Source organism: Ixodes scapularis, unplaced genomic scaffold (assembly GCF_016920785.2).
Source record: "Ixodes scapularis isolate PalLabHiFi unplaced genomic scaffold, ASM1692078v2 PGA_scaffold0__279_contigs__length_252992795, whole genome shotgun sequence".
Taxonomy (NCBI): Eukaryota; Metazoa; Arthropoda; class Arachnida; order Ixodida; family Ixodidae; genus Ixodes; species Ixodes scapularis.
In genome coordinates this window covers 52403587-52541191 of record NW_024609835.1, presented here as the reverse complement: position 1 = coordinate 52541191, position 137605 = coordinate 52403587, and the positions used below count along the sequence as shown (strand labels likewise).

The 137605-nt window shown below is 43.1% G+C and overlaps 3 protein-coding genes across 3 annotated transcripts; 2 read left to right on the top strand and 1 right to left on the bottom strand.

The window, feature by feature from the left end:
- The first annotated feature begins 3238 nt into the window (after positions 1-3238).
- On the top strand, positions 3239-12324 carry LOC115318929 (acetylcholinesterase). The gene is made up of 2 exons (XM_029978698.4): positions 3239-4731; positions 12168-12324. The coding sequence occupies exons 1-2, from the start codon at positions 3239-3241 to the stop codon at positions 12322-12324; spliced, it is 1650 nt and encodes a 549-aa protein (XP_029834558.4).
- A 23189-nt stretch (positions 12325-35513) lies between these two features.
- Positions 35514-41149, top strand: LOC115318905 (acetylcholinesterase-like). The gene is made up of 3 exons (XM_042291841.1): positions 35514-35540; positions 35670-37165; positions 40993-41149. Exons 1-3 carry the CDS (start codon positions 35514-35516, stop codon positions 41147-41149), a joined length of 1680 nt encoding a protein of 559 aa, XP_042147775.1.
- A 12171-nt stretch (positions 41150-53320) lies between these two features.
- LOC8040151 (cholinesterase 1) lies at positions 53321-131697 on the bottom strand. The gene is made up of 3 exons (XM_042291839.1): positions 131675-131697; positions 76642-78162; positions 53321-54262 (listed from the first exon to the last, which is right to left on the bottom strand). Exons 1-3 carry the CDS (start codon positions 131695-131697, stop codon positions 54073-54075), a joined length of 1734 nt encoding a protein of 577 aa, XP_042147773.1. The 3' UTR covers positions 53321-54072.
- Between the last annotated feature and the right edge of the window lie 5908 nt (positions 131698-137605).

Sequence of the window (137605 nt, the reverse complement as noted above, 5' to 3'; positions counted from 1 at the left end):
GTGCAGTTGTGTAGTACACTCTAAAAAAGTCTGTGCGTATACTTTCCCGCACAGTACTCGGAGAGCCAATCACCGCAACTCACGGAGGCAGCTCAGTGAATGACGATGCCGAAACATATGTTTAGACCAAAGAACGCAGTCTGAGCTGTGACATTAAGCAATGCAAGCGTGACGTTTCGCATCGCTTAATGTCACAACTCAGACTGCGTTTTTTGTGTCTAAACATATGTTTCGGCATCGTCATTCGCTGAGCTGCCTCCGTGAGTTGCGGTGATTGGCTCTCCAAGTGTTGTGCGTGAAAGTAGATGCACAGACACTTCTTAGAGTGTTGGCGCGTCGGGACGTTTGGAGAAGCACGCCAATCAAAGAGCAACACAGAGAACGTGGGGGCAGCAAAGCGTGCGTTGTCATTGGTTCAGATTGGGTAAAAACAAATGCACGTACACGTGTTTTTTTGTAGTTTTTTTTTTTAAGGGGGGGGGGGGGGTAAACAGGCGCACGAGGTGCGCAATGATCAGGCCAACTTGCATGCCGTATACTCCTCGCCAAGTATTTTAGGCACGCCTGACGACTGCTGGGACTCCGTGTGTAAACGGCGGCTCTGAAATTCCCGCGGAAACCTTATATAGCCAGGAAAGTTAACACGTTAGAATTGTTTTGTTGATTAACACTCAGCAAGAGCACCCGTTACGTTTTTTGTTTCTTTCTTTCACGTTTGTTGAGTGCACAGCATACACTCTAAAAACTGGAGTATACGTCTATTTTCTCACAAAGCTCTTAAGAAACCCAATAGCTGCGGTCTACGGAGGGACCGCTCGCCGGATGACGTGACCAAGAATGCGATTTTTGACCTAAAAAAAAAAATAAAAACATCTCTGTTGTAATACGGAAAGTGAATTTTTCATTTGAAACGTCATGCCCCGTGTCACAGAGCGCAGACTATTCTTTATTAGGTCTAAAACTCTGATGATACTTTGAAAATGGTCATTCAACAAGCCTCCTGTGTAAACTGTATCGATTTGACCTAAAGAGTGGTTTTCGGGAAAGGAGGTTTATCATATCATTAGGGTGTGCGTGGTTCCTGCTTGAAGGGTGCCGACGAACGACGACGAGCCACGCAAGGGTGCCACAGTTGTCACTCAAATTCCGGATGGTCGTTTTCTCAAAAACCGTTTTTTTCAAAGATGTGGCATCGTAGTCCGAGAGAGATCGTGGAAAATTTTAAAACACTAGGTGTCTTTTTTTTTCTGAAAAAATTTCATGGGATAACCATGTAAATTATTTGGTTTCCAAATCGTCACGTGTTGGTTTAACGTATCGCCAAAGCCAATCTCTACCAGTTCGCGTGAAAATAATTATTTACCATGCTCTGTTTTACTCACTCTTGAGTTATTGTAACCTTGTCTGGGGCACAACAACGGCGTTTAACATGAACAAAATTTATTTGCTTCAAAAAAAAAAAGTTAAGAGCCATCTTCAACGTGCCTTATGACTCTCACACTGAGAATATGTTTAGTAATCTGCAATTATTAGAAATTCATAAGCTATCTCATTATAGAATTCTCCTCACCATTAAGAGTGAAATCTAAAAGGAAGGTGTTCTTTGAAACGTGATAGTTAGATTAGAAAAAAAATTAATACGGTTTACTTAACCCGCTATAATGAATATTGGAAGGTTCCCACATGCAGGTCAAATTATGGGCAGCAAATGCTTCGGTATTTAATTCTAAAGCTTCTAAACAACTTTGAAGAAGAAAGTAGAAATATAGAAAGAATATCTCCTATAGAGTTGCGTAACATATGTTTACATATCTAAGTTTTCTGTGTCTTGTTTCTGTTATCCCATTTGATAATGTATAATTTTCTGTATATGACTTTTTTCTTCTTTTTTTTTTCATTGCACGAAAACTGTTTGTTCAATGGCTGCCGATAGGGCTGAGGGCTAGTCAAGCTTCTTGATGAAGCTTTTCCCATTTTGCTCCACCATTTCTTTAAATGGTAATAAAGATTATTAATATTATTATAATTCGGGTACAATACGTCAAGACGGATGAGTAAAGTGAAGGCGAGCGCCGACTTTCTTTTCATGCTGTGTAAAAATGCTTTACAATGCGGCGGGAATGTAACCATTACTTGAAAACTGGTTGTTTTGTTTATGAGTATAATAAAGACGTAATATACTTTTGTGGCCCAGGAATACGAATCCCAGCAGGCGAGCATGGCATTCGAAAATAGAGTTTTGTACCGTTGTTCATTGGCTTCTCTTTTAGCTCCTGATCGTTGGATCCTGCTCGAGGTAGATTTCGAGCCATACTGCGTCGAGATGCTCGTATCTGGCTTCTTGAGGTGCCGAGAAACGCTGCCAAAAGCGCCCGAGTACGAAAGTTGAGCAGCCGCGCCTCCAAAAAAAACGCTGTACGGATTGAACTGGCACTAAAGCGTCGATATCTAAGCTAGTATAGAGCACAACATTTAGTACGCTTGGGACACCTACATGACGCTCATGCAAGACAGAGATGACTATTTTGTATAACACACGCTTTACAGAAGTATTTCGTCGACGGCGCGTTAATCAAAACTGATACCATGCCACTTCCGCTTGGTAAATAAATGATGCACAGAACGTAATGATCGAAGATCTTCATGCAGATATTCATGTAACTACCGCACTCTATTGACACCCACGCCCCAAAGGCGCAATAAAATTTAAATTCAAGCTCGGCAAAGAAAGCCGTACTTTCTACTTTGTGTATATAGCCTAATTGTTTTTTTTTTATTCAATATGGCCACAAAAACTTTTTAAATGGAACACATATATTTCCAGTGAAAAAAACGAGCACCATAGAACTAATTAATTTATTATTTGGACGGATCATCTAAAGATAGGCCATAGCGATTGAGCCAATGTATTTAACACTTCTCAATTATGGCACATACGTGGGACAAACTGTTGCACAAAATAAGCTTTTAAAACGTGCGAATATATTATTTGATATCAAATTCTCTTTGTATTGAAAATAAACTGATAATGTTCGTTTTATTTGAGTCAATCTTAAACATAAGATAAAACAAAGGCAGATGTTGTCATCTTACAAGCGAATGATGGTGTGTGTCAATCCAGAAGGTCGTATCTTGCCGCGATGGTGTTTTCTCGTTTGTTTCAAAGCATATGTGAACATTGACTTCACCTCACGTGCTCACATTCATTGTGCTTGGTATGTTTCTTTCATGGCAGATCATGGAGGCCACAACACTTGTGGCATTTTGCCTCGTCCAGATCTTCCTCGCCTGTTCCCAAAACATTGCTCAAGATATCGTGTCGACAAAATCTGGAGACGTCCGAGGCATTTCGCTGAACACTACGACAGGGCAGCTACGAGCGTTTTTAGGCATTCCTTACGCGGAGTCCCCCGTAGGAGATCTCCGATTTAAGAAGCCCGAGCCTAAGCAGCCTTGGAACTACGTCTATAACGCAACGTCCCTACCGAAGATGTGCCCCCAACCCGATGTTTACCTCAACAAGTATTATTACGTCAATACAAAAAACGCAGTGAGCGAGGACTGTCTGTACTTGAACGTGTATGTTCCCACCACAAATAGACCTCTGGCACCTGTCCTCGTATACATACACGGTGGGGCCTTCATCTATGGGGGAATATCAATGAACATCACCGACACAACCGAGCTGAGTGTACGTGGCGATCTGATCACCGTCGCCATTGCGTACAGACTCGGCGCTTTCGGCTTCTTGAGGACAGACCTCGAAGACGTGCCCGGAAACATGGGGCTCTACGACCAAGCCTTGGCCATTGGTTGGGTGAAGGACAACATCGAATCCTTCGGAGGGGACCCCAACAAGATCACGTTAATGGGACAGAGTGCTGGATCTATCTCCATCGGAATGCACCTGATGTCTTCCAGGAGCAGAGGACTCTTTCATCGCGCCATCATGCAAAGCGGAAGCCCGTTTACAAGAATAGTGATCAATGATTACGATAAGGCACGCAGCGCTGCTAGGAAACTCGCCGAAGCCCTCAGTTGCGAGACAGAAAACCAAACGTTCAAGACCGCACCACAAAAGGTAATCCGATGCCTGCGGTCAAAGAACGCTTCGGATATTATTGACGCGACTGAAGGTTTTAGTTCGGGTGGCCTCCATACCTTTTATCCCCTCTTCGGTGAGGCACTTGTGCCAGAGGGACCTCTTGCAGCGCTGGAAGCCGGACACTTGCCCGCCGTAGACGTGCTTGGCGGAGTAACAGAAGCAGAAGGAGATTTTTTTGTTTACCATTTTCTCAAACCTTATCTCGATCTTTCCACCACTGAAGGGCTTAAAAAAAGAAAAGTAAAGCAATATCTTAGAATATTTCTGACCGGAACAATCGATGGAGACATGGAGCCCATACTAGATCGTTATTTTTCTGGTGTTAACGAGAACGATGGCACGGCGGCCCTGCGAGCAGGCTCTGATGCACTTGGAGATCTTCAGTTAAGCTGCCCTACGTTGGAATTCGCCAAGGGACTTCAACGCTTGAACAACTCTGTGTACATGTATAGATTCACGGTGAGGCCATCGTTCAGTGACTGGCCCAAGTGGGTTCGCACCACACATGCAGATGACATCTTCTTCAGTCTCGGGTCTATGTACAAAGTGGCGGACAACTTTACAGCAGACGACGTCAAAGCTGCGGACAATATGATACACATCATCTCAACGTTCAGCAAAACCGGGTGAGTATCGCCTTCTGCGATAGCATTGCTCCGTGACAAAAAACTAAAATTATTTAATGGTGTAGCCGGTTGAGTTCTCGTAAAGCAGTATTTAAAAGAGATGGCCTTTCACACACACACAAAATGAAAGCCGTTTACAACTCCATGTAACGCCGAATTAGAGCGCAGCTCTTGAGGAGGAAAATGGAAGGGTGGAAGATATACCCCTCCTCCCTCCTCCTCACCTCCTGACCCTGTCTGCTACTCCCTCCGAGCGGTGTCGCCGTCGCCTCACGAGGGTCACGTGACCTCACGGGGTCACGTGACGTCTGAGAGGTCACGTGATGATGACGATGACGTCATCACGATGGCGTCATTGTCATCGTGATGACGTCATTACCGTCATCACTGATGACGTCATTGTGATCGTCGCTGATGACGTCATCAGTGTCATCACTGATTTCGTCATCGGCATCATCACTGATGACGTCATCAGTGACGTCACCAGTGACGTCACGCGTCCCATAATGCACCGCGCGGTTACGCGGACGGCGACGGCGACGCCGCTCAAGCCTGAAACGGATGCCTATGAGCTGCGCTCTAAAAAGAAGGTAGAAATTGATTATTCGGGATCAAGAACTTCATGTATTTTATCTTTAATTTTCTTTAGAATTGCTTCGATGTCACGAGGGTAATAAACAAATGGCTGGCTTATATTGGCAATGAGATCAAACTTTAGGATTCGCTTTGCCTATCTTGTTTCTAGAACCGCTCGGTGTTTACACGCTTGTGGACTAGATTCTTTACATCATCAACGTTAATCGCACGGGAGGCACGATTGGGCACAAATGCTGCCTCAGCGTTCTGCTCGGGCTCCTGCTCAAGCGGTGCTTCGTTAATTGGACACTAGCCTTCTGCTACGTCTGCCATATGCGCGCCGTAAACAAATGATTCATAATTGTGTTGTCCCCCTGTATTTAGTTATCCACTTTGCCGCTAGGGTAGCGACGGCTGGATCTCCTCCCGAATAGTGGCAAGGGGTTTGTGTCCTGGTTGTTTTCCTATAATATTCGCTATCTAAATTATGATGTGGTTGATCCCTCGGGAGTATAAAGTAAAAATTCCATCTCTTTTCTTTATTTTTTCATCTGAAAGCTTATTTTAAGTTTTATTTCGTCTACATTTTCTTGCGTATTTTCTGGGAAAAATTTATAGCGAATGGTGATGCCGTCATTTTAAAGCTCATAAACAAGAAAGCATACACGTACACATAGCGGGGCAAAAACAGTACTAAGTTTTGTAGCACAACGAGCGTACGTGCTCGTTTTGCTCTAGGCGACACTCGTGCCAACAAGTGTCGTACCGCGTTGCACGCCGTGGCATGTGCCTTTAGGTTACCTCAACTATTTCTGCTTGGATACATTCTGTTTCGGTGCATCCGTAAAGGGCTATTCAACCAAGGGATGCTTTCTAAGAAGGGATGTGCGTGACGTCAGTGATCGGTGGAACCTGCGGGATTACCTTCCCGACTCTAGCATTTACGCGAACGGTGGGGGGCCGAGACGACAGGGATATCAGTGTTATCAGACGCATTTAGCGGTAGCACTGTCTGCAACAGGAGTCGGTGCGTGCTGAAAAGAGTAGAAAAATCACTGATCTCTATGACAATCGATCTTTTGCTAAATTAGCCAAGTACAAAGGAGCATGCTGTTAATGTAGTTACAAGCACTGCACGTGCTGGCTTCTCCAGCAGTAACTTTTCTTATGCAAATGCTTAAAACAAATGGCATCTTACACGCGCGTTCCTGAACGTTTTAATATTGTTGTTTACTTCGAATCTTCCAATACGGGGAAGGCGAGCGCGTGCGTCGCGTGTATATACATTCCCAGCATGATCCTTGACGCATGGGTAATTTAGCAATAGGTCTATTTGCTGGATCGCGCATCAGCGCTTGGAGATACGGGACGGCCATCTTGCAACCTCCTAAATTCGACCTTTTTGAGCGTTGAAGAGTCTGGGCGACAGCGTGCTGAAGACACGTTTTCTGCTCGTTCGTCGTCATTCGCTGAATACATCTTTTTAAACCTTGTTTAAACAGTGATAATGACCTTTCAGAACACGTGGAAGTGTTTATGAAAGCGCAGCGCCGCAGTAGAAACGCGCAACTCGTCAAAAGCAAGTCTCGCCGGTCTCGTGACGTGATCAAAGATTCTTTGGTACACCGCAATGGCGTCTCTGTGCCTTCGCATGCTTGGATGCCGTTCAAGAATCGATGCCGTGCGGATGTGTTGCGCAAATGCCACGTGTGGAGCAGCGTTTTACTTTACTCTGACGACTCTATTTATAAATTGCGGCGTTCGCGTTCCAGAAACCAGTTTGGTGCATTGGCGACAGAAGAGGGAGTGGGGGGGGGGGGGGGGGGGTATGGTGACGACGGCCCGTATTTTGTTTATTAGACTCTTCAAGCAATCAATTCCGTAGAAGGGAACTAATAAAAGTTGACGAAAGGCTTCTTTGTGGGATATGCGCTAGAGGCACGAAGTACCGACCGAGGAGGTGGAATTCTCGCTGTGGAGCAGCGGGGACACCTCCCGCTGCTCCACATCGTTGCTATAACCGTACTTCCATGTGATGTGATCCAATCAAATTTATTTTGTACATAGCCATTGTTAATAGTGCATAATAGCAACCAGACTTTTTGATAGAAACTCCCCGGAGCAGCTGGACGAACCAGAACTCCGTGACCGATATGTATGTAGCAAAGACATCTACGCGCGACACACCTTTAATACTTTCCCACGGCGTTGATTGTTGATCGGTATCTACACGTGCAAATGTGCAGAGACGTAGAACTTCGGCATAGAGACGCATCACTGACCACGCCGCGAGACTGGCGAAACTTGCTTTCGGCGAGTTATGCCTTTATCCTGCATTACTTCGCTTTCGTTAGAATTTTTCACGTGTTCTCAAGAATAACTATCACCGTTCTCATATAGTGTTGAAAAACCAATTCGGCGAATGACGGCGATTGAGGCCTCTGCAACGCTGCAAAACGTCAGCTTTATGTGTCGCAACATGGCCGTCCGGTGTCCGCATTCGCTGAGTGGGGAAGCGGTATCCAGCAATTGTTAAAGAGATCAGTGAGAAAAGTAGAGTCGTACATGGAATGGTGATATGTGATTATGGCAGCCGCGCTGATAGATGCAGAAGACGACGAACTGCTTCCTTCTAAAAGAAAGATGCCTCCTGGATGGATAGCTGCAACACAAAAGGTGCAGAATAAAAAAACAGTTGCATGAGGAGCGGCTTCATGGGCGCATTGATTAACATTGAAGACTCCATCGGCGTGCCTCGGACCACATGGGCGACAAACAACGAGGTAGAGGGCCTTAGAGTGATAAACTGGCATCTGAAAGTGACCCCCGATTGGCCGCCACCATGGTGCACGTTTTTGACTACTAGACACGTGACCTTATAGTTTTATGCCTAGATTTTAACGAAGTACCGCGCACAAATAGTTCCTTATTGATCGTGAAAAACAGTACCGACGATAAAAGTTATGTTTCGTTTGTTTTAAGCCCAAAGTGTGCTTTTACGACAAAATCTAGGGCAGCTTTGCAATGTCTCCGCTAGATGACGTCAGCCGCGGTGCTGCATTTTAAGTTTCTATCAGATCTAGACACTGACCTTTGGGGCTAACTGTATTGAGAAAATAGTTTATCATGTTTTCTACAGCGATCTAAATACAAATCTCGGTTCAGTTTTGCGTAAAAGCCACAGGATTTGGTACGGTCACCTTTGTAGTGTTCAAAATTGTACCAGGAGGCAGCCATGTGGTGATCAATTTTGTCTGATGAACGGGATAACTGTTTATCGCTCTTAGCCCCTCTATCTCGTTGGCAACAACGCAAGCCATAACAACTTAGCCGATCCCGATGCAACCGTCAGCATCTCGCTGAACATCATCAATAAAGTTGCCAGACACGCGAATAAAATACCGTCTACTGCAAAGAGATCCCGAGCAAAAGCTCCCATATCCCCCTGGGACGTCTACGTGAGCGCCGCTCCGCGCAAAAGCATGTCGTTGTTACCACGTGATGCTCATCCCGGGGAGCAAAGAGACGGGTTTCTCAACCTTGTGAATGAGGAACGACAAAATGACAATACGGTGTGCTGCTGTGATATATTGGAGACACAAAGTTTGTATCCCGGAGCCGCCAAATATTTTGCCTTACAACTACTCCATTCGATCAGGACGGTTCATTCATCTGTATATGTTTATGATTGCCTTTTAAGACACCATGTAAGGCTGTAAAAATTCAGTAGATAATACATCCCCCGCGCTGAAGCGTTGAACAAACTGTGACGCCCTGATTTTGGGTAGTATGGTTACCGATTGGGTTTCGACTACTCCTTATTTCTTTCCTAAGCTTTTGTTTTTAAGTGTTCAAGGACAAAAAAAAAACACATTTCGACGCCCCAATTCCGTTTGTTTCAACGTCGTAAGACAATCGGAAGTGCCAGATTCATGCCACCACCGCTAGGGTACGCGTCAAGCGTCCCAAAGGGGTTGGTTTCCTGTTTTTATTTTTTACTTTGGAACGCGTGCAATTGCATCTCTTGGCTCGCGCTCTTAGGGTAGCCTTCACCCAACGTTCCTAAAGCACTCAGTTGGGAAACTCTCCCTTGAAAGCCGAACCGCTCGCGTCCACCGAGACCAAGCCAAAGACGATCACTGCGCTGCCCTTTAGCAACGAGTCAAAACATGAAAGTTGATTTACATAGCTACTCCGAAATGGCACTGCGACATGGCGTCACCGGCCCTTGCGCGACTGGACCTGAACCAACACGTGCAGCCGTCCAGTTCCTGGAACGGTTGCTGCAGGAGAAATGGCGGCGTTCCGAACTTCGGTTCTCGAGTACTGATCGAAGCCGCTTTTTCAGAGCAGGCTCTAAGGCAGTTTCCCAACTGAGTTGTTCTAGCAACGTTGCCTTGACCTGGTGTTTTGACTGCGTTCGAATTTTTGTTGTTTCTTTGTATTTGCTTGTTGATCGCGTTCCGCACCACAGCAAGCACGCTTCTACATAAATAAAGGACGACAATCAAACACAACCCTAAAAATAGAGATCCAACGTACCGAGGCCTACTCGGCTCTTCTTCAGAGGTGACTACGGCGATGGCCTTTGAGGAGCACCATTTTTTTATCTTCTTTCAGTGACGTCTTTTATTCATTGATTTCGCAACCAGGGAGATTTCTCTCAAATGTTTACTTTCTATACTTCTACATGTGTGACAATGTGAGATGCTCAAGTTTGTCCTACCCGAAACAAGTGCTAGCAAGTCCCTTTTCACAGCACCCTCTGGGCAAAGCAGGAGGCCTATAATTAAAAAAAATTGTAAGCAGCATTTAAGCCGTCAAAACACCGATCACTAAACACCAGGCATTTAAATTATTGAACGTGTTTGCTTATGACAGTCACATCATCCGGCTATTGAAGTTCGTTCAAACTTAGGTATCTGTTCCTTTTTCTTTTATTCGGATAGTATACAGTTCCTGCAATGCTGCTTGTCGCAATAACCTCCACCACAACTCAAAGAGCACACCACATGTTCAGGACCAGCGGATTTTGTTATTAGCGTGCAAAGATAAAAGCCCATGACTATGTTTATTTATAATTTATTAGGGCTGGGCGTCGATTGAACTTCTAACCCAATAAATCGCCGCCCTTTAATCAAATAATTAATTCAATCAATTTGTCTGTTTGATTTCTTTGCATATTAATCATAATAAGTGAAAAACAATGTTGCTGCTGCTTCCTCTAAATATGTGAAAAACGGCGCAATATAGAAGTTTGATTATAAAGCAATCTCGATGAGTACTTGAGATTAGTTCAAAGACACTCAAACTCACAAATCTGTGCTTCAGCTGCATGAGGCAAAGCGGTTCTTTAATATTCTCCGACAAGAGCGACCTCCTTTGATCGTTTAGAATAGTCTGCTAAAACAAATGGACACTCCCGCAGCATTGAAGTGGCCGCGACACGTGTAACCTTCTGCACTTGTCTGGAGCCACAAATCGCGGCCCTACAATTTACTTTAGGTTAATTTTATTTTCCTAAAGTTTGCCCTTCGTGCATCGTGAGAACGTTTCATATTTAAGTTCTTATGGTTCGTCAAAATTTGAACGATCAAGCGGTTAAAAAACATTCTTCACGATTGAACCAATAATTAATAAATCTGTGGTTTAATCGATCAATTGCCCAGTACTAATTTGTTTTTTTCGATTTGGCCGGAAGTACGATGGCGGAAAGCTAACTAAAATCATGTCTGAAATAAAGTAAACAAGTATAACTGTGTTAAGCAAGATCAAATAAATGCTGATGTGTCGAATATACTATCCTTAAATATTTTTAGTGTAAACTAGTTAGCTCGAAATGGTACTTATAAGTGGCGAACTCATAGAAGAAAGATTGTATGCCTCAACCATTTTATAGATCTTTTCTACGGGTGGGGGTGTCACATGATGCTGGCCACATTGATCCTTCTAAACGTGCACATATTGAACTAGAAAAGGTTGATACCTGCCAAAAGGCCGATAAAATATTTATTAATGCCTGGTATAATTATACTCTCAATTACTTTTGAGTACTAAACCTCTGAATTGGAAAATATGAAGATGCAGTTTCCATTAAACTTTTTCTGGATATCATAAAAGAGCGACGAATCAGCGCACTTTATAAAACATAAGGCACACGTGGCGCTTATCAACTTCCTGAAGAAGACAAACACTTCAATCGAACGCATACTTAAGTTTCGGTGTTCTTATCAGAGCGCATCTCCGCTCCCATTGGCTAAAGCGCACAACTAACATCCACTGCCACGAACCATTTGCCTGACGAAGGGGAACTTCAGAATCAAAGCTTATCCTTTCAATGTCATTCAAAGAGCACGATATTCTATTTCGCAGGCTCGAGCCACACTTTATTATTTCCTATGAGGGAGGCGAGGCGGTAGTTGCGCGCTTTAGACTCAATATCCTTTTTGAAAAAAAATCGATGCTTAAAAACGTTTCAAAACTGTTTCTGTGCGTGTGTTTGTGTGTGTGTGTGTGTGCGCGCGTGCGTCGGTACGTGCGTGCCTGCGTGCGTGCGTGTTTGTGTGTGTGTGCTTGTTTGTTTGTGTGTGTGACGCCGAAAAAATGGTGTGCCTTATATTTTTGTAAAGGTTCTTGATGACACCAAAAGTTCCTTATTAAAACATATTTTTAAACTTACAACTTAAAAAGTTAATTAATTAAAAGTATCTTAGAAACTTTTTATATTCTTTCGGCCTAATACACTGTAAGTAAAAAAATACCTTCTACTTTTTTTTTATTTTCAACAGGCTTTTAAATAGCTTTGGTCAAATTATCATATCTTAAAGTGCTTATGCGCTTGTTGTTGTTATCTTTTACAGGATCCCAGAGACCCTAGAACAACTTCCCTGGCCAAAGTTCCAGGACAAAGGACAGTTTATGGACCTCAGTGTCGAAGGTTACAAGCCCGAGAAAGGAATTCTCCGGTCCGAGTGTGACTTTTGGAAGAAGGTTTTACCATTCGTGGATGGGGTATAAAATAAAAATCTTTTATTTAAGCAAACTATTTATTAGCAACAAGTGCCTCAAGATGATCAAGCTTTTCAAAAGAAAAAAGGTTAAAATTTTATGAGGGCGTAGGATGAACATTATGATCTAAACCCTGACACAAGGAGTAATAAAAGAACAGAAAACAATATCTTAAGGACAGTAATCCCTGGAGAAGGGAAAGAAGGGGGACAAAGGACAAGCACAAATCTCCAAACTCAGCTAGATGACTGGTGCGCGACTGAAAAAATCCGCCTGGTCTTTGTATCGAACCAGGGATTTCTCCATTTCTAGTGGAGCGTTCTACCAACTGTGCTAACCAGGAGCTAGCCATCAGTAGACCACACGGGTTTTAACAGCTGCGACCAGTCTAACACCAACAAGGGTGAACGGCCTGCCTTTTAAGGTTATGATGATAATGCAATTAACTCAAAGGAGCAGGTGAACTTGCACCCCGTATTGTCGACCTGTTCATGTTCAAGCCACAAATTTCGCCTTGAGTGAGCGGCATCCCCTGTTCTGGCTGTTCCATTGAGCGCTACGTAACGAAGCAGTTCTTCGGCCGCCCCCACGATGGCACCCCCATAAGATAAGACAAATTTCACGTGTTCTGTACACGATTGGTGAGCACCGTTCTATGAGCTCAACATTGCAACCAAATATTTCAAGGATCGTTAACATTTTCTTCAAAACGTATAAGTTCATACACAAGAAGGCTACAAATATTCGAGCTTCCAATTCGAATCAAGTATAATGAGTGCCCAAATAATTTGATTCCGCTTTTGGAGTCCTAAAGCTGAAGTTTCAGCTGAAGTCCAGACGCGAACGACGCTACGAGCTAATGAAACCAATCAAGCAGCCTCAATAGTGCAGGACACCGGGCCTTCTTGGTTTATGATTCGTTCAGCGATGATAGAACATGTACAGAAACTTGACGAACATTATGATGTCGCGCTTTTGACACTTCCTATCAGCTCGTACCCTCGGCTGCGTCTCTACTTAGGGTTGAAACTAAGTATAGTATTCGAGTTTTCGAATACTTCCAGAAATCGAAATATCAGCAATGCTGGAAAAATTTTTGGTTTATACAGGAATGCTTTTCATATGGTGAAATAGTACTCACAGCTCTGTGTTTGATCTAAAACAATCCCGCATTCAGAAGCCTTGAGTAAGAAATTATTTTCGCAAATAGTGGTTTGTTTCCCATGTTCCTCGAACGAAGTGGGCGTGTCCCCAGCTTCTTGGTTGCACTCCACGGAAACTCAAAAATCTCGTATGTCTTCACTTTGAGTTCAACTCTCTCGTGTTACCTGCAGTCAGCTATGTCTACAATAATCCTATTCTCGCTCCATAATGCGACAAATTAATATTAAAATACAAATAACAGTGTTAACTGAACCGAACTTTTTCGGTAACCCCTCGCTCCCATCAGCGTAGAGCTAGGTGTCCGTGCTAAGTGATGCTACACGTCACCCGATGCAGGAGGTTCAACCATATCCGCCAATTCATCCAGAGTGCTGCGTATTCACGCGGGAAAGTGTAGGCACATTTGTCAGCTGCGTCTTAACCCTTTTTCTATTATCGCGACCAAAGTGCCTGCATTTTGACGGAGGCTTATCACGGAGAAGGTGCCGTGGCACCGAGGTTTCAATTGCCCGTCAGAAAAATCCCCAGGTAATGAAAAATAATACTCAGTCCTCCACTTCTGCGCGCCAAATGACTTGTGTTAGTCTTGCACGTAAAAAGAACAACTAATTTAAGAAAAAAAAGAAGACTCGTTTTTTATGGAAAAAGAAACAGTCCCCACCCCTGTGTGCACTCTTATTCGGAATGCTAAAAATGTTACGCTTTACTTTGTAGCAAAGACGTACCCAGAAATTCCTCCAGTATTGTGCCGTGGGGATGAAAGATTAAATAAATTTCTGGGTGCTTCAATGCTTTTAATTGCGAACTTAGACCGGAACTGAAACCAAACACAAAAATTAAGGACGTTTACAATTTTGTGTAACTTCGAATTAGAGCGCAGCTCTTGAGGAGGAAAACGGGATGGTACGGAGGGGAGGGTATGCCCCTCTTCCTTTCCCGCTAAATTTAGCGGGGAAAACTTTCTGCTAGATTTATTGGGAAAATTTTACCTCGTGACGTCACACGTGACGTCACCGGGGTAAACTTAGCGGGAATTTGTTTCCGCCATGTTTAGCGGTTTAGCGGCTGTCCGCAGAATTGCGCGTACACTTCCTTTTCAGCGTGTGGATATCAAGTTCCCTAACCTCTTCCAGCCACTTTTAAACGGCTCTAGACTTCTTTCGTCATTTTCTACGCGGGCTTCTCCATCTTGAATGCCAGAACTCTCGGTATGCGGGAAAGTATCCTAGTGCTTTTACCACGCCACTGGAACATGTTCCACGTTATAATCGCAGGTGTGACTGATCCTCTTTTTAGCGTTTTTTATTGTTGTTCTTTTACCTGTTCCAAATGGTGCTATTTTCATTTTTTTTCTTACAACATATTGGATTTCGGAACTACGTGAGCGGGGGTGAGGCTAAGCAAAAAAGGTTTATAGAGCGCCCCTCATGCAACCAAATTTTGATAGTCTTCGTGATAGACCGTTCCCACAATCAAAGGCAAATTCTCCCAATGTCTCGGACGCCAAAGAGTGTTTGGAAGCGACCGAATGTGGCTGAAAACAGTCTAATCCTGCCGTCAGATTTGACGAATCCGTGAATTTTTCAGGTTTACTTTGAAAGTTACTTGGTTGCTAAACATCAAATATATACGAAGGATTTTTATTTTATTTGTTTCGTTATTATACAAGAAACGTAAAGAGAAACATGTTGAATAATATTTTTTTAACAGGTGGAAATAAAAGGCTCTGAATATCTCACTGCCTGTTCAGCGTTTATACTGATATACTTATTATTAAGCTCTTGTCTGTTCTTCCTATTTGGATAAAACTAACAGTGAAATAAGCTGTGCATTGTCACATTTCTAACAATCTACGATCTCAAAGGCTCCACCAACAGAGCGAAAGAAGGCTCATGTTCCACACATAAGTGCTTCCGTCCGCTGAAAGCACTTGCGTTGAAAGCACATAGAAGGTCGCTAACTGGGAATTTGTGCTCCCCGAGGTTTTTATTGTAACAGGACCACTACCCAGAACACAATTTGCAGTTTGAAATTCCTTTTCTTTCCGCCCGAAAACAGCCGGTCGATAATTAACCGGTTTCAGACCCGTTCACTCTCTTTCCTGTGCTCGTATGGTATTCGAACTATGCTATGTGTGCCAAATATATTCATAGTTGTGGGTAATCTAAGGCACACATTCAATATTAAAAATATTAAATAATGTTAACCCGTTTTTGTGGCCTCCTAGAAGCTGTGCATACGTTGATCGAAAAAGAAAACAATGTTGCACAGATCATGGAAGTACGTGTACACGTCATTCGCAATATCGTGACGTAAAGCGGGCTGGACGACGCGATGGCGGCGCACGACGGACCAGCGTTGCGACGGACGTGGGGCCTCTACTTCGGAACTGTCATTCGTGCTGCCGATCAATTGATCTTCAAGCGCAGAACATCGAGCGTAAGGAATAGAAGTGCGAAACAATCGCACGACAACCGTTGCACGCGACTTAGTCGTCTGGTTCACACGTCGGAGAAACGGAGGAGAAAAAAAGCGGGGTCGGGTGTAGCCACGTGACTTCCGGCCATGAGCTTTCGTGCTCGTGTTTTTATTTCGGTATCAAGCGGTTTAGTTGTTTTTTTTTTTCTTTGTTTACTAAGCACGTACGTGACTATGGAGCAGAGTAATAATTGTGTAGTCCCCGAACACCATAAAAAAATTGCTTGGCTAAATATTTAAAAAAAATGTTTGGGAGTGTAGGTGTCTCTTTAAATACGTTGAACTGTGATTATTTACTTAATTGTACACGCTAAAATCGTATACATACTTTAGTGTAAATTCAGTTAAATACTCCTGTGACTTTGGTGAAATAAATGCATTTTTATAACGCCGAAACATGACAACCGTTGACGTATTATTGCAAATAATCAACCTGTAACCAATATACCTTGTCACGACTGAGATGCAAAAGAAGCCTTAATTGTTCAATAAATAACAAATAAATTGTGGTAACTCGAGCAATGGAGGAAGAGAACGTGCACGAGCGGACGGGCGAGCTCGAGCAATCAGGAACCGGCCACCATCGGGCAAGCATCGTCTAGCACAGCCTAGCCTGTATAAATATGTAAATAAACCGCGATTTACTACATTTGGCGACGAGGATGGGATCCAACGTTATCCAGGGTGCTGGACTTTACCTTGAACGGTTGGCCCAACTCAGTCCAAGACAAGGTGCTCCGGCCTTACTTTGACAAGAGGGACCAGCTATCCACAGACCAAGGATGTCTTCTGTGGGGTGCCGAGTCATCATACCACCATCAATCAGAACGCGACTGCTGCATGAACTCCACGAGGTCCACCCAGGCACAAGCCGCATGAAGGCCAAGGCTCGGAACCATCTTTGGTGGCCAGCGTTGAATAAAAATATAGAAGAGTTCATCAAAAAGTGCTACGCTTGCGCGTCCATGCAAAACTATCCGGCGGCAGCACCGCTACACCCATGGTCGTGGGCAAGAACCCCGTGGGAGAGAATTCATGTCGACTATGCTGAACTGAACAATCAGCACTATCTTGTAGTCATGGACAGCTTCTCGAAGTGGATAGAAGTTCTACCTACAAGGACGACAACGGCAGCTCGCACCATTGACATGCTGAGGAACCTCTTCGCGTCCTATGGAGTTCCCTCTGAGCTTGTGTCGGATAATGGACCACAGTTCGTCTCAGGGGATTTCGACAACTTCTTGCGAATGAAAGGGGTGAAGCACATTCGCACACCGCCATATCACCCGGCATCGAATGGAGCTGCTGAGCGAGCAGTTCAGACATTCAAGCGAGCTTGGATGAAAGACTCGTCCATAGGAAACGCACAAGGAGAAACAGAAAACCAAAGGCTGGCCAGATTTCTCCTGAGCTACCGCAGTACTCAGCATACTATAACAGAGAGGACACCGGCTGAGCTATTCCTCAAGCGGCCACTTCGAACCCGTCTTGACTTGATAAAGCCAAGTACGGAGCGGACCGTCGTCAAGCATCGACGCCAGCAGCAGTTTATTTATTTACATTTATTTACATACCCTCAAGGCCCTGGGGGCGTTACAGAGGGGAGTGAGTGAAAAAACAACAACAAACAGTAATAGAAGACATGGAATAGGTCACGGGTCACTTTCGCAAAAATAATTAGTAACAGCACTTTTAAACACATCTAACGAGGGTAATAATATTAATGACGCCGGAAGGTGGTTCCACTCTGGTAATGTCCTAGGAATGAAAGATTCGTGATAGGCTGAGGTTCGAGAATGAGGAATGCCGACTTTGTACTGATGATCAATGCGTGGAGAAACGTAAGGTGGGACGAGGAAGAGCTTTTCTTTAAGAATGGGGTTAGAATTATATATTTTATAGAAAAGACATAGACGAGAACACTTACGGCGCAAAGAAAGCAGTGGCAAGAAGAGAAGAGATTTCATGGATGATACACTAGCTGTACGGTGATAATTGTTAAGTATGAAACGAGCGCCGCGGTTCTGAACTGACTCGAGATGAGAAGTGAGCGTCGTCTGACCAGGATCCCAGATTGAAGCTGCATACTCTAATTTTGAGCGAACCAAAGATTTGAATAATATTAGTTTGAGAGAAACTGGTGCGAGAGAAAAGTTACGTTTTAGGTAGCCTAACATAGAATTGGCATTAGCAATGATGTGGTTAATATGAATATGCCAGGAGAGGTTAGAAGTAATATGCACACCGAGGTATTTATATGAGGTCACACATTCTAAAGAAACGTTATCAAGATGATAGATAAAAGGCGTAGTGTTACGGCGAGACACTTTCATTGTTTTACATTTTTTAGTATTAAGTGTCATGGACCACAGCTTGCACCAATCAAGAACAGCATTTAAGTCGTTTTGAAGAAGGAGAGAGTCAGAATCATTAGTAATCTTACGATAAATAACGCAGTCATCCGCGAATAAACTAAGCGATGATGAGACACACAACGGCAAGTCATTGATGTATATGAGGAATAACAAAGGACCGAGAACGGAGCCTTGAGGGACGCCAGAAGTAACAGAAGACACTGAAGAATTAGAGTTATTTACATGAACAAACTGCGAACGATTTGTAAGAAAACACTCAATCCAAGTTAGTATCTGAGGGTCGAGGTTGAGTTTGCTAAGCTTGAAGAGTAGTAGTTGGTGAGAAACTTTATCAAATGCTTTGCTGAAATCAAGAAAAATACAGTCAACCTGGGATCCATGATCAAGTAATGAAAATAAATCGTTAGTAAAGACGAGAAGTTGTGTTTCGCAAGAAAGAAATTTACGAAAGCCATGCTGTGAGGACGAGAAAAAAGAGTTGGATTCGAGATATTTAACAAGATGTGAATAAATAATATGCTCTAACATTTTACAAGGAGTACTGGTTATGGAAATGGGTCTATAATTGTCGGGGCAGTGTTTGTCGCCTGATTTATGAAGTGGAACCACCTTGCCAGTTTTCCAATCTTCAGGAAGGACACCAGTAAGAATAGATTGCTCAAAAATCTTAGTAAGAAAAATTGCACTGTAAATTTTAGTATGCTTTAGAAACTTAGTGTTAATATTATCAATACCACATGATGAAGACACTTTGAGGTTGTCAATCAGCTTAACAATGCCATCAAAATCAAACACAAGCGGGTCCATTGGAAAGAAATCATGATTAGGGTAAGTAACAATAGAACAGTTTACATCTCTAGAAAACGATTGAACAAACACCTCATTAAGGATTTTCGCAGAGTCATCGTCAGACATAACAATGCCATCAGAGTCATAAAGCAAAATAGCCTTGTCTTTCTTGCCATTAATAACACTCCAAAACATTTTGACACTAGTTGATAACAGACGGGGCAAGGTTTGGCTGAAGAAAGTTTGTTTGGCGTCCTTAATTGCATTTTTGTATAAATTTTCTGCGTTGTGGTAAACCGTCCAGCTCTCAACAGTGTCTGCACGCTTAGCAGTGCGGAACAGGCGTTTCTTTTTATTTGAAAGTCTTTTCAAGGCATTATTAAACCATGGGGACGTGGAGCTATTAGTAAGAAAGCGACGTGGGACGAAAGAATTGATAAGGGAATTGACTTTATTTTTGAACATTGTCCAATTAACCTCGACAGAGCGTTCGGAAAAATTGGATAGGAAGAAGTCAAGAAATTGCGCTAACTCGCGGTTTATACCCTCAAAATCAGCTTTGCCATAATCAAGAAAAGAGTTATTGTTCGCTTTTGCAAAGGCAGATACAGGAGCGCTTAGGTGAAAGTGAAGTAAACAGTGATCGCTGATGGCAGGTAGATACGTAAGAGAGGATGCAAGATCAGGCGCGGTAGAAAGAATAAGGTCCAGCACGTTCTCAGAAGTTGCCGTAACACGAGTCGGCCTAGTAACTATCTGCGTTAACGAAAAATCGGAGCAGAGACTTAAAAACTCGGAACACGCAGCAGAATTTGAAGATATGGTAGGATATAGACCAGACCAGTCAATGCCGGGGAGATTAAAATCGCCCAAAAGAAACAAAGGCAAGGCAGGAAACCTTGTACGAATTGTATTCAGAGCATCGTGTAAATCTATAAAAAAGTTTGCTGTGGCATTGGGAGGACGGTAGCACGCGCACAAAATAACCTGTTTATGGCTAAAACGCAAGCGCACGCCAATAAACTCAAGAGATGTAACAATGTTGATAAGACAAGACTCAATGCAATCATTTACCGCGATTATGACACCACCACCACGCCTAGATAGCCTATCGCATCGATAAAAAGAGAAACGCTTGTCGCAACAAAAAATTTCGCTGTCGCGTACAACACTAGATAGCCAAGTTTCAGTGAGTACAACAATGTCGGCGAGTGAAGAATCGATGGCTGAAGACAAGTCATCACGATTGCGAAGAACACTTCGAATGTTGGTGAAAAGCACTGAAAGATAAGGACTAGGATTGTTCCGTATCAGGTTATGTTATTGTGATGACGTTGACAAATCAACCACAGGGTCAGCATTAACACGAATGGAACTCGTGCTCGGCGTGATAAAATCGCGGACCTCACAAACGGCATCGCTGGCCGCGCAGTAAGAAAAACATTTGTTATCAAAAAACACTTTGTTATAGAGTAGACTAAAAGACTGTGTGTGAGCCTTAGCAAATTCGAGCAGCTTTCTTCTAGCAAGACGAGTGGCAGGGGAAAAATCCTCTGCGACGGAAGTGGCACTACCGCGCAGTTTGCCTCTGGAGGAAAAAACATGGTCTTTCGTTTTGAATAATGAGAATTTCACTAAAATTGGCCGACATTTACTGGGGTTAAAAACACGACCGAGCCTATGTGCACGGATGATACCCTCAGGGGGAACGATGATCTTCATTTCGTTTGCAATGATGTCACGCACTTTGCTTTCAGATACAGCCCAGGTCTCAGAGTCTGAGTCGGGAACACCGTAAAATATTAGATTATCTCTTCGAGACCTGTCCTCAAATTCATCAAGACGTGTTCGCAGACTGGCGTTCTCGCGTGACAGGAAGGTTACAGTTTCTTTTACATCTGTCAACTCACGCTCCAAAATGTCTAAACTGGCTATCTTTGCTTCCACAGTACTAAGCCTCCCTTGAATATCGGTTACCATTAATTCAATTGACTCTTGCCCAGTCTTGATAGCTTGAATATCCCCCATGATTCGGTTCTGTCCAGCTTCAAAATTTGCCTGACGAGCGTTTAAGCCTCTCAGTAAAACAAGCATCTCACTCATCTCTTTTGTCTGAACTTCTTTCTTATCTGGGCCAGGATTAAGTTCAATATCACCAGACAGGAGAAGCTTCAGACCCGAAATACATTCGCAAGAACATAAAAAGAGCACTTGTGGGCATGGGAACACCAGCAGACAGAGGTTGTTGGACTTTTTACAATGCAAAGAGGGAAACGGACCAACCTGTACGAAGAAAAAGCAGAAAGCGTTAGATGTCGGAAAGCGTTAGTTGGCGCACAACAAATCACGAAGACCACTTCGTAGCTTTGATGCGGGTGACCGGGTCCTCGTGCGAGACGTGAGAGGCCATCAGCACTCGTGGTCACCAGGCATTATTGTTTCCCGACGAGGACCACTGTGGTATCCGGTGGACGTTCGAGGACGCACAATCTCCGTTCACTTGGACCATATTTTACGACTGCATGCACAACCACCAAGTCGTGAAATATCAGGCCCACAGCCCTGGATGCTCTTGGGTCCAACTGCTAGTCCTGGAGCGTCTACGTTAGCAGATGGAGATTTGCCTCGTCCAGCAGCAACCGCCCCACCTCCAGTGGTCAGAGAGGGTCGGCCGGCGAAACCTCCTCAACGCCGGCTGAACCTTCAACTCGGTACCCGCAACGCGTTCGGCGTCCCCCAGACAGACTTGGAGCGCTGCCTGACCTGCCGGCTGCTGGAGTGCCCCTGGAACTTAACAACTAAACCTGGAGGAATGTGGTAACTCGGGCAATGGAGGAAGAGAACGTGCACGAGCGGACGGGCGAGCTCGAGCAGTCAGGAACCGGCCACCATCGGGCAAGCATCGTCTAGCACAGCCTAGCCCGTATAAATATGTAAATAAACCGCGATTTACTACATAAATGACAAAGAACTTTTCTTCAATACTGCTGTACTGTTAAGGGGCTGTCCATCCTCGTATCAACAAACGCATTAAAACGATGGAATATCGACTAATAAAGAAACGTTATCAAAAGTTTTAAAATAGTTATGTCGTACCGTTGTGGGCACGGAGCGAATTAGCATCTCTCTTCACGTTTACAGTTTTCTTAAATAATGTGGTAGACGATACCACTTCTTTTTTTTTTCTTTTCGCTCGATCTTTTACAAAAGTATCCCGATGACGGACTGAGTAAGCCGGAAAGCGCAACATTGCAAGGCAGTCCATTTGGGAGGGAACTATTTAGTACCTGCCTGTACATTACGTATTCAGTTCCCTAGCTATAGTTTGTCTAAATTTCTCACTTATCCTCACAAACTTGGTTTCAGACTTTCAGTAAAGACATCAACCAAGTTAGGAAGAATCAACGTGGCAGGATACAGCTGTGCTCTTTCCCGTAGGTTCGCATTCATAGGACCTACATTTTACTTTCTATCAGTGTGCTGCTTGAAACAAGTACATCAAATTCATTTTAAATGAACGGCAAAAAGCTGTTATTTAAGGTACGATCCTGTCATAAACTCCCTGCATCTGACATTGTGAAATATTTGTTGTGTAAAATTATTAAAGTAAGTTTTTTCTTGAGTTTAAACTTACTAACGAAAAAATACTCACACTTATAACACACAACAACGAAAAGGGTTTCGCCGTGGGCCGTTGGAATAAATAATTATAAAAGAACAAACAAATAAGAAGCATTACCAAAGAAAACATGCTTGTTTCTCTTCTGCTGCCTCACGTCAATAAAATGCCTAAGAACGCGACTTTCTTTATTTTTTTCTTCTTTAGTAAAGTTCCTACTTTGCAAATTCAGGCGAAGCACACGGACAATCATTTTGTTCCAGGAAGCGTATTGGACAATGGTGTTTGTTTATAATTATGATTTGTCACCGGAGAAACTTCAGAACGACCATAATTTTGCAATATACTTGAAGCGAATCTTTTCTTTTTATGAACAGATTCCTTATTTTATTTTTAATTGCTTTGTTTTAAAGAGCCGTAGTAGATGATATGAGCATAAGAAATAAATTTGTCAATCATATCCCCCAAAATTACATTGCTAGTACAGAACACGAGTACGATGATTAACCCCCAACCTGATGTAAGCTCTGCATAGGCCAGTCTGTAAACTCACCCAGTATTTTTTTTAAACGCGTATGCGGAAAACACTGCGTAATAATCAAGAAAAGACAGGTAAGGTAGGCTCAATTCGCTGATAGTGTTTTAAATTAACATCGAATGCAACATAAATCGCAGATAAGTAATGTGCCGTAAGGTGCATGGTGAAAAATATATAATTAATTCAATCAGTTCCGCATATGCTCCAAATAGTGACCAATCACAAGCATCACGCGTAAGTGAAACAATGGAACAAACCTGCTTTGTATAAATATTATTTCTTGTGATCCCCCCAGCACGTGCAACAAAAACACAATTGTTGGAGCGCCATCACTAAACAGGGAGAACTCTAAACCGTTGTTGACGCGACAGCGATGAGAGATGCTACAAGAAAGGAAGATCTATACAATTTAACACACTACAAAAGTCACGGATGTCAAAAGAGAAACAAAATATACTGCTTTGAAATGTTTGAAAAATTAAAAAGAACGCCTGTCGGAAAATGCATATCACTTGACGCTATTTCGAACACAACCTAACCCTGGAAAGAAGCAAAAATAGCAGCATTTTCCATTGTGTCCTCCCCCCCCCCCCCCTCAAAAAAAAAGAAAAAAAAGAAAAAAAGTGTTCAAGCTATTGCATGGCGACAGTTGCACAAAATCGAAAGGTTATCCCAGAACAATGTTCTGCGACGGCGCACTGCGACCACGAATTCTCCAGAAGTTCTTCCAGAAGCTGCACTCCTTCAGTCGTGGTCCGGTGTGGACGCTTGCGTTGTGCGCTGACAAGGTAACGTACTGTGGTTTCTCGGGCAGAGAAGGTCGGGCAGGATGGCATCATTGTTGGCATACTTGGCGTTCTGCGTAAAATCAAACAAAAAGTTACATTATGTTGATGAAGACTGGGGACCACATGCAATGTTTTTTTTTAATGGAAGCGTAGTGTGTGTGGGTGTGTGTGACGCCACGTGACGTCATGATGTCAAATGACTGTGACGGCACATGACATTATGGTGCCTCATGACGTCATGGTGTCATGTGATATAACAGTTCTCCATAGCGGTACTTCGATCGTGACGGTTGCTTGTGACCGTTTTCTCATAGAAATTGGCTGATAAAATACGTTCAGCGTTCAAATACATTGCGTTTACAAAACGTTTTCATGTGCGATCTCACGGCGGCGCCATCTTGCTTCTGGCGTGATCGTCTGATCGTCGTCTTGCAAAGGTCTTCCATGGTTGCGAGACTGCCGCCCAAACATAGCAGTTTTCTTGCACGGTTGCCAGACTAACTTTTCAAGCTGCGCTTCTTGCAAACATCTATATACAATGCCTCACCAAAACATATGTACATTTCTTTTTTGTTGCCCGTTTACAAATCTTGATTAAATTTAAGGTAGAGCGAGAAAATTCGAATTCCAAAAATGTTTTCTCACGCGCACATACATTGTAAGGGAGTCATAAATATTGTTTTTTTGTCAAGTTTTCCGCCACAACGTTCGACTTTTTCGAAATTCTAACGCCAAGTTCGACAAAGGTTCTACTGAAGTTGGACTACTATGCAGTAGCGCGAAAATTTAGAACGAGGTGATGTCACCTGGTGGTGGAGGGTATCAAATCCAGGCAAATTATTATGTCAGAGGTTATTATTTTTTCTCTCTCACAGAGACGTGTAAGTAGAAAGTTTGATCGTTAATTAGAAAAAATCTGTTGAAAATAAGGGCATGTCACTTGCCGAAATTACTGCAATGACGTTGGGCGCGTATATATTTTCTTAATGAAGTAAATCGGCGTAACAAATACCCTCCAATCACATTTATAGCTAAGGATGTATTCAAATATTTCGTTTCAGCCCGCTAGAGTTCAAATTGGCGACATTCAGAACGCATTCCATCTTTCTTTTGACCACCAGAGAGTGAATGGTAGAAACTGCGGATTCGATTCAGTGGGAGTTTTGACCCAAACCTCGAACCTTTGTTGGCTCAGTAAACGCACTCAGCACCTTGAAACTTCCTTTTTCCACCCAATTATACATTCATGTACTTGAAATATCATCCAGAAAAGAAAAAAAAAAACGTGCGCCGCGTTCTACGAATTTTTTTGAGGTCATCCTAGCTCAATCTTTTTTCGCAAGTTCATCACGGGGGGAATATGCGGCGCTGGCTGCGCCGCCGCTTTCGCTGCTCCACCTCGGCTCCCGCCGGTTCCTCCCAATGACCAGACTCTCTCTATATACGGCTCTGCATTTGGTCACCGCTTAGTTTGTATTTCTTTTGACCGTGACTGTACACGTGAGTAGCGAATTCAAAGTAAAACAGTCCTAGTCCGAAGCCAAGTAATATGGTTTAATGTGTATAAATAAATATATCCAGTCTCTACTTTTTTTTTTTTATTCTGAACGAAATGCTTTACATTGTATACGCTAACTTGGCTCTTTGCAGGATCCCACAGATCCTATAGGATCTGTGGGATCCTGTAAAGAGCCAAGTTAGCCAAGAAGCCGTGCCCTCGCCAAGGTTCCAGGACGAAGCACAGTTTATGAACCTTATTGTCGAAAGTTACAGGCCTAAGAAAGGCATTCTCCAGCCCGAGTTTGACTTTTGGAGGAGCGTTTTACCATTCAAAGATAGTGTTTAATGTAAAACACTCTGTGTAAGCAAAAGTTTGGTAATCATCAAGAGTTTCATAGCGTATACGTGCGGATCCGGTTTACCAGGTTCCTTTCAGTGTGCTTGAACGCTTTCAATCTGTTGCTGCTCCGTTTGTCTTGAGGAGGTACAATCGTTTCCTCAGTAAAACCGAAATTTAAAAAAAGGAACTGGACTTGATACCTTTAGGTGAAGGGCGTACAAATCTCCGACTTAAACTGTTTTAATTAATTTATCGTAACCAAAAAAGAATTCATGTGGGATCGTTTCTGCAGTCAGTACAATACCATTCCTATAGATTATACTATTGTTGCAAGATACAGCCACACTCCTCCAAGTCACATATCCTGAAACATTATTTCTTTGCGCGAACCATCATTTAATTGAACATACTACTGGCAGACGCGATGTGCCGCTCGACTGCGGGTTTCTTTCTTTTTTTTTTTATAATAATGTCTTTATAGGCGCTGAGGTTTTTTTTTATGCATAAAGAATAAAGAAGACAAAGCTCTTGAAAAAATTGAATGTAATGAGGTTGTAAAATAAGCAGTCCAAACAAACCATTAAAAATATAGTAAACATAAAAATATATCTTGTTTAACATTCAGGGTCTTCCCAGAGAAACACTTTCCCCTGACTAAAAATTGTAAGACATACAACTATAGAAGAAATATTGTTAGTAGAGGCTGTGTGTGTTTGTGTTTGTGCCTGCGTGTGTGTGTTTTTTTGTCTGTGTGTGTGTGTGTTTTTTTTTGCCTGTGTGTATTCGGCGTGGACAAAATATGGGATTTCCTATATTGTGTAGTGGAACTGCGTTGCGACGTAGATGCTCGGCTTTTATAATTAGGGTTCCGCGTTTTCGCAGTTTACGTTTCTTCGAATTCGGGAGTGGTTTTCGGTGTTCGTTTTCCCAGCAGATTCGGTGTTTTTCGATGTCAATTTTTGGTGTCGGACAAACAAATCGGCGTTTATCGGGCTTTATGTCGAAGAAACGGAACACGGGCACGGGACAACCTCCAAAGAAAATGCTTATGCCCAGAATGTTCGAAAAACGCGCCAGTACCAATAAAAAAAGGAAACGAGATGAGGCGCCGGGTTTTCCAAGAAAGAAGTAGCCTCGCGGACAGTTCAGTCTTGCTGTGTTAGAGGTTAACCACAAAATAAAAATTTTAGTCGAAGATTATTTTTTTCCCGGTCACCTTGGGTTTTTCTCAGTAAAGGAAAGCACACATTCGGGGCTTTCCGGTTTTCCTCAATTTTAATAAAACCAGATCGGGGGTCTATTCTTAGGGTTTATCGGTATTTGATCTGCACCAAACACCTCGCTTTGACCTGTATCAAAGATTCGAAGTGTAACAATACAAAGAAGTTAAGCTCCTGCTTTCAGACATTCTTAGTGTGAGCAAATCAGAAGACAATCGGAATACAGTTCTCAAACGTAAGTGGTGACGCGCAGATCGCCAAAATCAACTGCATTTATAAGGAAGGCGAATCAGCAAATTACTGGGACTTGTTTGCAAGGTACATCGCTACAGAAGAGCATCCTGAACCTCCTTCGACTCTACTGTGTGTACAGCAGGGTGAATGCAATTTGTCGGCCGGTAGACTACGCAAATTGTTTTAAATGCTGATCACCGCCGCGGGCATTGAAAAAGAAAACATGTTTTTTTCCCGTTACGAACCAGCGTCTTTCCGAGTTCATTGAGCCGTGTTTGTCTAAAATCCGATGAAAGGAGGTGTAATTAAATGCGCACGTGTTGCAATGATCCGCGCAAACCATTGATCGCTTCTCTCCTGCTTCTCGTTCGTGGCTTACCGGCGACCTTGCAGTTTCATCAGCCGCACGCCTTTATTGGGTGTGAGCTGACAGGCCATGAATTAAACGTAAAATTTATTTAAACGCGACTATAACAAAGGAAAATGCTGCACATTCAGAGACATTTTAGATGTTGCGTCTACTAACTCGGGACGCAGGGGCAGCGCGCAGTTTCCACCTTCAGTCGTGAGGCTAAAGCAACCAGAGTGAATCAAGTCGCTCGCCGGGCAGAAGGAAGTTGATACGCTGCACCGTGCTCTTAGCGTAACAGTTTATAAATAGCGAGCTTCTTCGCGATCTGTAACTTGAAAATGCACATGCTTTTACTCGGGCTTCTTTCTACTGGCAGGGAAGTCGTGATAGGAAGTTCTGATATATTTCCAACCCTCCGATATCGTATAACAGCTTAACAAAACTGTTTTGGCGCCTTGAGAATTCAACCCTGTATTTTACCGTGTGATTGAAATTTAAAATATTTGTGCGCGGCGATATTTTTAAATATGAACATAAAAACCGAAACCCAAACCATAAATTATTCGATACAGAATGCTGTTTTTATTTTTCCAGGAACCTTAACTTAAACCGAAAAGATTATCTGGTATTCGATAGGCTACAGCGGTTCGGCATCAATAATGAGTAGATACATAATGCCACAAGTGAATCTCGAGTCGTGATCTTCAGCCGCAAAATACATTTTTTGCAGTTCCATGCAGTGGTACAATTTATAACTGCAGACTGCCGGCTAGTAATGCCTATATCTATACAGGATGTTATCTTTTTAAATTTCACAGAAAGTTTTCAACAAAAAAAAAAAACAGCAAGAAAGCTACAATATTACGGTCTATGCGGGTGAGTTATACTGCCAGAGGTACATAATATAGGGTGCTGATCGTCGTAGAAAATCGGTTAACTTACCAAAATGAGTTAGCTTTTCTTTTAGTAAAAATAAACATATTGTTATTTTAAAATTGCTGAGCGTTTTCGAAAACTACTAAATCAGTCAATTTTAGGAAGACTTTAAACGCCTGGGAATGCACTCTTGCTACAGGCTAAAGTTTGCGATGTGAAAACGCGCCCGTGCGGTTCTTCCGTTTCTGATCATCCGCATTTTTAACCACTGACTGATGGCTTTGATGTTGATTTGTAACAAGGTGCAGTCATGAAAGCATCGTACTCTGCGATATAATTTTATATCGTCAGCAAACTGTGACAAAGTGGAGTGCTGTATCACATCCTAAATGTCCTTCGCAAAAATATTTATGATTAAGAAACCGAGGTTACAGCCCTGTGCAAATATTGTTAATTCATATATTATTAAAAAAGATTGTAAGAAAACAATGATATTTATGTGAAACCTGACAGGGGAAGTATGGTAGAAAACCAAGGCCATACATCAAATTGACCTGTGCTTTCTTGTATGTATGCGGGCCTATGAATGCAAATATACATAAAAGAAAAACATGCTGACGCTGGTATTAGTTTTTTAGTGTTACCAATAAAGACTTCCAGTTTAAAGAAAAAAAAAAGTCCTGACCAGAAACCAAAAAATTATGAAAAACTGGTTTTTAACGTATAATTTTATTTGATAGTTCAGTCATGTCTATTATACGATAAAATATACAATACAATACACATTTTATTCTCACCTTTGATACATGTGGTGAATGGGAGGCCGGATAAAAAGCTGCAGAAACGCAGCTTGACGAGCTCCGGACCCCTACTCAGCAGCTACGACGGGGCACAACAAATATGTAAATAAAATGCGTTCAGAAACAAACAATATAAATATAGTGCACACGCAAAGGATACATTCCTAAATATTAAGAAACAAATTAAGTATACTACTGCTTGACATTTTCACAGCATCTATATTTCGATCACAATATTCATTCAACAAAAAAGGTAACGCATAAGGTATTGTTTGTTTTCCATAATTTGTCCTGGCATTTCGGAATTTGCCAAGGCTGCTGATATCTAGACGGGTGATCACTTTCTTCTTTTTTTTTAATTCAGATAGCTGGAGAATTGTAATAAACCGCCCATATGTCGCATTTGTATAAGCTATTGTTAAACGATAGTTATAAATTTCCTCTATATTCAATATCCTCTCTCCCTGTAGGAGGGAGAGAAGATATTGATATGTTTAGCCAATTTCGAGACAAAAAAACACGCATGAAAAAAGTGAAAGACGTTTACAAATCTCTGTAATGCGAAATTAGAGCGGAGCTCTTGGGGAGGAGGACGGCAGGGTACGGAGGAAAGGGTATGCCCTTCCTCCACCTCCGTACCTTCTCCTTCTCCCCCCCTCCTGTCCTCCTCCCCTCCTGCTTTCCCCTCCTCCTCCTTCATCTCCCATCATCCTTCCCTTTTCCTCTCCTCCTCCTCTCCTTTTCTCCCTCCTCCTCCTCTCCCTTCTACCTTCCCTTCTCCTCCTCCTCTCCCCTCCTCCCCTCTTCCTCCTCATCCACCACCTCCTTTTCCTCCGCCTCCTCTCCCCTTCTCCTTTCCTCATCCTCTCCTCCTCCGTACACTCTTCTCCTCGTCCTGCGTACCGTCCCATCCTCCTCCTCCGTACCCTCCCCTCCTCCCACAGTTTCCCCGCTAAATTTAAGTGGAAAACTGACGCCACGTGACCTCAACACCAATTCAGTTTCCCCGCTAAATTTAGGGAGGAAAATAGGGAGTTTTAGAATAGCGCACGCCAAAGCTTTGCGTACGCAAAGAATAGCGTCGTCGCTACTGCGCATGCGCCTAACGCTCAGCACGTTTCGCGCTTTGCGTGCGCTATTTTAGCGTACGCTATTTTTCTCGGAAATTGTCTGCGTACGCAAAGTGTCTTAGCCCTCATCCAAGGAGGATTCGTCATGTGAAGTTGGCTAAAGCCAAAACGAGCACAGTTAAAAAATGGCGGCCTCTAAGACCATGGCTGTGAGCACTCTGGCGTCGTCGTGAGCGCGACGTCGGCGGCATCCTCGCGATTGCGATTTTCAATACGTGACGATATGGCACTCGATTTGGAAAGCCCAGTAAGGTGGCCAGTGATTAACGGAAACTTGATGCATGCGACGCGCGAACATTTCTCGGCGAAAGTCAGTACACGAGACCTCTCAGAGGCGACGCAAGCGGATATGACCAGTCGAGCGCTCGCGTCGCATTGTCATGTTTATACAAATTCAAAATGTTACTCTAGACCGAAAAAAAAAAACTTGTTTTTCCTGAAGTTACAGCATTTCACGTGTGAAATAAAAATTGTCACTGTGTGTTGGTGGCGTTGCAAGCGCGAGGTGCTTGGGCCTTTGCGTCACGGCGGAGAAACGATATTCTAAAACTCTATTGCGTAACGTGCGCTAACGCAAGCGCTAAATTTAGATATAGCGTGCGCTACAATGGAGTAGGTTATTCTAAAACTCCCTAATTACGTCACATAACCTTGTGTCACGTCACCCATGATCGAAACAGTCGGAGGCTGCGGGGATCGAACCCAGGAGATTCCCAGCGCAAGCTTTCGCTCCACGCGCCGAGCAGTGACACGTTAGCCCACTCGCCCACCGATTCCCCTCTCTCTAAAAACAGGGGTGTATCCCTCTAAGTCCCACAATGATCATATATAACCTTCCTACCCGGAAAAATTATTTCTGTTTTTGTCAGATGTTTCCTTGTTTATGTCGCGTGGTTTTCCTTAACCGAAAGCGGGAGATAAAATTCCACTGATGGCAATTACAAGCTCCTTTCCAACTCTCGAGTAGAGTCCTTGAAAGCACGCCTTAGTTCAAACCACGTGCATAAACCGGACGTGATCTCCAAATGCGCTTAAAACGATGACACATTCTTAACGCATTGCTGTCTTGAAGCTTATATTCAACCCCTCCTGACCATCAGTCGACTGAGGATCGCTCTTACACAGGTGAGCTCTCTCTACGTTTCTAGCGTTACCATTGCTTGTTTGACATATGTATACGGTGGTGACAAAGCTTAGCAATGGAAATCAAAATTTTGTCCAATATTTGTAAAATATACTTATCGCACATAATCATCCGATATAAAATTACAACCAAAAGTCTACCACTTTGCCACTTGTGTTTTAACTGCGCAATTTGAAAAATACCGAACTTTTTGTTTTTTTAAAAACCGCACCTCCGAAAAGGGTGACCTATTCACTCACCGTGAGGTTTTGACGGCGTTGGCTTTTTGCTTCTTTCTCACTAATAAAGTTATATCGATTATACATGTTTTACAAGTGAGCAAAACGCAATAAAAATTAATTTATATTCAAATTAAAAAAAAAAAAAAGTTCTGAAGTGTTAGCACCGCCTACCATAAGTGACCAGAGCTCCTTTTTTTTTAATATACTAAACGTGGTATTTAAATCAACAGGGTATTTGGAGTCATTAAGAATTTAGTGACTTGGTATTCTTTCGTTTGCTTGCCATAATTTGTTCGAGTGTGTGGAGGTCGTCTTTGCGTATGTCCAAAAATATATTTGTGTGCTACTTCGCATGTATTTGTTTTGTAAAGTTGTTCGCTGTGAATCAGTTGTAGTAACATGTAATCATACATCCGATTAACTTTCAATGTGCTATTTCTTTTCAAGCGGTTTAGTGTGGAGGTCTTGTACCTTACCCTCGTAGTTTTCAAATAAGCGCGGAATATTTTCTGCAACGTAAGCTGTGTGCTATAGTTCGTAAACCCCACACTAAACTTGATTTGTCATTCCCCACACTGAACTTGATTTGACGAGCCCAACGTTCCCCCGCGGCACCGGTAAGTGTAGTCATGCGTTCCGACTTTTCTGCCTCTGTCGGCACCTTGCGCGGAGGAGCCATTAGGCAGTTTTAGGAGAGCGTTACCGCGTTCTATTGCGGCCGCGGTACGGTGCCTGGTGGGTTCTTAGAATCATGTTTCGAAGTCACAGCACGAGCTCATGGTAGCAATGCCATAAGCTCGCACTCAGATTTCACGAACACGTCTCTCACGCACGCACGCACTTACACAAAAGCTCTCTTTCACGCGACGTGATGTGACGTCCTAAGCGGCGTGATACGACACTTGAGGTGGCATGATGCGACGATGGATGTATTATAGGCAAAACCCCGAGACTGAGGGGAAAAAAAGAACAACACAACACAAAGTCTCAAAATTTGAGTTGTGAATTGTTCTTCTTTTCCCCCCAGTCTCGTGGTTTTGTCTATAATGTTCAACTATCACCAGCTTGTTTGCGCCCTCACGTTTTGATGGATGTATGGTTGAATGAAAAGGCTGAATTCTTTTAATGGAGCGGCGGCTTGCGCCATCTAGCCAAAGCTTTTAATTTCAACAATTAACTGTGTATAAAGTTAGAACTGATTAAGAATTAAATATAATTTTGTTATCCTCTGTCCCAGACTGTGGCCATCTAGTCGGTACTATACAAGAGACTCATACGCACATGTGTGCTCCACAAATACGTTTATAGAGCAGGGTGTAAATCCTGCGGTGTAGTTCTGTGGTAAGGCGTTCGCTTCACACGCAGCTAGACCAGGATCGAATCATGAGAACACCGCGGCGGCGCCGGCGATCTTTTTCAAGCATGTTTCGATATCGATGACGAACGCCGTATTAAAGCTACAACGACAACGAACGTCGTTTGCAGTGCTGGGAGGAACCCATAACAGCTATCGCTCTAAACAACCCCAGTATTAACTCCGGGCTTTCAGCGTCCCGGCCGAGCACATTCGCACGTGCAGTCGTGCAGTGCGTGCATTGTTCGGGCCAACGGGAACGTGCTCCGGCTTCTTTCACACATAAAGTGCCCGTCGCTGGCACATAAAAACAGACGAAACGCGAGAAAATCGCCCTTACTGCGGCACAAAATGTAGTGTCAAGTCTCCATTACGGGAACGAATATCACCTAAAGTTAAGAAATTTCAAATTGACGGCGTGCAAGTGTCCCAAAATGCGTCCTTGGCGCATCGGGACGTAAAGAGGAGCACGCCGACCAAAGAGCAAGAAAGAGAGCGCAAGGGCAGCCAAGCGTGCGTTCTCATTGGTTGAGGTCGGGGGGAAACAAAAGCAAGCGGGCGCGTTTGAGGGGTCAACAAACGCACAAGTTGCCCGAGGATCAGACCAATTTGCATGCCGTGCACTTCTCGCTAACTCTTTAGGAACGCGTGACGACCGCTCGGGCTCCGCGTGTCAACGGCGTCCCTGAAATTCCCGCGGAAAACTTATATAACCAGAAAAGCGAACACGCAATAATTTTTTTTTTTATTAACACTCATCAATAGCACTCGTCACATTTTTTTTTCTTTCACGTATGTTGAGTGCACAGCATATAATCTAAAAGATAGAGTATGCGTCTACTTCCTCCCAAATCGCTTAAGATACCCAATAGCTGCGGTCTACGGAGGGACCTCGCCGAATGACGTGGCTAAGAATGTGATTTCTGACCTCAAAAACTGTCTCCGTTGTTACACAGAAAATGACGTACTCACTTCAAACGTCATGCTGAGTGTAAGAGAGCGCAGACTATTTTTTCTTAGGTCTAAAACTCTAAAGATAGTTTGAAAATCGTCATTCAACAAGCCTCCTGCGTAAACTGTTTCGATTGGCCCTAACCGATAATTTTCAAAAAAAGTAGGTTGATCATATTTTGGGGTGTGGGTGGTTCCTGCCCGAGGGGTGCCGACGAACACGGTGCAACACTCGTAACTCAAATTCCTGATGGTCGTTTTCTCAAAAACAGTAACATTGGGTTCTTTAAGGATGTGGCAACGCTATTACACCGTAAATTCAGACACAATACCTCAAGACGAATGAGTAAAATGAACGCGAGCGCCTACTTTGATTTTATGCAGTGTCAAAATGCTTTACAAATCGGCGGGAAGCTAACCATCACTTGAAAATAGCTTGTTTTGTTTATGGGTATTAAAAACACGTAATATACTTTTGTTACCAAACAATACTAATCTCAGCAGCCGACCATGACATTCGAACCTGGAGTTTTGTACCGTCGTTCATTGGCCTCTGTTTTAGCTCCTGCTCGTTGGGTCCTGCTCGAGACACATTTCGAGCCATACTGTGTCGAGATGCTCGTATATGGCTTCTTGAGGTGCCAGGAAACGCTGCCAAAAGCGCTCGAGTACGAGGCACCTCCAAAGAAAGGCTGCACAGATTTGACGCACTAAAGCGTCGATATCTAAGCATGTTTTGAAGACAAATTTTAGCACGCTTGGGGCATCTACAGGACGCTCATGCGAGACAGAGATCACTTTTTTGTATGACTCACGCTTTACATAAGTTTTTCGTCGACGGCCCGTTCATCGAAACTGATGAACTGATGATTCACAGAAAGTAACGATCGAAGATCTGCATGCAGATATTTATGGAACTACCGTACTCTATTGACCCCATGCCTCAAAGGCGCAATGACGATTAAAATCAAGCTTGGAAAAGAAAGCATAACTTTCTATTTTTTGTATATAGTTTAATTACTTTTTTCTATATGGCCACAAAACCTTTTAAAAAAGGAACATTATATTTCAAGTTAAATAAATGAACACGGTAGAAATAATGAACTTCTTATTTGGGCGGATAATCTAAAGATAGGCCGTAGTGATTGAGCGAATGTATTTATCACTTCTCAATTATGACACATACGTGGGACTAAACAATACACAAAATAACCTTTTAAAGCGTACGAATATATCGTTTTATTTCAAATGATCTTAGTATTGAAAATACACTGATCCTTTTGGTTTCACTTGACTCAATCTTAAATATAAGATAAAAAAGGCAGATGTTGACATCTTACAAGCGAATAAAGGTGTGTGCCTTTTCCAGAAGGGCGTATACCTTGCCGCAATGGTATTTTCTCGTTTCAAAGCATTTGTGAACATTGGCTTTACCCGACGTCCTCAGATACATTGCGCTTGGCATGTTTCTTTCATTGCAGATCATGGAGGCCACAACACTTGTGGCATTCTGCCTCGTCCAGATCTTCCTCGCCTGTTCCCAAAACATTGCTCAAGATATCGTGTCGACAAAATCTGGAGACGTCCGAGGCATTTCGCTGCGAACTACGACAGGACAGCTACGAGCGTTTTTAGGCATTCCTTACGCGGAGCCCCCAGTAGGAGATCTCCGATTCAAGAAGCCCGAGCCTAAACAACCTTGGAACTACGTCTATAACGCAACGTCCCTACCGAAGATGTGCCCCCAACCCGATGTTTACCTCAACAAGTATTATTACGTTAATACAAAAAATGCAGTGAGCGAGGACTGCCTGTACTTGAACGTGTATGTTCCCATCACAAATAGGCCTCTGGCACCTGTCCTCGTATACATACACGGCGGGGGCTTCATCTTTGGGGGAATATCAATGAACATCACTGACACAACCGAGCTGAGTGTACGTGGCGATCTAATCACCGTCGCCATTGCGTACAGACTCGGTGCTTTAGGCTTCTTGAGGACAGACCTCGAAGACGTGCCCGGAAACATGGGGCTCTACGACCAAGCCTTGGCCATACGTTGGGTGAAGGACAACATCGAATCCTTCGGAGGGGACCCCAACAAGATCACATTAATGGGACAGAGTGCTGGATCTATCTCCATCGGAATGCACCTGATGTCTTCCAGGAGCAGAGGACTCTTTCATCGTGCCATCATGCAAAGCGGAAGCCCGTTCACAAGAATAGTAATCAATGATTACGATAAGGCACGCAGCGCTGCCAGGAAACTCGCCGAAGCCCTCAGTTGTGAGACTGAAAACCAAACGTTCAAGACCGCACCACAAAAGATTATCCGATGCCTGCGGTCAAAGAACGCTTCGGATATTGTTGCCGCGACTGAAGGTTTTAGTTCCGGTGGCCTCCATGCCTTTTATCCCCTTTTCGGTGAGGCACTTGTGCCAGAGGGACCTCTTGCAGCGCTGGAAGCCGGACACTTGCCTGCCGTAGACGTCCTTGGCGGAGTAACAGAAGCAGAAGGAGACTTTTTTGTTTACCATTTTCTCAAGGCTTATGTTGATCTTTCCACCCTTAAAGAACTTACAAAAAAAAACGTGAAGCAATTGATTGCAATATTTCTCACCGGAACCGTCGATGGAGACACGGAGCCCATATTAGATCGTTATTTTTCCGACGTTGACGAGAACGATGGCGCGGAGGCCGTTCGAGTCGGCTCTGATATAATTGGACATCTTCAATTAAGCTGCCCTACGTTGGAATTCGCGAAGGGACTTCAACGGTTGAACAACTCTGTGTATATGTATAAACTCACGGTGAGGCCATCGTTTGGTGACTGGCCGAAGTGGGTTCGCACCACACATGGAGATGACATCTTCTTCAGTCTCGGATCCATGTACAAAGTGGCGGACAACTTTACAGCAGACGACGTCAAAGCTGCGGACAATATGATACACATGATCTCAACGTTCAGCAAAACAGGGTGAGTATTGTCCTCTGCGATTACATTGCTCCGTGATTTAAAACGTAAATTATTTAATGGTGTACCTGGTTGAGTTCCCGTAAAGCAATATTTAAAGGAGATGGCCTTTCGCACACGCAAAAAAAAAAAAAAGATAGGAACTGATAATTCGGATGAAGAACTTCATGTATTTTATCTTTAATTTTCTTTAAAATTGCTTCGATGTCACGAAGTTAATAAACAAATGGCTGGAGTATATTGCCAATGAGTTCAAACTTTAGAATTCGCTTTGCCTTGCTTGTTTCCAGAACCGGTCTGTGTTTACACGCTTGTGGCCTAGATTCTTTACATCATCAACGTCAATCGCACGGGCGGCACGATTGGGCACAAATGCTGCCTCAGCGTTCTGCTCGGGCTCTTGCTCAAGCGGTGCTTCGTTGATTGGACACTAGCCTTCTGCTACGTCTGCCATATCCGCGCCGTAAACAAATGATTCATAATTGTCGTCGTCACCATGTATCTAGTTATCAACTTTGCCGCTAGGGTAGCGACGGCTGGATCTACCCCCGAATAGTGTCAAGGGGTTTGTTTCCTGATTGTTTTCCTCTAATATTCGTTATCTAAATTACGATGTGGTTCATCACACGGGTGTATAAGTTAGAAATTGCACCTCTTATTTATTTGTTTTTCGTCAGAAAGCTTATTTAAACTTTTATTTCGTCTTTTTTTTTTTTCGTGCATTTTTTCTGGGAAGAATATATTGAAGATGATGATGCCGTAATTTTAAAGCTCATAAACAAGGAAGCATACACGTACTACACATGGCGGGACAAAAACGGTACTAAGTTTTGGAACAGAACGAGCACGCACGTGCTCGTTTTGCTCCAAACGACACTCGTGCCAACAAGTGCCGTACCGCGTTGCACGCGGTGGCATGTGACTTTAGGTTATCTCGATTACCTCTGCTTCGATACTGTGATGAGAGCATCCGCATCGCGACATGCATCATCGTCCTCATTCACGCGCCAGCCCGATGTTCGAGAGACTACACGTCTGACCATGTAACCGTTCCTTTACTTAATTAAACTAACCTGTGTTTCGTTTTATGTTCTTTGGCGAAGAGAACGCACTGACAACCTTTCGTGCCGGAGTCAGGCTGAAGACTGAGCTCTCGTTTATTAAATCTAAAACTAAATGAAAGAAAGACGCCTCGGGTACGGGGCTCTCAGACGGCTCAGGTTACGCGCAAAGTGAGGAACAGATGTTTACCTTCGGGCTCCGCGCGAACGGTGGGTTCCTGGAATTCGCAGCTCGCGAGCGTCGGCGCGTCGGAGACTCCATAACAATCTGTACACCTTATTCGACACAGATACGTTCTGTTTCGGTACATTCGTAAGGGGGTATTCACACGAGGGCTGCTTTCCAAGGACGAATGTGCCTGAGGTCAGTGATCGGCGGAACCAGCGAGACTTTCTCCCCGACTCTAGCATTCACGCAAATGGCTGGGAGCGGAGAGCAGTGTTGTTAACTTAATGAGAAAGTCGCTACAATTAGCGTGTTTTCAATCGTCCGAACGACAGTTATATCTTTATAAAGTCTTCGCAACTTTTCTGGGCTTTTTTTTTTATATATATAGTTAGGGAAGTTAGCGTTGCTAAAGTATACGTAGACGGGTAGTCGCTAAGGCTCAAAAACACATAATCTTCTTCTTCAGAAGAAAAAAAAATAGGTCAGTGGCATAGCTGTTTAAAGGCTTCCAGTGGACAGCTTTCAACTTTCAACTTCATTGGCTCACGCTCTTAGCGTAGTCTTGATACAATGTTACTAAAACACTCAGTTGGGAAATTCACCTTTGGGACCCGAACCGCTCGCGTCCACCGAGGCCAAGCCAAAGACAATAACAGCGCAGCCCTTTAGCGACAAGTCGAAACATGAAAGTTGATCTGTATAGCTACTGCGAATTGGCACTGCGAGATGGCGCCACCAGTCCTTGCGCGACTCGACCTGGACCAACACGTGCAGCTGTACAGTTCCCGGAGCGGCCGCTACAGGAGAAATGGCGGCGTTCCGAACGCCTTTACTTTAGAGTGCCTTCATACACACGTCTCAGCCATTTTTCCGCTGAATTGTTTTTCATGCCTTTTGAAGTGCGCGCAATCCGGTGTCACTCAGCTCGAGCGTGTAGCTTTGGCTAATGCATAGACGCCATCTTACCGCCCAAGCCATGCACCGAGTGCGCGAGAACGTCACGCGCTGGCACATTCAGTGCAACAGTGGATGTCTTTACCTTGAGACAGACAGACATGCAGGCACCCTACTTTACTTCGGTACTCGAGTGCTGATCGGAGCCGCTTTTTCAAAGCAGGCTCTATGGCAGTTTCCCAACTGAGTCGTTCTAGCAACGTTGCCTTGACCTGGTGTTTTGACGGCGTTCGAATTTTGGTTGCTTCTTTGAATTTCCTTGGTGATCGCGTTCCGCACTTCAACAAGCACGCTTCTACATAAATAAAGGACGACAACTAACCACAACCCTAAAAATAGGAAGCCTACGTATCGAGGCCTACTCGGCTCTTCTTCAGAGGTGACTACGGCGATGGCCTTTGAGGAGCAGCATTTTTTTTTTTTTTGTCTCCTTTCAGTGACGTCTTCTATTTATTGTTTTCGCAACCAGAAAGATTTCTCTCAAGCGTTTACTTTCCATGCTTCTACATGTGACAATATGAGATGCTCAAGTTTGTACCCGAAACAAGGGCTAGCAGGTCCCTTTTCACAGCGCCCTCTGGGCAACGCAAATAGCGTGTAATTAAAAAAAAAAAATTTTTTTTTGAACATTTATTTTGTCAACTTACCGATGACGAAACACCAGGCATTGAAATTATTGAGCGTGTTTGCTTATGAAAGTCACCTCATCCGGCTTTAGTAGTTCTTTGAAACCTAGGTTTCTGTTTCTTTTTCTCTTATTCGGATAGTATACAGTTCCTGCAATGCCGGTTGTCGCAATAACCTTCACCGCAACTCAAAGAGCACACCACATGTTCACGACCAGCGGTTTTTGTTTTTAAAGCTTTACAAAAATAAAAGCCTATGATTATTTGTATATATATTATATTAGGACCGGTCGTCAATTAAACTTTTAACCCAATTAATCGCCGCCCTTTAATCGATTAATAAATCGATCAATATGTTTGGTTCATTTCCGTGCACAATAATTGTAAAAAGTAAAATAAATTACATCTTTTGTTATTGCTACTTTTACTAGATATGTGATAAATGGCGCAATATAGAATTTTGATTGTAAAGCAATCTCGATGTGTAGTTGAGATCAGTTCAAAGACACTCAAATTCACAAATTATTACTTCAGCTGCATGAGGCAAAGCGGTTCTTTAATATTCTCCGACAAGTTCTTCAGCTGCATGAGGCAAAGCGGTTCTTTAATATTCTCCAACGTTCCCAAAGTGTGCGTGCGTGCGTGTGTGTGTGTGTGTGTGTGTGTGTGTGTGTGTGTGTGTGTGTGTGTGTGTGCGTGTGCGCGCATGTGCGCGTGCGTGTGTGTGTGTGTGTTTTACGCCGTAAAAGATTGGCGTGCCTTGTGTTTTTGTAAAGTGCACTTATTTAGTGGTTTCTGATGACACCAAAAGTTTCGTATAGAAACATATTTTTAAATTTAACAATTAAAAATGTAATTAATCAAACATGTCTAAGAACGTATTTCTACCCTTTCTGCATAACACGCTGTAAATAAAAACATGAAATATCTTCTCCTTTTTTTCAGAAGACTTTTAAATAGTTTTATTCAAAGTATTATGTCTTAACGTTCTTATGCGCTTGTTGTTGTTTTCTTTTACAGGATCCCAGAGACCCTGGAACAACTTCCCTGGCCAAAGTTCCAGGACAAAGGACAGTTTATGGACCTCAGTGTTGAAGGTTACAAGCCACAGAAAGGAATTCTCCGGTCCGAGTGTGACCTTTGGAAGAAGGTTTTACCGTTCGTGGATGGGGTATAGAATAGAAATGTTTTATTTAATCAAACGATTTATTAGCAACATCTACCTCGAGATGATCAAGCATTCCAAAATAAAAAAAGGTTAAAATTTTATGAGGGTGTAGGATGAATGTTATGATCCAAACCCTGAGACAAGAAGAAATAAAAGCACAAACAACAGTATCTTAACGATAATAATCCCTGGAGAAGGGAAAGAAGGGGGACAAAGGACAAGCACAAATCTCCAAACTCAGCTAGATGACTGGTGCGCGACTGAAAAAATCCGCCTGGTCTTTGTATCGAACCAGGGATTTCTCCATTTCTAGTGGAGCGTTCTACCAACTGTGCTAACCAGGAGCTAGACATCAGTAGACCAAACGGGTTTTAACAGCTGCGACCAGTCTAACACCAACAAGGCTGAACGGCCTGCCTTTTAAGGTTATGACGATAATGCAATTAACTCAAAGGAGCAGGTGAACTTGCACGCCGTATTGTCGACCTGTTCATGTTCCAGCCACAAATTTCGCCTTGAGTGAGCGGCATCCCCTGTTCTGGCTGTTCCATTAAGCTCTACGTAACGAAGCAGTTCTTCGTGACGTACGAAGACCGCACGAGCCAAGACTGATGCAAATACACTCTGCACCACGACAACGTAACGCCTAGTGTCACTAAATAAGCTACGCTTCAGAGTAACGACACCTGGCCATATTGTGTCTTAAAATCATGGTTGCCAGTTATCTGAAGCTTTATCTGAAATCACAGGAAACGCTTCTCCGCCCTCCACAAATGATTAAACAGTTCGATACATAGAGAAACAATATTACATGATTTTCCTAACACCGCAGGTAATGCTGAGGAAGTCGCACCTTTGAATCATGACGATCGGCAGTTGCGTTTGCTCTGCACAAGCCCCAAAATGGCGGCGCCCACGACAATGTCGGGGAACGGAGTGCCGATACTCTAAGCGCAGCTCATTTAGTGACTCTAGTAACGCCCAACAACGGATTTGGTGTTTAAACAAAGAACCAGTGTCTCAAGCATGTGCCCGCGAGGGAACACCCTACTATGTGTTTTATATTTCTGTTTCGTTTTCTTTCTTTTGTCATCTTTATGGAGATCTTGACGATGTTCTTCCTTTTTTGTAAATATAGTTGTGAGTAGCGCTCTTTCCTGTCTGTTCTCTCTTCTCCATACGTGTGCGCTAATACCGTTCACATGTTTAATTACCAACTAGCCCAGTTATCAACCCTTTTACAGTTCTTCGGCCGCCGCCACGATCGCACCCCCATAAGATAAGACACATTTCACGTGTTCTGTACACGTTTGGTGAGCACCGTTCTATGAGCTAAACATTATAAGTCTAGGGCTGGGCGTCGATTAAAAATTTTAACCCGATTAATCGCCACCCTTTAATCGATTAATTAATCGATTAATCGGTTGCTTTGATTTTTATAAATATTATATTAAAAGGAGTGGGCAACAACTTGTCTTGCCTTTGAAGACTTATTTTACTCTCTATTACACGGCGCAAAAGACATTTAGAATTGAGGATACATATAGTTCAACGATTCAGACTCATATTTTTGCTCCAGCTCCGAAGACAAAGAAGTTTGTCCACATTCTCCGGCAGGAAGACAAGAAGTCAGGGCTTGGGCGATGCTTTCCTCTTTTTTCAGAAAATGGGCGTCGATGAGAAGGCGTTGATTGTTGTCTGCGTTTTGGCGGATCGTCCTTGCCGCAGCGGCGTACATGGGTGCTTCGCTCGTAGGCGATACTGAAGCGAACTTACGCTTCCACTGTACGAAAATGGCTTTTTGCAGATTATGCAGTGGACTTACTTTGAGTTAAAAACTTCACCGCTGGAGTTTACTTTAAACCCAAACTTTCCAGCGAGATTTCCTTTCATACTCGTGTACTCGTTCATTTTTACGGGCCGAATACTGGAACAAGTAACTATGGCGTTGTTAGCTTCCCAGGTTGATTTTTGCCTGTTTGTCTTGCCTGGGCAGGATGTGTAATAGATCCTCAAGACGTGAAGTTTCGCGGTCGCCCGGGAATCAGTTCCGGGCCCGGCTTGTTCGTCGGGCTTCGGCAGAACTGTAATGTCAATCCTCGAGCACGTGACGCTTCGCGAGCGCTAGAATCGAACCTTGCTCATAGCACCTGGCTGGGAACGGAAAACCGCTCGGGACAGAACGACCGGATACACGCCACGCAGCGTTTTCCTTAACGGGGGGAGGGGGCGGGGGCATGAGCCATCCCTAGTTCAGGCAGGTCGTCCAGGATAGAGCCATCCGTACGTCCAGTTGACTTCTGTTTGAGCACCGATTAAAAAACCGATTAACCGGTTAAAAGAATTGGTCGCGATTAAACCCTTAATCGATTAATCGGAAGGTTAATCGATCAATTGCACAGCCATAAGGTCCAAATATTTCAAACATCGCTAAGATTTTCTACAAGACATATAAGTTCAGGTACCAGGGCCCGTTTGCTCGAAGCGCTAACCGCGGCTAAAGTTTGCCGCAGTACCTAAGAGAGGGATTTTGAGATCACGTGACTGGCTCGGTAGGGATGCGGGGAAACATGGCGGTGCCCCAGTGAGTGAGCGCCGGTCGCTTTGGAACTAATGTGTCGTTGTAGCTGCAATATCGGGCGCGTTAGTCAGCAACGAATAAGGCAGGAGGCTTTCGCTTTGCCTTTGGAAAGTGGATTGTTGATAGCACACAAAAGCAGACAGCGTCCTGACAGGCTTTTTTTCTGAATTATCCAAGCATCGCGAGGAGAACGCTGGAAGTGTAATTCTACTGTTCACGCGCGCTGGCCTTCCTCTTATAAAAGATTTGAAGTAAAAAATCATAATAAGTCTTTAACGAACGCGCGTGCAAGACAAAATTTGTATTATACTTTTTGCTCTAGGACGGTTACTACTGCAGACGCCAGCACGTGCGACGCGTGCAACTACAGTCGTAGCATGCACCTCGGTGCTTGGATAATATAGAAAGAAGGTCTGTAGGGACGCCGTCTGCTTTTGTGTGCTATCAACAATCCCCTTTCCAAAGACGTTGCTATGCCGACAATATCGCGTTCATTTAGGCTTAGGAGTGCCCAGAATCGAAACACTATCTAAAAAATGCGGCGATGTCATTGCCCATGCTTTGCGGTTTAAGTGAGGTAAGGCAAAGCGAAAGCCTCCTGCACCATTCGTTGCTGACTAACGCGCCCGATATTGCAACCACAACGACATAGTTCAAAAGCGAGCGGCGCTCACTCACCGAGGCACCGCCATGTTTCCCCGCATCCCTACCGAGCCAGTCACGTGATCTCAAAATCCGTCTCCTAGGTACTGCTTCTAACTTTAGCCGCGGTTAGTGCTTCGTGCAAGCGAGCCCAGAAGTGTACGAATGTTCCAGCTTCGAGTTTGAGTCGAGTATAATGAGTGCCTGAATAATTCGATTCAACTTTTCGATTATGCTTCGTTTCAGCTGAAGTCGCATGCTACGTGCTAATGGAACCAATCAAGCAGCCTCAATAGTGTTGGTCACTGGGCCATCTTGGTTTATGATTGGTTCAGCGATGATAGAACATGTACAGAAACACGACGAACATCATGATGTCGCGCTTTTGGCACTTCCTATCCGATCGTAACGTCGGCTGCGTCTGGACTTAAAATGAAACGAAGTATAGTATTCGAGTTTTTGGATAATTTTATACATCGAATATCAGTATGCTGCTGGCAAAAAATTTGGTTTATCCATCAACGCTGTTGATATGGTGAAATCGTCCTCACAAGTCTCTGTTTGGTCTAAAATACGCCCGCATTCAGAAGCCTTGAACAAGGAATTATTTTTCTACAGAGTAGTTTGTTTCTCGTCTTCCTCGAACAAAGTGCGCGAGCCCCCAGCCTCTTGGATGCGCTTCACGAAAACCCGAAAATTCCGTATGTCGCAACTTTTAATTCAACTATCTCCCGTTACGTGCAGCCAGCTTTGTGTACTATAAACCTATTCTCGGTTGTTCCGTCCATAATACGCCAAAATATTATTAAAAGTACAAATAACAGTGCCAAATGACCCGACCTCTTCCGCTAACATGTCGCTCCCATCAGCATCGAGCGAGGAGTCCGTGCTAAGAGATGCTACACATCACCTGATGCAGGCGGTTCAGCCATATCCGCCAACCCATCCAGATTGCTGCGTATTCACACGGGGAAGTGTAGACACATTCGTCAGCTACGTCTTAAGTTTCTCCTCTAAGTGGGGTCGTTAACCCTTTTCTTCTTTTTCAAGGAAAAGGCGTCCTGTCGTTAAGGTTTCAAATGCCCGTCTAAAAAATCCCCAGATGATGGAAAATAACACTCAGTCCTCCACTTCTGCGTGCCAAATGACTTCTATTAGTCTTGCCCTTTAAAACAGCAATTTGCCTGAGAAAAAAAAAAAGAGAGACTCGTTTCCCATGGAGAAAGAAACACTCCCCACCCCTGTGTGCAGTTTTATTTGGAATGAACGCTAAAAATGTTAAACAAAATGACCGGTAATCCGGCATACGTTTTACTTTGTATACCAAATACGTACCCCAAAATCCACCCAGTATTGTGTCGTGTGTATGAAAGGTAAAATAAATCTATGGGTGCTGGAATACTTTTAATTGTGAACTTAGACCGGAATTGAAACCCAACACAAAAAAACATTCAAGGTCGATTTGCTTTCGGGGAGCCGTAGCCGAAACCAAGGTAATTAGTTGGCAACCGATATTCTGTAGCAATTCGCACTCATAATAAATAGGAAAATATTACACCAGACGAATCCCGATGCGTGATTTTCAACTATCTAATGCATTGTATGCACATCCATGGCGTGGTAGAATTAAAGTTTCCAGCCGAGAACGTGCAATTAATACATAAAAGGCGGCACGTAAGAAGGGGATGACCCTAAAACGGGCCGGAAAATTTTGCACCTGCACGTTGGCTGCAAAGTATTAACAACTGTTTGCTTTTATTTCTGTTACTTCAAGCGTTAATCTCGCTTAACGTGTTTAAGTTTCGGCACAAGTGAAAGTACGGAAATATTATCTACCATTTTAAAGACCGCGCTCTTACGGAAATGTGGATAAGTCGGGCCTGTGGCGCCATCTTCCATCGACAGTTCCAACCTCTCTTGCAGGTGTTGAGTTTTCTAGTTTGTTTTACAGTCAGCCTGCTTATGAAACAGAGCAGTCTTACATTAATGAACAAAGGGTCACTTCGTTTAGGAATCAATGCTTTGGAAAGGCTTGGATTGTACTTCATAATGCACTGTCTTTGAGAAGTACATTATGGGGAAAGCGTCTGTTGACAAGGTAGGAACTGTAAGATAAATAATATCTACAAATTATATCACTAGAGACTCTGTACTAATTTAATAGAGGACAAATAAGTGGCTCGGGCTTTCTAAAAAGATTTGCGTTGTTAAAAAAAAGAAAAAAACTTTCGCCACCGTACCTTACCCGTAACGCAAAGAAAGGGAAGATGGTCACGCAGCGAACAAATTCTGGCTATCAAATGTTAAATTTCACACTCCCGCATTTGCTAAATAGTCCTTGTATTGATAATATTGATTAGGACAATTTATCTTTTCAGGGCATGCGCTTATAATTTTGTATGTGATTATTATTTTAGTTTTATACGTTTTGTATTTGGGTGGAACCTTGGTTTGTAAGCATATAAACCGTAGATGTGCAATGTTTCTACTCAATGTCTTTTAGTATATTTTTCTCATGCTTGCTGTTGACCAGCGTAAGGGGCCCGAAAACCAGTCAAGCTGTCTACTGCAGCTTTTGTTTTCCTTTTGGAGCCCCTCATCATAATCGATGGCAATAAAGTTAATATTATATATGCTCCAGCTTCATCCTTTCTTTAAGTTCTGAAATTTCTGAAATTTTATTTTGGGCTTCAGCCTCCACCATGGTGCCTGTGTCACGCTTCCTTTGTGTTTATCATCCTGTATGGGTAGACACCAAGAAAGAGGAAGAAATGAGAGCGTGCGTTGATGTCGGAATGCCAAGCTCAGGTTTGAATGATCAGTGGGTCGGCAAAAAAATAGCTACCTTTATTTTTAGTCACACTTCGAACGCGCTCGAACTCCATCGCCGAATGCCGGCGTCACGCGTTCGGCGATCGCGTTCGAGCAGCGAATAGAGAAAATAGAAGCTAGCTCGGCGTCTACCCTTGTGGTACCCCTTTTGTGGTAATATCACTCTATTAATAATCGGCGCCCGATCGGTCTGTGCTTTGCTCGTCACCCAGGGAATGGCACAACACAACGAGAAGACAGCGAATGGGTTTACGGTACATCCCGGTCGCCCGTCCTCGAGAGTCGGCAGTCCGGACCCGCCGACCCTGCTTGTCGCCCGTAGTTCAGAGCCCGCAGTCGGAGTCCGTGTCCAGGGCTGCGGATCGTCCTTCCCGCGCCAGCGCTGTGTAGGCTAGCTGTCCCGGGCTATCATAGCCCGAGTCTCGCTGCGGATCCACTCCGGGATCGTCATGGCCCAGATGTGTATGGCCAGGGCTCACCCCTCCATCCAGTCCTGGTCAGAACCTCGTTGGTGGACCGCTCCGGGAATCGCCATAGGCCAGACCGGCCAAAACGGCTCCATCGCTCCTTCCCGGCCCCAGTACAGTAGCCCCAGCTTCGCGCAGCACGCACTGTCTCGCGCCAGCTCGTGTCTTCTCGGCCGACCGCCTGTCACGTGCCCTCCGCCCCCCCGCTCTTGTTTCCTCCTCTCCCTCAGATTCCAGCCGCATATGTGTGATATCTTTCACACATGAGAGCGCCAGCAGAGTGGACACAAAACACTTCACACCAGCCGTAGTGCAATGGTGGGGGGTATTCACTAGACACCATATTTAAGCGCGATGTTACAGCGCATGCTCAAAACGAGCTCACATTAATAGCCTGCTAAGACCGGCAAATTTTGATTATGTAGAATGCACCTTGTAAAATAACTGCGGAAGCTCGCCGTCAGCACGCGTTCAGCAGTCGCGCACACAGATATGGCCGCCAGTGAATACTCCCTATACTATGTGTCAGCATAACCTGGCAAAACGCTCAAAAGTATACTGCTTCAGCGAGCCAATCAGAGCGTCAAATGATGCACGTCCCACCGTAGCGGCGGGATGCACTCATCATGTGAAGAGCTGTCACGCGCTTCCTGCTGCCTTTGTCAAGTTATGGTAAAATGAAGTGTAGGCTTGGCCCATGGCGGTTGGTTATGGAAGCGAAGGCGAATAAAAGGAACGCAAGTGTAGCTGTCGTCGCGGTATTCCGAGATTCATCGGGAGCAGGTACAGGGGCAGCACCAGGATATCGGTTTCTCAATCTATACCATGGTAAGGCCATTCAGCTCTCGTCAGAGACACAAGTGAACGAACAATCTTCGACCATTTATCGGTTGGCTGGCTGTTTTCGTGTGACCAGTCCTTGGTATCCGGTGAACGGTCCATGCTCCAAAGTAGGCCTTGTACGAGTACGGCTGTCCACCGCACGAAGGCTGTCCACAGAATCGCGCGTACATTTCTTTTTCACCGTGTGGATATCAAGTTCCCTAACCTCTGCGAGTCACTTTCGACGGCTCTAGACTTCTTTCGTCATTTTCTACGCGGGCTTCTCCATTTTGACTGCCAGAACTTTCGGTATGCGGGAAAATATCCTAGTGATTTTACCAACATACTGGATTTTGGAACTGCGTGACCAGGAGCGAGGCTAAGCAAGAAAGGCCTATAGATTTACTTATCGGGTTACTTACATGCTACACATCATATCAGTGCGAAGAATTTTTTGTTTTCGTTTTGTATTTTAGAAGAAACGCAAGTAGAAACATGTTGAATAATATTGTTATGAACAGGTGGAAAAACAAAGGCTTTGAACAGGGATAAGCAGTATTTCAAATACAAGTATTTGAAATAGTATTTCAAATACTTCGTGTATTTTGCATTTGTATTTAATTACAAATTGGGTAATGTATTTGACGTGTGTAATTAAATACTAAGACGTGGGTATTTCAAATACAATTGTAATTAAATACAATTTTGTGGGCGAAAATACATCCCTCAAATGTATTGTCACTGTCCAGAGCAGGAAGAAAACTACGTTCTACACCGAATGCACTGTCTCTCAATCAAGCAGAAGCGTTCAGTGACTTTGATTACGGTGCTAGTCCAGGGCAAGAATTGTGACGAAATCGACGCTCACAGGCAGACTGGCTAAATAAGTGCCTGTGACAACTTGTGATGCTTTCCAGCCTGATTTCCATCCATATTTTTGCCTGGAACATTCTAAATGCGCGAGTCGTCCAGATTCTCGTAACTGGTGCGAGTTGCAACAATAAAAAATTGCCTAGCTAGTGCTGCACGTCTTGTTCGTCTCGGTTCTTTGCTGGTCTATACCAAAATGTAATCGACAAAAAAAGCTGCTTGAAGCTCTGTACTTTTTTCACCGGTTACGTCCAAGCTGATTACTGTTTTTTTGTGATTATATTTCTATTACGTTACTAGGGCCCCGCACACTAGCTCCCGAGTGTGCGATGCAAAATTAAAACAAGATACCCAGAAACCCGTTGCAGGTGCCCTGTCACTGACGCAAATTTTGAGGAATGTATTTGGAAAAGTATTTGGAGGAGGCCAAATACATTTGGTTGTATTTGTATCTTGTACTTAGACGCTTTTTTGGAAATATAATTAGATTTGTAATTAAATACATTTTTGAAGAAGTACTTTCTATTTGTATTTCGATACATATTTGCATGTATTTTGCCCATCCCTGGCTTTGAATATCCCATTGCCTGTTCAGCGTTTATAGGTATATATATCTTAATGTTAACCTCTTGTCGGTTCTTCCTATGTAGTTGGAATTAACATTGAACTAAGGTATGCATTGTCATATATCTAACGATCTACGAGGCACCGCCAAGGAAGTAAAGGAAGGCTCATGTTCCACATATAAGTGCTTCACTTCGCTGAAAGCACTTGCGTTCAAATCACTTGATTGGACGCTGACAAGGTATTTATGCTCGCTGAGGTATTTATTTGAACTTGACCTATAAGAGCCCAACTACCCAGAAGACAACTTACGACTCGAAATTCCTTTTCTTTTCGCCCGAATACAGCCGGTCGAGAATTGGCCGGTTTCAGACGTGCTCACTCTCCTTTTCATGGTCGCATGGCGTTCAAACTGTGTGCGCCAAATATATTCATAGTCGAGGGTCATCTAAAGCACACATTCAATATTAAAAGTAGAAAAAAATATGAACCCCATTTTTGTTGCCTCCAGGAAGCTGTACATACGTTGATAAAAAAAAAAAAGAACAGTGTTGCACAGATTATGGAAGTACTGTACAAGTACACGTCATTCTCAATATGGCGACGTACAGGGGGCTGGACGATGCGATGGCGGCGCACGACCTACCGACGTTGCAATGGAAGTGAGACAACCACTTCGGAACTGTCGTTTGTGGTAGCGGTCAATCGATCTTCATTTTACATTTTCTAGGCGAGAGCTAAAATTAATCAGAATAAAATATGTCTCTCTACCTGCAACTGGTTTAAACCAATTAAAAAGAAATAGGACCTAATATGACCAAAAAGAAATTTTTGATTTAAAAGCCAATCAACAAGGAAAAACAGGGAGGCAGCGAAACTGCTAGATCGGGTACGGGCTTGTATTTTATCAGCGGGCTTCTTTTCGAGTGTAAAATCAAGGTAATGAAGGCGTATTTCAAAACATTGTCCATTCAGTTCCGTGCCTCTTGGTCTTGTGTTTTGGTTGAGACGACGACAAGGTTTCTTCATTGGTTCCTTTTGCTGGGGTTTTAATTTTATTTTACAATCTGGAAATATAAATGAAGACAAATATGTATTATTGGGTTTATTAAAGTATAGATGTTTTTTTTATTACTTTAGGTTTAATCTAAATTATTGTTCCAAATTGTTGTTTTTTTCGTGTTCTAGAGCTAAATTTACGTCAGGATGGATTTGAATATTTTCCACCCGTTATTTTGTATCCATAGGGTTTTACGGTCCGCTCAGTGATAGTGTCACTTTGTTTCAAGAAGTATACTTTCCCCTCTGTTCCCTCCAATACACATCTAAGTAACTCAAGACAAAGTCCTTTTCAGGGCCGCACCTTGTTTCCTCTATATATACATTAGACTAATTCAAAACGAAGTCCTTTTCTGGTCTCCGCCCCGAAACCAGCCCACGGTACCCTCAATTTCTGCTCTTCTCCTTTTTGTTTTAGAGCCCAGCTCTTAGGTGCCCGTTTCCGGCTTCAGCGGCGTCGGCGTCGGCGTAATCGTGAGATCACGTGACGCCCGTGACGTCACGTGACCCCGGTGACGTCACGTGACCCCCGTGAGGTCACGTGACCCCAATGACGTCAGTTGACCCCTGCACTTTGCGAGTAATCCGGAAAGCGCAGCATTGCAAGGCAGTCGATCGATTTGGTAGGGAACTATTTAAAACACCTGCCTTCACATTACGTATTTAGTTTCCTAGCTATAGTTTGTCTAAATTTCTCACTTATCCTCTCAAGCATAATTTCAGTGAAGATATCAACTAACTTATGGAAAATCAATGTAGAAGTATACATGTGTGTTCTTTCCCGTAGGTTTGCATTCATAAGACCTACATTTTTTTTCATTGTGCTGCTAGAAGCAAGTGAATAAAGGTTATTTTAAATAATGGGCAAAGCGTTGTCGTCTAAGGTACGATCTTGTAATTTACACCCTGCCTCAGACATGACGGAATATTTGTAGTGTAAAATTACTTAGAAAAGCTTCTTCTTGAATTGAAAGTTATTCGCAAAAAATACTTACTCAAACTTAAAACACCCTCTTTTTGCCGTGGGCCGTTTGGTTAATTAATTATAAAAATAAACAAGAAACATGAGCAAAAAAATAACATGCTTGTTTTTCTTCTGTTGCCTCACGTTAATAAAGTGCCTAATAACGCGACTTCCTTCATATGTTTCTTTTGTAACTCTTACGTGGTCTGATTTGGATCGGATATTTTCACAAAACTAGCCGCCCGTCTTCGGAAAATTAAATTGGCATACATTCAGATGCCGATATTTTATATTTCTTTAAAGTTTAATCCACAACTTCGGCAGTGTATTGGGTGAGTGAAGTTCCTACGTTACAAATTCAAGCGAAGCACACGAATAATCATTCTACTCCAGGAAGCGCTTTGGACAATAGTATTTTTCTTTTATAAATTTGTCATCAGAGAAAATTTCGAACGACCATAATTCGGCGATATACTTGAAGCGTTTTTTTTTTTTTTATACAGGAATTCCTTAGTTTATTTTAATCGCTTAATTCTTTAGAGCCCTAATAAATAATATGAGCATAAGAAATACATTTTTATTGTCCTACAAATATGAGCCGCCCATCACTTGTATACTGCCCTGTTCCATGGCCTTCGAGGTACCAATAAATAAATAAATAACACGAATACTATGATTAACCCTCAACCTGATGTAACCTGTACATAAGCTAATTTGTAAGCTCACCCAGCGTTTAAAGAAACACGTACGTGGAAAATATTGTGTAATAATCAAGAACGGAGAGCTAACGGAGGCTCGATTCGCTGACAGCTTGTTAAATTAACGTCTAGTGCAACATAAATCGCATACCAGTAATCTGCGGTCAGATGCATAGTGAAAAAAGTATAATTAATTAAATCAGTTGCACAAGCAATTGAATAACTTGAGAGATATGATTAGATATTTGAGCCCCGTAAATATTTACGTGCAACAGCAAAAAACTAAAATAAAAAGTAAAGACAAAAATGAAATTAAGTTTTAAATGGAGGCCCATCATAACCATCACGCGTAAGTGAAACGATGAGACAGACCTGCTTTCTATAAATATTATTGCTTGTGATCCTTCCAGCACGTTTTCGGCGATAAATGTTACAGGAATCTTCTCTTTCCAGTTCATAATCCGGTACGTCTCCCGGGCACTTTGGTGCCGTACAGTGGCACAGTGGTCTCTTCACATACATATCCTCAGCCGCAATATAAAAAGGCGGAAACTAAATATGAAATGGCCCGTAACATTCTATTCATTAAGGCGCTTTATATAAAACCAAAAATCTTCGATTTCTGAGTGCAGCAGACATTGGTGCGTCAACAATTCAAATTACATAAATTCAGTGAAGACGTAACAAAGATGAACTATTTTATTCAATACACAGAACCCTTGTTTAGCATTTTCATTCGCTCACTTGCTGAATCATGCTAATGCAAACTATAATTAAATATTTGTGTCGAAGTTAGTTTAATTCATAACCAAACACTATAGAATTCGACAGGCGATGAATCTCGAGAAAGAGTTGGCACATATCCATGAATGCCAGGGCAGTGCATGCGGTCAATGGACAAAAAATGAAAAGAAACAAAAATGTATGGAGCTGACGGCATGGCGATCAGAAATGTAAACTGACACCGAAATATATATAATTTTAATTTTCTGAAAAGTCACTCAATTAATGTTAGCGAAGAAAGAGATTTGGTGGTATCACATGATTTACACAAACATTTCGAGCTCGAGAAAGTGATGTGCTGATGATGGTGACGTGCAACAACAACACACTTGTTAGAGCGTCATCACAAAACAAAGAAAAATCTGAGCCGTTCTTGACGCCACAGCGATGAGAGATGTAACAATAATGGAAGATCTATACAATTAATCACATTACAAAAGTCACGGATGTCAAAGGAGAAATAAAATATACTGCTTTGCAATGTTTGAGAAATTAAAAAGAACAGCTGTCGGAAAATGCATATCACTTGACGCTATTCGAACACAACCCTACCCTGGGGAAAGAGGCACCAATAGCAGAATTTTCTATTGTGTTTTCCCCCCAGAAGTGTTCAAGCTATCGCATGGCGACAGTTGCACGAAATCGAGAGGTTATCCCAGTACGATGTTCTGCGACTGCGCACTGCGACCACGAATTCTCCAGAAGTTCTTCCAGAAGCTGCACTCCTGAAGTCGTGGTCCGGTGTGGACGCTTGCGTTGTGCGCTGACAGGGTAACGTACTGGGGTTTCTCGGCAGAGAAGGTCGGCCAGGATGGCATCATTGATGGCATACTTGGCGTCCTGCGTAAAATCAAACAAAAAGTTACATTATGCTGACGAAGACTGGGAACCTCATGCAATGTTTTTTTTTTCCTTTTTTTTAGGGAAGCATAGTGTGTGTGGGTGTGTGTGACGCCACGTGATGTCATTATGTCACATGAATGGGATGGCGCATGACGTCATGGTGACTCGCGATGTCATGATGTCACGTGATTTAACAGTCCTTCGTAACGGTTCTTCCTGACGGGTGTTTGTGACTGTTTTCTCATAGAAATCGGCTAATAAAACACGTTCAGTGTTCGAATACGCTGTGTTTACAGGACGTTTTCATGTACGATCTCACGGCGGCGCCACCTTGCTTCTGGCGTGTGTAGATCATCTGATCGTTAAGTCCTGCTAAGGTTTCCCATGACAGCCAGACTGCCACCCAAATTAAGCATTTTTCATGCGCGGTGAACAGATTAACATTTCAAGCGACGCTTCTTGCAAACATGTATATACAATGCCTCGCCAAAACACACTTCTCTTGTTTACTCTTTTTGCTCGTTCATAAAGCCTGATTAAATTTGAGGCAGAACTAGAAACATCGACTTCCAAAAATGTTTTCTCGCGAGTACATACATTGAAAGGGCGTCATAAATATTATTTTTAGTCAACTTTTTTGCCACCACTTTTGACTTTTTCAAACTTCTAACGCTAAGTTCGACAAAAGTTCGACTGTAGTTGGACTACTATCTAGTAGCGCGAAAATTTAGAACGAGTTGATGTCGCCTGACAGCGGAAGGCAACAATCCAAGTAAATTATTAAAAGATTAAATGTTTGCTTGTATAATGCGTAAATATTGGATGGGCGTACGACGTGAAGAAATAAGCCTCAAAAGCAGGCTAGCATTTTAAGACTGAAAGAAAAAAATAGAGTGAGCATTATTTTTAAAAAGTTAGTATAATTAGTATAAAAATATTTTAAAAAGCAATATATTGGTGAGCAAGCTGGTGAACACCCTCAAAAGGAAACTATAACGCCAAATCAGACCTTTCGATTGAAATACTGCACATAATAATCGGTTTCCCAAAATCGATAACCTGCATTAAATTATTAATATTTTTTCAAAATAGTGGCTTGGCCGATGTTATGAAGCCAGACGCACTATCGGGTGATTCAAGGAGCGGCCAGGCTCTTTACGTCGACCGCAAAATTCGGTTTCTTAACCGTTCCGATATTGTACAGCGTTGGTCACAGGTGGTGCATTTTTTCTATAAAATTCGCAAAGACTGAGCTTACCTGAGGAAAAAGTAAAAAAAAAAAGAAAAAAGCTTAGGTCCTATGGAAGCGCAGCAAAGCCACCGGTCTTCAAACCATAAAGCGCCCAATGGTTTCAAGACTTTTGGTTTCGCTGCGTTCCCATAGGAGTTAAACCTGTTTCTTTCGTTTTTTTTTTTTTTTTTACTTTTTCCGCAGGTAAGCTCGCTCTTTGCGAATTTATAGAAAAAATGCACCATTTGTGGCCAACGCTGTACAATATCGGAACGCGATAGGTTAAACAACCGAATTTTGCGGTCGATGTAAAGAGCCTGGCCGCTTCTTGATATCACCCAGTAGAACAGCAATATTTTAATCGGTCAATATTCATCCCTTACTGGAATAAGAAACTATTATTAGTTTGAAGCTCTTCAAACAAAAGTGCAGACATACAAAAATGAGGGTATCAAGGTGATCAGATTAACAAACAGCTCGGAGCTAATACCAATGTTATTATTATTTGGATCGAGTGATCAGAACCCAACTTTACTAGGTTAGCAAAGTTACGGAACCGCCCATAGACGCTGCTTGCAGAAGCAGTTCACTCTCCGCCCCCCTCCCCCCCCCCCCCCCCTCGCCTCCCGTCACTTGACGACCAACTTTTCTGGGGGAGGGTTGCTATGGAATCATGGTAAATGCAGTACATGCTATGCAATAGGTATGTTTCGAAGCACAGCGTCTAGATGTCGTTTCAACGTACCATATAGAACACAGTTGTAAGCAAAAGTCATATGGTGCTTCAGACGAGGGGGGGGGAGGACCATAGAGTTATTGTTATGTACTCTAGAGGGTCATAAGGGTCATATGGCGCTAGTGTGCTGTTGCAAATTGAAGCAGACAGCAACTAGTCAAAAACCGACTACCATTAATGCATTTCTATGGGAAAAAGTGAGTGCTTCCTCTCCTCGCGCTCGATTATAAGAGCAAATATCCCCTTTGAAAGTACTATGTAGCTTGGAACATTTCTCAGTCAGGCAGACGATATAATTGGTCTACGGCGTTTTTCTTTCAAATTCATCGCATTAAAAACGGTGCTAAAACGGCTTCGTACAAGTATTTATGGGCACTGTCGGACACTGTTAGCGCAAACAGGACGTCGGCGCTTTTCAGCATGCTGGATGTGCGTGCCAAACGAACGAAGGACATCTGGAAAACTAAGAGACGACAAAAACTACGCAGTAACACTGGATCGGTAACTTTTTGTGCATGCACGATCAAAATAAATTGACGGCCACGTAATATAGTCCGGTTTTCAATATACAAGTGCTGCTTTATTTTTTCTGCTCTGCGAAGATGCTTGTTCTGCGTTCAAAAGCATCACTCGCACGCTATTGATCTTTGAGAGCAACTGCCTCATAAAAGCTGCCCCGCATAAAAAATAATAAAAAGTGACACCTTTCATAGCCCACGTACTATAAGTCTTTACGTTTTGAATGTTTTTAACCGCTCGTAAAGATGCAAGACAGGGTTATTTTCATATAGTGGCAGGACTGGCGTATTAGCAATATATAAGCGTCACCGGAAAGCTGGCGAGCCTTGAGCACACGCTATATTCCTTTCAATTGTTATTTTGATTAGAATCGTTGCTTGTTTTCACACACCTGCTGTGGAATAGAGGTTTGGGCATTAAATATAGGGAAGTTAAACCTCGTTCACTGATGACGAAAAATACACTAACTAAAGCAATCACACCTTTACAATGTTAATAAAGGTAGAGTAATCGGTACGACCCAAATAACAAAAGTATTCCATGTTATTTTCCGGCGAAGAGACAAAATGCTCGTGCGTTTTCTCATAATATGCAGAGGAGCACCGCAAGAGTAGACTGGTTGTTGTCCGCTTCAATTTGCCCCCCGGAAGTCGCACAGCGCATTAGCGCCAGTTGAACCTGTAGTGTACATTATAATAATTTTATGGGGAGGATTGAAAAAAGTGATCGGTGGTAACCCCCCCCCCCCCCCTCCTTCGTGAAAGTTCCAGAACTCAGGTAACCTAGTAACGTTGCCGCACCTCCTAGCGAATTGCTCAAACGGTGATGTAGAGTGTCCTCGAAAAGAGGAGTGGCCGAGTCAGCCCCATCTGTGGGAGAAACAACGAGGCGGTTCGCGAGGAAAGCAACCATCGTGATTAGTGAGCTACGTGCCTCCGCAAGCCTTTCTCAGATGGCGCCATCGTGTCAATAAAACGCTGAAACTGCTGAAACGTGCCTCTGGCCGAGGGATGGGATGTCGTGACTGTTGGTGAAAACGAGGTTCAACTGGTTCGGGGAACCTTCAACTTTTTCCAAGATTCCAGGACGTTCGTCTTTAACACGGAGTCACATTTGTTTGTAAAAAAGAAGAAAACAAATTTCTGTTTTGGAAAAATAATTTATACATAAGAACAATCATGGGGATGTCATGTCTTTTTTATTACATTTTTATGTGAGATAGCAAAACCTTCACACAATTAAAGACACCTTGCCCTTGCAAAACACCTGCTCCTTCTTGAAAACAAAAATCCTGTCTGAGGGGAGGTGGAAACAACAATCTTCCCGATTGCGCGTGGTAGCACCTTTGAGGGGTTATATATCATGCACGCAAACTGACCAGCTAGAGTTATATTAAATTAACTGTATTGAAGTTTAAATTTAAAAAAAAAAACATTAGAAACCTGGCTTCTTGGGCTTTACCATTTTGAAGGAATTTGGTGAATATATAAGGTGTTTTAAAAATACGTTTTCGAGCTGAACGTTTTTGTGCAAAGTATTTCATGCTTTATGAGCTTTTCAAAAAAAAAATATAAGGCGTTGTACACTTATAAGATTTTTTTTTTACATTGCACCCGGATTTTATTGAAAATCAAAAAATTCATAATTATGTAAAGCCTTTGAGGGATTGGGCCCTCAAAGTTGCGTCAACGCGCAATCGGGAAAGTCGTTGTTTCTAGCTCCTCTCAGACGCTTTTTTTTCTCACAAGAACGAAAAAAGTACCTTGCAAGGGCAAGTCATCTTTTGCACTGTGAATGTGCTTTGCTACCTCATATAAAAAATTTAATTGAAAACAAATATAGGCGTGACACCACTATTTCTTATCTGAACACACCCAATTGTCCGTTCTAGTTCTTAAAATATTTACCTAGTCTTACATATTACGATACTAAACGTATAAACTTATAATTATATGGTTTGTCTTTGAATGCGCTCACAAAATACTCGACCAGCACCTCTCTTATGAAACGAAGAACGCCGTACTTCGATTGTCCAGCGACAACTTGACGCAATCACGTTGTTTGGGTTTCGTCTGCTAGCCGATGATGCCGTGGACGTAAGTCAAGACGCATTTTTGTTTTGGCATTTTACTTATACAAAGTAAAACCGAACCCTACATTTTACTGCCTAAGTGGTGTTCGAGATAAGCACAATGGATCCCCTAATACTTGTGTGGTAATGGTAGTGTAATGTGCTCATCTGTCAAAAAGAAAATATTTAGTGCCGTATTTTTCTGACCATAGTCCCAGAAGCAAATTTCGAATGAAAAAACTGTTTTTGTTTTTTATTTAGATTGTTTTCACCGGGTTCATGGTCCGCACCTGCTACTAGTCCGCACGTGAAATATCTTCGTATGCAGCACACATTCAAAGATCCCCTCTTCATTAGCTCACAAGAAAGCTTCTATCATGCAGAAATCATCAGTAACTTGCTCTGTCATTGTCGAAATTGCTCGCCTCGCGTCATATTAAAAAACTAGAAAAACAAAATATTGTATAGTCCACACTTGCAGATAGTTCGCACCACTTAAAATTTCCACTTTTAAGCATGCAGTGCCTGCGGAGTCTAGTCCGAAGAACAGGGTATTCATCGCAGCTTTTTACTTTTTGATTGAATATTAGTAAGGCTGTAGATATCTGGTTGGTGGAAACTGTGTCAGGTCTCTGAAACGATAAGGACACTTACCACGAATGTGTAGAACGATTAGCCTTATAGGCAAGGCACACATAATACCAAAAAAATCGTTGGCCCTAAGTTGTAATTTTATCTAGATGACCATCGTAACGGCGTACGTTTGTGCAATCTCTGCTTCGTGCCGCACGTTAAGTACCGCCGTTTAACGGTGGTAATGACATGGCAAAATTGCTCATATAGGGCGGATACACCAGACACCCCTTGAGGCAGATTAACTTCTCGCTGTCTAAATATGCGCACAAAAAATGCATTTGACTTCGTGTCTACAGGCTTACGCCGATCACTAAAGTCGAAAAGCATCCTTAGAAACAATTCTTTTTTTCTGCCTTTTCCCCTCGTATTCATTACACCTGCCAACCGGCAACCCTGCACATGCCCACCGGCCAGCAATTCCTGTTTTCAATTTCGAACATGCGCACAGCTGTAAAACTGCAGTCGATTTGCTGAACTTCGTTTTTTAAGAAGTTCTGTAAGGTAGAATTTTATCAAACTCCAGCCTAAGAAAATACGCGACAAGCCTAGCCGAGAACCAATCAGGCTAGAGAAACTTAATCAAAAGCAACCCGTGTCGTAGTGTCTTGGATCAGGTAGATTGAATTCCTTCCAAATACAGAACAAAATGTCTCGAAAAATACGACAGCTAGATATTCCCAAATGTGCGGCTAGACTGAACATCTGTTTTGTAAACAAACAACAAAGAGCGGGTTGGTGAAAATACAAAAAACCAAAGAAAGAATAAAACACTTACGGATCAAGACAGGGAGCGAAGTTCTTTCATCTAGCAACAAACATTTATGATGTCTCCTTCAATACGTACTATCTCCCTCCCAACTTTTTTTTTAAATAAAGAAGGTGATACATAAAAAACCACCCAGAATAAACTAGACGATAAAAAAGGGAAATAAAAAAAACATTGACAAATTTACATAGGTGAGCCCTTTGACTAAATGTGCAATCTCACAGCCAGTTTCATTACGCCGCCGTTTCCGCTATGCATCGTGGGAATTGCAGTTTTTTTACCCGCGCGACATCCGCGCTGAGGGTCTGAGGGAGCTGAGCACGAGGCGGCACGAGCTGTCTCGTGAAATGGCGCCTGCCTCCTACGAACTACAGTTATGGCAGCGTCACGCATGCGTGGTACGCTTAGTGAGATCGGTCTATTTAGCTCTGGCTTCAGGTAGTTGACTGTGAACCCCGATTCTAGGACACCACACATGAATAAGCTCGGCCGAGAGATTATTGAAGCATACAGGATAGCCGGTGACGAACACAACATCGCTGCTCCTTCTCTTGGGTCGTCCAGGGTCGAGATGAACTACCTGAAGACAAAGCTGAGTTAGTCAAACGGCTCATCTATCTGAATTTATCAATGGTTTTTCTTTCTTATTTTCCTTTTCTTTGTCGTCTAGATTATTTAGGAAATTTTTGACTTTTCCGCGTGTTTTTTCATGTATCTTCTTTAGTTTAAAACGTTGGGAGGTAGATAGTACGTTAAAGGACATCAGTAAATGTTCGTTGCTATAGTTGAAAGAACTGTGCTGTCTGTCCTTGTCCCTAGGTGTTTTTATTCTTTATTTGATTTTTGTGTTTTGTAAAATTATCCGAATGCGTGATTTTCTGAAAATTTCAATGGGAAAATGGCGGCCGACGGAGTTTTGGAATACATGGGCTCTATGGCACCAGAAATCGAAAACGGGAAAAAATGGGCTCCTTTTTCCCATTGAAATTTTCAGAAAATCACTTATAACTTTTGAATAAGTTATCGGATCGAGCTGAAACTTTGGCATCTGGTTGTGACCTCTAGCGCTACCTTCGGGCGGAGAATGAGCGTTCGGTGATGCCTAGTTTATTTTTGCGGTATAAAAGAAACCGTAAATTCTCTTTTGTGACACCTGTATTTGAAATTACAATAGTGTTATATATCACCATGCTTTTCTTGTTTCTTCTAGGCATACTTCAATGTAATTCCTTGTTGTTGTTGTTTTTTTAAACATTAAAGGGGCCGTTTTGAGACTTTACGGAGGCTATTAAGGAACACCAAAGGAAAACTAAACAAATTATGTGATGGCGAATATTGACTATTATCCAGTCGAACAATCTAAACGAACCTATTATCACTGAAATTTTTAAGCAGGCGAAAAGGGAACAAATGGAGTGGTAGAAAGAAGAAGAGGTGTGCGCCAACAAACGGAGGGAGACGAAGAGACAAGATCACCCGGGAACGTCAGAACGCCGAGATTCAGTTGGATTGATAAGTAGATAGACCCAGTGCCGTCGCTAGGTTCAGTGGCACCCGGGGCGGTGGCCCTCCGCGACTCCCCCTACCCCCCCCCCCCCCCTTGTGACGCCACTGGGTAGACCTGAAGTCAGCTAGCTCTCTTTGTCTTCACTGCACTCGTCAAACGCGTTCGAACGCGAAGCGCCGGCATACGGCGTATGGCTCTCGCATGCGAACGCGTTCCACAAGTGCAGTGGACACAAAGGCCGCTAGCTTTAGGTCTACTCATTGATCATTTCAAATAAAGCTCGCCGTTCTGACGTCTTAGAGCACTCTCGTCTCCTCCTCCTCTCACTCAGTTTCTCGACGCGCACGCATCCCCTCCTCGCCCTAATATCTTTTAGGTACTGCGAGATAGCCTGAATAGAAACAGAATGACTCTGGGAATTTCCGTTTTGAGATTTTTTTTCCTCGAATTGTTTGAGGTGGCCAGGTTGCCGCTGAAATTCTAGCTTTCCACGTAATGACTATTTTCATCAGCATAGAGCCAACGCCTTAAGCCTTTCTTTGTCATTGCAACATTGAAGTCCAAGCAGCCTTGGTTGTTTGTTCTTTTTTCTGAAGAACGTTACGAACGAACTTGGTGAACCACCGCAGTGATATAGCATACGATACTCGTGTAATTAAAGAATAGGTACAGATAGCCTCATTAGTTGAATTAAATATATAACTACCTTTACAAGATTTTTTTTTTGCCTACACCACGAGACACAACACGAAAGATAGAACAGAGATGATGGGAAAGGCCCCCCCATCCAGAAAGGAAATGAGACTCTTACCTCGTATTCTTAACAAACATTTGTTTTCTTGAAAGTAAACATTTGGCAGAAATCTGCCTGGTTGGGTAAGAACAATTAGAAGAAGAAGGCATTCAGACGTCCCACAAACCAGTGTCACCGCTTGGACACCTGATGCCCCGGCCAAAAGATCTTCCCCCCAAGGAAAGAGCGCAAGGCGTTATTTACCAGATTCCTTGTGCGGATTGCCCTGCCACATACATTGGCGAAACCAAAAACTTTAAAGAAAGACTTCGCCAGCACGAAACCGACGTGCGAAAGTTCGATCATGAGCGCAGCGCGGTTGCGGAACACAGTGACTCGAATGGCCACCGCATTGACTTCGACAACACACGCATCCTCGACATTGAGACCATTTCCCGGCAGAGGCTCTTCGTCGAGTCATGGCACATCCAAACCACACCGCAAAACATCAATCGGCCGCTTGGCGCTTTACCATCCACCTACGTAAGCGGGCTCAGCCAAATTACAATCGCGAAAACATCACGTCCACCGCCGTAAAAAAAGAAGACCACTTGCTCCTCGCGCACACAGTCGCCCCTGAAGAAGAAACCAAGCAGGTTTCGAAACGTTGGGCTCCTTTTTATTTTTGGTTGGCGTTCCTTCCTCCTCTTCTATTTGTTTTCTTTTTTAATTTGCGTGAAAAAAAGTTTTTATTGGCGTCAGGCATTATTTGCTTTAGCGCGTTCATTCGACTCCACGGGAGGCCAACCCCGATCACGGCGATCGTTCGGAAATTGCCTTTAAAACTTTTATTTATTCCGAATTCTTCCTCATCTCTCGTGAGTGTTTAAAAAAAAAAAAACATAGAATTCTGTTCCCGTTGCAGCATATAAAAATCAATCCTTCATATAAAAGAGAGAACCCAGCATAACTATCGTTTGGGTTTAATAAATCATGTTTCGCTTGATTACCAACGACATAAATGTCATATACTTATTTCCACACTTTGTTTCAAGCTCAATAGCTGTCTCTGCTTCTTGGGACTGCGCCTTTTTTCTTTTGTAACTGGTAGCTGTTGTTTTTGCTGTTATTTTTTTCTTTCTTTTTTTTTTTAGTTTAGGAACTTTTATGCCAGAAAATTAAGTGAGTCACCGGAACCTTTGACTATGGTTGAATATTGAGTTTCCTGCGATGCTCCGTCAAATTTTGGCTATGCTTATTCGACAGCTAAGTTTTATTTTAATATGTGGCGTCGGTAGAAAATTTCAATTTGTGAAGTTTTACCGCTATCTCTGAAGTAAGTATCAGAGGAGCTATTTGTGGTAAAGCCAAATAAAAACGAAACGCGTAAAGGTTAATCGCTTCAGCAATTTTTTTTTTTTTTTTTGCGTACATCTGGGCATGGTGGTGACAAAATATCTTATTTTTGGGTAGAGGTACGCGAATTTGTTGCAAATTTCCAACTGATCTCAAGTTCTCTTCGTTTACTAAAGTGAATTCAGGGTTCTCATGATGTTTTCCTCGCATAACCGACACAAAGTCGCAGTGCTACGTACGAGGGTTTTTATCGCGTTCACTTTTATTTGAAGCCCCATAGTGAAACTTCATTACCATTAAGCAGCAACATACATTATATTTTCCGCACCGTTAGAAACCAATAAAAAATATGGCTTCGCCCGGTACTTGCTAACTCGTTAATCACACATAAAATCAAAACAAGCAGCACGAGCAAAAGTACATAATTTAAATTTTGTCAGAAGATTGAGATTTTAAATTACTTCGTTATTGTTATCATTGCGACGGCTACAAAATTTTGCATTTCTGTCGTGCAACGTAAAAATCATTAACAGTGCTTGAGGTTGTTGTTTTTTTTTCTTTTTTTTTTTGGTAATCTATTTAGGTGAGACGAAACAGCAGGATTCGACAGATTATTGAGAACAAGAGCGCATGAAGAACAGTTTTAACTTAGAAACGGCGGGCCATTAACCTATTGTGCCTTAATTAGATGTTTTGTTGTTGTTTTTTCATCCCTAGAGGAGAAAAAGAAAGGGCAAGTACTAATGTTGAATTTTTGTTTTAAACGTTTATTTTTGTCACGAGTTCACGTAACATAGAAAAGTTCATGAATGTCTACTCTATGACGGCACCAGTTCAGCCCACCGGTTTTTTTTTTTTTTTTTGAAATCTTAAAAACGAACTGAAAAAAAAACATTTGAAAGGGAAACGAGTAAATATAAAAATTGCGTTAATTATTGCTCAAAATTATTTTTCTTTTTTATTCGCTGAATAATGAAAGACGCGTTATTGAAGGTAAGAAGCTGGTGCCGAATTCGGCACGAAAACTTCCGACGTTTTCGTCTTGTCGGTTATTTTAGTATGCGCACATTAAATTTCCCAGAACAAAATTAGCGTAAGTTTAGCTATTCATTTTTCTTCTACTCATCATCGTCCTTCGCGCTTTCTGTGCGTGAAATGCGGAACATGGCCAATCGCATTATCAATGGGATTTTCTTTCCCCAAATAATTAAATTAATATTCGTTTGTGCGGTTTTGGGGGTTTTAAAACACTTAATCCCGAAGATAACTGAAAAGTTGAGAACTGCTCTCACCCTGGAAATAAAAGTTTTTTCGTGAGGCATCGTAGCTGCACCTTTGGAATCGTCAAAGGCATTAAGGCCTTGAAATAGCTGGTTCATCTATAATTCATGTATATAGCAATGACCGGAAGTGATGCACATTCGGGCTGTCGAGATCAGTGTAATCCCATGACTATCACACCGTCCCTGAGTATTGAAAATCGAAGTAAGAGTAATGTGACATTTTCTCACGATCCAAGATTGTGACGTAGTTCCCGAGTACTCGACATTAACGCAAGGGAGTACCATATACATATATATAAATTTTGTTTGCTGTCACTTAAAGGTCTGTACATATCATTTAACTTATCGACAAACACTCCCTAGAACCGAACGCCGTTGCACCACCCATGGGGCAGGCAGCCTCTCAACGCCGAGCTGGAACCTCGTTTTGGAAGTGCCCCACACCGACGCCATAACAGCAGCATCCAGCTTCACAAGAAAAGCGCTCTCTCGTAGTTTTTGTCATGCCACTGAACAGATGATAACCACTGAGGGCCGTCTCAGGCCATATACATGCTCGACCAAACGTCCGACCGGTCGCCCGACGTGTCAGAAAGAGGACCTAACCCGACCAGGCGCCGGTCAATACTTGCGTTATGAGCACTCACGCGATGCCGCGATTGAGCGGTGCGTGATCGGGTTCGGCCGTTACACGTTGTTCGACCAGTCAGACGTTTGATCGTGCATGGGAATGGCCTGACCAGGCCCCCGGTGGTTATCACATGTTTGGTGACATGAAAAACCCTGCCAGGACGCCATATCGTGGGAATCCCGGACAAAAGCTCACCGCACAAAAGCTCACCGGACAGAAGCTCACCGGACAAAAGCTCACCGGACAAAAGCTCACCCATTTTTTTACAGACCCGGACAAAAGCTCACCAGAAGAAAATTTAATGTTGGTCTTAAGACGAGTGCGGACAACTTAGGTTCTTGCCTGCGACAATAAAATGCAACGATAAATTTAATCTGACAGGCGCATGGTTTGTTGATTAGAGTAGAAACAAGTTTATTTATCGATTGGTTGGAAGCGAATGCATTTTCCTACTAGCTCCAGCAGTCTTGGTAGATCTCGGTGCACCTCTTTGGGTTCAAAAACTCCGGTTCAAGAAGTTTCTTGGGCGATACACGAGGGTACTCCGACATACCTTGAAAGTTGAGTCAAGGAAGCTTGATCTTAGCTCCACTCAGTTTTGGTTATCTTAATTTTGGTCCCAAAAGTTGCTTCTTTGCCTGTTATGGCTTATTTGTCGACACCTTTGCATGGGATGGGGTACCACTTCTCCTAAAAATGGTGCAATGACCATCGCGTCCGCACGTTATCCAAGCCCTTGTTTCGCCCGGGTAGCGAAAAAAATGAAGAGGTGAGCTTTTGTCCGGGTCTGCTAAAAAACGGGTGAGCTTTTGTCCGGTGAGCGTTTGTCCGGTGAGCTTTTGTCCGGTGAGCTTTTGTCCGGTTGCCATATCGTGGCCATTGATAAGCTGTCCAGGCGTGCGTCTGGAGCGCTCGCAAAACAGTGGTTCGAGCCCGGCATGCAGAGGCTACCACATGTGTGGTATAACGGCGTTAGACTCCAGGGGGAGTCTGTTGATTCTTCTTGAACAAAATTACGGTCGGTTAAGCAACCTCGTGGGTTGGCCGTCCCTCTAGGGGGATCAGTGGACGTGTTCCTTCAGTAGATGTGACGACTGGGTCGTCTATGTCAGGGTCCGGTATTGAAATTTTCAATGATTTTTTTTTATGGTTTACAAGAACGTAACAACACTTTGAAATGTAAATGTAAAAACCACTTCTTAAAATATCTCATTGATAAACATTCCAGCTTGCTACGCGCAACCACCGATATTTTAGACTAATTTTATATGGAATTGGATTGTTTATGTCACCCTACATATGGTCATCGAATATAGTTTTTTTTTTTAATTCCAGTCATTGCGATTAGTAATTATTGCTATATGTCGCAGAAAAAAACTTAGAGGTTAGGCCTGAGTGCAACGCATTACAAAAAACCCCGTTGCTCGTAACTTGTTTTTTTTTAACACATAATTTGCTTAAGGAAAGAATTTATGGCGAAATGTTTACGCTCGACTGCAGTGAAACACAGTTACAAGAAGACTAAAGCAACATAAATCATACACAGCCCCTGGTGGTTATCACTATTTTCACGCTTAAGCAGGCAATGCGTAAGCGTGCAAAACGTGCTTAATCGCAACGAGTCATACTTAGTCACAATTAGACTTGTACGTAACGCATTAGAAGTAACGCCTTACATGTGCCTGGTTACCTCTTAAAGCATGATATGCCTTTTAGCGGAACCCCCAATCCCAAATATTTGCCCGTGCGTCCGTTCGAGCATTTCCCGCCAAATTTAGTGGCGAAACTAAATTGGTGTTTAGGTCACGTGATATCAATTGGTGTCAAGTGACCGTAGGTCACGTGATTTATACGCCAATAAGTTTCCACACCAAAGTTAGTGGGGGCATTGATATCACGTGACATTTATATCAAATCAGTTTCCCCGCTAAATTAATCGGGAATATTGACGTACCTTACCTGACGTCCAGTTTCCTGTACACAAATTTACTTTTCCTTTAAAATCTATACTCTGTCTCACTAAAACCGTGCAGTACAGCCAACGCTGCAAGGGAAAGAGGGTATCCCGACCTGTTCAAGAGAGGGCAAAGAAGGAACGGGGGAATCTCAGCCCTTCTCTCCCGTTCCTCCTTTCTCTCCTCTTGAACAGTTTCGGACACGCTCTCTCCCCTGTAGCTTTGGCTGTACTGCACGGTTTTAGTGAGACGGAGTACAGGGGAAAATTTGATGTCACGTGGACCTGGAATCACGAGACATACACAAATTAAGTTTCTCCGCTACCGAAAAATTCACGCCACAAGACTTGTTTCTTTTTTGTATCTTATTTTTTAGTTTGAATTTTTGTATAGATCCCTCGACCTGATGTTACATGACCTGCGCACCAATTCACTTTCCCCACTAGATTTGGTGGAGAAATGAATGTCACGTGACGTGAACACCTTCAGTTTTCCCGCTAAATTTAGCGAGAAAATTGAAGTCACATGTGCTCACGACACGTGAAACATCAATATAATTGTTTCACTATAACTAGCAGAAAAATTAACGTCACGTGAACTGTACACCAAATTAGTTTAGCCGCTAAATTTAGTGGGGAAATTAACACTACGTGACCTATGCGCCTAGTTTCCACGCTCAATATATCGGGGAAATTGATAAAAATAAAGGTTATTCACTCCGCAAAACGATAGTGTATTACCTTCTCATCTATTTTAAACGATTGCACTTTAAATACTCAATTTCACCCGTTATAGAAGATGGAGGTCGTGCCAATTTCTTGGTAATGAAGTAACGACGTCGTTACTTTTTAAGAGAAGGGACGAGTAAGGTATTTTCGCTAGTTTTTGATGAAGTAGCGAATAACGGTACTTGCTTACATCTGGAAGATAACGTGTGCGACACAAGTATTCCCAACCTAGTTCTCATCCCAGCTTGCGCCTGTAATTTATACGTCGAGAAAACGCTAGATCCTAAAAAGGTGTGTGCTAGGTATGTTAGTCGAGCCACAGTAATTCCTGAATAAACGCGTTAAAACATGGAATTACTAATGGCGACAAATATTGGAAGTGGCTCCTGCTTCACAAAAACGACACATTCAAGGCAACGAGAAAATAACGCGTTACTTTCAAGCTGAGGTCACGCATCCTTTCTGAATCGCAGTATCAAGTAACCTATGTAGTTACTTTTTTGGTGAGTAAGGAGTGGTGGTGTACATGTCTGATCATAACTAAGCCTATTAATTGTCCAAGCGGAAGCGACAAAAATCGAACCCCGGACCGCGCGATTGGCAACCCGGTGGCTTTGCTCGGCGCCACCAGGGCGCGGACAAGAACGCAAGCTGCTGAACTAATTAAGTACTATATAACTTAGGACCATATGACTTAGGTTGCAGACGATTGTCGGCGGCGCAGCTGGCTTCTTAATAACGGAAGTGCCGCTCCCCACCTGATCTAACAGCGTCACGAGGGGTTCGGAAACGTTAAACTTCTACGAGGTACCACCAGCGTGAGGAGCTCGTGATACCTCACAAGTCATGAGCACTAAGAAGTCAAAATGCTACACGCACCCTCAGGAGAAGCAGAACACATGGAAACTTCTCATTAAAGCGTAGGCTTCACACACACCCCTACTGAATTAATTTAAGAGTGTCTTGGTTATTCTGATACATCCGGGGGGCACAGGTGTATGTTACATGCAACGCGTCGGAAACCGCCCAAATCTCCCTGTAACCAACCATGACGAAAATAATAACATACGCATACTGCACGCACGACACATTCTGTGCTTCGCGGATTTACCAAAAAGATCAAAAAAAGTTTACGTTTGCAGAAAAAAAAAAGCGGTGACTACGTCTTTTTAGCAAAACATTCAGTACCCTAATTTTCAATGTAATCATTTCACTCTATCAGAAATAACATAAACTCCGCGGTCACCCAAACTTTTATGGCGGTTGGTTTGCAGTTGTTATCAGAAGAATCCCTGCACGACACAATTTGCATTAAAAAAAGCAAAAAAATACATGAGCTCTTTTTTACGATTTTTATTTATGAATGTGGGCAATACCGGAATGAAAATATAAAGAAATGTCAAACAGCAAGGCTAAGTCCTTATCTTCGTGCAGTTACTCGAGAAACTCTTAAAGGCAACCTTACATCCACGCGTTCGAATAAATAGGTATGGTGATCGCGTGTTTGATCTAACTGTCGTCGCTCTTCTTTCGAGTGATCATATCATAGTTGGCTGTGTATTACAGCTTATGACATGTTCGCTGTTTCTGTATCTGCGGTGCCTCATAATGACACGCTCCTTAAACCGTACAGGAAAGACCAAAATTTGCGACTCTCCACTAATGTTCAAAAAACATTCCTGGGCAACATTTTGATATCTTTGAATACAGGTGACGAATGTGTGCGCATAGGAGAATTTTGTAACTTTCTTTCGGTGTTATTGCTCGAAACAAAAAGTATATATGTATGTGATGCCAACTTCTTGCCCGGTAATGTTTAGGCGACTCTTGCCGAATCCTATTTTTTTATAAAAAAAAAACTAGTTTCCAGTACATCCTGTAGCATCTAGTTTCTTGACCTTGTTTCTATTTTAAGCGCGTTCTTACCGTCCTTGATATATAGTATACCAACAGTGCCAGTTATTCATATTTTTGCAACTTATTAACAACACTCAAAAAAGACAAGGCTCTTTTTCTCGATCCTAGGATTCTCAATTCACCTCTCATACCCAGAAACGTTTTTTTTTTTTTTTTAGTTTTTTAATTTATGTGGCACCACCCTCTATTCCGCATCAACCACATGGTTGATAAGCCGTCGAAGGCCGACCCGGCTTCGTTCTGCTCTTCCTCCTTCCAGTTACATAAATGTAGCTCTTTCTTGTATCCATTACACGTTTCCGCTTTACGGCATCCAATGCCTCGCACCTACGACCTTATCGTCCGAACGCTTTTTTGTGTGATATATTATCTTATTCCCTCAATTCTGTCCGCTCCTTCAATTCCGGAAGTGGGCACGTCCGACGAAAGGTGGCAGGCCTCACACGTTGTCACTGCCGCGTGGATCGGGGTCGCCGAATTAATTTTTCACTTGAGATGAGACAAAGAAACAACGTCGCATGTTCTAGCAGCCGGTAGAGGTCACTTCCTGGTGATTCGGCACGCCAGCAAGCAACCTTGCAGTCTTGTTCACGAGGTAAACTGTCCGAAACGAAATCCCGCCACCCCAGTGCTTTCGGCCTATCGCAGTCGCGTATGCCCGAAAAGCCGTGAAATTTGTGCCTAAACCTGGACGTGCGAAGCGATTGTGACACCAATACCCATTTGTTTGTTTACACTTTCTTTTTTTTTTTTTTTTTTTTGCGAGAGGAAAATACTTCTGAGGCAACTAAAAATAGAAGTGGTTATCCGCGAAATTTGAAACCTGGAAAACTGACTAACTGAAATTAAATTATACGGTCATAATAAACAATTTTCTCCCATCATAGCGGATAAACCCGAAGCAACTGAATTATTATTTCAGTCGTGTCATGACTGTGGATATTATGGAAATATCATGGCTATTGTCAGTCATGGCAATCTTCATCTTGCAATATGACTACGGGACGAGTAGCTCCATATTCATGTTATTTCACACACAACTAAAGCGCAATCCGTGGCATTGTGCTCGAAATAAAACAAAATGGAAAAAAAATATTTTTTAACCAGATTTTAGAAGTAGTTCGTTACAAGCAAACAAACTACTTGCAATCCATTACTTTTTCAATTAATAGTATAATTGCAGCAGTACAGTTTCGCGGCACTTAGTTTGTAACGTAATTTAAGTACAAAAGTTATGTAACAAATTACTTTATAATTACTCGTTGCTTTTTAAAAATCTGTACTCTAACTATAGTCCATTGCAATTCAAGAAGGTAGGGCGACGCGAAGGCAGGCCGGGGAGGAGGAATCAGACGGAACGCTAGAGACACAAGGAGGTTTCCCCATCTCCTCTCCGGTATTCCGTCTGCTTCCTCCTCCCTGGCCTGCCTTTCCCTCGCCCTACCTTCTTGAGGTGCAGCGGACTATAGGGTTCCGCGTTTTCGGTTAAATCCGAAGAAATCCGAAAAAATACTCGCCGTTCAGTTTTACATCAATTCGGATTTACCCGAAAACTCAAAATTTCGAGGTCACAACAACAATTAAAAAGCAAAAAAAAAAAAAAAAAAGAAAGACGGTGTTTTACAAATAAACTCTATATGAGCACAAAGCCAGTGGTTCTGAGGAAATGACATTTCAGTTTCCTTTGAAATCTACAAATATTGACAAAAAAAAGGTTTGTTCCATATAGCACGTAGACATTTTTATTTTGTTTTTGATTTTTTTTTATATATATAAGAACGCAGTAAAATAAGCCTCCAATCTCAAAAAAATTGGGAATGTAACGGAAATAAACTCGGATGAACCCCCCCCCCCCCCCCCCCCCCCGAATCACCCCCGAATCAATTCGGTGAATTTTTTCACCGAATTTTTTCCCCCGAATCAATTCGGTGAATTTTTTCACCGAATTTTCGGTGAAAAAATAAACTGCGAAAAACACTCCGAATTTCACGAGAAATGAACTTCGAAAACACGTAACCCTAACAATATCAGTCAAATTGGATTGCGCAATGGTGTTTTCATAATCCTGCTTTTGTGTTGTGGTTTGTTCTTTTTTTTTATGGAGTTTTTGAGATCGCCTGCTAACGTTTTGCACTGCACGCCAAGGTGGCGACTTCGCACGTTGTATTTTCTTTCTTTTTTTTTCCTCTTCTTGGTTCTTGGACTAACGCGGGCGATGGTGTGGTCTGTGTTGGGCCGTAGGTTGTGTACTCCTTTTCACTTTGCAACGATACGAGCCATCGGAGTCAGTCCTGACGTCGTGTAAGTGTCACGTGAACTTCGGAAGGGGCTCAGTGGCACGCGGATGTGTAATCACGTGATTCACATGTACGTTCACAGCGCTAGATTGGCTGGGATGGTTCGTCCGCTGCGGTTCATCGAAAGGTGAAACCGAGTATAGCTACTGGCGTGCTGAGATCGTGAAATGGGAGACAAGGGGACAATTCGGACGCGGACCGCGTGGTTGGGAGTGCTCGCGACCCGAAAACCTGGGGCTCTAAACTCGTCAGATACAAAGTTGGGCCCGAAGTTGACGGAGCGCACTGATTGGACTATCACGACGATGACTTGGCGTTTTTGACGCCAGCGTCCAATCAGCGCGCTCCGCGAACTTTGGGCTCCAACTTTGTGTCTGACGAGTTTAGGGCCCCTGATCGGGGCTGGAAGCAACCTTGAGTCAGCTGAGCTGGGAGGGGCGGCACGGCAGAGACGTCGGTCCGTCGTACGTTGGAACGCGGGGAAGTCGGGCCGAGGCGTCGCTTCACGCCTCGGATTGTGCGAGCGCGTGGCTGATTGGTCGTTCGGCCGCCAAGAACACCGAAGAAGGACTTTAGCACCTGGGCTAATTGGTGATCCGTTGTGAAAAGCGCTTGTATAAGGACTTCTCCCGTTTCAACCGGCTGTGCAAGAGGCGCGCGCAACCTTCGCTTTACCGTCCGGACCTAAATTCGCGCATTCACCATGTTTGCTTCTTTTTTAAATATAATTTGCGTTATTTCCTTTTTCTTTCTTTCTCTCTCTCTCTCTTTTCCCTCTTTTTTTTTAAGGGGGAGGGGGGGTGTATACATTATTTTAATTGGTTTCTTGGCTTCTGCTCAACCAGACTTTAGCGGGATTTTTTTATTTTATTTTTCGTGTTTTTTGTGTGTCCGCGTGTGTGCACATATGATAAAGTTCCTGAGTTAGCAGTATCTTTTTTCTTCAAAATAAATTTGTTTTTTTTTTGTTTTTTTTTTAGTGTGCCAAGGTGGCTGCACGAAGTCACCCCGCGCTTCACTCTTCTCCGCTCGGAAAAAAAAAAAAATTTAATCACAGGCTTGGGCTTACGGCGAATATCGTCAGAACCACTAATGGTATCCTATCAAGCTAGGCTACTGGTTTCGGAGGCAATCTGCACAAAAGAACGTTGTCAACGATGAGCCAATAAAACGAACGCGGGCAACTCTCTGCCTAAACCTGCGCTCTCAGCTTTCAGAATCTCGAGCACACCCCCAAAGCACGACGAAAGGCAACTTTCATGGTCTAAAAACGAAACTTCTATGGCTTTCTTTTTTTTTCCCACCTATTAATTTGATTACATATACTGCTCTAATTATTTATTCCTTGGAACGGTCACAATAATCTGGAACCGTGTGATAATGAAAGCGGTATCGCAATGCGAATGTATGGAAATACCGAACTCCAGTTTATTTATTTCTTGTGAGCTATCCAAGCAAAGCAACGTGAAAGTAACTTGTATCATAGCGATTTAAGTAATTAACTACTTTCTACGGGAGCGATTTGTAGCGGCGCGGTAATTTATTGCATTTAAGGTGTAGTCATATGTAATCAATTTTACTTTTCAAGTAGCGGGCACAAGTCTGTTTTGAACGCAGGCCTTTTTGAACAAGCAGCCTAACAAAATATACGAAACCACGCAAATATTAAAAACTGAACAAAATCACGGATGAATAATCCTTGCCATATATGAATCTCAAGTATACTTGCATATTCGTGTTTTCTTTTTCTCTCATTTTTATGCATATTATTTGCGCATGAAGTTGTCTTAAAAATGCAATTCAGCAAGATATTTTTTTGTGCAGGCGTTAGTTGGCAAAAGTTTAAGCCTACAAAGCTTGCAGCGAAAGTGTCAAATGGGTGGCGACGCTGTCAGGAAACAACTTTCGACAGAAAACGACCACGCACGGATTTGTTAATTGCTCAAAATCGACCGGTTCTCATTCCAGCAGCTGTACCTGGGAACAGCACTGCGTGGATCTTGGCATACTTCTTAAGAGAAGAAAGTAGAAACGACACATTGAAGAAGTGCACTATTTAGTGAGCCATAAATGCTGTAACAGGGCAAATAGGTTCAGACATGGGCTCCATTTCAGAAATGGTATAGGCAACTTTGAGAGGGGCGCACACTTACTTTTTTGCATTGCTGTACGCGTGACGTCGTTCTAGTATTCTGACGCGTGCAGCGACGCGAGGGCCATTATAGTCGCCGACAGCTCTCAGGGCATGGATTACTAGGCTTCTGGCACCCTAATTGGTTCTTCGGCGCTACGGTCGCCCATTGCCGCACTCTGCGATTCTTAAGCTGTGAGCGACTCTCTAGTCAAGTACGCCTTAGGCCGCGTGTTAACTGTGACAAATTGTGACAGCCTAATCTGACACAACTGTTGGCCCTGCGTTCGAATACAATTAATACGACAGCGTACGCGCGAGTGCGTGTTCGTGACCAATCACTACAATAATTGTTTTGTTTTTTTTTCTTTTTACGGGGGGGGGGGGGGGGGGAGGGGAGGGGAGGGGGTGGCAGAGAACGCGCTTTGAGGATTGCAATCCCACAGGAACGTGACAGCGATGAACATCACCGACACGAACTAGTCAAAAAACAGGTTACCGCTTGCTCGGGTCGCAGTTAAATAACTTGTTTCAATTTTATGGGAGGTTTCCTGCAACAGCTAGTGCGTGGAGGGAAATACGAATGCATGGCCTATTATACATTGCGAACGTCGAGAATTCACGATAAACAGCATTTTGCTCAAATTAGCTGAACGGCCTTTTTATCACAAACCTTCACCAACGAACTGTCACAAACAATAGCAGCTGGTATCTTTTTTTATATATAAACCTATAGCAACAATACAATACTGCAGAGATTCAGTTCGCTATTTGTTGTTGTTGGCGGTTGTGGTGCCGTCTTTGAGATAAAGAAAAAAAAAGCTGGTTTGAAATGAGTCATCTGAAGGTGTTTCATACTAGCGCTGAGTGAATATCCCTTTGTGATTTTTGAAAAGATATTGACTACTCATTTCGTACGTCAAGTGAAAACTTCATTAGGCGATGGTGCGTAAGGTTTACTTTATGATTTTAAATGTAGTCACAAAAAAAAAGTTCATGACCGTCGGCATCTAACACAGCAATTCAACTCTCATTCGTAAAATTTAAAAAAAAAATCAGAATGAACTCTGGAAGCAAGTATCCCATAGGGTCCTGACTTGGACTTCTTAGAGAAAATATGCTCAAATGAACACTTATTACAATGCTAGTTCATATTCAGGTATGCATCCATTTTCAAAGGAATCCAACTGTGCATGCTCAACTAGTTCTGTTGGTATAAGTGAACCAAGCAGACTCTTGGTCGCTTCGCTGGCCTATATCTTTCTTATACAGACCTTAAATCACTTCAAACCTAGCCCGTTTCTGTAGCTTGGTCGGTATTTCTATATAAAAAAAATTGTCTAGGACTCAACTATTTTATTTTTAATGCACGGGGACATGTGTGATGGATCAATTCATGGCATCATTCTAGAACAATCCTAAATGCTTCCCGGAAAGTCCTTACTGACTTCACGAGATGCTTACACCCGTAGGAATGCGAAAAACTTTCTTTAGAGAACAACAAACCCGGCATCGACGTCTTGCCAAAGATGTGAGCCAGGTTGTATGCTTGTTCCCCACCCGAACGAATATAGGTGTCGAGCAAATAAATCCGTTTTTCTGGTCTGGTCATTCAGTCAATGAATCGCATCTCTCCCCTTACACATTTATTCACTCCTACTCGTCTAGAGACGGCCTCAACCTCTGTCTAACAAGAACTGAAAATCGGCCGTTTTGTCAAAAAGCGCGAATACGGAATCCAGATCACGCATTCACATATCTTCGATCTCTCCGTGTGTTTCCTACTACCTACCGGAATGCAATCCTCCTCGTTCGGAACGCTTCCCTCTCTTCGATAGTGGAGCAGACAAGACATTTCGAACAGGAAGCCAGGACTTACCCCGACCTCGTGAACTCGCCGACCATCTTCATCATCCTCTCCGAAAGGCGCCTCTCGTCTAGGTTGGCGTTCATGTCATTCATAGAACCGAGCATGTACAACATGTCTTCTCCGTGTGTTGGCCCGAAGAGCTCCGATCCAAACGATGATTGCTGCGTCAACATAAAGTAGTACACCTTGGCTCCCAGGTTCGCTAGGCTTTCTCCAAATTCCTTGCCGGGACAAAGAGTGATTCCGTCTCCAATGGCACGTCCTCCAGCCTTGATCATCTGGCTCGCAGAGGGCTTGGTCATGTTCAAGTAATAGTTCGACACCGGAGATGCATTTCGTTTGTACATGGTGCCGAAGTAGAGTCCCACCAGGTAACGGATGTCTCCCATCTTGATATCATTTATAGGCGCTCCGTCAAAATATCCGCCGTAGTAGAGAAGTTCGGAACCTTCCTCTTCCGTGATGCCCATCAAGACATCCATGCCGCTGAAGCTTCGTATGTCCTGCATCATATCCCTGGGAGTTTTAGGCAGAAACTCTTCTCCAAACACGGGTAAAAGCGATATCCGACCTCTCCTAAACTCGTATTGCGAGCTGGACGCTACATCCAAAGCGTCCTTCTGTTGAAGACAGCTGATGACGCCACTCGAGTTCCTCACCCAGTCCAACTGAGTATTGAGGCAGCCTAGCTTTCGAGCAACCGTGAGGGCCCTGTTATAAGCGACGTCTCTTCGATTCAACGGCGATGAGGTGTAAGGACTACCTCCCAGTAAAATTGCCCTCTTGAACAAGTTTCGACTCATGGGCGACAACATGTGATAGCCGACGCTCTGGGCTCCCGCACCATGCCCCATCACGGTGATGCTGTCCGGATCTCCGCCGAAATATTCGATGTTGTCTTTTACCCACTTGAGCGCGAGGTTCTGATCGAAGAGCCCTGCGTTTCCTGGCACGTCCCTGTGCCGAGCGTACAAGAATCCCAAAGCGTTTAGTCGGTAGTTGAACGACACTGAAACCACATCTCCGACGGCTGACAGGTGTGACATATCCGTTGATGCCCGCTCAGAGCCTCCATAAGTGAATGCTCCTCCGTGAATGAATACGATAACTGGCTTCTTGGTGCACTTGGACCGGTCTTGGCAGGTATCTGGAGTCCACACGTTCAGGTAGAGGCAATCTTCGCTGACACTCAAGTCGTAGTTGTTCCAACGCTCGTCGGCATAAAAATACACCTGCGGGCAGGAAGGAGGCTTGACCGTGGCGTTGTAGATCCCGGTGCCCCAGTCGTACTGGGGTTGTGGCTTTTTGAAGCGCAGAGCTCCTGTCGGCTGCATTGCGTACGGGATTCCGTAGAACTCGTTCACAGTTTTGTCCTCAACCATCTTTTGCGTCCCGCGCACACATCCTGTCTTGAAGCACACCACAGGAGCTTCGGAGAAAATATCATTCTCGGACGCAGAAGCCGCAAGACTTGCAACAGCTGCCAAGTGCAACAGGGTAAGATAGTGGAACGTTGCCATCGTGGCCCGACTAAGAGAAAGAAAAAAAAATGGTCGCTTATTAGTCCCAAGTTTTGACTATTGGCTTATTTTGCTTCACAACTAGCTTTAATTTGTATATTCACGCGGTAACCTACGATATATATAAGAAGAAAAACGGACGATATTTTGGTCAACTCGTAAAACCGTGTCTCTCCTACGCAATCTGACGTAGAAAACACAAACTGCTTCTCTTGCATAAAAATATATTTCCAAATAAAGTCTACATCTTGATAGTACCAAAACTATATTCACCGTAGAAAGTGTGCCTATAGCACGTGCACTCTTTACCGTTTAGAAATATCAAGCCCCTAAATATTTATAAATCCAGAATTACAAGGCAAAATAATTTGTGAAAAATAATTATTTTAGAATAACATATCTTTTTACAAACGCCTCACCTAAATGGTGAAGTCAAAGGGACAATGCGTTAAAACCAGATGATCCCTACATTTACACACGTTACACACAACATACGTTTCTATTAGCCTATCCAAGGCAGCTTTGGGGGCCCCGTACTTGCGAGTCAACGCCACGGAACACCACTGACACGCGGGCAGGTGCAAACGCGCTTCTATATACGCGCCGTGCTGAACTTACCTCGTTATTTGCTAATCCGAGCTGCACCCCGAGCGAGCAGAGCATCCTCAACGCCACTTGGCGCGGAAGCCGAGGAGCACCCAATGGCCTCCAGGGTGCGGAGGCCGCGGCTTTTGACGGCTCTCGTGCGGACAGTCAGGCCTTGAACGCAGAGGAGCTTCATCCGCGAGTCGGAACACCCTTGTGCGACGAGCGGCAGCTCTCCTGCACGCCGATTACGCCGCGTCGGGCACCACTCGTCAGAGAGGAGGAACTCTGCCGCGCCGTTACGTCACGAATGCGAGCAGACGGCCGCTCCGCTTTTTACGCGAGTTGCCCTCGCGTGGTCCTTTCTCCCCGATCATTACGGAGCGAAAGGTGGCGGTGGAGCCACAATGCCTGCAGCCCCCGAGCTGTACCACGTCTCTCCGCCGACGACAACCTTCCAGCACTATCCTTGTTTGTTTGTCTGTCTCTCGGCGTCGCGTCCCTTTCTAGGTTGGGCCCCGAGGCTGGGTTCTCGCCCAGCTCGGAGACGCCGGCAGATCACAAAAACAGGCACACGCCCTGCATTACACGTTTGCGCCATCCCTGACCAGCGGGGTTCTTAGTGCTGGTCAAAGTTCCAACGCGGCTGGGAAGGGTAACAGCAGGGAGCGACACCCTGAAGACCTTAGCAATAAGGTCGCGCGACCGCTCCGGTGGGAATATAGGTGACCACCGCGCGCCGTCTCTTCGCGACCTCAGAAACAATGGATCGCTACCTATAAAATCAAGACCGACGGCGCTGGCGGTGCGTTTATCTGCGGCCGTCAGCAAAAAACAACAAGCGCACTCGTGGCCACTTTGTCTGTTCGTTTCGGCGAAGCTGACCCGGCTCTATGATGTAATTTGCCTCTTGTCCCGAAGGCCTGTGACCTCCCGCAGGTCTTCACGTTCTGACGTTACGGCTAACGATGCCTTCCTGCCGTCATGATACCTTGGCTGTTGAGCTGTGTCCACGTTTCACTTTCAGGACGACTAGGAGAGTAATAACGCAAACACAACGAGTAAACAAACAAAACGGATGTTATGATGTCTTCGTCGTTATTGAGTGTCCGCCCACAACGTTTTCTTTAAGGCATGAAATGTTTCTAACGCTACCCCCCAATCTCAAAATTGTGTTCGGCCGTCCGTCCGTTCGCGCATTTCCCGCTAAGTTTAGCAGGGAAATTGATATCACGAGACCTATACACGAATCCAGTTTCTCATCTAATTTTAGCGGGAAAATTTATGTCACATGACCTGACGCTGCGGGACTTACAGACCAATTCAGTTTCCCCGATGAATTTAGCGGACAATTTGACCTCACGTAACCTATAAACCAACTCCGTTTCCCCGCGCAATTTAGAGGGAAGCTTCACGTCTTGTGGCCAAAACATCCATTTGATAGTCACGTGACCTACTCGTCAATTAGTTACCTACTAAATTTAGCGGGGGAAATCAACGTCACGTGACCTGACGTTATGTGACCTTTACAACCATTCAGTTTTCCTAAGTTTCTCAGTCATTTCATCACGAGTTCAGCGATACCGTCAGACGCCACCGACCTTTTTTCCCGACCCCAACCATCAAATATGTTTGTTTCTTCTTTCCGAAGCTCCATTGCGCTTCCTCCACACATTACACGTCTGTGGCGAGTGTACTTTTCGCTGACGAATGATGGAATGACTGAAACCCGGCGGACACCTTCTTTTGAGAGGACATCGAAAAGCCTACGCCGCATACTGCCTACACCTGTGCGCTGTTCTTAAGGAGCAGTAGCTAGAGTATGCATCTTCATTATCTATATAACAAAAACATTAAACATTTTTTACTGAAAAAGCACATTATATGTTGTTGTTTCTTTTTTTTTACCCAGTTCATTGGAAGTTGTAAGAGAGAACATTGTATATAGTTCCATAATTTAGTGAACCTAACAATTATTCTGTCCAAGGTAGTTGTTTACGATGCAGAAGCTAGAGATATCGCTAGGTTTTCTGGGGCTACTATAGACGCCGCACGTCGTAAACTATCCTACCAATTCCACGTCCAACCACCTCCTTCTCTGTCTAGGACTGTGTCGCATTTGCACTGCCTATAGATAGCACAAACTTCATTTAATCTTACTGCCTCAACGTAAAATATCCATAGTTTCATTTGCTCTAAATTACTGAAAAACAAAATCGTCAGTGTGAATACTGACGCAGCGCTTTCACCCCGTCGATACGTCGTGGAGCTACAGAAAAAAAAAAATCTGAACACTCAAAGCAGTTTTATGCACGGAATGGCATCTAAGCGGTCGTAATCGTTTTTTTTTGTTTTTTTTTTTGTGCTTGCGGTTTTAAAACATGAAAGAATTGGTCTAATGGCTAAATCGACAAACTAAATTGATTTCGGTACCTCACTTTCATTGAGCCCGGCAAGCTCTCGGCCATCTTTGATGGGCGTGTGGGCTACCCTGCCTCCGCAAACACGTTTCGTGCGGAGACTTTTCTGCGAACAAGACTTATTTTTATTACTTATGGGGCCCTTTAGCTGCGTCGCACAAAGAACAAAATATTAAATACCCGTTATATTCTTCAAAAACAAGAGTTTATTTTTTAGTCATCCTTTCAACTATCAGATGGGTTTCGTGGAACATGATTAGAGCTGTGCGTGCCAATATCTCTTCAATCATAAGAGTGCGGTGTCATTTCTAGATTCAACGCGGTAAAATATTGGTACGTCGTGGCTTTTGTTTTTTATCGCAAATGTTAGAAATGACGGTGTGCTATTCGATTTGAGTCACTATGCGCACATCCCTAAAAATCAGTCTTGTACTACATTAAAATACATTTCTTTAATATATGTTAACAAGATTGTAGAAATCATTTTAAAAAAAATTCACACGATTCAGTTCTTTGTTTATAATATGTCATAAACAATGTTTGTTCAAGCATCTCGGTACAGGACCATATGTTTGTGTTACACTATTGAGCTCTATATATAGTGTACTAATATTAACATGCCATCTGTCTGCATTGATGGTTTCTTTTATTGACTGCACTAAAAGCTATTTTCTGTTCTGTTTTACGCCATGCTACATCCATTGATTATTTACCAAAATAGGCATGCCCGCAATCGTAGTACTATTCACAAATTATTGTTTGAAATCAGTTGCATCATCCATGGTATATCAAGAAGTGACCAAAAAACCGCTCTGAACCTTAACTGGCGTCTTGAATTGTGAAACCGCCAAGCTATGTTTCTGAATCGTTTTCATGGCAGTTACAGTGTTCACAATGCAGAAGTTGCGGATCGAAACCTGCATATATCTATTCGTCTACGCCCAATCGTAACCAAGTCGATATGATGTTTCGTCGTTATATTCGTTAAAAATGTTTTCGAGAAATTAACTTATCTTGAGCGCATTACATTGATTAAACAAGTTTGAGGTTACTTTATTAATAACACAATTTCAAACCCCATTTTGATCAGTCCAGCAATTGAATCAAATTTAGGCCTAAAGATTAGTCAGACTAATAAAGTTAATAAGATTAACGAGATTTCATCTAATTCTACCTGTTTGTGACGATCTTCTTTAGGCAATGCGGAGTTTGGATCAACGCGTAAAATTTACGTGTTTTATTTTTTTTTTTTAGCTGAAATATTGTCAATTGCATGCGGTGCGATTGGCCGCCGCCATGTTTCCGCTCGTGCGAGAGAGTCCGTGCAATTACAAGCTTGTCAAAGTATATGTTCACGCGCACGCTGCACGTGCTTGCACGCATATAGGGCACCAGTCGGGGCACCATGCTTGCAATTGTCTATTCCTGTTTTGTACGTAGCCACCGACAAGGCGAGGAGAACGGCAAGGCGCCTCTCTCGAACAATGCAATGAACACGCGTTCGTTGCATTCGGCGCGCTTTCGCTGCGCGAACAGGCTCGAGGCTCACAAGGCGCCGATGTGTTATGTAAAGTAGAAAGAAAGCTTGCACTGGAGGCGAGACAACTGCAACTCCTCGATGTCGTTCTCTTCATGTCCGTGACCATGCGACGAGACACCGAGGGAGGGAACGAGACGAAAGCGCGCACGGCCGTCAGAACGCAATGCTCTGACTGGAATGCCTTCGTCTCTACTCACCTACCAAACGCCGGCGTACAGCGTTTCGCATTCGAACGATTTCACGAGTTGACGTCTATAGGAAGTATTCACTGGACGCCATATTTGAGGGCGATGCTTAAAGCGCATGCTCACAACGAGCTCACATTAATAGGCTGCTAAGACCAGCAAGCTTGATGGTGTGGGATGCACGTTGCAAAAGAACTGGGGAAGGTCGCCGCCAGCACGCGCTCAGCAGTCGCGCACACAGCTATGGCCGCCAGTGAATACTCCCTATACGCTGATCATTCAGAGCTCGGCGTTCTAACGTCTCCGCGGGCTGTTGCCTCCTCTCCCTCAGTTTCTCGAAGCATAGTCCATGGGCACGAGGGCCTTTGTGTGTTTTGCCACGACGGTCAAATGGATTCACTCCGCGCAATTCGCCCATACTTCGGTTCTCCTAAGCTTGACGGCCGGGGCCAAGTCGGCCCCGACCGTCAAGCTTTTTCACCCGGATACGAACTGCCCTACGCTTCCCTCTCACAAAAGCTACAACCATCACCCCGCCGAAATTTGGACCCGACCGTAGCATTGTATAAACGTTTGCCCATCTGGAACTCTTCTCACGCTTCTTTGGAAACTCCAAGCGTCATCCCGCCGCTTTGAAACTTGGACTCGACCGTAGTATTGTATAAAGAGCACCCGCGTTCATCTGTAAACGTTCTTCCTGACGAAGGCCGGACACCGGCCGAAACGTCGAAGAATAAATCGTCCGTTGTTGCTGTTTTCACCAAGGTTTTTTTTCTTCCCAGTTATATACCCACGCCTTCAAAATCCTGCCACCATGCCCGTTATATATATATATAAACAGTGTGCCGTCTCGTGATTCGTGAAAACGCAATGAAAACGACTATAACCCCCATGTCGAAGGCATATATCACTTCAATTTCATATTAAATTGGGACTCAGGTTCGCGCTATTTATGGAAAAATTGCAAAATCAATTTCCCCCTCAAAAAGATACCAGTAGAAATATAAAATTGCTTTATTGTCGAAATCCAAGGATTGTTTCCCGTACTTCGACTTTTTGTCGAGAGGAGTGGAAAGCAGCCTCATCGACTCGGCAGCTAGTTCTCAGGTCACGGGGCTCAGTTAACCTTCCGAAATCAGAAACAACACAAAAATGTGTAAAGACTGCAAAAGATATAGCATGTTAGAAACAGAATTGTGGGTGGGCTTTCTCTAAAGCGAAAGGTAGAGGCATTGGATAAAAAAAAATATTTATTTGTGGTACTGGAGCCGAAGTCTTGAATCTGCTATTATATCCGCGAAAATGATGGGTCCGTAATAACTGAACACTTAAGTTTCTTGCGTCCCACGATTACGAGGTGTATAACTTTTTTTTTTTCAACAATGTATATATTGCCGCACAAAAATAACAAAAATAAACTATACTGTCACCGAGCTCAGCAGCCGACATTTCTTTTTAAATTTATTTTAAAAAAAGGTGGGCGTGCTGGTGCGAAGGAAACCTTGTCTCTTACCGGTAATTTTCCCCTTTCGCAAGAATACGAGGGTACTAGAGAACCCGTAACGCCTTGGGTATAAACAAACTTAACATAACCAATGGGAAGTCTTATGTAACGAGGACGGCAACGAGGTGTTCGAGACTGCCATGAACATACTAAACCCTTGCTGCCTGCAGGCACCAAGTGTGGTATCTTCTTGGCGTGCACACAGTGCAGACATAGGCAAAGGCGCTTCTCCGAGACCTTGAGGGGGGGATCTGGAACGCGGATATTTTTAATCTAGACCAAGGAAACAGCGATAGGGCGAAATGCGTGCCGGAATACCGTATCGCCGAGTTTTAGGGCCGCCCGTGACGCTCGTTCTCACTTATACGTAAGCCAGCCACAAAACAGGACAGCGACCAGGAACTTTCACTCCCGACGGTGGTTGACCGACTTGTCGTACATTTAATGACCGCCTCATGGGTGAGAGAACTTTCAAGGTTCTCTTTGAGATTTTGGATACGAGTGTTAGGGCTCTTCTAATTCACGACGAACTGTTCAGCGTTACGCTTGGAGGAAAATGTTTCATTCAACGCATGCCTCGCTTTATTTCAAATGAATAGAATGCAGCCCGCTTTACATCTCTTGCAGGGGTCTATTGCGAGGAATGGTGTCAGTTCTTTTATCAGGTTGCAATAACTTGTGTCTTTCTTTTTACCGTGACATTTTTAACCGAGAGAAACAAAAACGACGCTAGTTATACGGTTAGAAGCCGAGAGAGAGGAAGAAACGAGAGCGCGCAGGAGGGGAACGCGACAGAAAAGCACACGACAAAACAGCGCGGTCAGGACAGCACGCGTCAAAACAGCACAGCATCAAAACAGCACGGCGACAAAACAGCACGCGTCAAAATATCACGCGACAAAACAGCACGGCGTCAAAACGGCACAGCGACAAAACAGCACGCATGCAGCAACTTCGAGCGCGCTCTTTACCTCTCTCTGCGCGAATAATTTCGAACCCCCTTGAGCCTTTCATTTAGTGTCGCTAGGTTATAAAGGAATTTATTGCCTATTTTAGTGCTTACCAAACTCCGCAACCCGGAAACCTTCCCAAAAAATAAAATATCGCGTCACGACCCCGCTTGACCTTTTCACGAAGCTACAAGAGTCCGTTTCAATGAGTACTATAGTAGCAGTCCACATAATAAAATGTTTGCTCAAGTTAGCTAAACTGAAATCCCATAACAATAAAAAAAATACTGATGGCAGCAATTGATTCGCGACCCCCCACCGGATCTGTCGGAACCATAAACCACCTTTTACACCGAAGTTGTTGGTACGTCTGTCGGATTTTTTCGTGTAGTTGATAGTAAGCAAAAAAAAAGGTCAAAGGTCAAATGCACCCATAACATCATTTGGCATGATGTTCAACAGCTTCCCTGACAAACCATGTAAGCAAGGATGAGTTTCAATCAAGTTTTGATCTTAATTCAAATGTAGTAGAGATGAGTGTTTCTTATTTAGAAATCGTTTAGTTTTACAGCCGCAATTAACTGTCAATCTCATGGACGATTACATTTATAGTGGAAGGTGCAAAGTGAATGAAGACAAATTTCTGACAGCTCCTTAAAGTTGGAGATTATTCGTACGTTGTTAACCTGCGATTTATTCATTTATTGAAGACATCATTAGCAAACTTGCGCATCAAAATTAGCATAACTGCTCGAGAAGTAGCCAGAATACGCACCAGCGGGTGCGTATATTCCACTCACAAGAGAACACATTCAACAAATTGGCTGTCGGCATGTTGGCCTTCGACGAATTGGCCTAGATTCTCCAGTCCATTACAGCGCCCATACTTTGAGACATGCATTTTTTAACTCCATACGCTACATCTAAGGCTCAGCGTTTCCGGCTTAAACCGAAGAAAACCGGTAAAGGTACGCCGAATTCATTTTCCTAAATTCGGTTTTAACTAAAAAAGGTCAGTATTTTCGAGGGCGTTTGGAGAGGTAAGGGGGGGGGGAGGGGGAAATGTGATTCACTACTGACCGTATGACCGCTTCCTTTCGCAGTTTTCAGCTTGCCTCCGAGATCGGTTCAACTTTCAACAAAAGCTACGGGGGCGCAGGGGTTTTCAAAACGAAATCTAGGTTTTTCACCTGATAGGGATTTGTGTGCCGAATTCTTTGTTCAAGTATGAGAGTTTCATCGTGAAATGAACATTGAAAATCAAGGGCGTCCGTAAATGCCGCACATTTCTTAACACCCCTAGCTTCTGTCTAGTAGAGCAGGTCATAAATACAATTGTTTTATTGTCGTTTCTGTGGTCGGCGCAAATTCACCACCTCTCGCAGTCGCGAAAATGGGGAAAAAACGCACTGAGTACAATGCTTGCCTTTCTGGATTTTGATATTTGCCTCTTCGGCCAAAGTGGTAGTGACGTTCATGTTGGTCCTGTGTACAAATACGAGCACACGACGATAATGTCAGATCAGGATAGGGCCCCAGTGCGTCTTGCAGAACAGGTCACGTCGGCTGCCACAGAGAGCAACAAATAAGAAAAACCATTACCTGGTTTACTCACTCTACATTTTAAACAAACGCTTTTATATATTGTATTTCCGACAGTATACTGGTTTTCGTTAATAAACCGAAAAGAACCGAGAAGTTTATGAGTATACAAATATTCACCACAATAAACCGAAAACTTCTGTGTGGAATAAAAACCAAAAAAAAGTATGCCGAATTTTAAAATAATAAAAACCGAAAACGCCTAACCCTAGCTACATTGTTAATGTCCTGTTTTGACGCTCTGCTGTTTTGTGGCGGTGCTGTTTTGACGCCGTGCTCGTCTGTCGCTGTGCCTTTTTGACGCTATGCTGTTTTGTCGCTGTGCTGTTTCGACGTTGTGCTGTTTTGACGCCGTGCTGTTTAGGCACGCGCTCTCCTGTCGCTGTGCCGTTTTAACGCTGTGCTGTTTTGTTGCGTGCTATTGTCACGCGTGCTGTTTTGTCGCCGTGTTGTTTTGGCGCTGTGGTGTTTTGTCGCGTGCTGTTTTGTCGGCTGCTGTTCTGTCATGGTGCCTGCGCGGAGGCGTCAAGACACCGAGCTCTGGTTTGATTGATGGCGTTTGGCGTCTGCGTTCGAACGCGTTTGAAGAGGGAGTAAAGACGAAGGCAGTTCGCTTGCTTTGTTGCCTTTGTAGACGTTTCTGTCAGGGAGTACGTAGGACATCGTAATACAGCGTTTCACGAAAAATGTCTATGATATGTGTCTGGTTGATAACCCGACTTGGGATGTTTCGTTTGTTAAAAGCTAGATGCTGCTTTCATTAACGTCCTTAAACTCACGCTTGGAGCATTTTGGTAAGATCAATTCCGTGTGCATGTGATTCGTACGAGGTAAGATCAGCGCCGTATGTAACTCGTATTTGGATAATTTTGGTAAGATCAACGCCGTGTTCCGTTGCTACCTTTCATTTCGTCCCCGTTATTTTTGGCGTATTATACTGAAGATGTATCCAAACCGACTACCTCAATTATCCATTTGAATTTGGCAGGGTATGTTCATTATTAGAGTGAAATAAACTCTGACACGTAAATTGCCCAGACCTCGGAGTACTTTTTTTCGCTCCGCTCCCTTTCGCACGATGGTGTTTGTACTGCAATAACTAGAAGACGTAAAAATGTATTACTTGGGAATCGAACTTTCCCGGAAGGTTATGTGAAAGAAAATCGATTCACGGGAGACCTAGCTCAAAGGCCGATAATTCTCGGACAGGTTCATTGTGTCATACCGTGAGTCCGTTAAGGCTTGCATGAGGAAATGTGTTTTGCCCTCCAAGCAGATTTGCTCGATAATTGCTTGAGGAAAGCGTGGCTTCGTGGCAGATAAGGATGTGCTTTTCGGTATTTCCCTATAAGAGTGTCGCGTTCTTTTAGAGCGATATTTTGGCATTCGTAGAGGCATGCCGTATTGTTCGTTTTAACCTTGACTTGGAAAGGCTCGAACAATAGTGTTCACTCTAAAAAAAGTCTGTGCGTCTACTTTCACGCACAACACTCGGAGAACCAATCAGCGCAACTTACGGAGGCAGCTCAGCCAATGACAATGCCGAAACATCTGTTTAGACCAAAAAACGCAGACTGAGTTGTGACATTGCCTGATGTTTTGCATTGCTTAATGTCACAACTCCGTCTGCGTTTTTTGGTCTAAACAGACGTTTCGGCATTGTCATTCGCTGAGCTGCCTCCGTAAGTTGCGCTGATTGGCTCTCCAAGTGTTGTGCATGAGAGTAGACGCACAGACTTTTTTTAGAGTGTTCAAAGCTTTCTTTCCTTGTAATTAAAATAAAATATTTTAGCTGTTTGGGTTCATTTTTTATTATATAAGTTTCTTGTTTTTTTTTTTAGATTATGATAAGATTTAAACATTAAGCTAAACTAATTTTACATTCGAGTTTTTTTTTTTTTACAGCTCCTTCACTACGTAGTGAAAGCATAATGAAAACTCAAATAATACTATTAAAGGAAAAAAACTGTGAGTGTCCAGGTGAGCTGGCGGTAGCTAATCATGCCGTGTACCACCTGAGACTGTGTTAAAAAACAAATGAAGAACTTTTCGTCAAAGGAACAAACACAGAAGGGAACGTCTCAAACTCGGCCAACTGGTTTATTTCTCAAGCAACCTAAATATACCCACACAGCCACTCACCCAGCTTCTACGCAGAGATCTTCTTTGGTGAAAGCATTTTCAAATACAAAAACAATACACATTCCCAGGAGACGAAGCGGTCAAACCCACAGTACTATAGTCTACCACCTTCTACGCAGAGACCATTTTGAAATACAAAGGACATATTAAAGAAACCGCACGGTTAAATCGCGTGGTCTCTTGTATAAATTGAGTTTGAGGGGTTCCCTTCTGTGTCTGTTTCTTTGAGTAAAAGTTCTTGGTTTTTTTCATCATTTCTCAGGTGTTAAACGACACGATTAGGTATTAAATGTTCTACTTGTAGAGTCTTCAAATATTCCTACATATTGGAATAAACTTAGATGGGTTCCTACCGAAAACTCCGGTATAACTTTTCACTATCCGGATTATGGAACCGGAAATTTATCTGGAATCTATCTGGAATCTCTCTGGAATTTAGGTTTTCAGAAATAATTCCTTTGTCTGCAATCTGGATTTCGGGTTTCCAGTAACAAATTTTCGGTTCCATAATCCGGATAGTGAAAAGTTATACCGGATTTTTCGGTAGGGGTTAAGAACATAAACACGAAGGCCAGCGTGTAAAATACAAAATAGGTTGTCTTTATTTGCGACGTTCATTGTCTTTAGACAGCACGCCATTTTCCGCGCATTATTATTGTTTTCGCAGTTCCAAACATTTGGAACGAACGTCGCGAGCCCCTCTCTCACGCTGTGCCGCACCTTGCTGGACTGCGTTAACTTTCGATTTTTCGTTTCACTACCGCCTTTCCATTCACCCTTAATGGCCTTCAGCTCTATAAAATACGTCACTTGTATTTTTTACTTTTCTCAGCCCTCTCCTCTTTTTGTCAGTACGTCCTAAATACACTAAAACGTGGTATTAGGTCTCACGAAAGCGTATCTTGATAGTGTACTGACTTATAGCTTTCCGATTTCCAATACGGCCTTAAGGGTTTCACGCGTGAGCGCCTGATTGCTGAACAAATTCAACTCATGATTACACTAGAGGCGCGTCTTGCATCAAAAATGAAGGAGTCTTAAAGAAATTATCGATACTTCGGGACAGCAGTATTTAGTGTGCGAGTCGTGGACGTGTTCGTCGTCTCATACCTATAGCAACCTGTAAGTTGAAGCACGTCAAGGTCTTCCAAGAAACGGACGTCGGAGGCCCGACGCCTTCGAGACCTTCTTCGGCACTGTGGCCAGCCTTCCCGCACTCCTCAAGATGGAAGAGACGCAACTCAACAAACCATAACTATTGCGAGACATCTCGTCGAAAATCAAGCTTCCCGCCTACAGACAGTTCTAAAAGCACCCCTCTGGCAATAAAAGGAAGCGGTGGGGTCATTGCAACGGGATGTTTGAATAAGAAAAGCACTTTGTTCGAAGTTCCGCTGGAATAAACTACATGGAGGTGGCTTGGCTGGTGAGCGAGCTTGAGGGTAAACACTCGGTGCCCTCCAAACAGCAAAAGTGAAGAGGTTTTTGTTGTTTTTTTTTTTCTTTTTTTTTTAGCATTCCACAACGCCAGCTTCCTCTCAAAATAACCCTCTCATCTATGTTCTTTTTGGGCGGCTCCTCGATGAGACCCACAACACGTGATGAAGAGCGTGCTGGCTGCCATACCGAATGAGGCGTTATATATATTTTTTTTTCTTGACTGACAAAGTATGTATACAATCAGGCAAGGAGTTCAATACACCACTCCCAGGGTAGCTTGTCTTTCTACTGAGCTTACATTCTCGCATAGCCGAAGGGTCTCTGTAGGCCACAGGCTATAAGATCCGATGAAGCCAATCAATCAGCAACAAAGGTGTATCGCCCCCGCACTCGTCGTTTTTGTGTTTTTGCCATCGCTGTCGAAGCCAGTCATGCAGTGTAAATACGCCGCAATCCTCCGCTCTCGCACAGAGAAAGTTTCTCAGGTTCCTGGACTTCGCTGAATTTAACAAATCCTGCAATAAAATATGGGGCTTCAGAAATGGAGACAGTATCTATTTACACAAAGGTGTCTATATCACTTTTTTGCGCCTTATTAATTTTTTTTTTGAACGTAAAACTAAAGACGTAACTGGGGAGTCCTTAGCTCGTAGATTAAAGTGCCGCAAAATCTACGTTTTGCATACGTGCGGTATAGCTGATGGCCTTCCGAACGAGCTTAAAATTAAGCTGCGACTAAAGGCAAAATGAAAGCGTGTCCGACGCGCAATTAAAAGATAAGTTGTCGAGGAGTTTCACGTTCCGGCTACTATCGTCGTAATTTGAGAGGCGCTCGCTCGACCGCTTTCCAAGTCAACAATCACGCTTGCCGTCGGAGCGCCCTTGACCTTTATTCCGACAGGTAAATGCAGGCGCGTTCGAAGGTCTCGTTGTATTGACGCGGCTAGCGTCACGGTGCCAATCACCCAGAAAGGGCTGACAGCAGTCAGTATCAAGACACGCTCAATCACACAACAATGGTCTATTCGCTAAAGCCATTCTGCGTCTTCATGACGCCCGCGGCTTAAGACGACTAAAGTCTTCGGGACGTCCCGCCATATGACATGAATATAAGAGCTCGTGTTTTTTTACTTTGTAGATTAAGTCGCCTGCAACTGATCTGGGTAGCTAGTTGTTAACGATAAAATATTATGACATTTTCCTTACCTTAATAACAAAAGTCATCATCGAACATAAGGGCATCTTTCATATAAAATACGGCCCCGATAGCGTCGGTTTCACTGCTACTTGGGGTCAAGCAATGTGTGCAAGGCTATGTAACTTAATTGAAGGGTTGTACGTGCGGACACACTGGCGCTCAGGGTAGTTCTCAGAAATACAGCGTGATACGTGTACGTAGTAAACGTAGTGATTACACGCCTATCGCTTCATTTCTCTCGATGTAATCATCGAGTAAGCGTCCTTGAATACAGGATCTTGAACAACAAGATCCTTCGCCCTTCTCCTCTTATAGAACAATTTTAATATCGAAATGTTTAGGTCTCGAGACTGCCTAAATTCTCCCTCAAAAAAAAAAAAAAAATGATATGCGTTCCTGACCGAAAGTTAACTTATGCTCTTTTGACGACTGAAAAAATCCACCTGTCATCAATAGCTTTATTTATAGTAATATTTATTTTTGCTGGATCATTTTTCGATAAAATAGGTTTTGTGGAATATCACTTGTGCTGCAAGATTCGGTCCGAAAGACAATACAATGACTGGAACTTGAAACAAAACTTTCACACTTCGCTGAAAGCGACCCAGACTGGATCTTAAAAACGTGTACGACCGGATATCCCAGAGTAATGTGTGCACACCCCGGTTCTATTGATACAAAAAAAAGGACGAGGGATCGGTGGCCATGGGGGCTAGCGTAGGCTAGCGCACACCAGCTCGGGGCACGTGGAGCGAAAACTCGCGCTGCAGAACCCAGGTATCCTGGGTTAAATTTGACCCCCCCCCCCCCCCTTTCCCGTTTGGATTTAGAAGAGAATCGTACCGGCGTGCGGTCGTTATCACCACTGCGTGATGGACGTTAAAGACACCAGTTTTGCGGTTGTACTGCACTGACTATATTTCTCATCTACAGCTGAGAGGCGAGTCGCCCGTTCATACTATGTTCAGGCTGTATAAGCATACATTAACCCCAATTTTTTTTATTTTAAAAAAAATGTAATGGGTTCGTCGGCTTTCATGGAGTTTGAACAGGGGTACAGCTAAGCCAAGTAAAAACATCGCGAATATTTCCTTTCCACTCAAGCGGTCGGCAAGAAGGCGTAAGAATGAGAGAGGGAACGGTCACTTTGGACACGTGTATATAAAAGCCGAACAAGATGAAGCACTTTTGCTCAATTGGTAATCGTATGTTTTTTTTTTTTTTTCTTGTTTTTTTTTAGTTTAGTTTCAGGTTGGATGAGGCAGTTTACTGGGGGACTAACCTCTTGCAGCGCATTTTCGTCTCTGTTATTTTTTTTTTTTTAGATTTAATTAGTTACTTGCTCAGTTTGGTAACAATATCAGCCTTTTAGCATAAGAAGTTTGGATTTATTTATTTTTTTAATAACTTCTTTCAAACAATTCCTGACGGCTAATTTGTTTGTATTGTGCCTAGCATTTTTATTTAATTTTCAATAAACACATCATCCTAAGGTATAGTTTGATCTTTCTGAGGTGTATATAAATAATGTTAACCTCTTTAAAAGGTATTTCTTATAAAGCAGCCGTTCAATAATGCAACGCGTGGGTAGATGCGACTTCGGTACTGATTGAGATGTTAAATTATTTGACTGCATCAAAATGTTACACGACCTGGCCTTAGAAAGAATAAGTTTCATTGCCGCGTTTCTTCTTAAAATACATATTCCAGAACTATATAGGTTACGAATACAGTGAAACATACTAATCTGTCTACGCTCGACTCATTAAAAAAATATACAAATTCTTTGTGCCTCATATTTTAAAGCATTTCTGTACTACGCTGAGGAAACATTTTTAAAGAACAGGCAAAAGCTAAAAACATTAAGCGAAAAATTAATATCCAGGAGGGTGACGAGCTTTTATCAAACTCGTGAACAAATATGCGAACCATATTACCATAGAGACTTGTTTTTCACATTTGTTCGTACATAATATCCGTACCCTCCACCTAAGAACTTAAGGAATAGGAATAATACAACAAAATTTAGAGTCCTCGGAAAACTAAAGTTATAACTTATAAGTGCACGATTCGCAATGCGGGCCGCACGGGTCTCAAAAGTCGAGGTCAAAGCAGGACCACGACATCAAGCTCGTTTCACCTTCAAGATTCTTATCCAAAGGGTCAGGGTCTGCATACCGATTTTTTTAATCTCCCTTTCTGGATCTCTCCCCCTCTTTCTCACTGTCGACAACGACCTCGTTCGGTTAGTTACTCAGGGATCAGCATCCGTCGAAACCGTCAGGAGCAACACCGCCCGTCGTCAAGCGTCCACGCGCGAGCAATAGCCCCAAGTCAATCCCCGAGGCGTTTTCGAAGATCGGCCCTTTGCTCCCATGCTACAGAGGCTCGGCGGACAGACGTTTCAAGTGCCAGACGTCAACAACAAGGTTATGTAGACCTCTCAAGAGCGTACCTCTTCGACTTGCGGCGCCCCCGGGCTATGGTCCATGACGTGGCGGTCCCAGATTATCTCCTCTATCAATCGAGGTTGCAAAGGCCAAAGCCGCTTCGTGAAGACTCCCCCCAAATCACGGCACCACACTCGATGGGGGTCCGGTCGCCATGTCAACCCAAGCGCGGATAAATATTCGTGAGAGAGAAAGCAGCGATAAATCGAACGCATGCGTTCTCCACAAGGCCATCTTCCATTCCGGGCCCTACACCCACCCTCTTTCCCCTAATCAGCGTTTGGGGCGGATATGAGCGCCGTTGACTTGGAACCTCTGCGTAAAAAAGCAGCGCAGTCAGCGCGGTCCCGCGTGCTGAAGAGCACTTTAGCGCAAGTCTCGAAACTCACCGCAGTGAGAACGTCAACTCCATTTTTCAGTATTAGTCGACGTCAACAGACCGTGAACAGCTCGCCGTGACCAGAAAACTGGCTAACTGCGCAGGCACTTAAACGCCGCGACGTTCATTTCATGCCTTCTCTCAGCGTCCGTTGGAACTAAGCGCCCTTCGGGTTGTTCCAATGGATTCGCACGAGTAAACAGAGTTACATACCTCAACTACTTATGATGCCGATTTTCTCTTGTGTTGTATGTCTAGTTTTTATAACTGATTATTTACCTCGCTTGAACCTACGAAACGTTCTCAGGTACTGGGTTTATATGCACAAATTGAATAGAATCAGGTATTCCAGAGTACTAGAACCCCCAGGAGCTTAACAAATATTGGACGCAGTGAAAATTTGCCGCGTTAGTCAGACATAGCTACCCCAAGCAACATCCAGTAATGAAGTGAAGAACAGAACGTGTTTGCGTGCGTGTGCTCATGTGTGTGTGCGTGCGTGTGTGTTTTGGCGGAAGACACTTGTGCTTTGCTTACTAGTACGCAAAGCACAAGTGTCTCCCGCCAAAACACACGCACGCACACACTCATGAGCACACGCACGCAAACACGAGCACGCGTGCACCCCTCTGATTGAATACATTTCGCTTAGGTGCATTAATAAGACAGATAGTAAACGCCAGAAAGACAAGGTGTGCTGGTTAGCATGCTTGAACGGATATTGGGATATCCTAAGTTCAAATCCTGGCCAGCCAAATAGTTTGTCTTTCGGCGGCTCCGTAGACTTTGTTTCATTCGATGAACTACGGTTCATTCACCCGCTTATTTTCGATTATTTGCTCATAGGAGACCACGTACGAAAATTAAATTTAGCGCTCATGATATATTTGGAGCACAACGGTCACGCACCATGTGCCAGCAAGCGTCATGCCGCGCACTACCCGGCGTCGTCTGCTTCCAGAACACCTGTGACTGGATACATTTCATTTCTTGCGCATTATTAAGACAGATAGAAAACGCCAGAAAAAAAAAGGTGGAGTGGTATGATGGTTAGCACACCCGACAGAGTATAGGGAGGGCTGAAGTTAATATCTCGGCTCCGCCATCATTTTGTCTTTCGGAGGCTTCGTAAACTTCGATTTATTCGATCAAGAACGATTCATTCATCTGCACACACACACACACAAACACACATACACACACACACGTACACACACACACACACACATATACTATTGCAGAAAGAAAATAGGCATTAACCCTTAAAATACACGGGATAGGTCAAACCGCCTAAAGGCTTTCCTGAATGGTCCCATGATTCTTCAAAGACAAGAATACACTATGAATGCGGAAACCTGATTCTAAAATATAACTGTTACTCTCCCATGTTGTTTTCGCGCTAAATTAAAAATACCAAAAAGCAAAAAAAAAAAAAAAAAAGAACACCGTTCTTACCTGTTGATACTTTCCGAAAGACAGCCTACTCGCCAGCCCGCGGAACTGAACACTATTGCTTCTACGCCGAGTTCCGCTTTCTAACTTATCCAATATATCAACTCACACGAGCCGGAGTGACACACACGGGCGGACACGTGCGCGCTTTCTTCCAAACCATTTCTGCCCCTCCACCTCTGCATCTTTCTCCGAAACGGGCTCCCGAAGATCAACCAACATCCGATGACGAACGACCCCTTTGTTGCGTCCCGTAGCTTGTGTCACGCTGGGGCTTTCAAGGCATGTACACGTCAAGTTCCTCGCCTGTGACACTTGACGAACCGAGCCAAGGTTAAAGTGAAGTCAGTGTCAAGGGGATGGCGTCGGTGAGTCCTGCCCGCACTCCGGGGACGCAGCGGAGTGACAAGCGCGTGCGATGAGTGTACGGAGACTTAATTAGGCGATCGGGAATAATTAAAACGAATTCAGTTCGGCATTCGTTAGCTGCCTCATCGTATATCTCAATTGCTTTCCGAGAGCAAACAAAGCGCCGTGATTTCTTGCTGCATAATGAGTTATCGGAGGGCGGACCTCGTGGTAGCGTAATGCCACGGATGAGTGAATTCTACGTTTTTCCTTTACCCGTAGCTCATGAAAGAGACATGAACGGCGTTGCATAAGGACCACGTCACCGGATTTTGTTAGGTGCGCATGAGTCTGGGGACGTACTTGATCGATGTTTGTCTCTTTTTTTTCTCTTTTCATTTTTCCTCTCAATCGAAGATGATAATTAGAAGGGCCTTCCGCGTTCAGTATATGAGTATGATACATTTTTAGTTCGAGAGAGGTTATGGGGGTAAACCCCGTAAACTTCTGGAACTCCGTTAGTTCTTACAAATATTGTGTTTCTTGAACGAGAAATAAAACATCATTAGGATGTGAGGTTTTTTTTTTGTTTTTTTTTCGGAAAACATGATTGGCTGACAATTGCATGAAAACTTAACGAAATTTACGATATGTGTTGTTGTTGTTGTTTTTTCTGTTAATACCTGCATTGGCAGCTCAAGCGCTGCAATGGTTAAAAATAGTAGGTATGTAAAAACATGCTAAATACTTTTGATGGCAAGCGGTGTCTCACTTTGGCTTGTCTATAGAGTCAAACTGACGTGCCGAGCGTCCAATACGCGTAAAGCGCGAAGCAATTCGACGGCAGAAAATTGTTTGGTCACTCGGTGAATAAGGAAGCCTGTGCTAAAGTATGTTGGATTGCCCAGGTAAACCCCGCGAAAAACGGCAACAAAACAAACTGGCCTTCGATTTAAGCTCATGCGTCGCCAGTACAATAACTCAAATAAATTTATCGATAACAAAAGTTACCCAGCAAGTGCAATATTCATGATTTGCTTGTTTCCACAGCAGTCAGCACTCAACCTCTCCAAACGCTCATTACTTTTTCCCGGGCGCCAAATTATCCTACGCCTTTGGCAAAGATAGATGAAGCCTTTGTCGACGTCGTTCACTTTCAAAGGGACTTTGAAGCGCGACAGGTTACGTGGTTTGTCGTTGCGCTGATGCGCTGATGCGAACAACATCTACTTACGAAAGCAAAGTCAAACAATACACATAGAGACTATTCTTTCTTCTGACAAAATTATTTAAAACATAAAAAATGTCCTTGCGCCACTTCTGAGAACTGCTATACTTTGTTGGCAAAAACAAATTCCGGGTATTTAACCTTGAATATGTGTGCTACATGTTTTTATGGGAGGCATATGCTGGAAAGCAAAATATGTCGCTGCGACGGCCCACGCGCACTTTATGCAACTAAAAATTTGTGCATGCTTAAAAAGAAAAAGAAAAACGGAAGTGGTGCTGTTTATGTGCCGTTTGAAACCTAAAGCAAACAGTTGGCTGAAATGGCTTGTCTTAAATAAAAAATAAAAAAAAGAAAGACTATTTGCTAATTTTTGGTTTGGAAAAACATGAGTATATAAATTTTAATAGATTTAAAACTATGTTAGTTTTTTTTTTTTTTGAATACGGAAATATCAGGGCTGCACATTCATCATATATGTCCCATTACTTTCACCGGGTGCTTAAACTCACCGTAAACTTTTATGGCACACTTCAAAGGTCCGGCATTTCATCTCCGGCCGCAGCAAACCACGCAGCGATCAGACGGACATCGCCATATCCAGTAAAGGACGAACGTAAACATGTCTTGCACTTACATTACCACACCAGCCGTGGCGGTGGTCATGTCGCTGATCGCGTACCTTCTGAAGCAAACATTGTGCTAGACTGATAGTTTTTTCTCTCTCGGCAAAAACAAGTAGGAATGGCTACACACAAGACACGATGACGCCAAGTTCAAGCCATGCATAAGCTTCGAGTGTATACGTGCACTTTTATTCTAACACTTTTCTTGAAAACTACTTTTACAATATTTAGAGCCTCGATAAAGAAAGAAAAAAAAGAATAAGGATTCCTTTGCTTGTGCATATAGTTGACACCTGAGGCACGCACAGATTTTCTTGTTCTATCTTGCGGTTTTATTCAGATAATGCACTCAAAGTTTTTCAACCTTATTGCCAATGTCCTCTAATGTGTTTGTGTACCTTAACTCAAAATTAAAATGAATGTTGTTGTTGTTGTTGTCGTTGTTGTTGTTGTTGTTGTTGTTGTTGTTGTTGTTGTTCTTGTTCTTGTTGTTGTTCTTGTTCTTGTTGTTGTTCTTGTTCTTGTTGTTGTTCTTGTTCTTGTTCTTGTTGTTGTTGTTTCCAAACGCATCAAGTACTTGTGCAAACTTTAAAACACAATCTGCTCTAATGATCACTTTTGTGCTTTTATTAGTTACTACCGGCGACGGATGCTGTAAGACCTTGGTTCTCGACCCTAGAAAACAGTTAATTCCAGACAGACCACTCGGAATGTCGATCGCTCGGAATTATAGAAGGGGTTTCATTAATTACGGGAGCGGGAAGATATTTTGAGTTCGAGAAGGGGGAACGAAATACCCAACATTAAAAACTTTTTTTATATATAATGATTTTTTTTTTAATTTGTACCTTAAAATTCGCTTGCGCTTTGAATGAATGGGCCCGAGCAGATAGCGCCAGAAGCAGCGAACTGCCGAACAGCTCAATTCATTCTGCATCGACACAGTAGGCATGACGCTCCGATATATGCAGTGTCTTGGTACAAATAAGATTTCTTGATTAAAAATTAAAACAGCGCAGGGACACGCACAAGAACAACAAGCCCAAACTTCCACGTTATTCAGATTTCTGGGTGGCAACGTTGCTTTTACTCGTCATTCGCTTGTGTTCTCCGTTGCGTGGCGGTGTGATCGCTAAATCTTCGCTTGATTATTCCCAAATAGGCATTCATGCGGTTGATTTTTTAGTCCTCTCTGCTCTCCCTTGCTTGATTAAACATATCAGCATTTTATTGAATTTAATGAATTGGCGTTGTTTTACTAATCTTTGGCAATATATATTTTTTTTTAATTTGGCACTTTTTAATGGTTCGCACAGATAACTTGAACCAAAATTCCGCAAGGTCATCTTCCACCAACGAATGTCGCTTCATTAGCTAAGTTTAAAAAATTTACCTTTTCTTTTCTTTTTTTTATATAAATTTTACTTGTAACGTAGACTCTCTCAAAATGCGGCTTACGTTTTAGTGATAGCAAAGAACCTACAGAGCCAGAATAACTGAGAAACATTGAAAATTGATGCGTATTTGATCAAACCTAAACCACCAATCAAGCTGTGAAAACAATACGCATTTATAGAAAAAAACATATATATATATATATATTTTATACTTTGCAAAAGGAGCATTAAAAAATTGAATGTGATGGGGTGTTTTGTATACTGATCCTAATAACTGAAGGACTTGTAATGCGGTTGAACAAACTATAATCTTTTTTCATGTGACAAAATTACATAAGCAATTGAGTCAGACGTCGGAAGTAGGACTGTCTCTGTATCGTGAGCCACGTAAACGGAACGTGAGATGAACGAATCGAGAAGCTTAAGGCAAAACACGAGCGTGAGAGGCATCGGAAGCGGTTTCTGATTCTTTGGAGATGGGGGCGAGTTAAAGCCTTGAGGGGCGACAGCGGTGACACCCAATTTCATGCCACGCGAGTGCCTCTCCCGGCCATTTGCACGTTAAGCCGCTTAGCGACCCCGATTTTTTACTGATCCGAATTGTTCTCGGAGAAACTCTGTCCTCCTTAGTCAGATGCGCTTCTCTCGTTAAATTATGTTTGTACGTGGTATCGTCAGAGTAAACCTTGGTTACTTTGACGCCAAACTGATGATAAGAGGCGATCTGCTACATGCCTGCCGGCGCCTCAAGGAAATGAGTAGATCATACAAGTAATGTCGTTTTCCTGGCGTGGCTTCCTTGATTTTAGTTTTAAGTATTCACAAACGATAGGACTGTTCAGTTGCATAACCACAATAAAAATGGACGCTACGCGATGCGATAGGAATAAAAAAAGATAATAGTCACTAAATACAATCCGAAAATGTTTACCCAAATCCTTTCCACGTAAGCGTGCTGTTGGGCGAGATACAGGATGTTCCACTCACTACTGAAAATATAGAAAGTAAAGCTGAAATACAAAAAAAAAAAAAACGATTTCTTCGGGGTATCGTTTCCTACCGCGGCGGATATCATGGAACGAATCAAAAGCGATTAATGGTAATGCATTTAACTAAAACATTGTAATTGTCTTGTTTCGATATTCTTTCTGCTGCCGCATTCTAACTACAAATTTGTTGTCCGTTCTTCAAATATATTAGTGTCAATAAAAGTAAAGGAACTAAATTCTTTTTTAGGGGTTAAAAGCGCTAAAAACGACGGACGAGTAGGAGAGACACACACCACAGAGCGCTACTTGCAACTGGTTTATTATTGGAAAACCACACGTACCGCGAAACCAACAAGACACACATCCGATTCAGTTCCAACCGTCGCTAATCACAATTCTTACTCTTACACCATGCATGATCGTAAAAACGATACCTCCGAATCAAACAGGGTTATCGATGGGGCACTTATAGCATCCTCGATCATCCGCACCGGTGCGCACCGGGGCACTGAGGTGCGCCCCTTCATCTTCGATCAAGTGCACCGGTGCGCACCGGACATCCTCGATCAAAGAAGCGAACCCTCCCGGTGCGGCTTTTCGTTGCCCCAACGCGCACCAAGAAAATCGGCGGTGCGCCGGGGGGCAGTCCCATCAGGCATTGCGGCCAGGAGCGGGAATCGAGAAGACGGCAGGAGTAGCAGACGCGCAGAATATCGAGATGGCGATCTTGCAAAAACGAACACGCCTCGCAGCTAGCTCGCAGCACTAGATGATTTCCTCGGGTCTTTTGACGGCGAGACTACGAGCTTCTCACCATCGCCGCGATTACTGGCGATTGCTGCGGTGGCAAGGAGCACCCGAAAAGCACGAACTTCGTGGAAAGCGGCGCGAGGCGTTTCGATGACAGCGAGGTACGGCTATTATGTGGTGTTTCGTTTTCTTGAACCAATAATGATGGCCAACATATACATGTGGAATTGTCACCCGCTTCGTGACCCTATCGACAATCACGTCCACGATGTTTATTTTTGTGGGACCGTCAAATCCGCGAGTAAAAAAATAAGAGAAATTGACAGCAGACGGACACCGTGCGCTGACCTACGCAGGAAAAAAACGAACAAAACGCGAAGTGACGCAAGGTGGAGCTCGCCGCGGAGCACCGGCGCGGCGCAGTTTGTCCTCGATGTTGCACCGACATCGCGCTGCACGACCGAGGAGCGCTGTGCACTGTGCTGGTTTCAGGGCGATTCCGGTGCGAGTTGATCGAAGATGCTATTACACACGTACCCTCGTCACACTAGGAAATAAAAAACGCTTCCGTTGTCTCCCTTGTCTTTCTATTTTTGTTTCGTGCCAAGATGACGGTGTTGTCTAAATAGGGTAAACACTCACACCTACTGCAATGCACTGCGAGATTGCCAGAGGGGGCTGACCTCAATGACAGGGCATGTTCCCTCAGTCTTTCGTTCACGCATCGCCCCGACTGCTTCACGTATACCCTCCCACAAGACAGAGGAATTCTGTACAACACCCCCACTCTGCATCCTACGTATTTTGTTGCGTGCTTTTTCTGACAAATATCCAACCGTGTGTCACCCCGTTCCACCCTCCCACATAGCTTGCTTAATTTCTGTGGAGCTGAAAGGAGAACCGAAATGCCATGCTTTTCCCCCACCTTTTTTATGTTATGGCTAACGTTATGTATATACGGTATCACCACTGGTCTTTTATCTGGCTTGCCCCTCTCTTCCCTCTTCCCTCCTCCACGAAACTTTTTAGCAAGCCCTCTACCACCCCCTTAATGATCTCACAGGGAAAGCCTCCCTCCTCCAGCCTCCTCACTTGTAACCCGAAGCTTTCGGCTACGCTGTGCTGACAGGACTTCGTTAAGGCCGCGTTCAGGCAAGTCCCCCTCTTGATAATCTTGGAGTGGTTCGAGTCATAGGGCAAAACACCTTTTTTCGCCCTAGGACAGTAAGTCCAACATACATGCGACGGGAGAAGGGCCAACTTCAGGTCCCAAAACTGCAAACCACCCTCCACCGGTTTCTCACTTGTGAAATTCAAGCCCGAGGCGCTAGTTCTGAAAATCTCCACCATGTCTGACACAAACACCGCCCTTTCTGACTCCCCTTTTTTCCGGAACAGAACAAGGTAGTCGTCCACAAATCTGAATACATGGACGACTCCTGCTTCCAATTTATTCTTAATGTCCCTATCACACTTTGCTAAGTACAAATCACTTAACACTGGAGCCACACTCGCACCAATACACACACCTTGCTTCTGCACGAGCTGTACGTCTTTAAAAACAATATATGTGGATTCCAAATAAAAGCCCAGCAACTCTAAAAAACCTTCTGCGGCAACCCCACATTGATTTTGGAACTTGACCTCTCTTAACACCTCGATGGCCTCACGAATAGCTACAAAAAGACCGTCATGTGGTATAGAATAAAACAGGTTTTCAACTTCAAATGATACCGCATCACAGGCACCAGGGTTAGAATGTGTCAGAAACTCCACTTCACTTTCTGAATTGTTCACCCTGAAAGGATCGTTCAAGTGAAGCTGGGAAAGGTGACGCTGAAGGTACGACGACATCTGCATCTGCCACGACCCCTTCTGTGTCACAACAGCCCTAAACGGCATGTCTACTTTATGAGTCTTCACCATGAAAAAAACCTTTAGGTTAAGATGCTTAGCCCGTACCATCGACGCTTTTAAACTGTCCAGACTCAAGTTCTGGCACAGTTCAACAGCCCTCTTTTTTACCCTCGCGAGGGAAACCTTCTTTGCTTCCTTAAAATTCTTCTCTATTGACTGCTTGCCCTTACTTAAAAAATCCTTCTCAGTAACAAGGACAAACCCGCCCTCCTTGTCTGCTACCAGTAACTTGAGATGTTCGTTCACACAAAAAGACACAACCTTGCCAACTCTAGGCCCACTGGAGGACACGCCCCCTCTTTGTCGGGGAAGGGTATCGACTCCATCTAAAATGCATCTATCTCAGCTTGATCCACTCTGTCTCCCACATCTCGCACCAGTGTCAAGGGTTCCTGAGGCTTGACGTTTGCTTTACCGGCAAACTTGGGTCCTTTGTCTAAAATCCTTACTATCTCCTCCGGAGCCTTAGCGTCTCCAAGCAGCACCACCTCACACACGCCCCTCGTCATCTTGACGGGCCTCGGTAGCGATGCCGGTACCCGTTGCCATAAAAACTCCGTATTCCTTTCGGCTTGGCGTCTACACTCCCTGAACTTCCATTCCGCCAACCCTCCATCCTTATAAACCGTGTGGCACCAAACCTTCAGACCATCTTGAAGTAGTCTTACTTGCCTCCAGGTTTCTGCACGTAGAATCTTTGTAATCCTTTTCGCATGTCCGGTCGATGGCGGTATCTGGGGACCGGATACTTCATCAATGCCATCGCTATTTCATAGTAGCGATGGTATTGATATGTAGCGATGGCATTGATATAAGATACTTCATCAGTGCCATCGCTGTTACGTCTGTCAAGGCGAGACACTGTGCGTACGCCATAAGGAACGGGTGCTACCCATCGGAAGTCCTGAACCTCTTCCAGATACCGCCATCGACCGGACATGCGAAAAGGATTACAAAGATTCTACGTGCAGAAACCTGGAGGCAAGTAAGACTACTTCAGGATGGTCTGAAGGTTTGGTGCCACACGGTTTACAAGGATGGAGGGTTGGCGGAATGGAAGTTCAGGGAGTGTAGACGCCAAGCCGAAAGGAATACGGAGTTTTTATGGCAACGGGTACTGGCATCGCTACCGAGGCCCGTCAAGATGAAGAGGGGCGTGTGTGAGGTGGTGCTGCTTGGAGACGTTAAGGCTCCGGAGGAGATAGTAAGGATATTAGAGAAAGGACCCAAGTTTGCCGGTAAAGCAAACGTCAAGCCTCAGGAACTCTTGACACTGGTGCGAGATGTGGGAGACAGAGTGGATCAAGCTAAGAGAGATAGATGCATTTTAGATGGAGTCGATACCCTTCCCCGACAATGAAGGGGCGTGTCCTCCAGTGGGTCTAGAGTTGGCAAGGTTGTGTCTTTTTGTGTGAACGAACATCTCAAGTTACTGGTAGCAGACAAAAAGGGCGGGTTTGCCCTTGTTACTGAGAGGGATTTTTTAAGTGAGGGCAAGCAGTCAATAGAGAAGAATTTTAAGGAATCAAAGAAGGTTTCCCTCGCGAGGGTAAAAAAGAGGGCTGTTGAACTGTGCCAGAACTTGAGTCTGGACAGTTTAAAAGCGTCGATGGTACGGGCTAAGCATCTTAACCTAAAGGTTTTTTTCATGGTGAAGACTCATAAAGTAGACATGCCGTTTAGGGCTGTTGTGACACAGAAGGGGTCGTGGCAGATGCAGATGTCGTCGTACCTTCAGCGTCACATTTCCCAGCTTCACTTGAACGATCCTTTCAGGGTGAACAATTCAGAAAGTGTAGTGGAGTTTCTGACACATTCTAACCCTGGTGCCTGTAGTGCGGTATCATTTGACGTTGAAAACCTGTTTTATTCTATACCACATGACGGTCTTTTTGTAGCTATTCCCGAGGCCATCGAGGTGTTAAGAGAGGTCAAGTTCCAAAATCAATGTGGGGTTGCCGCGGAAGTTTTTTAGAGTTGCTGGGCTTTTATTTAGAATCCACAAATATTGTTTTTAAAGACGTACAGCTCGTGCAGAAGCAAGGTGTGTGTATTGGTGCGAGTGTGGCTCCAGTGTTAAGTGATTTGTACTTAGCAAAGTGTGATAGTGACATTAAGAATAAATTGGAGGCCGGAGTCGTCCATGTATTCAGATTTGTGGACGACTACCTTGTTCTGTTCCGGAAAAAAGGGGAGTCAGAAAGGGCGGTGTTTGTGTCAGACATGTTGGAGATTTTCAGAACTAGCGCCTCGGGCTTGAATTTCACAAGTGAGAACCCGGTGGAGGGTGGTTTGCAGTTTTGGGACCTGAAGTTGGCCCTTCTCCCGTCGCATGTATGTTGGACTTACTGTCCTAGGGCGAAAAAAGGTGTTTTGCCCTATGACTCGAACCACTCCAAGATTATCAAGAGGGGGATCGCCACAACTTGCCTGAACTCGGCCTTAACGAAGTCCTGTCAGCACAGCGTAGCCGAAAGCTTCGGGTTACAAGTGAGGAGGCTGGAGGAGGGAGGCTTTCCCTGTGAGATCATTAAGGGGGTGGTAGAGGGCTTGCTAAAAAAGTTTCGTGGAGGAGGGAAGAGGGAAGAGAGGGGCAAGCCAGATAAAAGACCAGTGGTGATACCGTATATGCATAACGTTAGCCATAACATAAAAAAGGTGGGGGAAAAGCATGGCATTTCGGTTCTCCTTTCAGCTCTACAGAAATTAAGCAAGCTATGTGGGAGGGTGGAACGGGGTGACACACGGTTGGATATTTGTCAGAAAAAGCACGCAACAAAATACGTAGGATGCAGAGTGGGGGTGTTGTACAGAATTCCTCTGTCTTGTGGGAGGGTATACGTGAAGCAGTCGGGGCGATGCGTGAACGAAAGACTGGGGGAACGTGCCCTGTCATTGAGGTCAGCCCCCTCTGGCAATCTCGCAGTGCATTGCAGTAGGTGTGAGTGTTTACCCTATTTAGACAACACCGTCATCTTGGCACGAAACAAAAATAGAAAGACAAGGGAGATAACGGAAGCGTTTTTTATTTCCGAGTGTGACGAGGGAGGGTACGTGTGTAAGTGCCCCATCGATAACCCTGTTTGATTCGGAGTTATCGTTTTTACGATCATGCATGGTGTAAGAGTACGAAATGTGATTAGCGACAGTTGGAACTGAATCGGATGTGTCTCTTATTGGTTTCGCGGTACGTGTGGTTTTCCAATAATAAACCAGTTGCAAGTAGCGCTCTGTGGTGTGTGTCTCTCCTACTCGTCCGTCGTTTTTAGCGCTTTTAACCCCTAAACATGTTCAACCAGCTAGCCCTAATCCAAACCCTTCTGGAACTAAATTCTTCTCCGCGTTATCTCTAACTACAAAATTGTTGCCCGTTGTTCAAATATATTAGTGTTAATAAAAGTAAAGGAACTAAATTCTTCTCCGCGTTATCTTAAACTACAAATTTGTTGCCCGTTGCTCAAATATATTAGTCTTAATAAAAGTAAAGGAACTAAATTCTTCTCCGCGTTATCCAATTGAGGAGTTAGACTCTATGAGGTACGTCAAACTGAAACTATGGAAGAAAAAGTGCTGAGAACTTAGCGCACGAGGAAAGCTGTGGCGCGCCTTTATTACTTGGATAACGTGCCGCTACCAGATCCGTTCGTGATGATTCGCTGTCTGCGGCCTTGGCGTAGACGGATGTAATTTTTTAGGCGAACTTCTGTGCGGTCGCTCTTTCCGTTTTAGTTTCGGTATTTAAGTGCCACCATGGGTTAAAGCTGTCATGGAAATAGTACGGAGTAGAATTTACTTGCGTCGCGCAACAAATATCTAATTGGAGTGTTCCAACTGAGGGGAATATTTCGAAACGTAATTACTGTATTTTAGACAATTCTTCGTTTTTATTATCACTTTACTATCGTAGCCTAACGTCCACCGCGGTCTAAACCTTTATTTTGAATAAATGATTTCTCAAGTGCCTTTTTTTTAATTATTCTCAGTCGTTATTTAATCGCCCTATATACGACCTCTCGACAGAACCAAAGAAATCGTGGGTCAAAATTACGTTCATTTATTTATATATTAAATTGATCTGCAAAAAACCTCTTACCCCCTCATCAGATGCCAACTGCGCAAGTAAGACGAAAATCGGGATGCTCGTCATTTTTCAGTAAAAAGTCTTCTGGGCCTCGAATGTTAGCCAGATGTTCTAATCGCAAGTGCTCCCCGTGCAAAAGGTCACCAAAGAATCGGCACCTTTTTTTCATTGCGAAAGCATTAACTGTTTTATGGAGTGAGTCGACGTCATCAGCTTTGAAACCATGCAAAATGGCCCCTTAATGAAACCACGCGCAAGACTAGCCATCGGCCCCTCTTACACTTCGGTCCCATTGGCTGGCGCGCGTCGACGAGGCGCCCATTGGCCGCTGCGCGTCAGTTGGTGTGGTGTTATTATGACTGTGTTATCACACTGTTGTGTTTTCACTGATTACCGCGTTCGCTCGCCTCTTATCGGTTGTACGGTGCGTGGCAATATACACGGCGCAAGGAAAAAACCAAGGGGTTCGTTTTGCTGGGAACTACGTTGCTGTCTGTTCCTTCCTCGCGCCGCAAGGCACACGACAGTTTGAACGATCGCTCAGCCGATATCGCTGCATGTCCGCGAGGCAGCGGCTCCAGCGTTCCACGCCCAAGGTCAGCGCGCTGTACGCCGCAGATTAAAGAAGGGAACGAAGAGCGGTGTGCATGCTTTCGCATTCACAACTCATAAGAACTGCTTAGGTGTACCTCGAGCCTTTTTTTAGGTACGTATATGCACTTCTTAATAGATGCATTGCTAAAGACTCGATGAAGACATACATTCCACTGACGGACGGATGTGGGGAACGAAAGTTGTAGTTTAGTTACTGATAGGCTCGATAATGATTTCATCATTCAGAGAAAAACTAGTGTCGCGCAAGTGAATCATGTGGTAACGCGAAAACACGTGAGACATTGGTCAAGTAGAATTTCATAATATCATTTAATTACTTGGTTCAAAAGTCGCATATTTATATCACTCATTTTAATTAATCTTATACATCGTTTATTATTTAATTCACTACCCACGAGGGTAATGTTCATTTCATGGGATTCAAAGGCAACGCTCGTTAATATTTTGAGAAAATTGCCACTAACAGAAAATAACTTAAAAGGTAGAGGATGAAGAGAGTAAGGTTAACATTACACCTATAACAATCAAAGTCGAGAACTCATCAACCTTTTCTCAACTGGTGAATGTAACCCCTTCTTCCCATAAAGTATTCTTGTGTTTATGGTGAGCTACAAGCGTAAAAACCCACGAAGACGTGTTCTCGTATAATTGAGCAATAGTTTGAAAGGGCCTTTCGCAAGTAAAAACCTAAAAACACTTGATTTTTAAGATGTTAAGACTTTATTAGGCGGGTGCAGAGAATTTTGAAGTCGCGACATCTGAGACCACACTCCTCAGAACTTGTAAACACTTCTCACCCGATGGCAAGCTCAAAAGGAAATGACAAGTATATACTCCCAAGATAAGGACAAACTTGGGCAGACAAACCCTCTCATTTCAAATTCCAAACTTTCTTAATATACACAGTTATCTTCATCAACTTATTACGTCAAATATATCGTTAAACACATACAAAAGCACAGTGAAAGAAACTCTGCTGCCCACAAATGTTGCAAACTGACCTGAAATATCTGGTTTTATCCTCTTTGCTATATCTGCTTTTAATTTTGTATGCTTCCTTATTTTATAGTAATATAGTATAGTTTCATAGTATCAAAGATGTGTATTATATAAATGTCATTGACATGTATATTTTGTTATTTATTATATATTTTTTGAGCGCTTCATGTTTTAGAGTGCTCTGCTGTCGACGTGTTTCATTGTCTTTTTAATGTTTTATTTATGTAGCGGTACCGAGGCCTCGTCACACCTTCTGGTCTTTTGCCTTGGTACTGCAGACAAACTATTTTCTGAACTCACTGAAAAAATATATATATCGCGATTTTAATGACCAAGGTCCCATTTACAACTCACTACAGACTACGTCAAAATCTGGAAGCATTTCTTGTTTTTTATGAAGACTAATATTCCGCCGATTAAATTCCAACGAACCCTCTAACGGGTAACTAAGGACGATTTTTTGTCGGCTTCTTCTTTCTTCACACGACCTTCCGTCGAAGCAGAACGAGACCGCCTTGCTTCTTTATCTCCGGCAAAGCGTGTCTTTCTCTCCCCTCCGGTGTATTTTGGCACATCGAGCACGCTCATACTCAGCACGTCGCCGCTTCTTTTCACCTATCTCGTCTTTAGTCCGCTTGTGCCTTTTACGAGGCATCGCTAAGACTGTGGCACGTCTAGCGAGTTTCTCGTCCCGCGACCCACTCACGCCCGCGATAAGGGGAAGAGAACGTTGCCTTTACTACTTCCAACACCTTCTTGATGACAAACTTGTAGCGGCCAATTTTCGGCATCACCAAAAGAATGTGAACGCGGGGTAGAGAGTGGCCACGAGTACTTCGTCGGCCTTAGTCTGCAACTGGCGTCCAAGCACCGAGAACACGAATCTGTGCTGAACGCTAGCGCATCAGTAGTGACCAATCTTTGCCCCGCGTTGGTCTTCAACAGATTGACCGATTAATCGGTTAATAAGTTAACCGGCAATTGATGCATTATTGAATATTTGGTTAGTTCGCCTATTCATTCCACATTCCTATTGGTAGCCGAATTGTGTTTATAAGAATCATACCTCGAGATTATTATAATTAATAGGAACGAGTTTATCCATCTGCATTGCTCAGACAAAATTGTCTGAGCTTTGTAGCTCGTGACACAAAATTCCACGTTCCATTTTCCACCACCTTATTCGTTCGAGCCTCCTTTATGATGCTGAATACAGGGTGCGCGGAGGCAAACAAAAGCAAAAAATGACCCAACTTCGGGGGGAGAGTATTTTACTTACGATTGGCTATTGTATTGCTTGTCAGTGAGTAGCGCATGCTTTAAAGGTCTCACCACGGAGGACTAACTGCGGTACCTCCTGAAATTTGCTTATACGGGATCGACATTCCTTCCTGCTCCCTTGGGTGAAAAGAAAGATCACGGAATGGCTCCCTAGTGAACCAAGAGTCGTCGCGCACCCAACCAAGCAAGAGGTTAACATAAGAGAACCGCAAGTATTTCTTTCCCCCTGTCATGGCTGACGGAAGTGGCGCGCACACCTTGTATATAAATATTACTTTATTACATAATGTAGTTAAAAACGCGCACTTCGGGGACTCCACGATTGGTTCGACAGTTTACTCTTGATATTGTTCAGTGAAACTTGATACACCAATAACGACAGCCGTTTGACGTGCAGGCCAACAATTATGTTTATGGTGAGCTAAATGGTAAACCTGCAGAGTAAAAAGTAGAGGCAAAGCATAGTGATCGACAACTTAATAAACGCAGGGAGTGACTTAATATGTTCACGCTTCCATGGTTCGTTCTCTGGCCTCCCTAACTGCTAAAGCCTCAATCTGATTGGCGGTGGAGCGATTATAAGATGCCCCATATTTGCCACACCATGTTTCCTTAAGCAGTCAGTCACTCACTACAGATTAGGACAGTTCATGAAAAGCGCATTAGCGATAGACCCGTCAAGTCGGTCCGGCATACGATCATCTGGTCGACCGGGTTATTCCGGGATGATCAAATCGTTGCTGCCATCTCCACAAAATAAAAGCGTGACGGGACGTAATATGAAATAAAATCGACTTAGGGGCTTGGATTAAATACAGACAGCAATTTTATTCTCGGTTATGGTTTTTGTCTTGGAGATGTTTAATAAATAATATTGCCCCATGTGGAAAACCGCCTCAAAGCTTCCTGTTTACTCCGTATATTATTTGTGTCTTCTTGTAGCGTTCTTGGTTTCTATTTGATTTTATGTATAGATTCTCAAGAACTCGTTCGAATCTTCATTTTTGATATGCACTGTTCAACATCTGAATTTTTTTTTATTTTTAAAAGTTTTAGTTCAATTAGTTGTCTTGGGCTTTCCTGAAGCAATGGCACATGTCGTACTAACGGCGCTTTCTAACTTTATGATGACCTCTTGCATTGCGTAACTCCTACCACAAAAAGTGTTACCTCTTCTTTATGACCCACTTAAGACACAAGTGAGCAAATGGGACGAAGCCTCGAATGTTTATTAAACATTTTTAGATATATAAATATCGATCAATTTGTTTGTAAACGAAATCCAAAATCAAGATCCAGATAAATGTGCTGCCTAAAATTAACTCCAGTTAAAGAATTTTGTTTTTATTAATCAGAAATACTTTCAATTCTTCATCTTATAGTCTGTGTGAAGTTCAATCAAAGGCGGATGTGCGTTGGTGTACCCCTCTAAAATGGTTGGCGTAAACGAACTGCCAGCTCAACAAAGTCACTTTCTAAGAAATTTCGAGTACGCCTTGGTCAAACTATCACCAAACTTTTCAAACGGAATGGGGAATTAACAATTCTAAGTAAGTCTCTTTTTTTTTATGTATTAACAGCGATGAAAGTTTGCTGCCCATTTCTGAGAAAGCTCCAAGTGGAGATGTACTATCAATAAGCAAATAAATACAATTACTTATTATTTTGACAAAATCAACAAAACTATTTCAAGATCCTGGTTTTTCAATCTGTTTCAAAAGCAGGATCTTGTTCAGTATGAAACATATTGGATGAAATACTTCATCAGTTAGCAAGGTTGGAATTAATTACCCTTAAAGGGCCACTCCGGTCCAAACTTTCGATTTTTGGATTATGACTGTTTTTAGTGCAGTCAGCGTCCCTGAATTGCAAGGTGTAATTTTTTCAAACATAAATAATGAGGTCAATAAATATTACTAGGGTTTCAAATTTGGCCACTTTAATGAAGCACGCTAAGCCACGTCTACAAATTTGTGTTAATGTTTGTATAATTGTCTTGAGATTCAAGTCTGTTTTCATAAAATGATTTTAAGTTATATTTATGCTTTAAATGCAGCCTTCATGCACTCTCAAAAGCGTCTGCGAGCTTACTTTTATGCTCTACACGAAGAAAGGCAATCATGGCCAGCAATAAAAAATTGTCAGCGAATGAAGAAGTGCAAATAACGATTAGACCACGAAATAAGATTTGCGCGGCAACAATAAAGTAGAAGGTCGTCCTCATTGTTCTCTGTGTACACTCTAAGAAATGCCTACGCGTCTACTTACTCGCAAAACACTCAAAGCCGATTATTCCGATCTAGGAAATCAGCTGAGCGAATGATAAGGCGGATCATCCGTTTAGACCTAAAAATGAAATCTGCACTGTGGCATTACGCAATGCAAAGCGTCGTGCCTGCATTGCCTAATGCCACAGCGCAGACAATTTTAAGACCTAAACAGATGTTCCGCCTCGTCATTCGCTGAGCTGATTTGTAAGATCGCGATGATTGGCTTTTTTAGTGTTTAGCGGGTAAGTAGACGTGCAGTCATTTTTAGAGTGTACATCGCATTTTTCAGAAGTAATCGTGTGGGAGCGCAAATTCGTCTGCTTCTTGCAGATGGGTTGCAATGATGGGTTGCAATGATGTTAGACGGCCGCCCTCTTATTAGCCAATTGAAAAAAAAAAACAGTGGATAGACCTCGAGGCATCTTGCATCGAGGTCTACCCACTACCCCTTTCAATCAAAGCCAATCAGAGCTCGGCGTCGCTCTGACGTCACCGTAACCCCCTGCGCAAGAAGCAGACGACTTGCTCTCAGCATTGGGAATTTTGGTCATTCGTCGGGATCCTCGCAAGTAGCCCAGTTCTTTGGTCCAAAACTTTGACTTTTTCTGGAAATTTAGGGCCTTGAAAAGGCCCGAGGAAGCCAAGGTAGAGCTAAACTTGACCCTCTTTGGCCCGAGTCAGGGTACTTTGGCCCTCATTCGCCAAACAAGTGCTAAAGTTGGGCTTCACTGCTTGTCGTTTGACCGTCTTCTGGTATCTTTGGGCCTAAATCGCCAGAAAAGTGCCAAGTGAGTCTTCACTATTTCTGGTTGTTTGGTTCTCACTTGGCTACTTTGGACCTAAACTTCCGAACTAGTGGTGCATTTGGGCTTCACTGCTGGTTCTTGGGTTCGTATACGTGGCAGCATTGGATCAACTCTCTCACTTCGACCATTATGTAGCGAGCCAGAAAAAAGCCATAGAAACGCCAAAGAAAGGTACTCCGGCATTAGCCAACTAACACCTTAGAAAAAAAAACGTATTAGACCTAAGTTAGGTCCTAGGATAATATAATAATAATAGTTTATTTTCATGAAGAATAGTGGAGCGAAGAGTAAAAGCCTCAAAGGAGGCTTGACCAGCTCTCGCCAAGCTTGTGCCAAGCTACGCGTTTCTCTGCCGTGCTACCTGGGCTTTAATTGTTCGCCGCGATTTTACCGTCTCCGTTTTTACAGGAAAGTAAACTAACACATTTTTTAGAGGATGTAATTGCCTTTAATGTTCTTTCGGGGTAATATGAGTAATTAAAAAATAACATGTAAAGCCGTTAGGCCACAGGTTTTTTCATCGTGGTGTATTCTCAAGAAATAGGGCAGTCTTATTTTATGTCGTTAGCTCGCAGACGTACACAAAATGATCAAGATCTCAACATAGCCATAGGAACACCTAATTGGCGGTTCCGAATACAACTCATGAATTGAAGTTAGTTCATTTAGTTCAATTAGTTCAAATTTATGATTAAGGATTGGTTTCATCCTTACAATTTTAGATATTTTGTTTATCCGCCTCATTTTCAAATTTTATGTATAAGTTCTGCTTCTGATAAATGCTCGCCCGTAACTCTGAATTTTTTTTTCTTTCCATTGAACTTAATCGAAGATGTCTAAACAGCAAAAGCGAGACGCAGACACAACAGGCGAAGGCTTCGCCTCCCGAGCTTTTAATCTTACTTATTCTTTTATGCCATTTTTGTCCGTGTGCCAACTAAACCAACTTTCAGCCGTATTAAGATTAATCATATCAAAAATTTAAAAAAAAATTGTTTTGTTTTGTTTTGTTTTGTTTTGTTTTGTTTTGTTTTTTTAGAGCGCAGCTTTTAGTCGCCCGTTTCCGGGTTTCGCGGCATTGGCGTCGGCGTAAGTGCGCTAACTTCAGCGGGAAAATTGACGTGATGTGACCTCAACATTTAGCGGGGAATTGAATTGGTGTTCAGGTCAGGTGACGTTAAGTTTCCCGCTATACCTAGCGGAGAAACTGAATTTGTTCATTTATTACGTGACACCAAGTCATGTAGCGTGGTTTTCCCCGTTAAATCTAGCGGGGAAACTGAATTGGTGTTGAGGTCGCGTGGCGTCAATTTTTGAGCTAAATTTAGCGGGGAAACTGTGAGAGGAGGGGATGGTATGGAGGAGAAGAAGGAGAGGGTACGGAGGAGGAGGGAAGGAGGACGGAGTGAAGAAGGAGGAGGAGGGGCATACTCTCCCCTAGTACCCCTCCCTCCTCCTCCTCAAGAGCTGAGCTCTAATTTCGCATTACAGGAATTTGTAAACGTCTTTCATTTTTTTCTACACTCTTCTAGGTTGTCCACGACAACCACAAGGAAAACGCAAAGTGATTATTTAAACAAAACTATTGATGCGGCTCCTTGTTACTGTCGGGGATAGTTAGCGATTAAACTAAACCGGAACTAAGTTAGCCAGAGCACAAAGCAAAACAAGATTGCGATTTTAAAAGAAATAACGCAAAACGACATCACCCTAAATGTTATGTGGCTAGGGCTCGTGAGCGCGGTCCCAAATAATTGGGCGGCTAGCAATTACCTTTTCAATTAATTTTATACAAAATCATTACCTCATTTTTTCTCACATTTTATTATCCACAGAGGCAATAACCCCAGACAAAATACAGTGCAATCCATTTATAACGATAAAGAAAAAAGCCAAAATTTTTAACCGTTACAACCGATTATTGTTGTATCTGGAGTAGAATATGGGTGTTTCCAGTCTTGAAACTCTAGAAACTCATAGTTATAAGCAGTACATCGGTATATCTGGCATCGTTATAGGTGGATCGCACTGTACTGCACTCAAACAGAAATATGCTTTCAATATTATGAGGAACATCATAAATGACACAATGTGAGACTATTACAGCAATAAAAATGGCCCTAAGCTCACCTGAAATCGGCCAGGTCGTGATTCACCCGTCACAAAACTTTTGTTTCTGTAACAAAAAACCTTGCGAGACATAGAGTTTCCAATAAACAATTTCTCGATTATTTCATTCGTGCAAAATTCGAGCATTTCTCTGTGAGAGTTCGCCATTGGAAATTATGGTCGGACTTAATCATCTGTTTTTCTTTGTGTTTTTTTTTATATATATAAAGATTATATAACGTTTTCTTCTTTTTTTTTACTTTAACAAATTTGTTTAAAAAAAGCAGTGAAAGTTACACTTATGCAATTTGTGGAGGTGAGTTATACGGCCAGGGGAACGTTGTATAAGGGACTAATCGTAACGATCAGTCGCCTAATTAATTAAAGTTCGTTAATTAACTTTTTTGTATAGCTTCGGAGGTTACGCTCCGTTCGTTAGCATCTAAAACAAAAAAGAGACACGTGCAAAAATGAGCTGAGAGGTGTCAAAAGTGAAACTTCCTAAGTGTACTTAGCTAAACTTTTTTGTTTAGCAAAAGCATTTTTTTATTTAATTTAACATAATTGAGTGGTTAACCTCCTTTGCAGTTGACCCCAAAGTGACTCGCTTTTCTTATAAAATTAGCTATTGCATCGTTTGCCTTATACTAGAGCAGGGGTGGCCAGGGTGACATGGGGTTAGAGCTGCAGACAAAATTGCAAAAGTTTAGAGAGCCACAGGAAAAACGAAAAAAAAGAGGGGGGGGGCTACTTTGAACAAGAAAGAATACTTAGGAAACACTCGTTTCCAAATGGGACAAGTGTAATTGTCGATTACAACAAAGAACAGCAGGCAGCAGAATGTTTCTTCACCCACTAAGCCAAAATGAATGCATGGTTCTTCATTCAGCCAGCCGCTGCCCCTGATGCCCGTTAAGGCTGGTTCAGACATGTACAACGAGCGCGATGCGTCCGTTGCAACCGGAGCGACCGGAACGACCGCTCTGCGCCGCGCGTACACACACCTGCAACCACTGCAACAAGCGCAGCAGGTCGGCAGCACGGCGACCGCTTCTACGCCGCCGTCAGCTGTTTCAGCGGTGACCCTAAAAAGGGGACGCACTGCCACTCACTACCGTAACAGAATATAGACCGACAGGTTTCTATAACCTGAAGCTTTATTAATATTCTTTTCGTGATAGGCTTGCAGGGTACAGTGGATGAAAAAAAGAAAAAGATGTAGCACGCCGTCTTGGACGATCACGACTTAAAAACACGACTTTTCCAATAGTACAAGTCTAGCCACAGGCCTTTTCTACGATTCTAAAAAACGATGTAATCTTATCAATGATATAGCAACGTAGAAATACGATTTTGTGATCAGATAGACGTTGCGAGCGTTCAGGATAACTAACACTAATCACTTTACTTCGGTGATGAAAACACGTGAAAATTCGCATTCTTTATACGGTACGCGCCAGTAATACCTTGAACTTGAGCACACGCATGAAATGCGCCAAATAAGAAATCCGAGCGATGTTCGAGAACACAAATGCTTAGAAAGCACCACTGTAGTCGAAGTAAACAAACACGACGGCACAGGCGTTTCTGCTGTCTTGAGAGTGCCGCCACGACATCGCCGCACGAGTAGGTGGATCTTCCCTTCTAATACGTGCTGGGTTATCTAGCGACACACGACGAAAGTTCACAGTCAAGGATAGCGCTTTTACGCGGAACGATGAGTTTTCACCACGCCGTCCACGTCGACGATCACCACCGACGCCATGTTTGCAAATAGAAGGAGCCGGCCCGCGACCGGCATGCAACGCGCGCGACCCATTCTCCTCGACCTGTGGTCGGTCTGTCGTTGCGGTTGCTTCGGTTGTTTCCAACGCAGCGGGGAAAGTTGGGCTCGCTCCAACTCCTTGCGTCGTGAACGGCACGTGCGTGCGTCCCTCCGTCGCTATGGCAACTGACGGTAGCAGACCCTTGCAACGGTCGTTTCGGTTGCTCCGGTCATTCCGGTCGCTACGGACGCATGTGTGTGAACGAGCCTTTATGAGTTCGAAATTCTTTCTAGAACAATAAATGAACAGGGTCACTGGACACATCTATGTGTTAAAAAGCAGTCCAGCTGTATATGTACGCAATGCTGCCAAATAACGTTTTTTTTTGTTTTTTGTTTTTTTCTTGCATTATTTTATGGCCCGGGGACACAAGAGGGGAAAAAGGGGGGGGGGGGGGGGGGGCAGCTTACCAAAGAGCCGCGAGCCGCACTAGATCCCACAAAGAGCCGCATGCTGCTCGCGAGCCGCAGTTTGGCCACATCTGTACTAGAGTGTCTATCGCGCGTGAATTCAAGACAGTACTTCACACAACGCGCCCTTTACCTTAGACATAATGTCCTGAAGTAACAACTGAATCAAGGACACTAGGATTCGTAATAAAAAAATAATGTCAAAACCAGCAACGCGACAATGTAACGTGTATCCTGAGCTTTGGAGAAACATATTATTGAGTGCTAATCTTGAGAGAATTCTAAAGTGTCCAATCCCTTGTATTTACTTGTAGCTGGAGAGTTCGTTCTCATGAATAAAACTTTTATGATAACTGACTTCCATATTCATATCTGGAGAACATTCAATTAACCAAAGAATGAACACCAATGAACAGATGCTTTTGGATGTCCAGCTTCCGCTTAACATGCTAGGCATTTACTCCCCATGTCGAGCTGAAGACAGGCGCAAGTTGTAATACGTGGTCATGCGAGGCCGTAGCACTCTCAGGGTTACTATGCTCGCTTCAAGAGCGAAGCTGGCAAACAACGCACACGTTCTTTTTTTTTTTTTTTTTCAGTGACGACTATTGTTGTTGCCACATAGAAGTTAACGATTTTACGCAACGACCTTGAGTTTTCTGCACGAACGTGAGAGCACCGTTTTTCGGTACCGCTTCGGAATCGCATGAGCTCCTACGCACTTTACGAACGCAGCCCACACACAATTGGAGAGATTGACCGATCGTTGGAGGCAGGGCGTAGAAAGAGGTCCGTAATCGTTCCTCTCCTGTCAACTATATAACAACTTGGACAGTTCGCACTAACGGGAACGACCCTTTGTTTCGATGTACCACGCAATCTGTCTCAACCTTGGGGTGATTTAAATTTTTCTACTTGATTTGCATTATATCCGAACACGACGCAGGTGTGGGTGCGGTCCCGTGGCAGCTTGCAACTGTTGCATGATAGACGGGAGGTTCAGCCTCACGATTTACATCCACCGTTAGAGCAGACCTAGTGCGGTTTTCCCTGGAGGAAAATGATGTCAAAACGCCACCCGGACAACAATCTCCCCCATTGAAAGCAAAATACTGTTTAACTGTGGAGACAGCTAAGATGTCATATCATTATGCAAGTGATATTGATTTGCTTCTGTATTTTGTTTTCTTTTCAAGGATGACTCGGCTTCCCACGAGAAGAAGCTTCTTGTGGTCTCGCGAAAACAATATAAACACAAAGCTCCATTTTTTCCTTTTTTTATTTTGATGATTGTTTCGAAAAATAACAGCAAGGACGAAGGAAGGGGCTTGAAATTACGTATTTCTTAGGCTTTGCTCCGCCCTCTCAGCAAGAACATCGTAAGGGAGTTACAGTGGTGGCGTCAAGGTCAGCAGCATGGCGTGATCGAAGGTGTGCAATGTCACTTATATAAACTACAAAAGAGTGGTTTTATGCGGTAAACAAAACTCGAAAATACTATTTACTGCAACACGAAGGATAAATTTGAGGAAAGTTCATTTTGTAGCCGTGGTCAACATCTGCAATTACATAATGATGGGATGCGTGCGCACGCAAGCACATTGAGTCGGGTAACCGTGACAGCAGGCGCAAAGTGTGATGTTCAGTAGAAAGCCTCCGTCAAATGACCCTTTAATCTGCCTCACTGTTATCTTCCCTGAAGTGAGAGTAACTCGAAATATGATAAGAGTTGCAAACAGCATGACCACCTTGAGATATTTATCTTAGGCTAAGGTTCTTCTGCGTTTCCAGATGGAGCCTTCAGGCTTTAAGTTGATAGTTTGCGTATACCTTTTTCATCTTGACCCATTATTATTTGTTTCAATTGAAATATCAACTTGACTTGGCACAAAATCAAGTTTGTCGCTGTCACCATATAGACATGTCTTCAGGAATGCTCTGGATTAGCACTGCTTAACTTAAAAATGACGCCGACCAAAAGAAAAATATTTATTTGGAACCTCGCGGGTGGCGTCTATCGAGAACTGTGGGCTTTGTTCTTGCCAGAGGAACCACTCGCAATTTCAACAAAGTGCATTTTCCTGTTCTTTTATTTTTTTCTTTAACAGCTCGGCCATTCGGTTGTGCCAGTTTTCGCTGCTAAATAGATAGACGGAGACTTTCCGCTTCTTTCCTTCGCGTCTTTTCTGCTACGCGGCGTCACCTCCTCTTGAGGTGCGAATACCAAGAGTTATAAGGATTTGTTTCTGTTTTCCAAAAGAATCTCAGAATCTCCTCCTCATCATGAAATAGTATCAATAAAATCTTCAGATCTAGTCGGAAATGTGCGCACGTTTCGGCAGTACAGTGTTTTACAATAAAAATTTATTCAAAAATTTTTTTTTCAAAATTATATCATTTAAACAATTGTCAGATTTTTAAAATTATTTTGTATTTAATTCTGTGGCTCTATGTCTTCCGCTGATCTGCAACGGAAATCGCAGGGCTTTTCTTTTTTTCCATCGCTTGGCACAATTACGTTTCTCTTTTATGGGCTACGCCTATCATTCAAATCACAGATGGCCTACCGCGTGTTTGGAAGAAAAGAGAACCGCAGTTCTTTCACCACGAGAAAACAAAATGCGTAGTCGAACGCCCATATGTAGGACTAGCGGCTAGGACCATATGCTAAAGTTTCAGAACTTATCGTCATCTAATTCAAAAGTAAAGATCTTTTTTTTTAAATATTGAAGTGGCGGCTAAGGAAGCCCGCAAATACGAGTGCGTGAAAATCAATAATGGCTAATACCGGGAACCGGTTCCACTTTCTAATTTAACATTTTCAAAAATCGCCTATTGATTTTGAATTAAAACGCGGTAAGTTATGAAAGTATGGCATCACGTCCTAACCACTAGCGCTACACTTGGGTGGAGGCTGAGCGTACAGCGATGGATAGGTTTGTTATCGTATTGATAAAAATATGGTTTCCTTTCGTTCCAAGTACTCGGTATCGTACTGTATGTTCTGAGCACGTATGTTTTGTGAGATAGTCAGAAAGGTTCATTGTATGTCACGTTGAAAAGTAAGAAAGAGCTAGGTTAAATAAAATTTTAAAAACTCCAAATTTTTCAAAAGAAAGTCAATATAAAAAGGGCAGAATAAAAACTACACCGTGCGTTTCATTTTCTTTCGAAAATATTTATTAAAAAATCTGTGAAAGATACAATAATACAGTTTGTGCAGTTGAGTTGTACGGTCAGAGGACATTGTGTAGGTGAGTAATCTTCGTGATAAATAAAATCAATAACTAAACTTCTTTAATTAACTTTTGAATTCGTGAAAATAAACATATGATTTATATTAGAAAGATGCTGAGCATAATTGAAACATTTATATCAGTTTTAAAACGACTTGTGCGAAACGCGGGGCTGCACTAAAGTTACCACTGGTGCAGCAGACGTAAAGCTCGCGGTGGCGAAACACGGATGATTAAATCAACATCTGTGTATCCCCACCGCTAACCTTGCACCTGCTGCAAAAGTAACAACTTTGGTGCACCTCTCCGTTTCCCACGAGCTTCAAGTCGTTCTAAAATTGACTGATTTAGTGGTTTTCGATGATGCTCAACAAGTTTCTAAATAAACCCGTATCTTTATTCTCACTAATTACAAAGTTAATCAAAAACTTTTAGTTAACTATTCGACTTATCGCAAAGATTAGCCATCTATATAAAGCCCCCCTGGCCGTATAACTCACCTGCACAAACTTTATTAGTGCATCTTTTACCATTTTTTTTTTGTAATAAATCCGTCCGAATTAAAATGGAACACGCAATATATTAACCTTCAGAGGCACCACAGAAACGTAAACGGGCTAATATCTGCTTTGAATTCGAACAGTGACATGACGTTGAGATCATTACCTTCGGGGATTTTATACTTACTTTGTCAAACATGCGACAGCTGCTGCCAGTTGAGCTCCTTCGGTGCGAATGTGGAGAGGTCTCTGAATTCCAAATAAGCAGGCAAACGGGGAATTTGTTGACACCGCAGAAAGGGAATCGCACGCCAACCCAGAGCTTAGTTTTCCGATTTCAGTCGAGCAACTCAGATAATCGCTGTACTCAACACACGCAGGCTGTCAACAAGTAGCGAGTGGCGCAGTTCGAAAGAGCATCTCCAATCTTTCGGAGCAGAAAATAATCTGGCTCTCCCAAAGGCATGAATTGTTTTGAAACGCAGGAACAACCTTGAGCCTCATCGAGGGTAGTTTTTAGCTAAATTTGAATTGAAAGCCTTCATATTACCAACAATAGAAGTGAGAGAAGCGAGGTATCGTGAAAAACAGGAATAAGAAAGAAGAAACATACGAGCTGCTAAGTCATCATCTTCCTAAATACCCAAGCCGAGGAACATTAAAAAAAAAACATATAAATAACACGTATGTGTGTTGTCTAGCCCATTTGCCCCCTGGTCTCGAGATCTCAGAATATCAAGGTATCGAGCATGCTGTCGCCCCTCAAGATCGTTTTTTTTTTTTTACTTTGAGATTTATGATGGTAATATTTTGTCTCGACCCGAGACATCACTACATTTTAAGCGCTTAACCGAGGAATTTGCGTGCGGTGCAGGCTGCTTATTTACTCGCATACCGTTTTGTAGGGACACCCTTGACTATTTTGTACCTGTGAAGAGCTAAGAATATACGTGGTATTTCTTTTTAAGTTTAACAGAATTGTTTAGAAAGAGCCGTAAAAGCTACACTAATTCGGCTTGCACAAGTGAGTTGTACGGCCAGGGGGACATGGTATAGGGGGATAATCGTAACGATTAATCAGATAATTAATTAGGATATGTCAATTAACATTTTTATTATTGAAAATAAACACGTGGTTCTAACTAAATACTTGCTGAGGGTCATCGAAAGCCACTAAATCAGTCAATTTTAGAGAGACTTGGAGCACGTGGTAAGCACGGTGGAGTGCTAAAGTTACCCCTGGTGCAGCAGGAGCGAGGCTACCGGTACGATAACGCGCCCGTGGGTTTTTTCGTCTCTTATCCTCCGCATTTTCTCACTCCAGTTTTCTGCCTGATGCAGGAATGGTAAATTTAGCGCACTACTGTGCTTTCCACGCGCTCAAAGTCTTTCTAAAAATTACTGATTTAGCGTACAGGGGGAACAGCGCACCCGGAAAACAATCACTGTACATCATGTACATCCCCCTGTACATCATGACTCATGAGTAGGGTGTGCATTTTCCGGTTTTAACCGAAAAACACCGATAAACATCCGTCGGTGACGAAAATATAAAATCGGTTAAAACCGAAAAACACCGGTGGTTGGATATTTTCGCCCTGGTTAAAACTGAAAAACACCGGTCGTTGCTAGTTTCCGACCTAGCGAAACCCTTTCCCCGTAGAGGTTCAACAAACGTGTTATCTCGTGGATCCTGCATTTTTCCAGTGTTTATACATGGCTTGCAGGTGGCGTCAGTCCGCCCTCCTTTCTGGGGGTCAAAAGCGTCTGGTGAACGCAGTGGAAGCTAAGCACTCATACGCCTTTCCCCTATTGTGTCTCTTATGGCCCCCTTTTGTGGAAAAATTAACACAGTGGAGGCTAGGCTCTCACGTGCCTTTTCCACATTGTGTCTGGCCAAGTGATGTCGGTGCAAGCCATGTATTCAGAGGTTGCTGTGGTTCCTGGAAGACACTGCCAACGTCCGTGGGGTACAGGAGCGTGCGTTTTCATAATTGCGGGTTGCGAACTGCAAGGAACGTGCTGCCGTGACGGCAGCACGTTCCTTGCGTGTAGATGCAAGCATGAAAGTATGCTTGCATCTACTATAATAACCAAGCGTGAGAAATAGTTGCTTCCTAGAGACGAAGTGTATGAACTATGTGAATAAAATTGGAACTCTCTGTCTGTGATCAATCGCTTCTTCTTCACCAATAATCACAGTTTTTAGCCTCGTCGTGAGACGTTCCACCGAAATACACCGGTGTTTTGAAAATAAATAAACACCGAAAAACATCCGCCGATTTTCCTCACAAATAAACACCGGAAAGTACACACCCTAATCATGAGCAACCAACTCGCCCGAACCTCTGTGTTAACTGATTTAGTGGTTTTCGATGACATTCAGCAAGTTTCTACATGTCAAAATATCTCGATTTTCACTAATTAATAAATTTTAGTTAATTATTTGACTTGTCGTAACAATTAGCCATTTATACCATGTACCCCTGGCCGTGAAACTCACCTGCACAAACCGGGTCAGTGCAGCTTTCATGGCATTTTCCTTTGAACAAATCTGTTAAGCTTAAAAAGAAACACACTGTATCAATTAGTGTGATAACCACGCGTTCTATCTTAATCACTTTGACATTACCAAACTACACATTTTGAGATAGTGCCTCTGTGTGACAGTATTCGAATTTATATATGCATATCTGACCGGCGAAAAGTGTTCTATGATGAGCAATAAAGGAAGTGTTCCCTCAACCTTTAGCAACTCAGTACCATGCTCTCCGTCAAGATGATGTTCAACGCCAGAAGTTCTAGTGGAACTGCGGGCCATAGACAAACCTAGGGTGCCTACATGTTTCCGCTCCGCTTTAGAGTGGCGCCAACTTCTTGTTACCCTTTCCCAGATCCTCTCCCACCGCCATTTTGATCCACTTCTTATTTGGCTAAAATTACACAACGTTGAGTTTTCGTAGTTTCGACACACCGGCAACACTGTGAGGCCACTTCCATTTTTGTTCATAAGAGGAGTCGGACGAGTCGGAGGCTCAGCGGGATGGCGGTCGTCGTGGCTGTCGCTCTCTTTATTCGGGTGTTTCATACTTTGAAGTTGCCAGCAGGAAGTATGCGTTGCATTTATCAAAACGTGAGTCCCCTCGACAAAATGGAAAGCAACAGACCGGCATCGCACGCCAAAACCTCGCCGTCGGAACGAGAGCGGTGGGCGCTCCCTAGCCCTAACGAGGATTAGCGGAGTAGCGCGAGCGCACTACCGGCGAGTGAGACAAAATGGTCGACGAAACAGCAGAGGCTGCCATGGTAACGAGGTAGGCAACACTGGTTTGTCGGCAACAGGTATCACAAACGTTGTCGCCACCCCAAACAGCGGAGCGGCGGAAACATGTAGGCACCCTAGACAAACCACTTGCAGAACGCATGCGGCCCGCGGATCGAATCATACGTTGTGCAGCCCTCCTTTAGATGTTATTTTGCGAAGTGATCGACGAAAGTAATACGCCACGGACCAACTTATTACAGTTCCACGTGTCCTGCATCTCTCTTTTCTGTCTCCATTTTTTCTTGCTTTGCTGTCTCTCTTTCTCTCTTTTTATCTCTCAATCTCACTGTCTATCTGTCTTTTTCTTTTGATTTTAATTGACCAGGGACACGTGACCCGAGTCACGTAACTGGACGTCACGCGACATCATTACTTGACACCAGGCACGTAGCCAGGAGGGGCGGGGGGTGCACGAGGCCCCCCCCCCCCCCCCCCGACCCGAAATCTTCATTTTGCAGGGACCTCCTCTCCCCCCTCCCCTCATACAGCATTTTGTCGTGCGTGGGCCCCCCCGAAACAAAATCCTGGCTACGTGCCTGCTTGACACCCAACGACACAGTGTTGCATGCCCTACTATACGATATACTGAGTGTTGTTGTTGTTGTTTTTTGTTCTCATCGAATTCAGATTTTTTTTAAGCCGCAAAAGCTCCACGAAGACGGTCTGCGCAAGGGAGTTATACGGCCACGTGGACAGAAAAGTTAAATATATTACTAGTTACTGAAAATTCACGAATTACATTTTTTTTAATTAGAAGTTTAGGGCACATGTTTATGTTGAAGAAATGTAGGCAATCAATGTTGAAGGCCAGCCAAGCTTTTAAAAATTCTGGATCGAGCATGCAGTTCCAGTTATTCATTGTCAAATTTTGTTCTGGAAATCTATGGATTCCGAAACCAAACGCGCGATGCTCACCGGAAGGACAATTCTCGTTTGACGCCAGGGGGTCACGCGTTAATGACGAAATCCGCGTCACTATCTTGCGTCACAGCTCGCCGGAGCTTACTGGAGCCAGTGTTCCGTGGCTGGCGAACTAAAGCGATAACCCACCTTATCAGCCGCGACAAGTTGCTTTGCTTTGCTGCGCGATATCATCGAAAATCGTTTTAATCGTGGGTGCGAGTCACGTTAAAAAAAAAAAAGAACCTGAACATGAACTACTGAACAAAAAGTAAATGCTTCGACAGGATCTGACGCAATAATGACGCTAATTTCGTCAAAGATGTGGTTGTGTCGTCTTCGTCTTACTCGTTTATTACTTATTTAATCTTGACCCGCACCACCATGCTCTTCGTCCATTAATACAAATTTCTAGTACGGGCATTTCTTAAAAGGCATTCCATACTTTAAAAAAATAACGGCGCGGCTACTTTTCCGCAGAGCAGATGGAAGCCATTCAATAAAACTTGCGAAGGAAACCAGTGAATGAGAAAGCACAGATCCACGTCTGAGCCAAAACATTAAGTGGCGCACAAACACCATCGCTTAAAAGATATTTGGAAAAAATATGTAGTGTTTTCAATTTTTAATACTCCTTACTTGATTTTCAGTCCTTAGGGTAGGATAAAGAACATACAACAGAAATTGTGCATCAACGTCTAAACTCGTACGCCACTGCAATATTTTAGTTTCTTTTTTTAGTGTTTTTAAAATGCATCTAGCATTGTATAAATGAGCGTTATTTTGTTGATGATTAACTTTCTAGCCGGATAATGGACATTTATATTTAAAGGCGTCGCGCTTTTTTTTTTCTTGCTATTTATTGTTTATAGTGAAATCTCAATGTTCATGACCTGCAAAACGTGCAATTAATTTTCCCCTAGAAACTAATAATCGCTGAGTACAAATGGCAAGAACACGAATACAGTGACTGACGATGGCGTGTTGAAGTGAACAGGACAGATCTCTAACCATTAACCAGACTTGGAAATAATCCATTACAAGTAAAGAAATTAAAAGTAATTCGTTAATTTCAAGTAATTGTGTAATTACTACAAAATATTTGTTTAATTACTACGATCTTTGTGGGAAGTAACGCTAGGATCCGTCCAGTTCCGAAACGTCACTAGGCACCCAGTGCCTTGGGACGTTTTCGTCGGCCGATTTTTAATTGTTCTGTCACATGACGAAGAAAGCATTCATACAATAATGAAGACACAATGTGTCAGTTTCCTGGCCAAAAGGAGACAAACTCCACAGCCCTAGTTCACCCGACAAGCGAACCTAGTGTCACCTTCTAGGATGGTACTCGCAGTAGTCACCACCCTTTTTTCTAGTCTTCCTCGAGTTATTTTCGTTCCCCTCGTTGTGTTTTGTAGCGTGCACCTTGCCATCTCGTCCGGCAGGGCGTAGGCCTCGTCATAATTAGTCTTGCTCTTGCCCCATTTTCATCTCATCGTGTTTTTTTTTTTTTTTTTTTTTTTTTTTTTTTAAGTCTTTGAGTGGACTGGAAATTGGCAGACTGCATAATAATCCTTTTTCAACCGAGAGCCAACATATTTTATAAAAATAAAATTTTTCCGCGAAGTGTTTGAATTTTAAACTTACGTCGGCCACGAGGCTTCCAGGAGACGATTCTCTCCTGGCAACAATGAAGAATCCCTACTTTTCTTGACCCGTGTACGTCACCGGCGGGCAGGCGGACGAGCGACCCGGGCAGCCACACAGCGGATATTTGGGCTCCAGCGATCGAGATTATTATTCACAGCTTCAAGGTTGAAAGTTCCTTAGTAGTAGGTTGCACTCCGCAATATATCCTAGGAACAGTGCCGGGAAAACCTTCGTTTTTACCCTTGTTTTCGTGCGAGAAAACAATGCTCTCCCTGGCAGCAATGCAGGACAGCCTCGTCAAGGTGCTTCTGCGCCAGCTGTGTGCCGAGAGAACCAGTGTCGCACATCACACATGGGCGTCTGCAGAACTTTTTCCAGGGGGGTGCATACTTATCGCCCCCCCCCCCCCCCCCCCCGTAATGATGACGATGTTGGCTATTTTCAGCACGTTTCCACGTTACTCTCTACCTGCTTTCACGGCCGCATCCTGAATTTGGGGCTACAAACCAGTAATCTCAATGACAATTGCTGGATCGCGCTTCCCGCTCCCGCGAGTGAAGCCCCCAGACGGCCATCTTGCATGTCGAAAAATTGCGTTTTCGGAGCGTTGCGGAGGCTGGCGGCAGCATGCTGAGGACGTTTTCTACTCGCTCGTCATCATTCGCCGAAGTTCTTTTAAACCCAGTGTATGCCATGAGACTTCTCGTTGAGAACACGTGGAATTTTTTACGGAAGCGCAGTGCCGCAGGAAAAAGGCACAACGCGTAGAAAGCAAGTTTCGCTAGTATCGCGCGGCGTAATCAGAACTTCCTTAACAATTTTTTTTTGCCGCATAAGTTTTTTTTTTAATAACCATTTTATAACTTTCAGATACTAAATAGCCTGTTGGGAACAGTAAATCCATGGTATTCAGAAAATGTAGTTGGCTTGAGTAGCTAAAAAAACGCCGGTGTACCCATTAACTGGTGTGGGTACAGCTCCCCCCCCCCCCCCCCCTCTTGCACCCCCCTCAAAATTCCAGAGGGGAGCAACTGCACCCCCTTGAACCCCTCTGCGGACGCCCATGGTGTCACATGAAACATTCTCGCTTGTGCTTGGAACACTTTATAGCCGCGTGCTGCGAGTTGAATATCCTTTTGCAGCCATAACTAAAGTCACTAGATAGCTGGAACAGCTTCAACAGCGGCAAGCGCAGACTCAAGCCGGCTGCGACCACTACGACATCCGTCTCAAGAGAAGAGCTAATAATATCGAGACAAATAGTGCACATTCTAGTACTGTAGTTGACATTACTCACATTCGTTGTTAAGAATTGCTTCGGTAATTTTTTTTTTCATAAACATTATATTTGTTTCGGACACCGAATTGGGCTACTCTCGGAGTTCCAATCACACGGCCGATCTGTAAAAGACGGGGATTGAAACGACTAAACAAAGTTCAAGTCTTGGTTCAGGCATGGCTTTCGACACACTGCTATTTGTGTCTGGTATTACAGAGGTTTAAGGAGCAGGTATTGAGCTGCATTAATGAACGATAGAGAATTTGCCTGGTTTCTCAAAGGGTTGGCGCACAATTTTCTTTGACAGAAAAGGTGGTGAAAACGTCTTTATTTTGCTCTATTGCGGAGAAATGTTATATAGGGTTGAAAAGTTTTTAAAACTTTGAAAATATTAATGTCGTTGACGGGAGGCATCTAAATTTACCGCTGATGGTGGTTGTGCAAACCCAAAACTTAATTTTCAAAAAGTATTTCATAGAATTACCTCTTTCCCTTTTGTACTCATAAATGTGTGTTTGAACGCGATGCAATCTGCTCCTACAGAAAAAGAAAAAAAAAACTTGTACACATGTTTTTGGGGATTTATTTTGAATTAAACCTTCTAAAGTGCATTTCTGTACCTCACGCACTACTGTATCTTCAAACATATGCTCTTTATATTAAGATAAATAGTGTATTTGCGCTCTTAGAGCGCAGCTCTTAGGTTCCCATTTTCGGCTTAAGCGGCGTCGCCGTCGGCGTAACCGCGCGTTGCATAATTTGACGTTTCCCATAACGATGTCACACGTGACGTCACGTGTCACGTCACCTTCGTGACGTCACACGGCGCCTAAACTTAGTAGAAAATATTCCCGCTGAATATTGCGGGGAACTTTTTTTGCTAAATTTAGCGGGAAGTTTTCCCACTAAATTTGTCGGAAAAACTTCCCTGCTAAATTGAGCGGAAAACTGTCCCGCTAAATTTTCCCGCTAAATATAGGGGGAAACTGTCCCGCGAAATTCAGCGGGGAAATTCTTCCGCTAAGCTTAGCGGGGAAATATTTCCGACAAATTTAGAGCGGAAATTTCTCCGCTAAATTTAGCGGAAGAATTCACCGGGAAATTTTTTTTTTGTCATTTGTTTTGAATTTTCTTTTATGTAATGCGTTCATCGGACGCCTTTGAGGTGAATAAAATGAAATAGAATGAAATGAAATTTCACGGCAAAGTCTCCTCCGTGCCCTTCTCTCCTTCCCCTCTAGAGCTGCGCTCTAATTCGGCATTACAGAGAACTGTAAACGCCTTTCATTTTTATACGCCTTTTATTGCAGCTTGATGCTTGCTTAGTGGTTGCGGAGTTCTTTCAAATTTTATACTAGCACTATCTTCATGAACAGTAGCTTGTCATCTGGCCCTCACGAATGCAGTTCATAAAATCACAACCTACATGTGTTAGGTCACCGCCCAACACGTGCATGTTCGTCTCTTTGGAAGGCGAGCAAAGCACGCGCCACGGACGCTGAAAATGTCCCCAACCAGAGGCGCTTTTCTGGAATTGTCTATAGATATTTTGCAAAATTACGTAAGCACGAAGGAGCACATGCATGCTACAAAACTAGTTAGTAGTTATACACGTGCTAGTGTCTGGAACAGTAACCATTGTGAAGAAAATCTAAAGCAAATGGCACGTTCTTTTAGGTAAAACGAGCGTGTAGGGCGCCTGTACCCACATTCCGAAGATTCTCCGTGGTGCTTAGGTAATTTGTAAAAACATCCATTGCGTGTCTCTTCGACCTTTCTTCGCCAGCGTAACTGCCAGCTTCTGATAGAAGGAGGACGGGTTTGCTAGCGCATTCACGAAACTAGTGAGCCGCGGCCTGAACGCACCGAGTTGCAAAAATGGTTTTCTTAAAATCCCAATTGCTTCTGTTTTTTTTTTAGTTGTTTTTACATTTCATAGTTTAGCACGTGGGCCATGATCATACTTTGTGCAAATAGAGATTGTTATCAACTTCTGATAACACGAACGCCCCTGTTTTCTTGCAGTTGGACTTGAGAAAGGCGGGTGCGAGCGTACCCAATTGACGGATCGCGACACCCTGCCCGCCTGTAACGCCACGTTTGGACGGTGGGGAAAACGGGGGGAAAACGGGGGGAAAACTGGGGAGGACGTTGTTTCAGTTTCGGCAGCGAACGAAATACCACATTTTTAATTACTAGAGTGAATGTGGGGGAACGAGCTAGCGTTTAGGAATCAGGAAGTCATAGGCATTCGGTGATGTCTTTGGATTAGATAGCTCGAAAAATTAACGCAGGACCCCTTTAAGCCGCTTTTTGCTGCTGTTGAGTATCTTCTACTGAGGCTCTGCCTATAGCTGGCTGATCCATGACTGGAAAAGACGTGCCAGAGGTACCAGGAGGGAGAATTCAGCATGTGTTTTACATTGTGACTGTAGCCGTCTTTAGAGCTGACACTGAGGCTTTAAGCGTCAAGGAAACTTTAGTTTAATGTTTCAATATCTACTATGCCTCCCCGCAATAAAGCTGCTTTCATCTGCCAAATCCGCAAATTTCAACTTGCGATAAAAACAATGTCAAGATACGTGCTTTCGCGCTCCTGCGTAAAAACCAATATATAAACCAAAAAAAAAACTGTTGTCGATAGTTTGGCAATTTATCACGAATTTTGAAAGCACGTATTTTTACACTTTTCATACGACTTGTCCCGAAAATATTTTTTTTCACATCGACTTTGATGTTTGAGTGTTCAGTAAAATATTGCGTAACTTGCTGCTTTACTCCCCATTAGGAGCTAGAAATATAAAAAAAAGTAAAGCGTTGGCGTTCACTCTCCCGCAAGACATGCAAGTAGTCAACTCCAGCAGAAAAACGAAAGGATCCTAGAGATTGCCAACTCAAGAGACGATTAAGCCTGAAGAGCGTGAAAAGCGCAGAGATAATGACCAAGCGAAGCGTTATGCTCATTTTCTCGGTGCCCATCGCATTTTTCAGGTCTCGTCGCATTTTGTGTTTTCACATTCGCTCAGATACTTTCGTTTTTCGCAATGGTTGCTTACCTGCCTGTTTTGCGGGAAACTGAACGCGCAAACATTTTATGATGTATTTGAAAAACAATATTTTTTCATGTACATACCTTTTGATTTTGTCATCCAACATAGTGTAATGCAAGGGAGTTGTGAAATTATATAAGCTTTTAATTAAAGGCGTTTCGGAAGATCTACTTTGGCATTTGAATAGTATATATGAGTTTACATTACCGAGCAACACGAAACTTATTGTGCTAAAAATCATTTTTCTGGAGCATTCAATATCTAACAATGTGGACTCTGGTTAATGCTACCCAGAGTTGTATTTCAATAACTATGGATCAATCAGACTGTTGAGCACTTGTGCATATTACGTGCCATATGAACGTTCATCTGTGCCTTGGTGTGTTCCGATTTAGCTTCCTGTGCAGCATATTACGACATCTAAGCTAAGCCTCTTTTTTTCTTCTTTATAACCATTAAAACAATTTCCTTTACAACTAGGCACTCGTCGTGGCTGTAATCACTTATTATCACTAACATTGATTGCATTAAAATTATTTACAATCAATTTTTTTTTTGTGCGCCGGTTAGCTTCTGCATTATCCTTCTATAAATAAAGATTGTTTTTCATTGTTCGCCGGTCATGTGAAAATCAAGGACTTGATTAACGATATAATTAACAGTGTCAGTCACCCCGTCAGGCTCTGGTTCAGGCAATAATAACAACGGAAATTATACAGCAAGATTTGCTGATCTCATCTCTATTAGCATCAATTACGCCCGTCAGTATTCTTCGTAAGCAAGCGACCTGTGATGTGCTCGCATAGCGTTTTATGTAAGCACACGTTACTCCAAAGGGCGATTCAAAAACAAGGTCATAAGGTGCGAGGACAGCACTGAAGAGTCACCAACCGATGAATTGTGATCGCACGTGAGCAAGGCATAATAATACGTGCTTCATCCATGGGATGCTTGACGTGCTTCCCACCCGTCACCCTTGAAGGGAGGTCATATTGTAACCTCCCAAGGCACTGCACGTTCAAGGTCCACACGACAAGAACGTGCCAAACGGGTCACGGCGAGACAGCTATACCAGGGCTGATAAACAAAATCGAGTAACTGCATTTGTTTAAGTGTTTTTCATGGAGTAAGATACTCCTTTCTGGAGCTCTTCGCGGAAGAGATGACTGCGTAGATTGTAAACAGAGCAGTATAAAAAATGCGAGCTAGTCGAAGACGCTAGTGGAAATGCAAATACAGCGAACAGCGTTACCAGCCACTTATTGACCGAAAATTTACTTGCGTTTAGAAGAAGGTCAGGCAAATCATTTGACCTTAGAGACGGGATATAAATATTTTAAGAGGCTCAGTGGGCGTCCAGGAATACTAATTGTGTTTGAGGGAGTTGCGTTCTAGGAGCTTACCATCACCATGAGGAACATTAATTAAAATGGCTATAATATGCGTGTTATTTTCACCGGTGGAGAAACACAGCTCCCGTTTCTGAAAGCCATACGACCGCATATGCGGTTAAGTTGTCAAGTGAACTTTGTAGTGCTTTCATAACAACCACATTTCAGCGATCATTTTGTGCTCGTGTGTGCGTTGTGTGTAGGCACATCCCTTGTAGGTTCTATTTTATTTTAGTCTTTATTTTATATATTTCAGGCTAGCCCCTGCACAGTTATTTCGCCTCATTCACTCTCAACTCATAAAATAAATTTCAAGATAAGAAATTGTCTTTCTTGAAAAGGAAAATAAAATTAATTTAACATTTTATTTATCTATGTATGTCTTTATTTACGCTTAGGGTGTAGGTATGACATGATAAAATAATATAAGGATTGAAAAGAAATACAGATAATACAGAAAAATAAAGTATTGATCCGGCTTCTGTTCAATTAAGCTAAAGTTAGCCATATATTGTCTTTCTTTTGAGTTCGCCATGAATGACGCGATAAATAAGAGTTGATTGATTGTTTTCGTGCCCCATATTTATATCTCAAGCGCCATTTTTTTTTTCATTTTTATCTGTTGACATTTTACCGGGAACTTTTCAACTTCTTTAAAATGAGCTCCGTTTATTTTCGTAAAGTAAGGAACAACATTTCACAAAAATGTAATTAATCTAGTTTAGTTCCTTTAAGTCCGCTTACCGTAAACGATAAGCTCAAAACAAAACTGAAACCATACAGCAAGTAAACAAACTACCATCTGAGTTGTCAAGTTGGGAAGTTAAGTGTTAGGTACTGAGCAGGGAGGTAGAGCACACACAAACATGCCTGCATTTTTTTTTTTTTTGCTTTTGCACAGTTTGTGGTTGCCGATAGGGTCAGAGTGACTACGATTACGCTAAATTTACGGAATAAGGGGACGTTCAAAGGTTTCTTTTGGACGTCAGCTGAGAAACTTTACAGTACGAATAAAATATTGTGAGGTAGTTTGTAGGCATGCTCAGGAGGTGGCTTTGGACACATAACACAAATTCGATACAAAAAAGCTTGAGAATAAATATTCTTGTGGAGATCTCTCTGTGAGGCAGTAAAGCGATAAAAAGTAAAGTATCTTTGCCCGGCTTGCTTCAATTTTCTAACAAGAAAGAGAGGTACACTGGAGTTTTTATCACGCCACGTTTGTTGAATATCCGCTATGTGTTCGAAGACCCCGAGCTAACTCCAATTAAAATAAATGTATACTTTTTAGAATACACGCTTTCTCTTAAAAATACGTATTATCAAACAACGTAGATATGGCAGTAAAGAAATACACAGTACAGAAATGTGCTTCTCTACAAAAGAGTGACTTACTACGCATCAATCAAGTCATTTCCCCGCTTGTTGATGCATATATTTGTTTCGTCCGGTGTTTTTTTGTTTGTGTGTGTGACCCTGTAGTTTTGATGAGACTTCTGAATTGCTCTACTAACATTTGTAACTAGTGTCAGTAACCTGCCTACATCGAACACTAACAAGGCATATGTATTTTATTATTAAATCATTGATCAAAAGCTTCAAGATAGACACATTTAATAGCTCGTACAAAAAAAAAGAGACTGAAAGCTGATATCGTACTTGTGTAATTGTTACAGCACGTACTCTCTCAGCTTCCGCGATACGGTGGCTGCCATTCATATAAGAACACAAGAAACATTTTATTTTTATTTTCAAAAGGCTTTTAAAATCCTTTTTTTTTATTAAAATGTGACTGGAGTGTTGCCTTTCTGTATTGTGTACATACAATGCACGACAGTCAGCATAAGCAAGTGATTGCAATTTTTGCTTTCTTTCAGAATTGAAAAAGTAGTTACAAAAACTAATTGTGCAATGAAAAGTGCTCCTTCGTGGCACCTCCTAAAGTACTAAAACATTGTGCTTGACAATACCCTGTCTTAATAAACTATAAAAAACGGCAATGTCGTGTTCAATCCAACAATGGGGCGCAGTGTGCATGCGACAAAACGGCACACATCTCCCACACAACAATTGAGCTAACTGTGGAAAAACAAGTTTGCGTTTCTGTGTTTACGTTCGAGGTGTGAATATTTTGATCTTGATATATTTTGCATCAACACTCAAGAGTTGCGTGACAGTCGCGCCTATTCGTGCACTAATTGTGTGTAACACAAAATGCATTTCCCCACCCTGTTTCGAATGTGTTGCGGGTGCAGCCTCATGGGACCGTGTTAAGATAACATACCCCCCCCCCTTTCTTCAAGACTGCTTTGTATCGCTTTAATGCATGAAATTAACTATAACTTATGAAACGTCGTCTAAAGCTATGAAATTATTTGGATAAATAAATAGAAGTGTATTCTCAAAAAGCTGCGGTATAAGCGTGCCCCTCTCTCAATTTTGATGCGACGACTTTGTAATGAGACAATCGCCTCGTGCCATAATTGCTATTTTTTTTATTTAGATAACGCGTGTTATCATTTTAACCTGCGCTAAAACATTTCCTAATAAAAAATTTAAAATAAAAAGAAATAAGTGTGTATCTACAGAGACGTTTGAAAACTTTCTCTAATTAAAAAACAGTACTTTCTTTTTCTTCTTTTTTATTTGCGGCTGAGGTGTAAATGTTTCAGCGGTCCACAGTAAAATGCGTCATTTGTGTCAAAAGTGAGGTTTATTAATTTTCTCTTTCCTATTAGCCCGTCACTGATGGCCTCCCGTACATACCCGTACAGAAATGCCATATAAGGTCATATAAAGAATTGAGCAAGTAAGGCCATATAAAGCCATATTATATACATGGCCATAAATTGCCTCACTTTCCCAATTCCTCATAAATCCATATATGGCATTTCTGTAGGGTACGATCCGCCAAAACATCATTCCTTCGAATGATGCCGGACGGTAAGGGTGTGTGCGCTGAGTGCACCCTGCCTTTCTCGTCCAGGCAACATTCTATCATCAGCTGTGGTGAGTGCGACAGCAACTTCCACACAAAATGTTTGAACATTTGTGCTGAGGATTACAACGTTCTTTTTCGCGACGAAGTTAGCATTTACAAGTGGCGTGTCTTGTAAATGCCGCGAGCCGCACTTTAACGCGCGAAGAGCCTCATGCGACTCGCGGCCGCAGCTTGGCCACCCCTGCTCTAAACGAATGCGTTGATGCTTTGGACGTGTTTTTCAGTAGTCTTGAAACTTATCATGTTGCTGGTGTCAGTAGTACGATCGTTCCAGTTGGTTTGTGGCATGTCCCATTTTCTCTTAATCTTGAAGTGCAAGTTGTACCTGTCAACAACATAACCATATCTAGGTTCGATTATGCCAATGGCTCTTATCTCGACCTGTTTCCTTTTTATCTACGTACGCTTGAGTTGACGTGCTTCGCTTAGATTCCGTCGACGAAGCGGTCGCTGCTTTAACGGAGGTAGTGCTGAACGGAATGCAAAACTTAATAACAAAAAAGCGAACTCGTCGATCCATCAGATACCCCCCTTGGTTTTTTCACGAACAGAAACGTTTCATGCGCAAGAAATGAAGTTTATGCCAGGTTCAAGATATGCAGAGCTACTGTTAATACTCTGTATAACCGTAGTAAAATATCGCATCGAAACAACGTTGAAGACAACGTTTCTAAGCGTCCACAGAATGTTGGGCGCATAGTTAAAAAGCGCACGTCCAAAAGGCAAATACTGACGTCACTGAAGATAGAAAATATGAAACCGACCCTAAAACTGTGTGCAATCACTTCGCTGATTTTGTTTCTTCCACCTGCTCATCGGCGACTGTTGATAACTCAGACGCCTCACTTGCTGTTCAATACCACGTTCTGCCTCGTCTTATCACTCTTGACGAAGTTATAGGGGCAATTCGTCAGCTCCCATCTAAAAAGTAATACGGCCTTGTTAGCATACCAAACTTTATTTTTAAGGAGTGCGTCGAGATTCTAGCTCCGGTACTTCAACACATATTTAATATGTCACTGAAGCAATCAGTTTTTCAGCTTGCCTGGAAAAACGGCTTAGTAATTTCACTTTTCAAATCTGGTAACACAACAAATGTTCGGAACTATACACCGATATCTTTGCTCGCTGTTCTCTCGAAGCTGTTCGGAAAGATAATTTGTAAGGATTTGACACGTCATTTCACGCGCGTTATACCTGACACGCAACACGGTTTTATGCGGGGTCGTTTTGTTGAGACGAATCTTGCGTGTTTCTTAAATGATGTTGCACACACTGTTTTCTCTCGAGGACAAAATATTGCTGTGTATTTTGACTGTAGTAAGGCATTCGACCATGTGAATCATAAGCTATTGTTACATAAACTTTCTGTGTACAGTCTTTGTGATGATTATTGTTCTTGGTTCGACAGTTATCTTTCTGGAAGAGCGAATAGTGTCAGCTATGTTCATGCATATTCGCGCTTCTTTTCTATACCATTTGGGGTACCCCAGGGCTCCAACCTTGAACCTCTTCTCTTTAACGTATTGGTCAAGGACATCCAAGACGTCGTTCATCATTCACGTCTCTTGCAGTTTGCAGACAATCTCAAAATCTACAAAAACATATTGACATTGACTGAC

Excerpts from the sequence above, each read along its gene's own strand:
- LOC115318905 (XM_042291841.1), top strand. The coding sequence starts at position 35,514 with ATGTTGACATCTTACAAGCGAATAAAG. Across the intron at positions 35,541-35,669 it reads CATCTTACAAGCGAATAAAG|ATCATGGAGGCCACAACACT; the intron begins GTGTGTGCCTTT and ends CTTTCATTGCAG. Across the intron at positions 37,166-40,992 it reads TCAACGTTCAGCAAAACAGG|GATCCCAGAGACCCTGGAAC; the intron begins GTGAGTATTGTC and ends TTTCTTTTACAG.
- LOC8040151 (XM_042291839.1), bottom strand. The coding sequence starts at position 131,697 with ATGTTGGATGACAAAATCAAAAG. Across the intron at positions 78,163-131,674 it reads TTGGATGACAAAATCAAAAG|TCGGGCCACGATGGCAACGT; the intron begins GTATGTACATGA and ends TCTTTCTCTTAG. Across the intron at positions 54,263-76,641 it reads GGCGAGTTCACGAGGTCGGG|GACGCCAAGTATGCCATCAA; the intron begins GTAAGTCCTGGC and ends GATTTTACGCAG.
- LOC115318929 (XM_029978698.4), top strand. The coding sequence starts at position 3,239 with ATGGAGGCCACAACACTTGTGGCATTTTGCCTCGTCCAGATCTTCCTC. Across the intron at positions 4,732-12,167 it reads TCAACGTTCAGCAAAACCGG|GATCCCAGAGACCCTAGAAC; the intron begins GTGAGTATCGCC and ends TATCTTTTACAG.